Source organism: Canis lupus, chromosome 20 (assembly GCF_011100685.1).
Source record: "Canis lupus familiaris isolate Mischka breed German Shepherd chromosome 20, alternate assembly UU_Cfam_GSD_1.0, whole genome shotgun sequence".
NCBI classification, from domain to species: Eukaryota; Metazoa; Chordata; class Mammalia; order Carnivora; family Canidae; genus Canis; species Canis lupus.
Genome location: NC_049241.1, coordinates 4,272,886 through 4,417,064, shown reverse-complemented (window position 1 = coordinate 4,417,064; position 144,179 = coordinate 4,272,886). Strand labels below are relative to the sequence as shown.

General features: G+C 44.2%; 4 protein-coding genes across 5 annotated transcripts; 2 read left to right on the top strand and 2 right to left on the bottom strand.

Annotated features, from left to right (window-relative positions):
- Positions 1 to 46,764: 46,764 nt before the first annotated feature.
- Positions 46,765 to 60,567, bottom strand: LSM3 (LSM3 homolog, U6 small nuclear RNA and mRNA degradation associated). The gene is made up of 4 exons (XM_038565536.1): positions 60,416 to 60,567; positions 57,932 to 58,042; positions 55,222 to 55,317; positions 46,765 to 47,178 (listed from the first exon to the last, which is right to left on the bottom strand). The coding sequence occupies exons 1-4, from the start codon at positions 60,434 to 60,436 to the stop codon at positions 47,098 to 47,100; spliced, it is 309 nt and encodes a 102-aa protein (XP_038421464.1). The 5' UTR covers positions 60,437 to 60,567; the 3' UTR covers positions 46,765 to 47,097.
- A 101-nt stretch (positions 60,568 to 60,668) lies between these two features.
- On the top strand, positions 60,669 to 89,872 carry XPC (XPC complex subunit, DNA damage recognition and repair factor). Its single transcript, XM_038565532.1, is given in 17 exon segments — positions 60,669 to 60,843; positions 66,215 to 66,410; positions 69,326 to 69,398; positions 69,400 to 69,445; positions 72,582 to 72,705; positions 73,718 to 73,802; positions 75,133 to 75,290; positions 75,766 to 75,886; positions 78,973 to 79,062; positions 79,872 to 80,765; positions 82,142 to 82,302; positions 85,221 to 85,302; positions 86,234 to 86,368; positions 86,452 to 86,621; positions 87,169 to 87,262; positions 87,834 to 87,923; positions 88,915 to 89,872. Coding segments are annotated over 17 exon segments (2,850 nt in total). The 5' UTR covers positions 60,669 to 60,728; the 3' UTR covers positions 89,131 to 89,872.
- Positions 89,873 to 90,884: 1,012 nt separating this feature from the next.
- On the bottom strand, positions 90,885 to 107,700 carry TMEM43 (transmembrane protein 43). Of its 2 annotated transcripts, none has more exons than XM_038565533.1 (12): positions 107,492 to 107,700; positions 103,320 to 103,469; positions 102,282 to 102,416; positions 101,545 to 101,639; positions 100,728 to 100,777; positions 100,388 to 100,457; positions 99,555 to 99,625; positions 98,582 to 98,703; positions 98,229 to 98,303; positions 97,637 to 97,810; positions 95,044 to 95,161; positions 90,885 to 92,887 (listed from the first exon to the last, which is right to left on the bottom strand). In XM_038565533.1, the coding sequence occupies exons 1-12, from the start codon at positions 107,501 to 107,503 to the stop codon at positions 92,685 to 92,687; spliced, it is 1,275 nt and encodes a 424-aa protein (XP_038421461.1). In that variant the 5' UTR covers positions 107,504 to 107,700; the 3' UTR covers positions 90,885 to 92,684. The 2 variants fall into 2 exon arrangements, with proteins under 2 accessions (XP_038421461.1, XP_038421462.1); XM_038565534.1 differs by having other exon boundaries at positions 92,685 to 92,887; positions 97,637 to 97,738; positions 107,492 to 107,671.
- Positions 107,701 to 107,877: 177 nt separating this feature from the next.
- CHCHD4 (coiled-coil-helix-coiled-coil-helix domain containing 4) lies at positions 107,878 to 120,920 on the top strand. The gene is made up of 3 exons (XM_038565535.1): positions 107,878 to 108,073; positions 115,554 to 115,652; positions 119,796 to 120,920. The coding sequence occupies exons 1-3, from the start codon at positions 108,052 to 108,054 to the stop codon at positions 120,095 to 120,097; spliced, it is 423 nt and encodes a 140-aa protein (XP_038421463.1). The 5' UTR covers positions 107,878 to 108,051; the 3' UTR covers positions 120,098 to 120,920.
- Positions 120,921 to 144,179: the final 23,259 nt, after the last annotated feature.

Sequence of the window (144,179 nt, the reverse complement as noted above, 5' to 3'; positions counted from 1 at the left end):
TTCAGGTTAACTTAATTATTATTCAGGCTTCTTCATATGATGGTGTCAAGGTCCCAGAGTAAGAAGTTATATTCATTGGCCAGATCAATATTTCTCTATTCATCTCATATTCAAGGGAAAGGAGAAAGAGACTCTACAGCTTGACAGGAGACATGAATATAGGGGAGGGTCAGGATTAGAAATTTCATTAGGACAGGGACCACTGTACTCATTTTGATATTCCCCACATAGCACAATGGATGGCACACAGTGCATACACTCTCACCAAATATTTGCTGATTGAATGAACAGAGGTCCAAGGGGAATAATCATTATTAGCCCAAGGTCACACAAAGTAGGACTAGACCTCTAAATTCTCCAGCTTCCTCCCCCTGGCACCCTCATTACCTGGCTTCCTGCTGCTTTACTAAATTCCCCAAAGCTGGGCAAAAAAAGGACAAACAGAAGATTTGAGATGTGCTTCTTTGACTTCTGGAAGGTGCCCCAAACCAGACTCAGTCTCCACAATGTACATCTGAGAATATCTGGCACCTGTATAGCACATGGTAAGAGCACTAGGTTCAGAGAGAGGCCCAAGTGTGTCACCCAACTGATGTATGGTCCTGTGGAAGCCACTTAAGTAAGACCCAACTTTCTTCATCTGAAATGTAGGACTATAAATCCCTGCCTACATCCCAGGGCAATGTCAAAGATCAGAGGCATGATGGAAACTGTCTCAAAAGATTGTACCAAATTCAACTTATGGTCCTCTCCAGGTTTGCCCCACTCCATTGGCTGTGCCACCAACCCAACCTCATTTGCTTGTTCAGTGGAGCTCTGGCCCACCACCAGTTCATCTCCTAACTGCTGTGGGCTCAGCCTCCCACACAGTCCTATCTGGGCTTTAGCTTGGCCTCTCCTCACCCTCCACTCGCAAGAAGCACATGGCCTCAATGTCCCAGTCCAACCAAACTGAATGCCCACAGTCTCTTATTTCTAGACTCAGATGAAGCACTGTGCCCTAGGGTGTCCACACTATGGGGTGTCTTGTCTGATTTCCCTAGCAGCTGTCCAAAGGGGCCATATAACACATTCAGGGGAGTTAAGGCTCCCATGGGGCAAATCTAACCCAAGAAAGACAGGAGATAGAAAACCATCAGTGGATAAAGTCCTCTTCCTTCCTTAACCATATACTCTTCTAAGATGTCTAGTTCCACATGGCTTCTCTAGAGACATCTCATAGCTGAGTAACCTACTGTGTTTTCTTGTGTACCTGTGATTAGCTCAGCAGTGTACCACCTTGTGTTCACTTTCTCTCCTTCCCTGTTTCCTTTCCAATTTTCCCTTAATCTGTACTCCCCTCCCCTAACCTGCAATGAAACATCAGTACCTAAGTTACGCCTTCACCTCTCTTATATAGACAACTCAAGCCTAAGATAAAGAGAAGAAATTGAGAAAGTTGTCAAATTGCAACCACTCAGAGACTCATAGGAGGACTGGCTATACTAAGTATTGGTGAGAATAAAGAGTGATGGCAACTCTCGTACACTGCTGGTGAGAATGTAAAATGGAACAGCCACTTGGGAACAGTTTGGCAATTTCTAAAAAAGTTAAATATACATCTATCATGTAGCCCAATGTTTCCACTCCTAAGTAACATATATCCACACAAAGACTTCTATATGAATGTTTAGAGCACCTGTATTTATAATAGCCCCCAACTAGAAACAACTCAAATGTCATTCAACTAGTGAATGTATAGACAGATGGTATATTCATACAATGGAATTCTATTCAACAATAAAAAATGAATGAACTGGTGATACATACACGCAACATGGATGTATTTCAAAATAAGTAGGCTGAGTGAAGGAAGCCAAACAAAGAGTCTATACTGCTTGATTCCTTTTATATAAATTCTAGAACATACAAACTAATTATAATAGGAGAAAGCAGATCAGGGTTGCTGGGGACAAGAGTGGAGGAGGGGTGGATTGCAAAGGGGCACAAGATAATTTGGGGGGGATGTCACCCACTTAATATACAATCCAGGACTGATCGCTTGGGTAAGACTTAAGGCCATGTTGATTGTGGTGACAGTTTCATGAGAACATCTTAATAAAGATGTAAAAAAAGAAAGAAAGAAAGAAAGAAAGAAAGAAAGAAAGAAAGAAAAAAGAAAAAAAGAAATCACCAGGTCCATCAGTGAGCTCAACCAAATCCTTAGAGAAACTATAACTTCAATGCTATTTAAAGCATTTCAGTGCACAGGGAAAAAAAGGAAAGCTTCCAAGTTCCTTTTATGAAACCAGCATAACTTTGATACCAAAAATCTGACAAAAATAGCACATTAATGAAGAGTTTGCTGCTTTGTGCACACTTGTGGAGTTATTATTAACTCTGTAAATTAGCTATACTGCATCTGACCTAGTTTCTAGATTTTTGTCTTTGGTTTTCAGAAGTTTAATTACAACATGTCTTTGAACAGATTTCTTTGGATTTAACCTGCTTGGAGAAATTAGCAACCAGGTAAAAAAGAGAAGAGGAGGCACATTGGCCTCTAAGACACATTGGCCTCTAAAAGAAGACTTCTCACCAGAGGGGTACAGGGCCAGGCAAGAGAGTTCACACACCCCAGTGTGGCCTCCTTGATGCCTCTCCTAGAACACCTCTCCTCACCTTGACTCACTATGCATGTCCATGGCTCCCACCTTAGATTGTACTCTTCATCATCTCCTGTCTTTTCTCTAAAACCCTCTGGCAGTCTCTGAGCCTCTTCTCCTTGCAATCCATCTTCCATGATGTGTAGAAATCTAATTACATCACATAGCTGTGATCCTTCACTGCCCACTCACTTCTTTCCACAGACTCTGCTCCCTTGTGGCCCACAGGACAAGGTACAAACTTCAGTGCACAGCCTCATTCTCCACAATGCTGTCAACTAATGTTATATATAATATTCTGCCCAGTGTTCTAATCGTGCTAAAGGACACCACATGGTCCATGTCTCTGCATCTTTGCAATGCCATTCCTCCTGCCTGAGCAGTCTTCCCTCCTTCTCATCAGCAGGCAGCAGGTCTGCTCCCTGGGTCTGACTTGAGCCTCCATCACCTAACTCAGTGTAACACCTGCCATCAGGCAAATAACATCAAAGATTTGTGGGGGAAGAGACACCCCCAGATCTCACTCTATGTGTCTCTTTGTTTTGCTGGTCCTAATCTATACCCTTCATAATACAACTATAATCATAAGTATAACACTTTCCTAAGTTCTGTGAGTCATCCTAACAAACGCTCAAACCTGAGGTGGTCATGTGAATCTCCCAAATTTCCAGCTCATTGGTCAAAATAGTGAGTGACTTGGGGACTACCATAGTGTGGCTGGCATCTGAAGTGAGGATAGTCTTACTGGAGGCTGTGCCCTTAACCAGTCTGTGATAACTCTAGGTGGTTAGTACCAGAACTGCATAGTGATATTGCAATAGGCATTAAAATTTCTTAGTGAAAAAAATGCATCCAGAGAAGCCACATCCTTATAATACAATGCCAACTAATACATGTAGAATAGATTATTGAAATGAAGAAATGGGGCAACATGAAGACACTTGTTGCATCTGGGTAAAGGGGATATAGGAGTTCCTTGTATTATTCTTACAACTTTTTGTTAGTTTGAAATTACTTTATAATATAAAACCAAAAATGAAATCTACATTTAATGTTGTTCTATTTGATTTTAAAAACAGATGTACGTATATTTATGCATATATATATATATATATATATATATATATATATATATACAAAATAAAAGACAGCAAGGACAGGCACCAAAAATTTAATAGTCCTTCTCTCTGGTGGTGGGATTTAGGTTCACTTTTTATTTTTCCTCAACATTATTTTCTCATTTTTCCTATTATGGCTATGAACTCTTCATAATAACAACAACAAAAGAAATAATAAGTTACACACAATGAAGAAAATCACTCTTTAAACACCAAAAACACACCAGAAGGAGGTACAAATGACTCATCCCCCCCGCCCCCAACCAGCCCCTCCATTATCTATGTTGTATTGCTGTCTATAAACCACGGTCATCTCTGTCCATATTCATGAGTCCCCTTGGGGCAGACAGCACCATGTGGTCTTCTCAGGGGCCTCACCGTGCTGCTACAACAGCTCCATGCAATGTGGGCACAGATATCCCACGTTCAGACAGAAACCAAAATGTCCTAGAAAGAGACTTGGAACAGAATAAGCTGGCAACTTGGGAACATCAATGGGGACAAGGAAAAAAGTCCCAACAAAAGCCTGCTCTCTCTAGCCCAATGGCCAGGAAAAGGGCAGCATAGCAAGATAGAAAATTTTTAGACAATAACTGTTCTACCCTAATTAGACATCACTGCAACCACACCAGAAAGGTAAAAGGGAGCTAGATTTTGACATGTGTGAGGCTGTAACAAGGCATCCCAACATCCCTGCTGGGGAGTGTCAGAGAAGGCCAAGCAGGGATCTGGGACTTTCATCTCTGCTGGCCATTAATACCTCCCTGCTGCCACTTCAGTAGGGAGCCTGGAATTCTACCTCCGTCTGGGACTAATTAGGTATTTCTCCCAGTCTCCTCCGGGGTGGTGTCAGAGGAGGTCTAGTGGAGAGTCAAGGCTTTCACCATCTCCCAGCAGTAATGAAGCTATCTTCACAAAGTGCCAGTAGAGACCACATGGGGAGCCAGGCCTCTCATCTCAACCTGGCAGTAATGAAGAGCCTCCCTCCTTCAGTTTCAATGGAGGCTGAGCAGGTAACCTGGACTTCTAGCTCCTAATGTCAGTAATGAGGATGTGCCCCCCCCCCCACCTTGTCCTGTGGAAATGGTGTCAAAGCTAAACAGAGGTTTAAATAATACAAAAGTATCCAGATTTCAACAGAAAATCACTGATTATACCAAGAACCAGGATGATTTCAAATTGAATAAATAAAAAAAACAATTGGTAGATGCCAACACCAAGATGACAGAGATGTTAGAATTATCGGACAAAGATCCTAAAAGAGCTATCATTAAAAATGCTTCAACAGTTATGAATAAATTCAAAATAACTGAAATAAATAGAAAACCTTAACAAAGCAATAGAGAACATAAAGGAGAACTAAATGGAAATTTTAGAGATTTAATTTCAAATACAATAAAATAACCTAAATAAAAAGCTCAGAAGATGGACTCAGCAGAGAATAGAGGGGACAGAGGAAAGAATCAGTGAATTGGAAGACAGAACAAAAGAAATTAGCCGATTTAAACAACAGAGAGAAAATAAAAAGGAGAGAGCATCAGGGGTCTGTGGGACTATAACAAAAGATCCATCATTTGTGTCATCAGAGTTCCAAAAGAGGAGGAGCAAGGGCATGGAACTGAAAAAGCACTAGAAGAAATGAAGGGCATTATGCACTTAAAAATTTGTTAAGAGGGTAGATCTCATATTAAGTGTTTTTTTTTTTTAAAAGATGTTATTTATTTATTCATGAGAGACACACAGAGAGAGGCAGAGACATAGGCAGAGGGAGAAGTAGGCTTCTTGCAGGGAGCTGGATGTGGGACTCGATTCCAGGACCCAGGGATCATGACCTGAGCGGAAGGCATATGGTCAACCACTGAGCCACCTAGGTGCCCCTTGTTTTGAGTGTTCTTACTACAAAATAGACAAATAAACAAATATATCAACAAAAAAAGAATCACAAGGAAAATTTTAGAAGTGATCACTATGTTTATTACCTTGATTGTGGTAATGATAATCCAAATTCACCAAGTTATATACATTAATTAAGTGTAGTTTTTTTTTTTTTTTTTTTTTTTTTTTTTTTTTTTTTTTTTTTTTTTTGTAGATCAGTTATACCTAAAAAAGTGGGAAGGAAAGAAAGGCAATAACAGCTGAAAATTTCACAAGTTTGGCAACAGAAGTAAGCATATGGATTTAAGAAGCTTGGTGAATCTCAAGTAAGATAAATCCAAAGAAATCCAAAATAAGACACATCATGATCAAATTTATGAAAACTAAAAACAAAGGAAAACATCTTAAAGCAGTCAGAGAAAAACTATGCTTTACCTATAAAGAAAAAGGAATTTGAATGACAGCAGATTTTTCATCAGAGATAATGGAAGCCAGACAAGGAGTGTAGTATTTTTCCAGAGCTGAAAGAAAACAACTGTCAACCCAGAATCCTATAACCAGTAAATATATTCTTTAGGAATGAAGAGGATATCAAGTCATTTACAGATGAAGGGAAACTAAGAGAATTTGTCACCAGTATATATTTACTCTGAAAGAATGGCTAAAGGAAGTTCTCTAAACAGAAAAGTAATCATCCTCATCATCATCATGATCATCAGCATCATCATCATAATAGTTGAGAACTTTGAGACATCAGGGAAAAACAAGAAAGAACACAGTAAGCAAAAATATGGGTAAATAAAACAGACTTTCCTTCTTCTCTTGACTTTCCCAAATTTTGTCTGGTAGGTGAAACAGAAATTACAACACTGGTTGCTATGGTTCTACATGTATGAAGAAGAAACATTATAAATAGGTGAGGGTAAAGAGACGTGAAGGGCTCTAAGGTTTCTATACTTCATATAGAAGTATAGTTTTCTTCTTCAACAAAAAAAACTAGTAAAATGATGACATCAATAGATTGATACATTATGTAGGTACAATTCATTACGTAGAACAACCAATAAAAAGTCTATACAGGGATACACTCAGAAACACTATTGATAAATCAAAATGGAGTTCTTAAAAAATGCTCAAGTAACACACCAGCAGGTAAGAAAAAGCAAACAAATAGATTGAAAACAAAATAAATAAACAAGCAAAATAAAATGGCAGAACTAAGGCCTATAATATCATTTACATTAAATTTAAATAACTATACCAATTTAATAGACAGATTGGCAGAATGGATTAAAAAACAGAAGCCAACTCTATGTGTCTACAAGAAACTCACTTCAAATACAATGATATACGTAAAAGCCATATGTGAAAAACCCACAGCGAATATCATCCTCAAAGGGGAAAACTGAGACCTTTTCTCCTAAGGTCAGGAATACAACAGGGATGACCACTCTCACCACTGTTGTTCACATAGTCCTGGAAGTTCTAGCCTCAGCAGTTAGACAACAAAAAGAAATATAAGGCATCCAAATTGGCAAAAAAGAAGTCAAACTTTCACTCTTTGCAGATGAAAGGATACTCTATGTAGAAGACCCAAAAGAATCCACCCAAAAATTGCTAGAGCTGATACAGGAATTCAGCAAAGTCGTAGGATATAAAATCAATGCACAGAAGTCAGCTGCATTTCTATACACTAACAATGAAATTGAAGAAAGAGAAATCAAGAAATCCATCCCATTTACAATTGCACCCAAAACCATAAGATACCTATGAATAAACCTGGCCAAAGAGGTAAAGGATCTGTACTATGAAAACTATAGGACATTTATGAAAGAAACCGAGTTGGAGGGACACCTGGGTGGCTCAGTGGTTGACCATCTGCCTTCAGCTCAGGGTGTGATTCCAAGTTCCTGGGATCAAGTCCCACATCGGGCTGCTTCTCCCTCTGCCTATGTCTCTGACTCGCTCTCTGTGTCTCATGAATAAATAAATAAAATCTTTTAAAAAAAGAAATCAAGGAAGACACAAAGAAATGGAAAAATATTCCATGTTCATGGATTGGAAGAGCAAATATTGTTAAAATGTCTGTTACCCAAAGCAATCTACACATTCAATGTGATCCTAATGAAAATACCATCAATATTTTTCACAGAGCTGGAACAAACAATTCTAAAATTTGTAACCAGAAAAGACCCCAAGTAGCCAAAGGAATATTGAAAAAAGAAAATCAAAGCTGAAGGCATCATAATTCTGGATTTCAAGCTCTATTACAAAGTGGCAATCATTAAGACAGTATGGTCTGGCACAAAAACAGACACATAGATCAATGGAACAGAATAGAGAACCCAGAAATGGACCCTCAACTCTATGGTCAACTAGTCTTCCACAAAGCAGGAAAGAATATCCAATGGAAAAAAGACAATCTATTCAACAAATGTGTTGGGAAAATTGGACAGCCAAATGCAGAAGAATGAAACTGGACCACTTCCTTACATCATATACAAAAACAAACTCAAAATGGATGAAAGACCTAAATGTGAGACAGGAATCCTTCAAAATCCTAGAGAAGAACACAGGCCGCAACCTCTCTGACCTTGGCTACAGCAACTTCTTACTAGACACATCTTCAAAGGCAAGGGAAACAAAGGCAAAAATGAGCTATTGGGACTTCATCAAGATAAAAAGCTTTTGCACAGCAAAGGAAGCAGTCGACAAAACCAAAAGACAACCTACAGAATGGGAGAAGATATTTGCAAAGTCTTATTGAATAAAGGGATAGTATATCCACAATCTATCATTTATGAAATTCAACACCCAAAAAACAAAAACAAAAACAAAAAAAAACCCAAAAAAATTCAGTCAAGAAATGAGTAGAAGACATGAACAGATATTTCTCCAAAGAAGACATACAAATGGCTGACACATGAAAAAATGCTCAACATCACTCAGCATTAGGGAAATACAAATCAAAACCATAATGAGGTACCACCTCACACGAGTCAGAATGGCTAAATTCAGAATGGCTAAATTTAACAAGTTAGGAAATGACACATGTTGGTGAATATGTGGAGAAAGGGGAACCCTCTTATCCTGTTGGTAGGATTGTAAGCTGGTGCAGCTACTCTGGAAACCAGTATTGAGGTTCCTCAAAAAGTTAAAAATAGAGCTACCCTACATCCCAGCAATTGCACTACTAGGTATTTATCTAAAGGATACAAACATAGTGATTTGAAGGAGCATCTGCACCCCAATGTTCATAGCAGCAATGTCCACAATAGCCAAAATATGGAAAGAGCCCAGATGTCTATCAACAGATGAATGAATAAAGTAGATGTGGCATTCCATTGTATATTCAATTGTATATATACAATGTATACTCTATTGTGTGTGTGTGTGTGTGTGTGCGTATATATGTATATATATATATATACTGGAATATTGGAATGGAATGGAGTATTACTCAACTTTCAAAAAGAATGAAATCTTGCTATTTGCAACAATGTGGATGGAACTAGAGGATATTATGCTAAGCAAAAGAAGTCAGTCAGAGAAAGATAAATATCATATGATTTCACTCATATGTGGAATTTTTTAAAAAGATTTTATTTATTCATGAGAGACACACACAGAGAGAGAGAGAGAGAGAGAGGCAGCGACACAGGCAGAGGGAGAAGCAGGCTCCATGCAGGGAGCCCGACATGGGACTCGATCCCAGGTCTCCAGGATCACACCCTGGGCTGCAGGCGGCGCTAAACCACTGCACCACCAGGGCTGCCTTCATATGTGGAATTTAAGAAACAAAACTGATGAATATAGGGGAAGGGAACAAAAATAAAATAAGATGGAAACAGAGAGGAAGACAAACCATAAGATACCCTTAACTATAGGAAACAAACTACTGGAGGGGTGGTGGGTGGGTGATAGGGTAACTGGGTGATGGGCATTATGGAGGGCACTTGATGGAATGAACACTGGGTGTTGTAGGCAACTGATGAATCTCTAAATTCTACCTCTGAAACTAATAATATGCTACATGTTAATTAAATTGAATTTAAATAAAAAATTTTTTAAAAGAAAGCAGAAATGGGCAGAGACTAGGATGTAACTATAAGTTAATATGGATTGCTAAAAATGGTAGTTAAAATTTTTTATTAGCCCAGAAAATGTCAATAACAGAGTTTGAGAAAAAAATTAACAACACATTTCTTATACTACTCTCCAAGTAGAGATATGAAATCTCTATGTTGTACACCGGAAATTTCTGTAACATTGTGTGTCAAGTATACTCAAATAAGAATAACTAAAAAACCCAAATATAATAATAGAGACAGGTTGAAAGCAAAAGTTTGGAAAAAGATAAACATGAAAACATTCCTTAAAACTAATGTCCAGTAAAAGTAGACACCAGGAGAAAGAAAATTACCAGAGACAGAGTGGGACGTTATATAGTGATAAGAGAACAATCCACCTAGAAGACAGAGCAATCCTAAATGTGTGGATACCAAATGAAAGCTGCAAAAAATTACTGAACCGAAAAGAGAAACAGAGAAATCCATAATTATAGTTGGAGGCTTCAATACTCCTCTTTCTTTTTTTTTTTTTTTAAGATTTTATTTATTTATTCATGAGAGACAAAGAGAGAGGCAGAGGGAGAAGCAGGCTCCATGCAGGGAGCCTGATGTGGGACTCGATTGCAGGTCTCCAGGATTATGCCCTGCGAAACTGCTGGGCAGGTGGTGCTAAACTGCTGAGCCACCCAGGTTGCTCCAATATTCCTCTTTCAACAATGGCTAGTACAACTAAGCAGAAAATCAGCAAGGATGTAAAAGAATGCAACACCACCAACCAACACTCTGCCACCACCAGCAGAATACATATTATTTTCAAGTGCCCATGGAACATATATCAAGATAGACTCTATCCTGTGCCATAAAAAAAATCTCAACAAATTTAAAAGAATTGAAATCATACAGGTATGTTCCCTGACTACAATGGAATCAGCTGCAAATCATAACAGAAAAATAACATGAAAATTTCCAACAACTTGGGAACTAGAAAACACATTTCCAACCAATCCATGGGTTAAGAGAAAGTCTCAAAGAAAATAAAAAGTACATTGAACTGAACAAAAACCCACAATATATCAAAAGTTATGGAAAAGAGTTAATGCAGTGTTAAGGAGATTCATAGAATTAAGTGTGTTGTTATAAAAGAGGAAAAGTCTCAAATCAATAATCTAAGTTTCCATATCAAGAACTTATAAAAAAAAGAGCAAAATAAACCCAAAGCAAAATGGAAAGAATTAATAAGTAGCAGACATCAAAGAGATTAAAAATAGAGAAAATCTATGTTACACTTCTTGATTTCAAACTGTATTACAGAATTATAGGGTCAACACAGTATGGTATAAGCATAAAAACAGACACATATGTCAATGGAACAGAATAGAGAGCCCAGGTAAGCCCATGTATATGGTCAATTAATTTATGATAAGAGAGCCAAGAATATACAATGGAGAAAAGATACTCTCTTTAACAAAAGTTTGGGAAAACTGGACAACTACATGCAGAAGAATGAAACTGGACCCTTATTTTACACCATACACAAAAGTCAACTCAAAATTAATTAAAGACTCAAATGTAAGACCTAAAACTATAAAACTCATAGAAAAAAAAACCCACAGGGAGTAAGCATTAAGGAGAGCACTTGATGTAATGAGCACTGGGTATTATATGCAACTGATGAATCATTAAACTCTATCTCTGAAACTAAAAATACACTCTATGTTAATTAATTGATTTTAAGTAAAATAAGATAAAAAAGAAGACCTACAATGACCAACAGGTACATAAAAAGGTGCTCGACAGCACCAATGATCAAGGAAATACAAATCAAAGCCATGAGATAGCACCTCACACCAGTCAGAATGGCTAATATCAAAAAGACAAGAAATAATGAATGTTGGCAAGGACGTGGAGAAAAAGGAACCCTTGTGCACTATGGGTGGGAATGTAAATTGGTGCAGCCATGGTGGAAAACAGTATGGAGTTTCCTCAAAACATTTAAAATAGAACTGCCATATGATTCAGCAATTCCACTTCTGAGTATATATCTGAAGGAAGCGAAACCACTCTCAGAGATATATGCACTCCCATGTTTATTACAGTATTATTTGCAACAGCCAAGATACAGAAACAACCTAAGTGTCCGTCAATGGACGAATGGATAAAGAACATGTGGTTTACACACACACACACACACACACACACACACACATATAGGTGTATAAATGTATAAAATGTGATATATACCCACATACAATGAAACATTGTTTAGCTATAGAAAAGAAAGAACAACAACATAGATGGACTTTGAGGGCATTATACCATGTGAAGTGAGTCAGAGAAAGAAAAATACATGATTTCACTCATATGTGGAATCCAGAATCTCAGGGCGCTTGGGTGACTCAGTGGTTGAACATCTGCTTTGGCTCAGGTTGTGATCTCAGGAGTCATGAGATCGAGTTCTGCATCAGGCTCCCCAAAGGGAGCCTGCTTCTCCCTCTTCCTATGTCTCTGCCTCTCTCTGCATGTCTCTCATGAATGAATAAATAAAATCTTTTTTAAAAATCTCATAGAAACAGAGGACACATTGGTAGTTGTTCCTGTAGGGGGTAGGGAAATGGGTTAAGAAGATCAAAAGGTACAAACTTCCAGTTCCAAGATCAGTAAGTTCTGGGCATGTAATGTACAGCATGGTGACTATGGTTAACAATACTGTATTGTTTATTTGAAAGTTGCTAAGAGAGTAAATCTTAAAATTTTCATCACAAGAAAAAAATTGTAACTATGTGAGTTGATGGATGTTAACCAGACTTACGCTTCAGCATATATCCATACATCAAATCATGTTGTATACCTTAAATTAATATAATGTTATATGTCAATTATCTCTTTTTTTAAAGGTTTTATTTATTTATTCATGAGAGACAGAGAGAGAGAGGCAGAGACACAGGCAGAGTGAGAAGCAGGCTTCATACACGGAGCCCCACGTGGGACTCGATCCCGAGCCTCCAGGATCACACCCTGGGCTAAAGACGGTGCTAAACCACTGAGCCACCTGGGCTGCCCATCAATTATATCTCAATAAAATGGGGAGGATGTATTTTAAAATAGAGAAAAATCAATGAAACAATGATCTGATTCTTTGAACAAGATAAATAAATTGTCAAGCCTCTAACAAGACTGGCAGGGAAAAAAAGACATAAATTATCAACATTCAGAATGAAATAGAGGATATAATAATTACATTCCTTGCACTTGTCAAAAGAATAAAGGAATAGTACAAACAATCTACCTATGTATATTAGGTAATGGACCAATTTCTTGAAAAACACAAACTATCACAGCTCACTCAATATGAAATAATTTCAACAGCACTATAACTATTAAGGAAATATAATATATATTTTAAAAACTCTCAGAAACCTTCAGGCTCAGATCATTTTACTGGTGAATCTACCAAACATTCAAATAGAAATCAACTCCAATTTTACACAATCTTTTCCTGAAAATACTGGTGTGTATCAGTCAGAATTCAATCAGTGAAAAAAATCCAACAAATAGATGGATTTATTGCAAGGAATTGGCCTGCACTATTGTGGCCAATTGTATTTTATCCCCCTTGATAACTTAAATACTATGATGTAAAGTTAAATATTATTAGTACATCTTATGTTACATGATAGGTAGACATGGACCCATAACCAAAACAAAATATTTGCCTAATAGATCTACACCAAACATATTCATAACAAAATAAGGAAGAAATACTCATAACTGTAACAGTCTTTGTTTGTGTAACTGGTCAGGTGATTGCAGCTGGTGTTTCTAACGACCTACTTCTACTACCCATTCCATATTCCATTTGCCTTCAGCTGGTCATGACTCTTTATCAGGTTGGGTGACCCAAACCTTCACTCCTGAACCATCTGGGCCACAAGCAGTTCTGCCTGAATTGGATTGTTGTCGTTTTCCATTTACTTTCATCACAGGATATGGTAGCCCTAAGAGATGCCCTCATGGATCTCTTGTATTCCGGACATACTTTTCCTTGTATTATGCAATGGTCATACTTTGCACATCGGTATTGCAACATCAAACGATGGTCTACCACTGGAAATAGAGTCATTAGTGTTTTTAAATATAATCACATTAGAGAACCATTTTTGGAAAACCCAGAACCAATTCAAAAACTTCCTTGAGATTGTATTCCCCCAGAACCACTTTTGGTTCTGAAGTCTGTATCAGTTAGGGTTTGACCAGAGAAACAGAACCATATGTCTCAGTCTGTCTGTCTGTCTCTGTATTTATTGAAGGAATTGGCTTACACATCTGTGGAAGTTTGGAATCCGAAGGGCAGGCTGTCAGGATTTGGGCACAAACCAAGACTGCAGTCTACAGGCAGAATTTCTTCTCCTTCAAAGAAACCTCGGTTCTGCTTTTAAGGCCTCTCAACTGATTGAGGCAGGATGTAATAGATTAAGATAATCCCCTGTACTAAAGTGATCTGATTATGAATGTTAATCAGATCTACAAAATACTTTTACGGCAACATGTTTGATCGAATAACTAGGGACTGCAGCCTAGCCAAGCTGATACATAAAACTGATCATCACAAAGAGGGAACTCTTCCCAATTCATCTTTAAAGTGAGTATGACCCTGATACCAAACCAGGCAAAGAGAGTACAAAAACGTCCTGGGAAGAGCAGGAGCGCCATGGGGTTGGACTCCATCCACTAAGCGGCCTCAAGAGCAGGGTCATATTTTTCACCTGAACATTTGGCTGCCCAGCTTCTATTTCATAGGGGAAAATTTAGCACATTGTGTCAGTTTCAAATTACTTGTGACTAGTTTGGGAACTCCATGCTATGAATAAGAGGACTCCTTTTTGTGTGTTGGTGTGTGTTCATTCATTCATTCTAGTTAACACTTATGCTAAGCTTGTCATGTACTGGATGAAGGAATTTAATGACATGAGATTGTCTTATCTTCCCTGTAATTTGACATAGTGGATACTCTTGGCCCTATTTACAAGTGAGGAAACTGAGGCTTAGCAAGGTTATATCAACAGGCCTGAAGACACTCAGCTGGTGGATTTTGATTTGACCCCAAAGTCTGACCTCTTCACCTCTATTATAGGATTTGGTTCCAGGACTGCTGACTATCACCTGAACTTGGGCACCTAGCTGCCAGCTTTAAGTTCCTTGAATCTCTGGGAAAGGTGCCCAAAGCTTTCAGTTGGCCAAGAAACACTGTCTGTTCTCAGTCTTGCCTTTGCTCACAATGTTTCCTCCGACTTTCCAAGGGCTGGGCAGTGGTAACAGTGCAGTCAAAATCCTAGTTGTTTGGCTTGAGCCAGGTAGCTTCACCTCACTAAATCAACCACTTATCTGTCAAATGGGCTTAATTGTCTTTACCTCATTGGATGTGGGATTAAATGCCACAGTGCAGGATGCCGCAATATGAAATGTGCCTACAAGTTATCTGGCCATTTTATTAAAATGCAGATTTGGATTCAGCAGGTCTCAAGAGGAGCTGAAGATACTACATATCTGATATGCCTCCAGGTGATGGCTATTGCTGCTGGTCCAGGGACCACACTTTGAGTAGCAAGGAGATTTGAGAGCAAATAGCATTGGAATGTACTCAGTGCGATGTCTTAGTCCATAATAAATGTCCCATGATGGTAGGTATCGTTAAGATAATAATAAAATTCACCTGTCTCTGGAAACCCAGCCCAAGTATGTTCCTTGTCCTCAGAGTTTTCTCTGATAGAAGGAAATGTACCAGTTCATTAGAAGGGACAAATTTGTTTTTCTTGGCATTGACTTCTAAGAGAAATTTATCACCTAGATCCTTGTATAAGGGACTCGGATCAGGATAAGGTATCATGTCTTCTAGAAACAATCCTGCTGCAGAAGCCAGCAACATGTAAGCAAAGAAAAATTGTCAGACCCGTGTCGTATGCCCAGCTCTGTGTCTGTGTGACTCCAGGGAGGGAGTTCCTCCTCTCTGACTTTTGGTTTTCCTACTGGCTGGCACAGCGTGCACACTTCACGAAGGCAGCTGTACTGCCCTTCTACTCTCTTGTCTGTAACACAGGCCTGACAGTACCCTCTTTGTAAGATTATTGTGAGGACCACAGATATGTATATCAATAGTTAACACATACTTAGAACTTTAGGTTAAACTATACAAAATTGCTGATGGCAATATGTTCTGACCTGTAAAAATGGCTTGAGCTAATATGTGTGATCCTTACAACAAATCTTTCAGGCAGATATAACTTTTATCACCATCTCCCCTGTTCTACAGATAAGAAAAGTGAGATCCTGCCAAGGGTCACAGGGCTTGTGAGTGGCAGAGCCGGGACTCAGTGCAGGGAGCCTGGCTGCAGTCTCATGCTTGCTCTGTCACTCTGCCCCACTTTTCCCTAATGGTGCCACAAGGAAGACCCTGAATATGTCTTTCCTCCCACTCAGTTTTGTCTAATGCAAGATCCCTATAAAAGCCAAGGGCCCATAGCTAGTTGTTCTTTTCTGGCGGCATTTCTGCAAGGAGTTGAGCCAATTCATTCTGGGAATGTTGCTTTCTGGTGATCTGGCTGGAGCTTGAGAAGCTGAAGAGGGAAATAGGCTTGACTGGGCCTTTACAAACAACCCTTGTCTGAATAGCTTCTATTCCAGGAGTCCAATATGGAAACCCAGCATCTGTCATGCATTCAGATCTGGCCTAACGACTATCAACCTGGCCAAATCACTGGCCACCCATCTACACCTTACCCATCCCCGCATCCTGGTTCTGAGATCAGCCTGGGCCCCCTCATCTCTTCTCACATAAGTCTCTCCATGGGGGATGTCAGGTATCATTTCCTGGGCCAGGCACTGTGGTGAGCACCAATTTAATCATGCCTATAGCCAACAAAGAAGGTATGCTGAATACCCAGCTTATGGATGAGGCTCAGCAAGAGGACAGTATTTACTCAAAGTCACACAGTGAATGACCAGCCAAGCCCACTGAACTACCATGCCCTCACATCCAAAGATCCCAAAGAGCCAGTGCCTTCATATCATCAAGAGGAGCTGTACTGGGGGATCTCAGAAAATGGGGATGAGGACCACTCTTGGTCCATGTGGTTGGGTGAGTTTACTCAATAAAAGTTCTACCGGGCAGCCCTGGTAGCCCAGCTGTTTAGTGCCGCCTTCAGCCCAGGGCCTGATCCTGGAGAACTGGGATTGAGTCCCACATCGGGTTCCCTGCATGGAGTCTGCTTTTCCCTCTGCCTGTGTTTCTGCCTCTCTCTCTCTTAGTCTCTCATGAATAAATAAATAAAATCTTAAAGAAAGAAAGAAAGTCCTACACTCACGGCTGCAGGGATTGACTCACTTGGACCAGAGTTAATCCTGGGACTTTTGCTGGAACTATTGGGAAAAATTGCCTTCCTTCTGCTGAGGTGACCAAGCACATACAACGTTAGCCTGGAGCTGCTGGGGGCACCCTGGCCACTCCATCAGGAAGGGTCTACCTGATATGGAAGCCAAACTGGGGGCAAGGGAGCCAAGACATGGAGAGAGACTAATTTCTGACAATCCTTTGTGGCTCTGGATCCAGCCATGCCTCTATATGTACCTACGTACACAATGCACTTCACACACAGCTCTTCACTTTCCAAAGTAGTTCCTTTTGGTCCTAAGCTGAAACCTACCTTGCTGAAACTTAAACTGATTGGTCTAGTTCTACCAATCTGAGGGGCAGCAAAAGACTCTCATGGTTTCAAATCCCAATTCCAGCACTTACTCTTCAAATCTCAATTTAAAATTGGAATGATGATACCCATGTGAGAAGGATGTTGTAGGAATAAAAGAGTTATTACAAGTGCTTTGTTTTTGTTATCTTGTCATATTGCTGCTGTTTTATTACCAGATTGTGAGGCCCCAGAGAGCAGGGACCTCGTTTTATTCAATTCAGATTCCCCAGCATTCAGCCGTGTTTGGCGAAGAGTAGTTGCTCAATAAATGCTTGTCGAAATAAATTTGAAGTACATCCTGCCCTCCCGTCTATAGTGAGCTACTTAGGGACAGCTGTTCTGTCACCCAGAATCTCCTCTTGTCCCTGCCCTCATCTTCACCATTTTTTTATATAACACAAATGGTTTTCCTCCTGAAAAATGCACTAACTCAATTATTCTGTGAATATTTATCAGTTACAACCAAAGGAATGAAAATAAGCTCTCATGGTACAAAGAACCCAGATGTTTGGGGTTAGTTTTTTTTTTTTTTTAACACAATGCACAACTATTTCACTTATTTGATGTTTTTCTCAAGAAGCAAAACAAAACCAATCTGCCCTAAAATTTGGAAATGAGATCCCTTTCTCACAGTGTCTCTTGCTCTCTATTGGGAGTGGTGTGGGCATGCTTGGCAGTCACAACAGGCTGCTGAAATGAGACAAGCAGGTAATGGGAAACAGCTGCTTGGCCTGCACTGTCTCTAAGCCCCAAACTAGTGACGAGGTGCCGCAGACAAAAGACAGGAAGTTATGGTTTGGGTGGAGGCCCCATGAGCAGCGATTAACTCCTCTTGCCAAGTTCACCAGGCGAAGCAGAGTCTGCTCAGCTGGCCACAGTACACCAGGCACCGGTCCCTGCACAGATATCATCTCTGTCTTTAGAGCAGTGTGCACTCAGAGAGAAGAGTCCACATATCCTCCCTCTCTCTGATGTTGGAGAGAACATCAGCCAACAAGAACTGATGCAAAGAAAAAGCCTCACCTGGGGTGCCTGGGTGGCTCAGTCAGTTAAGTGGCTGACTTCAGCTCAGATCATGACCTCTTCTGGGATGGAGCCCTGCATTGGGCTTTGTACTCCGTGGAGAGTCTGCTTGAGACTCTCTCTCTCTCTCTCCTCTTACTCTGTCTCTCCTCAGCCCTGCTCTCTCTCTCAAATAAATAGAAAAGAATCTTAAAAAAAAAAAAAAAGGTCTCACCTTCCTCTGTGTCCTGTAGTACCTTGTAGCCTTACATATGGCCTATATATAGACCTATATATGGCTTATATATGGCCAGGCTAACCTTCTGAAAATGTTAGTCAGATGAGGAGTCAGCATACTACTCTGTAAAGGGCCAGAGAATAAGTATTTTAGACTTTGCAGGTCAAGTGGTCTCTGTCCCAAACAAGCTCTGTTTCTATAGCATGAAAGCAACCATGGACAATATGGAAATGAATGGGTGAGGCTGGGTTCTAATAAAACTTTATTTATAAAAAAAAAGGCAGCAGACTGGATTTGGCCCATGGGCTGGAGCTTGTCACTCACTGGTGCCTCTGTTTTAAAGCCTGTATAGGCTTCTCATCTCCACTGAATAAAGCCCAAAGTCCTGTTTTTTGTTTGTTTGTTTGCTTGTTTGTTTGTTTGTTTGTTTTTAAGTAGGCTACACGCCCAGTGTGGAGTCCAACATGAGGCTTGAACTTACAACCCTGAAATAAAGACCCTGAGATCAAGATCCTGAGATCAAGACCTGATCTGAGACCAAAGTCAGATGCTTAACCTACTGAGCTGCCCAGGCTCCCTATAAAGCCCAACCTCCTAACTGGGGGTGTCAAAGAGCTACCTAGTCCTGTACCAACCCTTTCACTCTTATTTGGGACCCAGGCCTCATTCACCAGCCCCCACTCGCATGTGGGCCTTTGCACTGGCTGTTTCCTCTGCCTAGAACAGCCCACACCCATCCCCACTCCACACTGTCACATGACTCACTCATTCCCATTATTTAGGTCTCAGCAAGAATGTCACTTCCTCAGAAGGGCCATCCCTTCAACTCTCTAACGTGACCATTGCCTCCTGCCTTAATCACTCTTTATCTTAGCACATGTTTTATTTTCTGCAGAGCATTTATCCCAGTTTGAACTTACCTCTTTTCTTTGACTACTAAATTTTGTTTTCCTTCTCCCCTTCCGCTTTAGGAGGGTAGGGAGCCTTATTCCCAGTGCTTTCTGCTTGTAGAACTGGAGTACAGCACAGACCAGTTTCTTGCATCCACTTGTTCCTACAGTCCCTTAGCCACTCTGCTGACAGAAGCATCTTTTAAAAATGAATTTCCGATCATGGCCTGTCACCGCTCTAAACTCGCTAATAACTTCCCATTGCTCAAAATTCAAACTCCTCACTGTTGCCCTGGAGGCCCCACAAAAATGGACTCCTGCCTGCCTCTGCTTGTCTACCTCTTCCCTTGTGAAGAGCAGGCTGCCTAGAGGGTCCATTGATGTGACCCCAAAGGACACCACTTGGCGCTGAAGGTGTTTTTACATTGATATCAGAAAACGGGTTATGTTCCAGGAATTCACTTTGAACAAAAGAATGAGGCCATGAACACCTGACTCATGAGAGGCTGGGAAGGCATCCAGTTTCCTCAAATCACCCCACCCAGGTCAGGCTCTCGCCTGTGACATGCTCTGGGTAGAAAGAGAGAACACGATCTTTTCAGACTGATGCCAAAGCCCAATGGGCCTTGACCTATTGGCTGGGGTGGGGGAAGACTACAGAACATAGAGCTTTTAGTGCTCCTTCTGGCCTGACTGAAAGCTACATTCGAATAAAAGTGAACAAGGTTAGGGATGGGGCCGTCAAGAGAATATGCAAGCTGAGTGGGTAGGATTAGATTTGTGGGCTCCTTACACAACCATACAGTTTACATAGCTTTCTCCACTGCTGCAGTTCAACTAGCTGAAATTCTACAGGAAAGATAAGATCACGTGGATGGCCCACATGGGCCTAATACAGTTTATTGCTTGGGCTATATTGAGATGAAAGATTGGAGAGCTGCCACTTTATGGCTTCTTCTCCAATGGGCCTAGAGAGTAACATTGAAGTGGCTAAAAGTAGTTTGGATTCTCCAGCTGATGTTGTATGGGAGTTAACAGCGGTATTTTTATTTTAGGTATGTGTGTAGAGGGGGCGGTAGGGGGAATGACTCTTAAGCATCTCCGTTTTTCTAAACTGGCCTTCCTGAACAGGTGCTCCCTGGTGCTCCAGAGTGTGGTGTTAACGACAAGACACAACAAGCACTCCACTACTGGGCATTTTTAAAGCCAGGCGAACACACCAGACATCACATCCAGTCAGGCTTATAAAAGTGACCAGTTAATATTTCTGTCCTCTAATCTTATTTGATCTTGACTTGTTTTCACTTTACCTCATCTTCCCTGTTGTGAATTCTTCTTTTCCTGCCCTGAATTCTCTCTCTTTCTGATCATCTCTGGATTTGGCTCCTTCTTGACACTTGGGTCCTAACACTCCCTCTAAGGATTATCCTAGTATGCTCTCCTACCTCCCTTTTGTTCCACTGCCTCCCATGTTCCTAACTGATGATGCCTAGTAGATAAGCCTTGGTCCCAAACCTCTGAGCAGGGGGGACAGGTGCTGCACGAGGTTATGATGACATCATGGAGAACAAGACAGACATTGTCTCTCTACTGGGTGCATCTGGAACCTCTTCTACATCTTATCCATGGCCAGGAAGCTCTCAACTTCCTAGGACTGTCCTTTTCATTTTCTGACAACCTTATCAGAAAGCTCAAGCTGTCAACAAGCTTGAGAGCTGCCCTGAAGTCATCTGTTTCCTGCAGAGTGCTGACGGTGTGGTGTGAACTCCAAGGCAGCTGTCAACATACATTCTGCCTATCACTTGCTAAGACCAGCACTGGAGCATGCGACATAAATTAATCACTTCCACTTCTCAACAGCACAGGCTCCTTGTGCTTTTTCTGCCTCTGGTCATTCATGCTCAGCAGATAACCGATAGCCATAGCACTCTGTGGAACATGGGCATGATTCCGGGCGAGCCAGATATAGCCCATTATCATCGCAGTTACAGTGTGTGGGCTCATTGAGAAGTTACGGGACACTTTATCAATGAGGGAGGTTGTCCCAAAACTCTGGCATTGGGTTTCATGTGAGGGAATGGAGGTGAAAATGAAGGTTGCAGAGATAGCAAGGCCTCCTTATCTGACATATTTTCCCAGTGAGGTCAAATATCAGTGCCATGGCCATCTTCCCAGGCGGAAATAAACCATAGAACACCAGAACTTGGAGGCTTTGCAGAGGGAGAAAATGAGACCCAGAAAGGGGACAGGACTTGTCCAAGCTCCTACAGGGAGATGGTGTCAGAGACTCAGGTTTATAAGAAAAACAAGAGTCCCTTTGCCCTCTGCAAACGAGACCAGGATTTAAAGGAGAGCAAAATCTTTGAGGATGTGAATGTTTTGCTTTTCTGCCTTAACACATAAAGGAGTGAGCAGGGAGTCAGGGATGAGCTATTTCTGTAGAATCTCAGTTGAGACATGACTTTTTTGTTTATACCAAATGTCTGTATTTTAAAAATAATTTCACTCATTTTCAGTTTCAGGGTTTTTTGTGTATGTACACATGAAAAAGAATATGACAATGATATCTATCAGTTCCATTAGATGAAGAACATTGTGGAACATCTGGCTGGCCCATTTGGTGGAGCATGCAACTCTTGATCTTGCGGTTGTGAGTTTGAGCCCCATGTTGGGTGTAGAGGTATTTAAAAAAAATAAAATCTTAAAAAAAAAAAAACCATTGTGAATGTTCATAGATTTTTTGTTTTTTAATGATCATAGTTTTTTAAAAAGATTGTTTATTTTGGGCAGCCCGGTGGCTCAGTGGTTTAGCGCCACCTTCAGCCCAGGGTGTGATCCTGGAGACCTGATCAAGTCCTACATTGGGCTCCCTGCATGGAGCCTGCTTCTCCCTCTGCCTGTTTCTCTGCCTCTCTCTCTGTGTCTCTCATGAATAAATAAATAAAATCTTTAAAAATTGTTTATTTTTAGAGAGAGAGCATGAGCGGTAGGTGGAGTTGGGGGGTAGTGTAGGGGTGGGGGGGAGTGTAGGGGCAGAGGGAGAGGGAGAGAGGATCTCTCCAGCAGACTCCATGCTCAGTACAGAGTCAATGAGGGTTCAACCTCAGAACCCTGAGATCACAATCTGAGCTGAAATAGAGTGGGACGCTCAACTTACTGAGCCACCCAGGTGCCCCAAATGATCATAGTTTTATGTCAATGGCATTACATGATTCAGATAGAAAAGTGCTTGGTTCCAATGTGTTGGCTTTTTAAAATCCAATTCATTGAGTTTCGTTCAGCCAAAAGTACTATGTCTGACATTGTGAGGGCCATTGTAATTTCAGTTTCAAGTTCAAATCTAAAGAAAATGTCATTTATTTTTCAGATGATAATACAAAAGTTCAATTGGAGCATAGCATCATGATAAAACAAGGTTTTTACTAAATAAAAATAAGCAAAATAAAGAGCCTACAGAAGGGGTGCCTGGGTGGTTCATCTGCCTTTGGCTTAGGTCATGATCCTGGGGTACTAGGATCGAGCCCTGCATTGGGCTCCCTGCTCAGTGGGCAGTCTGCTTCTCCCTCCGCCCCTCTCCTTGCTTGTGCTCTCTCTCTCAAATAAATAAATAAAATCTTTAAAAAAAAAAAAAGCCTAAGGGGAAGTGTACTTAGAATTAATTGTGGTACACACATACTTCATATTTGTCTCCAAAATAAGCTGCAATATTAAATACACAAGTTTGTACATCCCCATAGTTAGAATAACAGAACTAAAAAGAATTCTTTCTTTCTCTTTCCTTTTTCCTTTCCTTTTCGTTTCTTCTTCTCCTTCTTCTCTTCCTCCTCCTCCTCCTCCTTCTGTTTTACAAAACCTTTGTGTCACATGCTGACTTTCAATAGATTAATAAATTGCAGTAAGGGAGCTGCTCTGCTACATATGAAATACAAAATATTTTCATGACAAACACATGATTAAGAAAAAAAAGAATCCCAGGGTAGCCCCGGTGGCTCAGTGGTTTAGCACTCTCTTTAGCCCAGGGCCTGATTCTGGAGACCCAGGATCAAGTCCCGTGTCAGGCTCCCTGCATGGAGCCTGCTTCTCCCTCTCCCTGTGTCTCTGCCTCTCTCTTTCTGTGTCTCTCATGAATAAATAAATAAAATCTTTAAAAAAAAAGAATCTTAAAAAAAAAAGTCACAACTCTGGTTACTAGATGAGCTCCTTAACATATTCCTGAGGTCTACACGAGAACGACGAAAAATCCACTTACTCATTGATTTACGCTATAAATATTTATTGAGTGCAGCCTCCTTGATTCCTTTAGCAGGCCCTGCTCCAGAGGGCTATGGAGGTGAACCAGACATTTAGCTTCCATTTTCATGGAACTCACATTCTAGTCCTGGGAGAGGAGAATGGATAGTAAACAAACCAGAATATAAAAGGCAGGGAATATAGAACTTAATTAATACAGAGAAAATAGAATATTAAATATAAAGAATATTCGATGGTGATAAGTGTTTTTGAAAAAATAAAGCAGATTAAAGGCATAGGAAGTTCTGAGAATATGGGGTTGTCAAGGAAGGTGTTATAGGAAAACTGGTATTTGGGTAGAAATCTGAAGAAATAAAAGAGCAAGTCTTGGAGTTATTTGTGGGGAGTACTGCAGGTAGGAAAGAAACAGTCCAAGAACCCTGAGGCAGAAGTGACTTAGGTATATTTAAGGTCCATCAGGGAAAGCAGTGGGGCTGGAGTCAAGGGAGAGAAGTGAAGAGGGGTAGGAGGCGAGGGGAGAGAGATGAGGGCAGATCAAGCAGGGCCATGTACACTGTTGGTAGGACTTCAGATTTATTATGAGTAGATAAGAGTAGCTGGAGTTTTGTGAATCAAGAACTGACATGACTGGACTCACCTTTTTTTTTTTTATTTTTATTTTTTTTTTAATTTTTTTTTTTAATTTTTATTTATTTATGATAGTCACACAGAGAGAGAGAGAGAGAGGCAGAGACACAGGCAGAGGGAGAAGCAGGCTCCATGCACCGAGAGCCCGATGTGGGATTTGATCCCGGGTCTCCAGGATCGCGCCCTGGGCCAAAGGCAGGCGCCAAACCGCTGCGCCACCCAGGGATCCCCTGGACTCACCTTTTTAAAGGTCATTCAGGCTGCAGGGTTGAAAAGGACTATAGGAAGGCAAGAGCAGAAGAAACTCTCACAGTGCTGATGGACTGGATGTAGGGAGGAGTCAAGGGGGACCCCAAGGTTTTTGGCCTGAACTAGTAGAAAGATGAGGCTTCCATTTGCTGAAGTGGAGAAAATACAGGAAGAGCAGGCTGGAGTGAGGAGAGAATTGGGAGTTTGGTTTGGGCATATTAAAGTTGACAAAATCTACAATTATCTAAATGGAGATGGTAAGCAGGCAGTTGAACAGGGAGTATGGAGCCCAGAGAGGAGGCTCAGATAGGGATAGTGATATTTTTATGCTTGAAAGGGAAGTAAAACCATCAGAAGGAAGAGACAAAGCTTTCTTGAGGGAAGGAGGACAGACATGGTGTATCTTAGCCTTGGTTCCCCAAGAAGCAGATCTTGAGCCAAGGATTTGAGTGCAAGTAGTTTATTTCATGCCAAGAAGTACCTGTAGGGGAGTAGGAACTGAAATAAAGAGGAAGGGATCCAATAAAGTAGATGGTATCACACAAGTTACCACTGTGGGCAACTAGAGCTTAATTTCACTGGGAACCCTGGGAGCCAGCATAGAGTACAGTGATATCCTGGTATCTTTAATGATATCCTACCCAGGAAGGGGGAGCAGCTGAGAGCTACTATTAGGGGTAGGGTATTATTAATACTCTGGTACTTTTAGACTGCCATGCTTGTGGTTAGAGCAGGCTCCAGCATCCAGAGAAAGCTCCCAGGTAGAGATGCAAGTGCTGACAGATAGAAGTCAGGGCAGCTTGCTCTAAAATACTAAGACTTAAAGAGATATGAGTGGGGCACTGATGCCCTACATTATCCTTGTTGATACTGATTCTTCTAGGTGGTTGCCAGTTATACTTTCTACAAAGAACACAAAAGAGTTTGTGGGACAAGATAAAGGCCCCACTTCTCCAATTGTTTCCAAGGTCATGATTGGTGTTCATCATCTCCTTGTCTCATTCCAGACACCCTCACCCTTGAACAGCACTCACTGCATATTGAGGTTGCTTCTCTGGTCGGGTAACTGGACCCACATCCCTGGGAGGTCTGAGCTCCTGGTCACTATGCACTGGTCAAACTATAATTGCTACAATTGCCCATACTGTTAGTCTCTGCGCAAACACCAAGATGAGCCCTAATGAATCCCCTGAGTTCTAGGCATATTTTTCCCTGATCCTATTATCTACCAGCAGCCCTATCTTTTCATGATAATCAATATCTAATATCCCTTCCAGTATAGGAACTCCTTTCTTGGCCTACTGCTCTGTTGGCATGAGGAGTCTAAAGTGACATGGGGTAGCCATAGCTTTAGGTGGTACTTGGGATAAGTACCTCCACCTCATTCACTACCAAGCCATGGCCAGGAACAAGACTACTAGTCTAGCAGAGCCAAAAGTTAGAGATTCCTGAAGTGAGTCATTGGGCATGATGGTGATAAGGACCCTTCTACCTCCACTCCTTTGTTCCTACGTACTCTACTTGATGGGGCCCCAGCATCATATAATGACTGCTATTTTGAAGTATACATTGAATCTTTTTTTAAAAAAGATTTGTTTATTTATTTGAGAGAGAGAGAGAGAATTAGTGGGGAGATGGAAGGAGACTTACCACTGAGCAGGAAGACCCCAACACAGGGCTCAGTCTCATGGCCCTGAGATCATGACCTGAGCTGAAACCAATAGTCAGATGATTAACTGGCTGAGCTACCCAGGAGCCCCTTAAAGTACAGATTGAATCTTAAAAGACAGCACCCCAGAGTGAAAATGCCAGAGTAAGAAACTATAAAATCTCATTCTTCCATAAAAGGAGCAAATAAACTGGCAAAAGTTTTGAGAATCAACTTTATTGGGACTTGAGAAACTAATGAAAAGTTTACAGCAACCAGGAGAATGCTTAATTGAGGAGGAAAAAAACACATCAGAATCTTGATAGTAGAGCTTTGGGGTATGTTGACTGCCCTGACTCAACAGTGGCCTGGAAGACAACAACCTACATTTCTGGTATAGGTGTTGAGTACATAAGGGAGCAGAATGGATCTAATTCTCAAAGAACCCTGGTTGTATTATCTGTCTTGTTGCTACCTGAGAGACCAATCCAAATAACTTGTTTTTATTTCACCTACCATTAAACTCTCAAGACTGAAGTGACCACCCAGGGGCATTTGTCAAAAATATTTAAAGGCAAAAATATATAGCCTGCTGCCAGTTGAGGCAAGTCAAGTGAAAGGATGGGAAAAAATATTCTATGTAAATAGTAACCAAAAGAGAGTTGGAATGGCTATACTAATATCAGACAAAATAGACTTTAAGACACAAATTGTAACTAGAGACAAAGATATATATCATTATATAATGATTAAAGAGTCAATATATTAAAGATATAACAATTATAAACATATATGCACCTAACAACAGAACTCCAAAATATATGAAGCAGAAACTGACAGAATTAAGGGGAGAAGTAGACTGTTCTACAATAATTGGAGATTTCAATACTTCACTTTCCATAATGAATAGAACAACTAGAGAAAAGATAAAAAAGAAATAGGAGATTTGAACAACACTATGAGCCATCTAGAAAAAGAAGGCAAACAGAAAGAAGAAAATAATGAAGAGCAGAGATTAATGAAATCGAGAATAGAAAAAGAGAATTAATGAAATCAAAAGTTGGTTTCTTAAATTTTTTTTTAAATTGACAAACCTTTAGGAAGACTAAGGAAGGAGAGAGAGAGAGAGAGAGACTCAAATTACCAAAAGCAGGTGGAAACAACAAACGTAGGATGGTGGTTAAGATTAAGAGTCTGGACTGTGGAGCCAGTAGGGACATTACAAACAACTTTATAGAAATAAAAAAGGATGATAAGAGAAAACTAGGAACATTTGCATTTGCTAACAAAGTAGATCATCTAACTAAAATGGACATACTCCTAGAAATACACAAATTACCAAAACTGACTCAAGAAAAAACAGAAACTCTCAACAGATCCATAAAAAATTAAAAGATTAAGTCTGTAATTTAAAACTTCTAACAAAGAAAAGCTCAGGACCAGATGCCTTCATTGGTGAATTCTACCAATGTTTTTAGAATTAATACCAATCCTTCTCAACTCTTCCAAATAATCGAAGAGGAAAAACTTCCTAACTCATTCTATGAAGCCAGCATTACTCTGATAGCAAAGCCTGACACAGACATCAAAGAAAACTAAAGACCAATATCCCTATGAACATAATTGCAAAAAAATACTCAATAAAATACTAATAAACAGATTTTAGCAGCATATACAGAGGATTATATACCATAACCAAGTTGAATTTATCCCAAGAATGAGAGTAGTTCCACATACAAAAATTAATCAATGTAATACACCATATTAATAGAATGAAACAAACAAACAAACATAAAACAGTGATCATCTCAGTTGATTCAGAGAAAGAATTTGATAAAACCCAGCATACTAGAGCACCTGGGTGGCTCAGCTGGTTAAGCTTCTGCCTTCAGCTCAGGTCATGATCCCAGGACCCTAGGATTGAGCCCAGCATCAGGATCCTTGCTCATAAGAGAGCCTTCTTCTCCCTCTCTTTCTGCCTGCCTCTCCCTCTGCCTGCTGCTCCTCCTGCTTGTGCGCACTCTCTCTCTCTCAAATAAATAGATAAAGTCTTTAAAAAAAAATCCCCAGCACACTTTCATGATAAAAAATGCTCAACAAACTTAGGAAGAGAAGGAAAATTCCTCAACATAATAAAGGAAAAATTAAGGGCATTTATAAAAACCCACAACTAGCTTCATACTTCATGGGGAAAAACTGAATGCTTTTTCCCTAAAATCATAAACAACACATGTGTACTCAGTACTTCTATTCAACATTGTAGTAGAAGTTCTACCCAGGGAAATCAGTAAAAAAAAAAAAGGCACCCAAACATGGCAGTACTCCCCAAAGTAATCAACAGATTCAATGCAATCTCTGCCCAAATTCCATGCAATCTCTGCCCAAATTCCAATGGCCTGATTTGTAGAAATTGATGTGATGACCCTAAAACTCATATGTAATTACAAGGGACTCAGAATAGTCAAAACAATCTTGAAAAGGCTACAAAGTTGGAGAATTCACACTTCTCAATTTTAAAACTTCCTACAATGCTACAGTAATCAAAACAGTATTCAACCAGCATAAAGATAGACCTAACAATCAGTGCAATAGAATTGAGAATCTAGAAATAAATCTATACATCCATGGTCAACTGATTTTCAACATTCTAAGACCCTATTCCAAGGAAGAATGGTCTTTTCAACAAGTGGTAATGGAACAAATAGATAACCACATGCAAAGAATGAAGTTAGATCCTTACCTCACACAATATTCAAAAATTGACTCAAAATGGATCCAAGACCTAAATATAAGAGCTAAAACTATAAAATTCTTAGAAGAAAACACAGGAGTTAATCTTCATGACTTCAGATTTGGCAATAAATTCTTAGACATGGCATGAAAGCATGAGTAACAAAAGAAAACAAATAAATTGAACTTCATCAAAGTGGAAACTTCTGTGTATCAAAGAGTACAATCAAGAAAGTTGAAAAAGCAACCTATAGAATGGGAGAAAATATTTGCAAACCACATATCTGATAAGAGGTCTAGAATATATAAAGAGGTCCTGAACTGAAGATGGAGACAAGGATCAGGAAACTGAAAGAAATAGAAGGAACTAAAGGCATGTGCCCAGGGTCTCAGCCTCACATCTGCTTTATTTCCAGGAAGAAGCAAGTGACTCAGCCCTGGCCAATTAGGCCCAGTAATTGAAAGGGGCACATGACCTGGTCCAGACTCCTCATGAATCCAGGGAGTTGGGTTGGAATTTTGGGCAAGAGGCACAATGGCTAAACTGTGGAATGTCCACTTGGTCCTGCTATGGCCATTTTGCCACCATGAAGGCTGAGAACAGAGTCAACAGCAGGTAAAGCAGAGCCAGGGATGGAGCAGGGTAGATTCCTGGTGGTCTTGCTTGAGCTCTTGTATGCAGCCATATCTACAATCTGCTGCCCCTGCTCATTTTTTCCCCCTAAGCCAGCTGGAGCTGGTTTTTGCCAATGAAAAAAATCATGTTTAATACAATCCATTTGTCTTCTATGACTATTCTTTGCCTCAATTATCGCTAAAAAATATGCCCTTAATATTCTGTGTAGACTAAGCATCTCTTCACTTATCTTTGCCCTAATTTATTTATCCCCTTCCCTACTATGACTACTGCATGCCTACCTATAGGCGCTTCCTGGGCTATCTTGCTCAAACTCCTCCAGGGTTTATGAGAGATAGTTGCTAGGTGAACCTCTGTGTGTCTTTTGGAAAAACTCTTTATCTAAGACAGGAACTGTTATGTTTGTTACCCCATCCTCCCTGTGAAGAAATCATGGCATCAAATCCTCTGAGTGCAGTGCCAGGAAAATATAGGTCTATTACTATTTCCTTTTCACAGTGCAAAATAGGGACCCTGAAAGATAAAGTTTCTTGTCCAAGATCACACTGTTAATCCATGATGGATTCAAACCCATGGCATGTGACTGGGCAAGTAGACTGCCCCTGTTCAGTAAGTGGCTAAGATTGCTATTACAAACAGTAATAATCAGACACTCCAACAAGGCTGATGACGTGATGGCTTTCTTGTCCTGATCACTGGCCCTGCCTCATCTTCCAACTACTCCAAATTTACCTTATAAAAAGTCATCTGTAGCTGGATGAGAGGTTAAAGTAACCATGTTAGTAGCCCTATACTTCCAAATGGAGAGAGTTGCTTAGGATGAACTCAAAGCTGTCTTGTTTCATCCTTATCTTGTTCAATACAATAAGCTCCAGAACCAGTTTATTTGGTACAGTAGAAGCTAGGTCAATGTGGACCTTTTTACCTGGCTCTCTGTTCCAGCCATTTGCCAATCTAACTTGGGCCCTGTGGCTAAGAATTGTGAGCCTAGGAATGAAGAAACATAGGGGCTCCACGCCTACCTAGCTCTGCCATTAACTATGTACAACTGCAGGTCACTTTTTTCTCCTCTTTGAACCTCACCTCTGCATCTACAAAATTGGTCGGTGTGCTATGGGAGGTTTTGACTAGAGTGATATTTCCCAAAGTGTTTTCCAGCAGGCATTTGCCAGAAGTTTGAAAAAAGGAGTTACCACTCCCCATCCTACCCTGGTCCAGTAATTTAGGGGAACACTGGGTAGGATATCATTAAACAAAAGTATATTTACCACCGGACTTCTTGGAAGCTTCAGTCTGCCCTTGTGCCTTACAACTCTTCCAAACAGGGAGGTAGAGACCAGAGTTCCCAAATTGACTTGACACAGGAACTCCTTCTGGGTGCGCTGTCTTGTGGGGGAGTTGTTTTGTGCAACAGAATTTAGGAAAAGTTAGACTAGGGGATCCATAGGATCCCTGTCAGCTTTGGGAAGTCTTAATTCAAAATTCATTATTTTGACTTAGGGCTCTGTGAGATGCTAAACTACATCCTGAATCATGAAAGCAAAAAAACCAATTACAGTCAGTAAAGTTTAGATGGAGTTCTGTTGTAATTTGTAGAATTCCAGTTGCTGAAAATGAGAGTTTGTGAGTGGAATGGATGATAATGATCCAATAAACAGAATACTCATGAACTTGGACCATCCTGGGCAACAGAGGGAGCTATATTGAAAACTGACCCTGCTATGAGTTTCCTTTATGAAAATTCCAGGATGCACAGATTACCCATTCTGTACCACAAGAATCTGGGTTGAATATAAAGTCACAAATTCATGACTGGAGGACAGTGACTTAGAGATTCTGGGTTGTAAAATCATAATGGCATTGAAAGGAAAAACAAATGCCTGGTGGTGTGCATGTTGTCTGTAGGAAAGCAAACAAGCAAAAAAGAACTAAAAAGCACCTCACTGAATCTGGCTGGGGAAGAAATTAATTCCATAGCGGCCCTTATTACTCATTGTAAAACTGTGCACAATGAAAATGGCATTCTCTTCAGGGAGCTTTCTTTATTTTCATATTTTGGTGAGTATGAAAAGTACCTATAGAAATGGACTTCATAGAGGCGGCCTGGGTGGCTCAGCGGTTTAGCGCCACCTTCAGCCCCAGGGTGTGATCCCGGGACCCGGGATCAAGTCCCACATCCGGCTCCCTGCATGAAGCCTGCTTCTCCCTCTGCCTGTGTCTCTGCCTCTCTCTCTCTCTCTCTCTCTCTCTCATGAATAAATAAATAAAATCTTAAAAAAAAAAAGAAATGGACTTCATGTATTCATTGTTGACTGAAGTCCTCCAAGTGTATTTTCACTCAAATCTGAACTTTCCCATCATGGGAGTTTTCAGGAGGGAGTGAGGTATGTGGCATTGGAGTCAGACATTGTATTAATGAATGTATATTGGGTGACCACTATGTGCCAAGTGCTGGGAATGCAGTAGCAAACAAAGGAGTCCTTTGTTTATCCTTTAGTCCTTTGTTTTGTTATTAGGATAAGTCCCTATCCTAATAGAGCTGCCATCCTGTTCTGTTACTTATCAGCTGCGGGAGCTTAGGCAAGTCACTTAACCTCATTACAAAACCATCACAGGACTGCACCCGATTCAAGGATTGCTGGAAAATAAATGTCAGACTTTACAGGTAGAGTGTCAAGCCTAGGGCCTGGCATTTAAGTGGCTTCTAGAAACAGCAGTCAGTATTATGGTTCTTGAAGCCAGAAGAGGAGAAAGGAGTTCAGATAAATTCAAGGAGGCTTCACACTCGCTACAAGCAGAGCCTTTCGTGAAGATGCAGGGGCATCTGAGAATAATGGTTTATCTCCCCAAATAAAGTGCTACTTTTGTTGTCTGTCCCTCATCCGATTCCCTTCAGCTTTCCCAGGTTCACCAGAGTGGGCAGCTGCTGGGCTGGTGACCTTGATCCCAGGGCCCTGCCTGCTGGACCACATCCTCACACAGGGAATCTGCTTCCCTGTCAGACATTCAGGCTCTACTACCCTAGCCTCTTGGATATCCTCTGAGATAATAGACATGCCTCCATCCCCAACCTCAGAGCAGGGCATCCCTACCAAGCCCAAAGACATCCAGAGGGGGCTCAGCACAAATCTACCTGAAAGCAATTCACTCAGCACATCCTGGGAGTCTAAAGACAGGGGTTCTTTGTCCTGCCTGCCCTTGCTTTGCCTTGTGCCCCTGAACTGCTCACTTCCTACCTCTGAGTTAGGATGTCCTTCATAGACTGAAGGGATGCAATAAGCCAACCCCAGAGGCAGTCCCCCAGTTTTGGCATTCTACAAAGTACAACTATTTCTCTCACAGGCCATCTGGCAGAGATTTGGAGCCCATCAAGCTTCAGTTTGTCTGATATTACCTCCACCTTCTCAGTTGTTTTTCTATCAGCAAAAATGGAATTAATAATGCCTATCTTTATTTTATTTTTTTAAATTTAAATTCCTACCTTTAAATCAAAGCTGGGGACACAATGGAAAGAACATGAATCTTAAGTTGGACAGGCTCGAGTTTGAATACTGGCACTGCCATTGGCAGGACGAGGCACTTCCTCTAGCTACATACCTCCGTTTCCCATCTGTCAGGCAGATAGCACCTAGTTTGCAGAACTGTGCAAGTGGAGGAAACCAAAACATAGCAGATGATCAATAACTTGTAATGCTTATTGTTACTGTGGTCATTATTTGTTCTAAAAATAAGTGCCTGATTAAAAGCTGATACTGCTCCAATGTCTACCACTGTGCTTACCCTCTCTAGATCTTTGATGGTGGGAGTCCTCCTTTAATAAGTAATGGGGCTTCTATGGCTTGAAAGCTACATCCAGCGGGAGCTCAGTGGCCACACCAAATTCCTTTTAGGCTGGAGTCCATGGTCCATGCAGCATTCTCTATTGAAAGGTGTGTCTTCAAATGCACAATACCCTACTTAGACTCTTCTCCTAGAATCCTAATTCTGGTTCATGCTTTGTAGCAGATATAAAGCCATCCTTTCTTTGCATAATATGAATCTCAAATTTACCTATGATCTCACCTGTCACCACCTTCATCTGCATGTGTTGTGGCACACACAGCTCCATCTATTCAGAAGAGTCTGTGACACTGAAAGGGACCAAAATCCCCAAGTCTCAGGGTTGGAGGGGAATGAATGTTACTTAGTTGAAGCTCTCTCCTGAGGCTTGAACTTTCTCTTCCCCACCCTCTGCTGAGAGCACATCCCGCCTATTCTTACCTCCAATGATGGAGAACTTACTAAATGCAAAGGTGGATCATTTCATCATCCACTCAGTCGTCAGTTAGCTGCCCAGCTCACTTGAAAAAAGGTCACCCTACAGCAACAAAAAAGCTTCTCATGGGTAGCCAATTGTGAATCGTAGTTCCAAAAAACAATGCTGTTTTCTTGTCTACCCATCTCCCCAACTCTGAACTTTGTGGCCACAAAAAATGGAGATGTGACATTTTCCTTTGGAATAACAAAACTCTGTTAATGTGTCTCTTCTATTCACCCACTGCTAGACATTCCCATAAGGAATCTACTTTAGATGCCCACAGAGAATGCATTTTCAATTCTAAACCTCATTAGTTAATTTCCAGAAGGAGAAGAAGAGCATTTATGGGCATAGATAAATCATATCCTGGGCCAAATAACCTCTTCTACTTTCCAACAGGGAACCCAGAGCAATTTCAGGACACGACTCAGGGGGTAACATTGTTTTCCTTGTGTAGCTTCAGAAACCAAGGCAGAGAAGCGAAGGTCACCCAACAAACCAAGGGCAAAAGCATGCACTAAATCCCAGGAATCTGAGACCTCCCAGCATAGTAATTGATCCTCTAAGATAAATGTTTGTCTTGCTAACCAGGGAAATTTACTGTGGTCCTTACAGAGGGATTCTTGAGGCTCAAAATTATAAACAGGGAAATAGGGCCTGGTAATGAGTTGAGTGATTAATTGGCAAAGAAAGCTTTCAAGGAGGGAAAGGATCAATGAGCTGAAGAAAAATTAAACACCCTTCAGGAAGTTTTCCCACTCCCTTACATTGTTTTAATTCTTCATGCTCAGTCTCTTCATTAAACATTTTTTGAAGTGGGTTTTTATTTTGTTTCTTAGTTTTTGCTTTTTTGGTTATTTTTCTGACAAGGTTATTTGATCACATCTCCAACTTAGATGATTTCTCAGGCTGAATTTATCTTGACCTTTGTCCAGTGAAGCAGAACAAGCTCTTGCTTATCTGAAGTAAATGGGACCAAGAGGCCATGGAATAATAAAAAATGTATCAGAAATGGCTGAGATATAGCACGCTCTGTTTCTGCACCGATGAAAGGGGCACAGTGAGAATTAGTGTTGAGGTCATGGGACACAGGTGGTGTGACAGCTCTGAGGGAGCCACCTGAGGAGTTGACTGACTCACAGAAGCTTCCCTCCCTTGAGGTGGCTTGTCAGCAGCAGTGGGAGAGCTTGGGCTTTGGACTGAGACGTTGGTCACCTTTCTAGCTGTCCCTGTGCTGGCCATGTGACTACAGCAACTTGGGCAACCTTTCTGAGCCTGGATTTTCTCAGTCAGCTCTTGCTGATACACCACAGTGTGAGTAGGGCAGGTGATTATTGTGCTAATCAGTGTTTTCTTTGTGCCTATAGACAACTGGCACTCAGACTGTATCTGCCAAATGAATCAGTGGAAAAAGGGTACCATCACCAGTGCTGCAGGATCATTGTGGAGATTAAATGAGAGATTAAATTATAAATAAAAGCCTAGGGCATTTTCACGGCACCTGTTTGGCTCAATCAGTAGAAATGCGATTCATTATCTTGGGGTTGGAGTTTGAGCCCCGCATGGGTCTGCAGAGATTATTTCTAAAAAAAATCTTAAAAAGAAAAAAAAATAATAAAAAAAAATTAAAAAATCTTAAAAAGAATAAAATTTAAAAAGTAAAAGCCCAGGACCTTTTTGATGCTCATTAAACAGTAGCTCTTGGGCAGCCCTGGTGGCACAGTGGTTTAGTAATGCCTGCAGCCTGGGGTGTGATCCTGGAGACCTGGGATCGAGTCCCATGTCAGGCTCCCTGCATGGAGGCTGCTTCTCCCTCTGCCTGTGTCTCTGCCTCTCTCTCTCTCTCTCTCTGTGTCTCTCATGAATAAATAAATAACATCTTTTAAAAATAATAATAAAAAATAAACAGTAGCTCTTGCGTTGCCAGATTTTGTCAGTGTCCGGGCTAGGAAGGAGTCTGGGTGTTGAATTAGAGAGCCCCCTTGTCCTGCAGGTGAGAAAACCGAGACTCAGATATATATTCTGTTTGCTTGTTCATTCATTTGACATAAACTACCAAAATGCCTCTTACATGTCAGGCACTGTACAGGGGATGTATCAAGACAGAAAAAAACCCTTTATACTTACAAAGTTTACATTCTAGTGGAAGGAGATAGTAAAGGAGTGGACAAATACATAAACAAGGGTAATTTTACATGCTAACAAAGTGCTACGAGAATAAGAAAGCAGGTATTGTGATAGACAGGATCTGACAATGGTGGGGGTGGGGGTGCTCTGATAGAAGAGGTGACTAGCGGGGCCTCCGTGATGAGTTAATGGAACAACAGAGGCCTGAATGACTGCAAGGACAGAGTCATATAAAATTTGGAAGCAAGTGTCCTGGAACACTGCTTTTTCTTGGTTTCTTTTGGTGCTTGTTCCCATAGGTCTTTTTTCAAGGGGGGGGAGTGTGACTTTTATTTTGATATAATTCCAAACTTACAGAAAAGTTCTAAAACAGTACAAGGAATTCTCATCTAGATTCACCAACTGTTTGTTTGTCCCACTCTCTCTCCTCTCTTCCTCTGTATAAATCTATAATATATACACATACTTTTACACATACACACATACTTTTTCAAAACTGTTTGAGAGTTCATAATGCAAACATACGGCCCCGTTACCCTATACTTCAGGATGTATTTCGTAAAATAAGAACATTCTCTTACATAACCACCATCTGTTTTTAAATTTTGTTGGTTGCTCCAACAATAACCTTTTGAAATTACATACATTTTTTCAGGTCCAGAATCACATACTGCATATACTTCTCATGTCTATTTAGTCTCCTTTAATCCGGAACAATTCCTCAGTGGCTGTCTCTCTCGCCCTTGACATTTCTTAAGAGTGCAGGCCAGTTATTCTGTGGAATGTTTCCCTTGGGTTTCCTGATAATTTTTGAGAAGTAGATTCAGTTAATGCCTTTTTAGCAGGAATGCCACAGAAGTAATGTTATGTTCTCTTCAGGGTATTGTAGCAGCAGGTATATTGTGTTGGTCCATCCCAATATGGGTGATGTTAATTTTGACTCTTGGGTGAAGGTGGTCTCTCCCAGGTTTCTCCATATCAAGTTACTGTTTTCCCCTCTGTAACTAAGTCATTTGTGGGGAGGTATTTTAGAACATAAACATTCTGTTCCTCAAACTTTCACCCATTAGTTTTAGCATTCACAAATGATTTTCTTACTCCATCTTTTCTTCTATACCTATTAGTTAACATTCTATTGCAAGGAAGTTTCCTTCTGTCTCATTTACTTATATGATCATCTATTTTTTAAGTAACACTACAAACTCATCACTTTTCATTTTATTCAATAGGTTATAATCCACTACTCTCAGATTCTTCTCAGATTTGGCCAGTGAGAGCCCTTTGCAACTGCCCCTACATCTTTCTGACATGTTCCATCATCCTTCAAGAAGTTCCTTGCTTTCTGGCACAAAATATTTCAGGTTCATATTGTACCTTCCTGGCACTAGGTCTGGGATCACCTTTTTCTCCAATGAGCCCAGTTTCCTTTGATGTTAAAAGGTGTTTAGAATCTGAGATCTAGGTACCAGGTGGGCTCCTGTTATCAGTGTGTCATTGCTTCTAGTTTCTCTCAGGGAATAGAGGTAGACAGCTTCTCAAACTTTAATGTGCTTAAGAGTCATTGGGGATAATGTTAAAAGTACAGATTCTGATTCAGTTGGTTGGGTTATGGGCTGGTATCAGAGCTTTTCTACAAAGCTTCCAGGTGATGCTGACACAGCTGATCCATAAGCCACATCTTGAGCACCAAGAAGGATATTGGGCAATGGTCCTCAAACCGAGGTAAGCATTGGAATCACCTGGAGGGTTTGTTAAAATACACATTCCTGGGCTCTACTCTCAAAGTTTCTCATTCCCTATGTGAGAACTGAGAATTTGCATTTCTAACAAGTTCCCAGGTGATGCTGTTATTGCTGATAACTAGTTCTTTGAGAACTACTAATCTCACACATTGGAATTCCTGGGTTGTTTTGTTTTTTGTTCTTTTGTTTTAAAAACTGATCCTTAAGGCCCCAGAGATATGATTTAATTGGTATAGGATATGACCTGGGCATCGAGAATGTTATGAGCCCCATGTTATAAGTGGTCCTATTGTTTAGCACAAGTTGAGAAGATTGCTCTAGAAGGGGTAGGAGTAAATACAAAGCCTTTAAGAAGGAATTAGCTTGACATTTTCAAGGGCCATCAAGGATGCCAGTGTGGCTGAACATTAGGAGGGGAGGTCAGAGGTAGACAGGGATGGATCAGAGGGGATGAGATGGGTCAGGGGGATGAGGAGGTCAGAGGTAGACCGGGATGGGATCAGAGGGGATGAGAGTGTCAAGCCACTGGAGACTTTAAGCAAGGATGACATGACCTGAATGCCTTAATCATGACCTTCATCTAACAGTCTTGAGGCCAGTTCTCCTGCCAGGCCTTTCTACTCAAGTCAGTTTGAACTGTGACAAAGAATGAAATGGCTTCTTCACAGCCTTCTCAAAGCGCCCCCCCCCCCCCCCCGCCCCACACACACACATTTTAAGTATTGCCCGTGGATTTTATTTAGAATTACTGTCCAAGGTTTTGAAATCCTTGAAAGGTAAGTTTAGGCACAGTTATAAAGTATTATGTCATGGGAGAAAAACTTGGTGGGTAGAGGATGTCTCTACTTATTGATAAAGACATCTAGGAGTGCTTTGCTTTAAGAAAACTAATATATATTGCACAACAATGGGAATATACCTAACACCACTGCTTAAAAATGGTTAAGATGGTAAATTTTGTTGTGTTTTTTACCACGATTTTTAAAAAAAGAGTAGTACTCATCATATATGTGAAAGACAAATGTGCAAAGCACTGAATTCTATAATTTGTTAAATTTTTATTTGTTCTTCAGGAAACTTACCATGGGTATTTCACTACCAGATGGAAGACTATATCATATCATTAAGAATAATAAGAATTTAAGCCAATTTAAGAATAAGAATTTAAGCCAAGAATGACAAAAAAAAAAAAAAAAGAGAAAAAAAGAAAATGTATAAAACCATGAACCTGGGAAATGGACAGAGTTGGGCAAAATGACTCACTTTAACACAAAGATTCTTGATGTGAGGGTTTTTGCATTAGGTTGACCTAAGTAATAGTGTCCCTCTAGGGCACTAAAAACATGATTCACTTGACACGTAACATTGCAGAAACATAACTAGCCTGGAGAGAGAGGATGGCAAAGGGCCTTCTGAGATGTCAAGTCCAACAAAGTGATAATAACTTTGAGATTTTGCTTATCTGTTCTATCCCCTCAAGGCATTGCACAATATGAGTGTGCTTGGATTGGACAGGATTCCTGTGACACGATTCACATTCTATTTTGATTCTGGCAGTTGGTAACCTTTCTTCTAGGAAATGGAAAAAAACCTGTTGGTGATATTCTGTTGTCCTGAACATGTGAGGGCAGCAAGGCTGCCCAGGGCAAACTGAGCAGAGGCAGGTGTGGCCCCTGGGTAATTTTTAGCAACACTCCCAGGCCTGATATTTGATGGTGGCCTGCAACTAGCTCTGTCAACCTGCCACAAAGATGACCTGCCCTTTCCCTCCGTCATTTGAGCCCTGGGTTTTTCCTGGGCAGGAGCTGACAGTGATGTCATCATCTCGTGATGTTGTTGGGTGACCTTGTTCACCGAACTGGTTCCACTCATTTCTCTTTCATCCTAAAGTTGAACTGTGAAAAACGCTACTGAGAACCAAGGACAGGGAGGCTTGAGACTCTGCAAAAAGCCCCCCCCCCCCCCCCCCCACCCCCGGTCGGTCCTTCTCACCTGATTTCCAAACACTTATTGTGATTAACTTTTATCTGACCCAGTTTCTAGCAATCCTCAGCTTGGAAGAGCCATAAAGGAAAAACAATGTGAGAAGAGATCAATGAGATTAGTTTTTAAATGTAGTGGACTCAGCAAGGCAGGAACTATGGCCTCATAAAAATGACTTTGATCCTTGTTATAAAGACAGAGAAGTATTTATGAGTGATCTTTTTGCACCATGGGCCAACCACAGAGGCCTGAAAGGTAGGAGGAGAAAGGAAGCACATGATGTGGAGCTGCTGGTTTAATAAAAGGAAACAATAATATACTGAACTCCTACTGCATGCCAGGCCCTGAGCTAGGACATCACTTAAGCCACAGCCCCTCTTCATGAGGTGGGAACTGCCACGATCCTCATGTCATGGAGGAGGAAAGAGAATCAGAGAGGCTGAGTTGGTATTCAACTAGTAAGTAGTGGTGCTGGAATACGAACAAAGTTTCTTGACTCCAAATCTGTGTTCTTTACCTAGCACACACAATTGTTGGCTTTCAGATATCATTGCTGAGACTTTATCAGGAACTCCACACTTGGGCTCTTTTCATCAGTGACAGAACTCTCCCAGGCCTTTCCCCAACACACAGTGTTTGAACTGAAAGGACACTGGATAGATGAAGACACTGAGGCTTCGAGCAGGTAAAAGAATCTACTCTACGAAGTGGTGGCATCCGGCCTCAAGCCCTGACAAAAGCGCTTTCCAGCCACCAAACTACATGCAAAGGACAGAGTGCTGACAAAGCCATCTTGTCTGGGATGTGGCCTTGTTGACAACCTCATTTTAGCTGGACAGGATGTGGGCACAATCAGAAGGGCATTTTACCTTACAATGTGATCCCTGCGGCTTAAGCATCATGTTGTTTTCTTTACTTCTTTGCTCCTGGCAGCAGTAGATACTGTTGGGCTGGATTTCCACAAACTATTTAGATTTAGGAAAATAAATCACAGACTGCTGGCCAATACTAACACACGCTGCAAACCAAGAAAAGTTGCAAGTTGAAAAGCGTAGAGCACAGCGCCACCTAGTGTTGGCAATCAAGACAAGTCCCTTTAGGTGCCCTTGGCTCAGCTAGAAGCCACTTGACTAGCACAAGCCCCTCAGGAGTAAAACTCTCCCCTGCATTTCCCTTCGTGTGAGGAATTGAGGCCCAAAAGGCTGTGAGGCTTGCCAAAGTTCACAAAACATGAGATGAGAGAGACGAGTCCTGACTGTTTGGTTCCCAGCTCTGTGTCTTTTCCACTGGGCCCAACCTCAGGGGAAAGAGCACAGTCGTTTTGCCCCTGGTAAGCATGGGGTACTAGCTCGTACTGGGTCTGAATGGCAGCTGGTACTCAGAAGGAAGACCCCTTCCTCTGAACAGGAGAGTCACCTTTCTGGTGGTGACAACCTCCCATAAGAACATGACTCTTGCAAAGATCTCCTTCATCTCCTCTCCAGAACAGAAGAGAAACACAAGCGCCAGCCCTAGGTCCTACACCCGCCTGATGTGAAGTGGCCAGCATGCTATAAGAGCACCTCCATCCGTAGCCAGGCACAAAGAGCAGCTGCTGTGCTCTCCTCGGGCAGCCCACAGGTGTTGCTTCAGACAGAGGCAGTGCTCTGTACCCATGAGTGGGAAACCATCCCAATAGACACATTTTGGCTAAGAAAAAAAGAAAAAGGGAAGTGACATTGCAGGCGAGCAGAAGTTAGGGGACTGTGTTGCTGCACCAATTACACCTTGCAGAACTCCAAGGACTACCATATGAGCAGAGCTTGTGGGAGTGAGTCACACAGCGGCCCCAGCTGAGGTTTTCGAACCAGATTAGCTTGGATTTGCTTGTGGCCATGGGCAGGGCTCTTTCACAGCCTTGGCCTCTTCCTCCCCATGTGTACAATGGAGGTGCCGAATTATACCTGGCCCGGGATCTGGTCCCTCTCTGACCTCATCTCCTCAGCTCACTCTCCTCCACCCTACTGGCCTCCTTGCTGACCCTCAACTAGGTGAAACTGTTCTAGTCTCAGAGCCTCTGCACAGGTTCCAGTTCTCTGGACGAATGCTGTTTTGCCAGGTCCTAGCAGGGCCGGCTTCTTCCAGCTCTGAATATGTCTGCTCAAATGTCACCTTGTTGGACAAACTTTCTCTGAGCCCCTCCAATGGTCTGCCTTCCCTCCTGCTGCTCTGTGCCCCATCACCTTGCCCTCTATGTCCTTCACAGCACTCAGCACTGTGTACTCATTTTGTTTTGTTTAGTCCTCTATTGGCAGAGCCTGGCACTCTGTAGACTTTGATCACAATTTTGAATTGATTGAATTATTTCACATTCATGATTCTCTTGCAAACTATCTAGGGAGAAACAGAGTGGGGACAGTTGGAATAAGATGAGTGAGTGACTGTAGAAAACACAACTGGCCTCCAATACGGCCTCTACTTCCATGGTTTCTGCAATTGATGCCTGTGAAGTGACAGGGGGCATTACAGGCACTATCCTAGGCTGTTTATATAAATGCTTTCCAGTCATTACAGCTGGCCTTTGGGCATATGTAAATTGTGCAGCTGGCACATGGCATGGCTGGATTTAAAGCCAGGTTTATGACTCTATCACACTTCCAGATTCAATGGTCAGTTTTCCAACCCACCAAGGGCAACTCTGTGGAGGTCCTGTCAATACCCAGAGCCCAGATCTCCACAGCCTTGTAGGTGGGTGGGATGGGAGCCACTAAAAAAATTCCTCTAGAGTAATCAATATCAGGAACTGCAACGGGACATGTTGCTTCCACATCCAGAAAGCTTCTGGAAGCAGCCAAGAAAATAAGAATCTACATGCTCTGGGTATTAAAAGTGAGCAATGGATCTAAAAGGAATTTAAAACACTTGGCCTCAGCTTCCTCATTTCTTAGTGTTAGTTTTCCATGTAAGTTGATAACTAGTTAGGTATCTACAGTTGGCACATACTGCTTAATCTCGGGTAAATGGTAATGGAGACAAGATGGCTAAGGCAAAAAAGTGGGAAGCATTGTCCAGTTATAGGGAGGACTTCACAAGTATCTGGAAAAGTGTGCCAAGGTGAGCTTTGCCATGAATGGATAAAGGAGTGTGGTGTATATGTAGATGTGTGTGTATTATTCAGCCTTAAGAAGGAAATCCTGTCATTTGCAACATGGATGGACCTTGAGGGAAGTTAGGCTAAGTGAAATAAGCCAAAGACAAATACTACATGGTACCACTTATATGTGGAATCTAAAAGAAAAATAGTCAAACCCTTAGAGAATAGAAAAGTGGTTGTCAGGGAAATAGGAAGAGGTTGGTAAAGGGTACAAACTTTCAGCTATAAGGTAAAGCCTGAGAACCTAGAGTGAGACATGGTGAATAGAGATCATAACACTATATTGCATAATTGAAACTTGCTCAGAGAGAACTTAAATGTTCTCACTAAAAAAACAAAACAAAACCAGAAACGTGAGGTGATGGATGTGTCACTCAACTAGACAGTGATAGTCCTTTCACAAGGTCTATCAAATGCCCACTGTGCACACTTTACAAATCTTGTAAATTTTTTTCAGTTATACCTAAACATAAAGTTAGGGGGGAAAAGTACCACTTGCCTCTTCCAATGATAGTGTTGTCACTGGTTTTCTTGTGGTTCAATGACTCATTTAGCATTTACTGAAGACAGACTCATGGCCAGGCCCCAGGCCGGGGTTGTGAGTACACAAATTTCTGCTCTTAAGCACCAACCTGTCTGGTGGAGCTCAGTGTCCTTCATTCACATCCTACAAGTAACTCACTCGCCTCAGAGCTCCAAGGACCCAGTACCTCCTCTCAGCCTAGTACCCTCCTGTGTGGCAGGGCCCGCACCGAACTACCCAAGGAGACTCCAGCTACCATCAGGACCAGTCATGAAACAAGTCTAAGCTCCACCCACACTGACTCCCCCTCAGGATGCTCCAGGGTCTCCTAGATTCCAGAGCAATGGCTTCAAATCAGTATCTTCATTCTAAGGTGTGTTCCAAGAAATTTTTCTTTACCAATTATCAAGTAAATCAAAGGAATTTTTGTCTGTAAATCAGAATACTACAAGTCATTCCAATCTAACAGGTATTTTTTGTCTCCAGCTCCTCTCCATGGTTTCCTTTAGAAAACTATCCTCCACATGCAAACCATATGGCTCAAGCCTCACCAATCAGAGCCCTACATTCTCATGACCATAATGACTGGGGGTGAGCCAGCACACGAACCAACTGAGACCACTGCCACTGGCAGGTAGGTTGCAAGCCTGACATGCTGCAGGGTAGGGCTTCCCAACATAGTTCACTGGAAATGAGTGACAGAAACACCAAGCCTCTTGATTCTGCCAGGACTTCCAAAATTTTCAGTTCCTTCCCTGGTGCAACACAGGTGAGCATTGCTCCACAGCTGGCAACTGCTCACGGTAGAACATTCCCCTCCTGACTATAGACTAAAAGCACTGTAGGCAATAGGAATTATTTTTAATAAAAGGGTGTATGAAACCAGTTTCTATCATAGTATACAGAAAGATGATCGCTTGAGTTTATGCAGATCTTTAAAAAAAATCACTATTTGAAATGTGTGAAATTGTCCGCTTGTAGCTAACAATTTTTGTCTAACTTGAGATACTCAAGTTACTTGGGTTTCAATTTGGGCACATTTCATCTCAAAGATAAATGCATGGTCCTACATTTTGTTAATCCATCTTCCTCTGTGGGAAGCAATGACAATTCATGACAATCTCTTTCAGGAAACCAGTAAGACAGGGATCTGGGGATGGTGTCTGCTTGAGATGTCCAAAGGAGAAAATCAGAAAGTTCCTCTTGAGCTATGTGACACCATGTTGCAGAAACCTTATCACCAGCTCTAATGAACACAGGACATCCAACTGGCTGGAGCTCAGAGTGCTGTGCAACCTGGGAGTCCAAGGCATGGCTCCAGGATGTCCTGTTACTGCAGAAGCCCTCAAAGGGCAGCACTGTGCAGATCTATAAAGGAAGCCTTGATGTGTGGGGCTGTGTCAGGCTTCAGCCGCCCCTGTTGCAGACTGAGTCCCAGTACCAACCCTCCAGGTAGGTAGCCTGAACCAAAGGGCTCCCCAAACCTATACTGCTTTCTTCTCCTGTCTGGGAACACACAAACGGTTATCTTGCAGTTCATTTTTTATTGCCCCTTTCCCTGTATCTTAGCAGCCAGCAGGATGTTTATGTGCTGCAGCTGAGTCTTACTGGCACATGGTGGTAGCTGTGTCAGATCTTAAAGCCCATGGTTTTTAGAAACCTTTGTGTGAACAACAACCCTCACTGCCAAAAGTTCTAGTGTTAACTATCACTTCTAGGAGAAAGATGACCAAGAATGGAATAGAAGTATCCAGGGTCCAATCATGGATATCAGAAGCCACTAAAATGAATAAAACCCTGGAAAGAACTGGAGGGTGTGGTAGAGCAAGAGGGCCAGATGGTCAGTTGTGTCATGGCTGTGGCAGGCATTAGGAGCAGTGTACTACCTAGAGCCAGGGCTCCACCGCTGCCTTGTCCCAGTAGGAGTCCAGCAGATTCACATCCTACTGCCTCATGCTAGCTGTGGGACCACAGGCAAGCAACCCAAGCAAGCCCTTTAAGCTTCAGTGTCTTATAACATTCTGTAGGAGAGCTGTTGTTGTAAGGATTAAATAGGGATACACATACAAACTGTTTTTGCCTGGTGCACCCTGTTTGATAAATTATGGTAATCATTATCGTGGATCATGAACATCATCATCATCTAGGCAAGAGTTCTATGAGGAAAGGATGATCCAAAGGATCGGCCACTTGCTACCACCAGAACCACGGGTCCTATTTTTTCAATATTGAACATGCTGATGTAAACAGGTTACCTCCTGGACTAATGAAACCTGAAGACACAGTGTGGAGGCAAGCAGAAGCAAAGGAAGGTTCCCTCCTATTTACTCACAAAAGGTAAAACCTCTGTCACACTTGTCTTCCCCTTCTCCTTTAATCTGCAGGGCCAAGTACAATAAATAATGAAAACGAAACCTTTTCACACAATGCTTACCGAAAGCATCTTTCCTGAACAAGGCTTAAAATATTGTGCATCTGTTCACATATCATGCTGCATAATGGATTAACAAACATATTCAGTGTATTTACAGGCAATCATTCACATATCAGATTTTTTACATTTCAAAATGGTACAACCTACTTAGTAGAGGATGTCAGGTCCTACCTAAGTCTTGTATAAAGTTTTAGAGACTGCAAAATACACAAACACTTTCCTCTTTCCCTTTCAAGCATTAAGGGCTGACTGACTGAAGCTAGAAATAAAAAGAGCTTGGCTTTTTAGCCACTTTGTTTTATTGTGCCACTGAGATATGTTGTTGGAGACCTGTCATTAATGGTCTGTGATCCAAGAGTGGGTCATAAAATATGGGCAGCATTGGATATATGACCAAGCTGAACCACACAGGTGTATAACCACCAAAGCCTAGCCTTAGAGATAAATCAGACCAAGTAGAATCGAAATCATGCTTTGTATTTCCTGGCAATGTTAACACATACATACAATGGCACGATACTGCCACTGCCACTGCCACCGCCACCCCACCTGCTCAACCTATTATTTGGTCACTCTTCTGTGCTGTTATGAGATCCTATAGATGCGCTATTCTATCCACACTAATCTCCATTTCCTGCAACTGTTGGTTTAAAGAAATGCCTCCCCAGAAGACTTAGAGAGGACGGACATTGGCCAACATGTGGTTTTCAGTACTTGACTTGGTGCCTCCAACCTAGCAGATGCACAGATAAACGTGTACAATCAGTACAAAATGTGTGCTCAAAGAATTCACAAGACAGGAGACTGCATTAAAAAAAATTAAAAAAGGAAACATGAAATTTAATTTAAAGGAAAAAAATATCAGAAATTGTCTGAGAAAACAACAGAGCAAATGAATTCCTGAACAAAGAGTTCTGCATCCTGGTGATCACATTTATTGAAAGAGTTGGAAAAAAATTAAAATGCCCTTTAGCTTAAGAATTTTTGAGTTATCTGCAAATCAACTCAATTCAGGAGTGGAAGAATCCTTGGTCATTTCTTAATATCAAAATGAACGCAGGTTTCTCTTTTGGATGTCTTCTACATTTAAAGAGGCAATCATACAAAATCTCCTATATTCCATACACGATAAATTCTTTGTTTCAGCCAACTCTTAATGGAGGAGCAACTAGTACAACACCATCTCCCCGGACAAAAAGCATCGGAATATTCCGTTTTGTTGACTGGAAGAGGAAAACAAAAACAGAACACATTTATACAAATACACAGTAGTATTATTTATTTTTTTGAGAAATTTGAAAGCAAAAAAATAATAACATAGATTCATCATAACACAAATTGACTTAAAAAAAACCTGACCACTTACTTACCTTTATAGCACAAAGAACCACTTTATTAACTGTTTACTTTTCCTGGATGTCTATAATTGGGGCAAAGATTGGAACTATTCACCTAAATTCATTCTCCTCCTCTTCCTGGCACATAGCTAGACTACCTTACTCATGTTCCCCTGCAACCAGGTTCAGCCATGGGATTGGGTTTCAACCAATGGGAAGTAAACAGAAGTAATGAAGTAATGACTCATTAACCTTCCATGACCACCTCTCTGTGGTCTTCCCCATGCAACTGGATGGGACTCAGATATAATGAACTCTGGAGATGGCAGAGCCATATGACAGAGGAAACCTGGGTCCTTGACTGAGTACCTGGAGGAAAGCTATTGTGCTGAACTAAAACTCCACTCAGGACTGTTATGTGGGTAAGAGATAAATTCCGCTGTGCTGAGCCATTCAATGCTGCATCTGTGTGTTACAGCGCCTGCCTATGTGGAATGAATACCTTGGGGCACTCGCCTACAGGTTGAGCCTTGGGCACAAGGGAAACAATATTCTGAAATCCTTTTATGCCCTGGCAAAACATTAGGTAAAATTGTTGCCTCCAATGACTTGGAAAGTAATCTAAGGGCCTCCCAAACCTATACATTCCAGGGGAAGAGGTTGGAAAAATCCAAATGTTAGTTGCTGATGCTTTCAGCAAGGCAGTATAAGAGATAAGCCCAGGCAAGAATGATCTGGTTTTCAAGCAGAGATTACAAAGAAATAGGATTCACAGGGTTCGAAGTTTTTGGATCCCAAACAATAAACAAGCAGGAACAAAAGCTTTAAGGACCAAGCCCAGTAAACCTCCTAAATTAAACAAACTCAGCCCTGAGGCAAGGATCAGGTTAAGGGTGGTGCTTTCTCACCCAAATTTACTTTAGCAAATGGCCTTAGGATCAACATTACTCACATGGAGAGGAACAGGAACAAAGGGAAGAAACTAGAGGCATCCAAAGGTTATGTGTAGGTAAGAACTCTCACCGAGGTTACTGGCCCATCGAATTGATTGGAAATGGACAGGTCAGACACAGGTGAAATCCTAAGCTTTTTAAAAAACTGCATTCAAAGAAAGCATACCTGGCTAAAAAAATCCTTTGACTATTTCAGTCTTCCACAAGCAAGAACTTGGCTGTGAAAACTCTGCAGCTCCCACTTAGGGTTGCCAGATTTAGCAAATAAAAACATAGACTGCTCACTTAAATCTGAATTCTAGATACACAGAAAAGAATTTTCTTGGTGTAAGTACATCCCAAATATCACATGAGACACACTTGACCTAAAAGACTTTACTTCTACTACCAGAACAGGGAACATTTCACACCTCCCCAGGGCATTCTGCTCTGTTTCCATTCTTTGCTCTCCTAAAGGGAGTTTTTTTGGCAACTATCCTGCCCCTGCTTTGCAGCAGAGGATGTGGGAAGGGCAATGGTAACTAATTCATCCTTTTTAGGTTCTAGAAATCTGTACCACAAGTAGATCTGACAGACAGAACTGCCCCTCTGCCAGGCAGAAAATATTAGTAACAGCTGTTGTAGAGAGAGCAAGATGGAGCAACTCATGTCACGTAGGGGCCTGTGTCAAGCAATGACACGAGCAGCTAAGTGGATGGCAGCTACCAGATAGGGCCGAGACCAGCATCAGCTGGCGACAACCCGGGAACTGACGGCGAGCAGGGGCAGAGGAGGTCTGCAGGGGCCCAAGACCACTGAAATCCCTTTAAAACGAGAGGATTTTTGCAGTAAACCGTCACTCTCCTCAGACACTGACCCCTCCAGAAAGGCAGCTGATGCCGAAGGCTCTCTGCCCAACTCATCTCCACAAAGAACAGAGATTCTTCACTGAACAGAAGCAGCAGCGAGTGCTGAGAGCTGACCTGGACGGGACCGAGGCCTTATCTCAACTGCGTGTCCACTGACTTGGCGTTTGGTCTATTCACTTCCTGCCCTCCATGTTATCTTGTTCATTGTGTGACTTGTCTTGTGTTCTGCTTCATGTGCTGTGTCAGAAGCCAAGTTAATCACGTGGTGAAATGTCACTCAGTTTAGAAACCTGAACCGGCTTTATAATTATGTTCACCTTGCTTCATGACTGCATAAAGTTGACACTGTGGGAAGAACCAACTTGTGTCTTCAGTGTGCACCGTCAAAGTGTGCTCATGATGGCTGTTTTTATAACTGATTTTAAAATGTAAAAACTATGTTTTATGAGCTTCTTGGGTACTAGAACCTACATAAAAAGGATAACCCCTTACACTAAATTCAAGTAATACTTGCAAGTTTAGTAGACCAAGCTCGAATACACTTACTGGTCACTGTCACCAACGAAGTGCTCTCACGTTTCCCTAGAACACTCTCTCAGGGCAGTAGCTCTCAAATATTAATGTGCATAAAGAATTACCTCTTTAACAGCTCCTTATGATGGTTTTCTGGGTTCCAAGCCCAGTCTCATTTACTAGGTCAGAGTGTGGCCCATGAGTTTACATTTCAAACATGGTCAAGAGTGATGCCAATACTCCTGTTTTAACGAGGATACTCTAAGAATCAGTCTCAAGAAACAAGTGTCATAGGACTCTGGTCTGTTATGAAGCAGTACTTCCTTCTGGTTTCCTTCGAGTTGGAAAAGGTGCACCTAGTTCTAGGACAGCAAGTTCAGTGAAAGTCTGCGCTCAACAAAATAACTGATATATTTATTTTACTCAAATTCCTTACTCAGTGGTCCTATTTCTGAACTAAAAAGTTCCTTCCCTTCTTATGGAATCCACTTCATCTGTAATGATTTTCCATTAATTCAATTAGTTTCCTGGAGATTCAGTGAACAGAAACGAACAGGGCAGCATTTTCCAAGACAAGTGGCCCTTAATGATCCCTGTGCCTCCTGGTGTTCACACCCTTATCATACCCTTGTGATACCCCCTTTTGAGTATGGGTGAAACCTATGCCTTGCTTCTAACCAAGAGGATACTGCAAAGGTAACGGGATGTCACTATCATGATTACATTACATAAGAAAGTGACTTCCATCTTGCTAGCCAACTCTCCTGCCTGCTAGGTTTGATGAAGCAAGCTGCTAAGCAGCAGAGACCCATGTGGCAAGGAACTGAGGCTTTCGGTCCAGCAATGCTCAAGGAAATGAATCCTGCCAACAACCATGTAAGTGAGATTAGAAGCAGATTCTTCTGTGGCTAAGCTTTCAGAGGAGACTCCAACCCTTGTGTAACCTCATTGAAGACCCTGAAACAGAAGACCCAGCTGTGACTGGACACCTGACCTACAGAAATGGTGAGGTAATAAATGTATGTGCTTTTAAGTCTCTAAGTTTTGGGGTAATTTGTTATGTAACAATATATATTCTTAAGAAAGAAAGTACTGTGGTGATATATATATATATTTTTTTTTTTTTTGAAAATTTATTTCTTCATGAGAGATAGAGAGAGAGCTAGATTGGGGGGGGGGGGGGAGGGGTGTGCAGAGACACAGGCAAAGGGAGGAGCAGGTTCCACGCAGGTAGCCCAATGCGGGACTCAATCCCAGGACTCCAGGATCATGCCCTGAGCCGAAAGCAGATACTCAACTGCTGAGCCACCCATGCGTCCCGGTTATATACATTTTGAAAGCACTGCATACTATACACTCTTCTGGAGAGAGTAATACCAATTAGCTTCAACCTACACCTATTTTACTGAGCTGTTAGAATGAAATATGATTATGTAGAATGGATAGCATAGTGCTTAACATATAGCAGGCATTCAGCAAAGCTGAGTTCCTCAACCTCCCCATTTCCACTAGAGCACTTTTTCATATCTAGTGTTCCATCTCTCAAGCTATTCTGCCTATTTGTTCACATTCAAGGCACCCACAATTTTCCCACTTTTTAAATTAGATGTTAAAGCCCAGGATGGCAGGGACCGAGCATGATCTTCCAGATCCTGGAGATTTACAGGACAGGAAGTCTATCCATGTTAGCTCAGCCACTGCTGAGCTCTCCAGAAGAACTAGTGCTGCCTGCTAATTTCAAGATTTCACTGTCCATCAATTCCATCAATTACTTGGAGCACCAGGCCTTAACACAGAGAAATGAACTCTCCAGGCTTTGAAGCCAGTTAGGCTGGTGTTGAAAATCCTTACCCTATCTTTTCCTGGCTGAACCTGAGTTTCCTCAGCTAGAAAGTGGGAATAACACCACTGGCCTCAGTGTTAACCAGATTAAATGTAATAAAACTTGGAAATCTTCAGTACACAGCAATTGTTCAACATATTAGTTTCAGTTCTCTATTCCAATCCTGGACATTTTCTACTTTTTATTTTTTTTGTTCTTTATTTATTTATTTTTTTTTTTACTTTACTGTGGTGTGAAAGCAAAAAGCATTCACAAGTGTAACTGTAGTTCAATATCTGAATTTTGATCTGTTCCTGAGCTTAGTAATTGCAGTACAACAGCAACAGCGGCAGTAGCCACAGCTCCCGGTCAGCCATGTGACCACAAGGGTCAATAACCAATACACTCATCATCATTCTATACACATACAACCATCCTGTTTTTCACTTTCAGTACCGTCTTCAATAAACTACATGGATCATGCAACACTTTATTATAAAATAGGCTTTGTGGTAGATGATTTTGGGCAACCCTAGGCTATTACAAGTGCTCTGAGACTTTTAAGGTAGATTACGCTAGGCTATGATGTTTGGTAGATGTAATACATGTATTTTCAACTTACAGTGGGTTTGTCAGGCTGTAACTACAGTAAGTTGAGGAAGATCTATCCTCTGTTATCTTTACTCCCTTCCCTGCCCCACATTCCTCTAACAACCTGCAAATGTACTCATCACCTGTAGCTAATATGGCAATATGGGGAAAAGAATGAATAATGTCCTGGGCTCTGCTATAAAACAGCTCACAAGATGAAAAGGAATACAGAAATGAAGAGTCAGGCACCTGGATGGCTCAGTGGTTGAGCATCTGCCTTTGCTCAAGTCATGATACTGGGGTCCTGGGATCGAGTCTCGAATCAGGCTGCCTATGGGAAGACTGCTTCTCTTTCTGCCTATGTCTCTGCCTCTCTCTCTCTGTGTCTTTCATGAATAAATAAAATCTTAAAAAAAAAAAAAAAAAGAAACGAAGAGTCAGCAAGATCAGTGTCAGCTGAGAATGCCAAAGGTTAGAAGGTCCAACCAAAGGAGCAAATGACCAAAGGAAGAAAGAAGGTCCAGATGGTCAGAGAAGGAGTCACTGAAGAGTTAGGACTGAAGCAGTTCTTGAAACAGGCTTTGCAGGAAAGAGACAAGGATGATGGTTCCAGTTAGGGCACACACTATGGGAAAAGAGATAGAAGCAGGACTAGAAAGGACACTCTGAAGACAGCAAGTGGACCAAGTTGGCCAGAGTAGTCATGAGAGAAGACACAAGAAAGTGTCAATCCCACAGTGGAGGGTCTTAACCTAGCCTGAACCTGTGCTTTGCTCTCTATAAGCCACAGAAAGCCATAAATGTCTCTAAGCATGACTATAGCAAATGAAAGCATTATTTGAGGACAATTATTTTGGCAGTCACCTGTGCATGGGCTGAAATGGAGGTGGACATAAGGGAAGTACCTCAGATAGAGTCATGGCAACAGGAAAGAAAATGACACATTTCACTCAACATGAAGGAAGAAATCAACTCAATCAGTTATTGACTAATGTGACTGAAAGAGGGAAGTCCAAGAAAATTCTGAAATTTATGCTCTAAATAACAGAAAATCATGAACAGAAGTAGGGAATTGAGAATGACCTTGTTTTGAAGGTGAAGAACACTAGCAATTTAGCTTTAGATGCCACTGAGTTCAAGATAACATCCAAAGTGAAAATATTTTTAATTAGAATACTGGATATGAAAGAGTAAAGCTGAGAAAAGGAAAGAAACTGGAGACACAGATTTATCCACAATCATAATGGCCACCAATCACATGCCAGAGCTCTACACATACCGATTTAGCACATCTTGCTACAATCCTGGGAGGTGGGCACATTTGTCATTTTACAGAAGTTCCTGAGGCTTAGGAAGTTTCTATAACTTGCCCAAGGTCATGAAACTAATCACCAGCAGGAAAATTTGAGCCCAGATCTGTAAAGAGCTCAAGCTTTGGTGCTGTACTGATTACTGGTATGGACTCATACCTTATCACATATGACAGTTACTACATGACATGTCTGAGGGGGAAAAATGTAGATTAAAAACTTAAAAGCCCATGTTCACAGGGAGAAAGAAAGAAAATTTGCAAAGGAGTCAGCAGTGGTTGAAGACAGAGGGAAAGCCAGAATAAAGCAGAACAACAAAAACCAAAAGCCTAACAGTTGAACACTTACTATGTGCCTGTGCTAATTTAAAGGTTTTTCTTGTACCCTCTCAATGAATCCTCAATAGCTGTATAAAGTAGGTCCTGTTACTGTCCCCATTTTATAGTCAAGGACACTTGTCAGACAGGTTGGATAGTGTGGTACAATTAAATAGCTGGTACGTAAAGGAGTAAAGATTTAAATCCAGTCCTGCCATCCGAGTCTACATTTTAAACCACTATGCTTTAGGAGGGTTCAGAGACTGGCTCCTAATACTTAAAAGACTTAAGTGTGATTTTCTTTTTTTTTATATTGAACAATGAAATTTACCAACATTCAGAAGATCTGCATAACTCCATGAACTAATATTTTCCAAATGACCAGTGCTTGATGTTACAGAATCCTGTATTGTAAAAGATACACTGAAAGGACAAAATAGACCAACGAGTTTGCATATAACAAGAGTATGAAAAGATTACTGATATGGGGGACACCTGGGTGGCTCAGCGTTTGCCTTTGGCTCAGGTTGTGATCCTGGGATTGAGTCCTGCATCAGGCTCCTCACAAGGAGCCTGCTTCTCCCTCTACCTATGTCTCTGCCTCTCTATCTCTCATGAGTAAATAAATAAAATCTTAAAAAAAAAAAAAAAAAATCACTGCTATGGTCTCAGATTCCATATTGCAACTAACCTTTAAGAAACTACTGCGTCTTAAGAGTTTTAACATAGCATCAAAGGCAAATATCCACAAAAAATACTTTTTAAAAAAAGATTTATTATTCATGAGAGACACAGAGAGAGAGGCAGAGGGAAGAGAGAGAAGCAGGTTCCGCACAGGGAGCCCAATTTGGGACTCAATCCTGGAACTCCGGGATCATGCCCTAGGCTAAAGGCAGATGCTCAACCACTGAGCCACCCAGGTGTCTCTACTCCTCGCTTTTCTAACTACATCTCTGTGAGGCTGGATTTTCTTCAACTATAATATATCATAACAGATTAAATGCACAGCAAGATGTGAGACTCTAGATGTCATCAAGGTTACATTGAAGAAATCTGCAAAAGGTAAAATAAAGACGCTTCTTATCATTTTATTTCCGTAGTCACTGTTAATGTTATTTCCATTAACAGGTAATAAGCTTACTGTTACTTTTAATGAATATTTTTAGAATTTTTCAGTTTTAGTTTTTATTATTGATACTCAAAGCCATATCAAACAAAAGAATATTGTCCAGTGTTTATATACTTATATACTAGCACAAATACGCATCTTATACTGTCATTTATCAGTGAATCCTGGCAACCCTATGAGGTAAATGGTAGTATTCCTGCTTAACAATGAGGAAATTAAATCTGCCAAGTTAATTCCCTGGCCCGACATATCCCAGGTAGGATGTGGTTACACCAGTACTGGAAACCAGGTCTGTCTGACCTCAAAGTGTTTGCTCTTGGTTGTTATGCTTATTTACTGAGTCCAATTAGGTACCAAATCATGACAGGCTTCCCATAAGTGTGAAGCTGCTGGATATTAAGAACAATCGACATTTTAAAAGTGAGAAACAGAACCGCATGACTTACTTTATATATCTCTTCATATGTTTCTTCATCAATTTCTATAGTAGTCACAGTTTCTTCCACATCTCCCAATATCATATTTAAATGCTGATCATATGCCTGAAGTGGAAGGGGAAGGGGACAAGATATTTAACACTCAAGAAACAGTGAACAGGGCTCATGCACAATACTTACACCACAAACATTTATATGTAAGTAAAAAATAATTCTGCTGTACTAATACACTGTTTCTTCACAAATTATCTCCAGCGATAATTTAATTGACCTGATAAAAATGCAAAACTGTTTATATGACCCAAAATGAATTTACTCAAAAGAACTTAAAAGTTTTAGTTTTTTAAAAGTGTCCACCCTACTGGTCATCCAAGGCAGTTATATCATTTATAATATTTAACTATGAAAAAAAAGCAAATTTATCACTTTTCAGCAGACTTCTTTTAATTCCCTGTAAAATAGCACTTCTTTTAATTCCCTGTATAATACGAAAAATTCAATGAAGGCAATAAAATTCTTTAACTGCTAAGATGAAAGCACTGCAGTCTCCCAAAGGCACAAGACACTGCCATTCAACTCTCCCTGTCCCACAGTAGGCATCAGCATGTAAAGTAAGTAGGGCAACACCCTGCCCATTTAAAACCTAGCCAAAATTGGGAGGCCTGGGTGGCTCAGTGGTTGAGCATCTGCCTTTATCTCAGGGCATGATCTTGTAGGACAGGATCAGGACAGGATCGAGTCCCGCATCCGGCTTCCTACGGCGGGGGGGGGGGGGGGGGGGGGCCTGCTTCTCCTTCTGCCTGTGTCTCTGCCTCTCTCTCAGTGTCTCTCATGAATAAATAGATAAATAAATCTTAAAAAACCAAACAACCTAGCCAAATAAACTGCGTGGGCTCAATCAATAAATGTTGCAATTCTGATATTCAGGGATGTCCCCAATCCAAACTCCAAAGCTCATGTATTTTTACAAAGGTGAAACTCCAGGGGCCTTGTTCAGAACCCACTTAGGCTTACTTCGAACAAAGTTTAGAATGGTTTACCAGCTTACATCTAAACAGAAGTAGCCAGTCAGCCATGTGGGGAACTGCTAGCAAAACACACTAAAAAGAAGAGCAAAAAGCTATAGATGAGGGCCAGAAAACACACAAAAGGACATGGGTCACTTAGTATAGAGGCAATCAAGTCTAGCAGGAAACTGAAGAAGATTCCCAGAGCTTAGACAACATATTTGTCCTAGGGTGTTTCTCCATGTGCCACTGGCCCATGTGATTAAGCAAAATTCTATTTTTCTTGGCAAAGTTGCCACTATTCCATTTCCTGGGGTTCTGCCTCTCGTAAAGCTAGCTGTGTATTAAGATCACTGTCTCCCTAGGTCCCTACTTCCTTTCCAAATACAGGAGGTTCTTTACCTTTTGTTTTTGTGTAAGGTACAGAGTACTTAGGAGTGGGGCTGCAGTCATACTGCCTAGGTTCATATTCTGGCTCTCCCTTTACTGGGTGTGTTACCTTAAGCAAGTTAACTTCACCTTTCTGAGCCTGAGCTGCTTCAACTGCAAAACAGGACTAATGTTATCTACCCCTCATAGGGTTGTTATAAAGGTTAAATGGGGTATCACATACAAAACACTTGAGCAGAGGGAGAAGAACAAGTGGATTCTGTGCTGTGTGTGGAGCCTGACGTGGGGCTCAACCCCATGACCTGGAGATCACGACCTGAGCTGAACTGACATCAAGAGTTGCATGCTTAACCGACTAAGCCACTCAGGTACCGCCAAAAAAAACACTTCTAATAAAAGCACCTGGCATGTAATTAATGCTCAATAAATAAATATCAGCTATTTTAGATCACTTTAAGGTAGAATGGCAGTAATAAATATGCTCAGGAAAGTGACAAGTTGTCAAGAAAAGGCAAAACATTCAGTATACTCTCTTTATGAATAAATAAGACCACTTCAAGGGACCAACCCTATAGAAATATTTGCAGATATACACATAGAAATATGTATAAAAATGCATACTGCAGCATTTACAGTAGCAAGAAATAGAAAACAACCTAAAAACCACTATTACCATATACAGAATTCTATACAGTCATTAAAAATAAAGATTTATACACACTCATGATCAATAATTTTCAAGAAAGATAAAGTGAAAAAGAAAGGTGCTCAAAAATATGTATACTAAGATTCATTTTTATTAAGGTAGTGTATACAGTGCAAATACATGCATGTAAACATATATAGATATACGTGCAAATACACAGAAAAGATCTGAAAGACCACAGACCCAATTTTTCAGTGGTTAGCAAAAAAATGGGATTTCATCTTTTACTGTATGAACTTCTGTGCTATTTAACTTTTCTCACAAGGAAACAAAAATTTATGTATGTATCAGTAACTGAAAGAACACTGAAATTAGAATGGAGAGTAGATGCTATTTACAAATAAAGAGAAAAAATGAAAGAAATGAAAATGTTCTTTAATAAACACATCATTTTCTGTTAAGAGAAAACATGTTAAAAATACGAATGCAAAAAAAAATACGAATGCAATGCAGCTATAATTGGCTTGTACAAACACGTGTAACCTTCTATCCTCTTCTTATCTACATCCAAAATATTATTCTGCATTGGACAGTGTTTATATTTCAAAAGGTAGGGGGTAGGAAGAAATGACAAGGAAATAATCTGATTTCACGGTAATTTAATAAATTTACTTACATGTAATCTGCCTCGAAGCTCTCGGTCATTTCTCATTTTCACATAAATTCGCTCATCCAGGCTGAGCCTGATGAGATCCAGGGGCTCTTCTACGGTGTTGGTAGTTTGTTGCTGATAAAAGAAACAGGCTTAGTAATATAGTACTAGAAGAGTGCAGTGTTCAAATCACTGCTATACTGTGTGACTGTGGGCAAGTTACTTAACCCCTCTATGCCTCAGTCTGACCTCATAAAATGTGGATAACTAGAGTGCCTACTTAATACTGCAGCCGTGAGGCTTAAATGACATATATGAAGACTTTGAACAGAGCCTGGATGGTAGTAAGTGCTATATAAATGAAGGCTGAAACATACATACACAGGAAGGAGTTACACAGAAAAATAACTGTGACGCCACTTTGTTCCCTCAAAATCCACACTGCCTGGCCCAATTTCAGTTATAGGAAGTCACTCTCTGGGACTTTAACCATATTTCATATGTCATTTAGTGACCTGAAAAAATTCCCTTAATGATAACCACACACTAATCAGAATGCTAGGTAAAGATGAAAGCTTGAAGGACGATTATGAATTCAGTTTGGCGCAGGTTGAGTTTAGGGTGCCACCTAGCCAGCAAGGTGAATACATTTAGCAGGCAATGTAGAACACTGGTTGAAAGCACTAGCTTTGAAGTCAGGCAGCATGGGTTCCATTCCTGATTCTGATACTTCTGAATTCAAGCCTTATTTATTTATGAGACAGTGCGTGTGAAAAGAGCGAGGGGGGAGGGGCAGAGGGAGAGAGAGTCTTAAGCAGGCTTCCCGCCCAGGGCAGAGCCCCATTCGGGAGAGAACATCACCACCCTGAGCCGAACTCACGAATCAGATGCTTAACCAACAGAATCACCCAGGCACCCCGTGATACTTATGAATTCAGATTAAACATAACACCATCTCTCATTATCAGCTTCTCTGTTTGGAAAATGAGGAAGCCTTATCGTCCCTTCATGATTGTGAGGCTTAGATGAGCTAATGTATTAAATTAACATATTTAATGTATTTAAGATAGTACCTGGCAACCGGAGAGTACTTAGAAATGGTCCTTGTTATTATCAATTAAAGAACTGTGAGAGATCAGGGCTAAGAGGACTTGGAGTCATCCGAATGCAAGGGATGGTTGAAGCCAGGAGTTGATGAGATCATTCAAGAAGAGCTTCTTTAGTGAGTACGTTCGACTACTGGAGGTATGTGACTGAATGTTACAGGTTCTACAGCCTTAAAAAGCTAGATTGGGAAAACCAAACAAACCTGCTTTGACCTGGTCCTTATCCCCGATTAAACAGGTGTTTGTTAAGGACCGGCCAACCAAGCACTAGATTACCATAGAGGGGTCGGTCCCCGCCCTCAAAGAGTTCATTCTAGTGGGGAGAGTCATGTGAACCAACGCCCAGCAATACTATGAGAATATATACACCACAGGGCCCTAGGGCTCCTCTAGCCTTAGTCTAGAATGCCCACGATCCATACTTTTCATCCTGTAGTTTTAAATACTGCCTTTTCAAAGAAGCCTCCTAGATTAACCAATATATTTGCTCAATAAATTATTTGTCCAGTGTTTCCAGCACTGCTGTAAACAGGATGGTCAGGATGGTGACCACAACTCCTGCCCTTATGATACTCACATTCTAGTGGGGAGAGAGAGGCACTGAACGACGAAGGGTATGCTTAATATGAACAACGTGAAAAATCAAGCAGGTTGACAAAGGGTGCTATTTTACGCAGGCAGCCAGACGAGTCCTCGCTGATCAGGTGAGATTTCAGGAGAAAGCTGAAATTGTGGCTCGATCCACAAATATAGCTGAGGGAGAGCATTCTGGGGGGGAAAGCAGCGCAGAAAAGAAAGCCCGTAGGATCATCAAATCACTCTACAGGCCGGCTCCTTGCTGGTTTTCGTCCTACCACACCACAGTTCCCACGCATAGCACCTGTCTGTACTTACGTATCTGCCCTTCCCCAGAACAGAAGTTCCAAGTGGGGACAGGGACCACGTTTGTCAGTGCCGGCGTCCCTGCTGCTGAGAACCGTGTCTAACCACACAAAGCTGACGTTTGCTACATATTGTTGAATGAACGACAACGGCTGCGCTCAGCAATAGTAGCCGCTAAACTTTATTATCACGCTTTCTATCAGAATCCGTGAGGCAGGTAGGGAGAACCATTCCCATCCTGCAGAAGACGAGATGCAAGAAAATGAAGTGGCCAGCGCGAAGGGTAACTAGTTTTCGGGCGGGCTTCGAGGAGGAAAACCTCTCAGGGCCTGAGACAAAATTCGGAGGGGGCGCGGTTACCAAGAGGCAGCTTAACTCCGTGATAACCCAGAAACAGGCGGCACGAAAGGCCACCTTCCGGTGAGTGTGAAGAAAGCAGTCCCGGTACGCAAAGCCGAACAGGACCAGGGCTGGGAGTGCAGAAAGGCCCTCTGGAGCGAGCCCCTCAAAACTCACTCACCTGGTCCACGTCGTCCGCCATCTTTCAAACCCTGCGCCTTTCCCGCCTCTCGCGAGACTACGCGAGCTCCTCACGGTCGTCTCCGGAAACGCGAACATGCGATGCGCCGGAAGGAGAAAGCAATCGGCTACGTCAGTTCGGCTTCGTACAGTTTTTATTGGCCCTTTGGGGCTGGGGCGGAGCTTCGTGGGCGGAGACGAGGCGCGCAGGGAAGGGGCGTGGCCTGCCTCGCCCCGCCCCCCTTGGGGCGGAGTCCTACTCAGCTTCCCGCGGTTCGGTGCGTCACGGTCCAGGGGAGTCTTGCCCCGGCAGCATGGCTCGGAAGCGCGCGGCCGGCAGGGAGCCGCAGGGACGCGAGCCGTGCGGCCGGAAGGCTAAGGGCAAGAGCACGGCCGCGCGTGAGGCGGCGGTGGCGGCGGCGGCGGCGGGTGAGAGCGAGCTCTGGGGGGGGCCGGAGGCCAGGTGCGGGGCGCGGGGAGCGGGGAGGCCGAGCTCCTGGCGGTGGGGGCGGGGGCCGCGGAGCCCAAGCTGCCCAGCCTCCTGCCGGGGCCGAGGGCCGAGTGGGGACAGGCGTTGCCGTGGACGCGGGCCCGGGAGGCGGAGGGACGCGCGGTGGTGCGCCGACCCCCGAGTGACCCTGCAGTGGTCCCACCCGGAGTTCTCCGCCCGTACGCCCACCAGGCTTCTTACATTGGCCAAGGGCAAAGCAAAGGTCTTGAGTTTCCGCTCTTAACCTGCTCCTTCCCTCGCCTTTTCCCATCCAATGAGTGCGCCCTCCTCCCACCTTGTCAGGGTGAAGCCCTCCTTTCCCTGCGCGTACACATCCGATCCGTCGGCAGCTTCAAGCAGTTGGACCTCGGCACTGTCTTTATTTCCATGGTCCCCGTCCCTATTCAGTCGAACCATTGCAGGTGCCTCTTTACTGGTCTCCCTACTTTATCCCCCTGCAGTGGTTTCCCCACCCAGCCCCACATGTGATTTAAAAAAAAAAAAAAAATCCGATCGTGCCATGTTCCTAATTCAGACCTGTTGCTTCCCAATGCTCTTGGCCTCAAATCCAAATTCCTTACCGTGGCCTGCAAGACCTTACATGATTTGGCTGCTGCTACTTCTCTTGTTGTCTCTTAGGACTCCTTTCCTTGCCAGATGCCTCCCTTGTTGGCTTCCTTTCTGTTCCCTAAACATGCCATGTTATTTGTTACCTTGAGCCTTTGCCTTTGATCTTCCTCCTTCAATGGCTCTAGGGTAGCATATTTCGTCTGTTCCTTCAGAATTCCCAGCACCTTGAGTGCCTTATGTAAGGTGTTCTTTGCCAGGTACTCCTTATCACAGGCCCTCACAGCCAGCCTCTGTCATATTATGTAATGATCTTGTTAATTTGCTTCTTTTTTGATGGCCTATCTTCCCACGATTTAAGTTTATGAAAATGTTTCTTATTTTTTGTTATGTCCTATATTGTTTTCTCCTTCTTTGCATTTATTCCGTGCTGAATAAATATTTTAAATAATTGCATTATGCATGCTGTAGAAGGGATTTCTGGGCTCCTAAAATAATCTGGATAGATAAGGTAACCAGCAACGGCTCCTATGACACTAAATTCAATAATCCTGTGATTATCTATTTAAGTTCATCATCCATTAGTAAATAGTTATATGGAAGTCCTTTCTAAACTGAGAAGGTGATTTACCCCACAATTGATGCTCCGTTCTATTCCTTTTATAAAGTTGCATTTTATTCATTTATTCATTCCCATAATGTTTTTTGATATGTACCACACAAGTACCTGCACAGGTTAGATGACAGGGGAGATAGAGATAGAGAGGAGCTTAGAGTGCCATAGTGTTGACATTTACAAAAAATATTCAAGACGGAGTGTAATATCTTGGAAGAAGGTAGCAGGCTTTGTGGCTTCTGAAGGAATAATCAAGTTTGGCGAGATTGGGAAGTGCTCTCTGAAGGAGTTACGTTTGATCTGCGACTTTAACAGTGAGTAACATTTCAGCAACTGGCTGTGAAAGGGGCTTTTATTCCAGTCAGAAGGAATGTATTCTGAATATGTGGCAGTTCAAAAATTAATAGTTGTAATCTGATGGGAAATTCCGCCTGCCTGGGTACCATTCCTTGTAGCTGAACACTTTATGTGGATGCCAGGTTGGTGCAGCTTCAACACTTAGCTGTTAATATGCAGTTGCATAAATTATTTTGCACAAATAATTTAGCCTCTCTGAACATCATCTCTGAAACATAATACTGTTTTTCAGGGTGGTTGTGAATTTTCAGTGAGATAACTGCTCCTGCCATGGTCCATGTCAGGTAATCAGATGGGCTAGCCTATAGCAGTTCACCCTAGGTGTAGGTAAGGATGCAAATTTACTCAAGCTTCACTCAAACTCAGCTACAGGAGCTACCAGTAAGTTCCCAAGGAGCTTCCCAGGAAGAGTTACAATCTTTCTTGTGGTTGGAGGGAGGAAAAATCTGGTTGTGGTTTGGGCTACAGTTGACACTGATTCAGTGACTCTCAGTGCTGTTTCTGACAGCACCTCTGTGCATGCTAAAGAAGGTGACACTTGGCTGCATTCAGCATTTTGGGACAAAGAAAACAGTTTTCTACATTATTTCCTTGTTTCTGTTAGGGCATCTCTAATTTCCTCATGTTTCTTCTTTGTGTTAATGCTTTCATTGAAATGAATCATTCATTCCTTCAGCCAGTATTTACTGAGCACCTGCTATTTCCAGGGACTGTTCTAGGTGCTAAAATTCTAGTAGTGAACAGGACAGTCAAGGTCCCTGCTCTCATGATGTCTGTGGGGAGGGGTTGGTAGGATAAGACAATAATACGTTAAGTAAATTCACACGGTGATGAGGATTTTATGAAAAGAGTAAAAGAGGTAGAAACACTGACGGGGTGGGGAAGAAGCGGCTAAGTCAGAATTGGTGGTCAAGGAAGGCCTTTTTGAGGAGGTGATATTTTGAACGAATAACTGAATGTCCTGAAGGAGCTATTCAAAGGAGGTTCTGAGGGAAGAGTTCTAGGCAGAGGAATCATTAAGTTTGAAGACTTAGGGAGAAATGAAATGAGCTTGGCCGGTTGGCTGGCCTCAGTGAGTGAGGGGAGAGTGGTAGGATTTGAGGTGGGAAAGGTAGGCAGGACTATTAGTTTGGAGACCAAGTTAAGGAGTTTGTATTTTATTCTAATTGCTATGAGATGCCACTGGCCATTTTAAGCAGGTATTTTAAAATCTCAGTAGAAGGCCAAGCAGGCCAAAGTGATAATTCCTACCCTTCTGAAATTATCATATTGAGCATAAGGAGACTGTTTAGGTGGCTCTAGATCTTGGAGAGTCCTAGAAAATAGCCTCTGGATTCTCTGGTAACCAAAAAAGTAAAGAATAATAATAATTAAAAAAAAGTAACCTGTATTTCTACTATCCAGAAATAATGTTTTATTTCATTCTAGTTTGTTTTTCTAAGTAGAAATCCTACAGTAAGAACAATGTTGCATGCTTAGCATTTTATCATATGTCACTTTCCTTTGTCTTAAAAGATGACTGAATTATATTTCAGTATGTATACATAATGATTATGTCATGGTTGGGCATTCAGATTTTTAAAATTTGAGGGTATTGCAGTGGCCTCCTCCTTATCCTCAGGGATACATTCCAAGACCTCCCCCATCCTTAGTGGATGTCTGAAATGCAAGTAGTACTGAATGCCACATGTACTATGCCTTTTTTCTATATACATATCTATGATAAAGTTTAATTGATAAATTAGGCACAATGAGAGATTGACGACAATAGTAAAATAGAACAGTTAAAGCAATATACTGTAGTAAAATGAATGAATATGTTCACTTTCTCAAAATATGTTTCTGTTCTGTACTCAGCCTTCTAATTCTAATGGTGATGTGAGGTGATAAAATGCCTAGTGTTGAGGTGAATGACTTAGGCTTTGTGATATAGCCTTAGGCTACTGTTGACATTCAGGAGTTTGTCGGAAGGAAGATTACCTGCTTCCACATACCAGTTGACCACAGGTAACTGAAACCACAGATGAGGGGGAATTACTGTATGAAAATTATACTATGGAAATCTTTTTGTTTCCATTCTTATCCCCCTTTTAACTCTTCTAACCCTCTCTTCAAAGCACAAAAATACACGGTTGTGCTTTTGAATCAACCAAGTAAGTTTGGTGAGGAAGACACGGTGCTTTTGAAGTATCCTCCCACCTGTGTTTTTAGATTAGCAAAAATGAAGTGTTACATGTCTTTGTTTCACATCTATTCATAGAAGGCTAAAAAGCGTTAAAAGTAACCCAAAAATCCTGATTTCAAGGCCATCCTACTCAATCTGTCAAGTCATAAAACTGTAGGCAGCTTCTGGCCTTGGAATAAGTGTCTCCAGATTCTAAAGAATTTTGAAATTTTTTGTGTTTCCATTAAAATGTTTAAAACATGAGGATGCATACGTTTTGTAAAATATTCTAAGGAAACTGAACTTGAAAATCAGTGATTTTAATTAGTGTTAGAACAAATGTCCCTCTATCATGAGGAATTTATTAAAATGTTTATTTTATTTAGATCAAAAGGGAGAGCGTTTCTCCATGCAAAAGTATATTCATGGGGAATATAAGTATTTATCCATAGTTAGTAGGACAAACCATAAATGAAAGGAATCAGGGACACCTGGGTGGTTCAGTGGTTGAGCGCCTGCCTTCGGCTCAGGGCGTGGTCCTGGGATTGAGTCCCGCTTCAGGGTCCTTGTGGGGAGCCTGATTCTCCCTCTGCCTGTGTCTGCTTTTTCTGTGTCTCTCATGAATAAGTGAATAAAATCTTTAAAATGAATGAATGAATGAATGAAAAAAAAAAGAAAGGAATCAATCTCATATTAGGTTAATACTGCTGCTCCTTTTGGAACCTTAAAATCTAAAGTATTTTTGTTTTTCCAAAATTAACTGAAGCAGAGTCATGCAAAGGCAAAGGAAGATGCGTTATTTTAGATTCAGGATTATTCTTATGGATATATTTGCAAAATAGAAGATACCTTCCCCTGCTGTGTTAATTGATTTATTAACTTTCCAAGGAACAGACCATATCTTCAGATGCCCTAATTTAGCTAAAGCCAGCAGCTTGTGCACTTTAAAAATTTCCCTTTAACAAAAACCAATAATAATTATTCTAAGAAAATAAAGGTATTTTTAAATTACTACTGTCTTATTCCAACCCTAAACTTGCTGAGATGGTTGGTGTATGAGTATACTTTTTTGGGTTAGATTGGAAAGGTTTCGTGAAGTATGTTTTGAGCAAGGTTTGGTTTTGAAAGATGGCAGAAGCATGGATTAGTAGTAGTAGTAAGGTTGTGGAAAACTTGGACATGCTTATGAACTCAACATTTCACTTAATAGTGGGTTATTCCTAAAATAACTAGTCTCAGCAGGTAATAAATAAGCAGGGTGTTAATTAGCAGATTGATGTATTTTTCCTTCCCGGCTATTAGCTGAAATTTGAGATTTGGAAGCTAGATTTTATTGGAGTCATGTGGCAGTCTGTAATCCCAGGAGGAGTAGAATACGACACTGATAAAAGAAGCCGGTTTTTACTGTGAGCACAGGGTATAAACTGGGTTAGAGGCATGAGGAGGCTATAAGCTAGTTGTTGAACAAATGGGGACGGTGACCCGGTGATGGGGATGTGATCTGGAGGGAGGTGACAGAAGGGGGCTTTTCATCACCTGCCCGTGAAAGCACACTGCCTCCACCTTTCCTGTGTCACTTAATCTCGTGTTCTGTGTGGTCATCTAGATATCTCAGAAGATGAGAAACCTCTAAAGAGGAGCCTTCTCTCCAAAGTCTCACGAGCAAAGCGGAAGAGAGGCTGCAGTGGTCCTGGGGGCCCTGCCCACAGTCCAGCCAAAATGAAAGTGGCCAAGGTGTCTGTTAAATCTGAAAACCCCAAAATTGTGAAGGATGAAGCCCTCAGCGACGGGGAGGAGTTCAGGTGAGATGGCTGACAAGCTTCCAGCCAGGTCTGGATTGCTGCCCTCGGAAGTGTGAGTCCTAACACCTGCTCTTTCTCCTCACTGTGGTCTGTGCTAAAGATGGGGTCTTTAAACTCTTCCAGCTGGAGCTCAGACCACTAGTAAGATTCTTCTTAGCAATTAAAGTAGCCCCTTGAATAACCAGGTTTGCACTGCATAGGTCCACTTATACGTGGATTTTTTTTTTTTTTTTTTTGGATAAATACAGTAAGCACTGTAGGTATAGTTTTTCTTGTGATTTTTAAAAATAACACATCCATTTCTCTAGCTTACTTTATTGTAAGGATGCGGTATATAATACATATAGTATATAAAATATGTGTTAATCGTCTGTATGTTACTGGTATGGCTTCCAATCAATAGTAGCCTAGTAGTAGTTAGCAGTTTTGGGGATTCGAAAGTTCTGTGCAGAATTTTGACTGTGCAAGCGGTTGGTGCCCCAACCCCACATTATTCAAAGGTCAGCTGTTTTACAGTTTACCTCCCAAACTTTTCAGATGATATGACAGCTTGCAGAAAGTGATTTGTTTGTGGTTACACAGCAAGATGGTGGCAAAAACCAGTTGAGATTTAGGCCTTCTGACTCCTGGTCCAGTGCTCTTTCTACTGCACAAAGGTACCACAAACATAAACTGTTGGCTGGCCGTTCCAGCTTTCTTTTGGACTGCTCTCCTCAGGTTCACTCTGCTCCCCCCAGGCTAGACTTCTGGTCACTCACTTGCCACATGCTCATACGGGGCACATCAAGAATGAGTTGTGCTCATTCTTCCTTCTACTTGGAATGCTTTCTTCCACCTAGAAGATGTGGATCACAGTCCATCCACTTGACAGCCTTCATTGATCCTTCCCCTTTGCCTCCTCTGAGTTCTTGCACTTACTTGTATCTTGCCACGTCCCCTGCTTACTACCCTGCAAGCTGTCTGAGGCCTGGAACCATGCCTGGTTCATTTTTGTATGCCCTGTGGCATCTAGGGCAGGGCCTTTTATTTGGCAGAAACGAAACAAGGATTTTTGCGGTTGAATGAACATGCATAGTAATACAGGGTGAACAGTAAATATGAGCTAAGTGAACACTTGATCGTCTATCTCCTAGGAAGGTTGTGTGTGGGGGAGTGGTCAAGAAAGGAAGAACAAAGAGGTAGTAGTGCCTTCAGAAACCAATCTTCCATCTTAGTCCTGGCTTTTCTGCAGTCCTCACAGAGGAAAGGAGCCCAGGAGGGGGCAGCAGTACGCAGGAGCATGAGGAAGTGTGGAAATTTTGCACTCAGGTCATCTCTTTTCCTTTATTTTCCTGAGAATGCATACCTCAGAGCTTCCTCCTGCCCAGTTGCTTCTCCCTACCAGTTGAGTTCTTTCTCCAGAGAAATCCACACACATAGACCAGGATTCTGCTACTTAAAGCTCTGCGGCCCTCCCTTCCCTCTCGGTTGAGAGTCGACTTGCAGACAAACCTGTAGCCGTGGACATTTCCACTACATTTATCCTAAGGAGAAATTTTTGTTTCTGTGGTGCTGAAAGTGGTCTGCTGAAGGGGAGTGCGTGTATTTTTAGAGCTAAAGACAGGATTTTACTTGTCTGAGCTGAAATTTTAGGTGATGGTCTCACTGAGAATACACCTCAAACCTCACAGAAGCTTAAAGTAACTGCTCTAGGGATCCCTGGGTGGCACAGCGGTTTAGCACCTGCCTTTGGCCCGAGGCGCGATCCTGGAGACCCGGGATCGAATCCCACGTCGGGCTCCCGGCGCATGGAGCCTGCTCCTCCCTCTGCCTGTGTCTCTGCCTCTCTCTCTCTCTCTCTCTTCTGTGACTATCATAAATAAATAAAAATTAAAAAAAAAAAGTAACTGCTCTAAACACATTTTGCATATGAAATAGCAAAAATAGATTACGTATCAGTAACCACTTCATCTTCAGCCAATATTCAGCTAGCTGTTTATCTGTGTAGTGACCTACTTAACTAGCTAGGTATCAGTACTTTTGGTATTGTTTGTGACGTACTCGTGTATGGACACATCCCCACATACCGTAAGGTTAAATTTCTACCAGCTTCTGTCTACTTACATCATGGAGGTGGGAGGAAACAGTCATGTGACCATCAGCAAATGTGAATTCCTTCTACTTTTTTATTCTTTATAAAGGTTTTATTTTATTTATTTGAGAGAGAGCAAGCACAGAGGGAGAAGGAGAAGCAGACTCCCTGCTGAGCAGGGAGCCTGATGCAGGGCTCCATCCCAGGACCCTGGGATTATGACCTGAGCTGAAGGCAGGCACTTAACTGACTGAGCCAGCCAGGCCCCAAATTGCCTTTTCACTGTGTTGTCTACCTGCCTGTGTATACACATAGATTTCATAGCTTCTACTTTTTTTTTTTTTTAAGATTTTATTTATTCATGAGAGACACAGGCAGAGACACAGGCAGAGGAAGAAGCAGGCTCCCTGTAGGGAGCCCGACATGAGACTTGGTCCCAGGACCCTGGGATCATGCCCCGAGCCAAAGGCAGATGCTCAACCACTGGCCATCCAGGCACCCCACAGCTTTTACTTCTGAAACTCATATTATTATGGTTTCTTCTAAGTTTTCCTGTACCACACTTCCAGACACAGCTGTGTTTTCCCTCACACAGCTCTAGGCTGTGGGTTCATTGCCTTCCTTCTGTTAAAGGCACGTCTAGTGTCAGACTGATGATCAGAGCATGTCTTGAGCCCTTGAGACGCACCAGTGATGGAGGGAATGAGGCTCAGAGTTCACATATTATCTTTAAATAATTGTCATAGGTTCTCAGTCGAAGAAGGAGTCCTTAGAATTCCACTTAGCTTGAATGCACTAGGACGTGTGAGCCTTCTTCACCTTCCCTGCTATGATCTTTACACAGGGACTTCGCCAGTGTTCGGAAGAAGGCACACCCTTCACAGAGAGAGGCTGCTGTGGACAAAGGCAGCTGTGAAGGAAGATGATGAGGAAGAGAGTGAAGACGAATGGGAAGAGGTAGAAGGTACAAGAGCTATGTGATCCTGTTTTTCCATTTGAGTCGGCTGGGAGTCATGTCACTAAGTTGCAATCTCGTTTCCTTTTGAAACTAAGTACCACCAAATAAGGTTGTGGTAAGGACTTGCTTTCCATGCAAGGAAAAATTCATGACCAGGTTACCAAAGAAGGGTGTGTATTTTCTTCCCCTTTTGGCTGTCAGTGGTTAGATCACGAGATGGAGGCAGCATCATTTCGTAGGAAGCACACAGGTTTTAAGAGTAGTGAGATTTGGGTTCAGAGCCCCGTCTTAGCATTTGTATAGCTGTGTGAACAAGAAAATCCACCTGTCAGAGCTGTTATTTCACAATAACAGTAAGCACAACAGTAAGCACTGAAGGCTCACCGTGAGCTGTTCACAGGGTAGACTCCCAGGATTATAGTGGGGGAGGAAAGGTTTGGAATGTAATCTGCCTAAAGCATCCTGTACTTACAGTAAATGGCAGCTAATGTTATCATCTCTGATTTCTTCTGTCTAGCTTGACTTCATCCCAGCTTTTGATTTTGAAATGGTTTTTGAAAACCTACAAACCAATTTAAAATTAGCACATTGACTCTTCACCTAGATTCAGTAATTTTAACATTTGCCATAGTGAATGTATCTTTCTCCAGATACACAATGTGCACAGTGTGAAAGTAAGACGGCAGACATCCTGGCACTTTTCATGCATTTCCTGAGAATAAGACCACCTCCTGCATGATAAATATTTTCACACTTAAAAAAAATGAAAAGTCTCTAATTGTTACAAAAATATGCTTCATAGCTGTTTGTTTCTAATCCAGGATCTAATCAAAGTGTGTTACACCTCTTTAGTCTCCTATAGTCTAGAACAGTGCACCCCATCCAGCATCTTTTTTTGCTTTTTGTAGAACTGCTGTTTTTGAAGTTTTGGCCTTTTCCTTTGTAGGATGTCTCATACTCTAGTTTTGTCTGATAAACAGGCATCTGAGGATGTTTCACTATCCCCTGGTTTCTTACAAACTGTAAGTTCAAATTTGATTGAACTTAGGTTAAACTTTTTTTTTTTTTTTAAGATTTTATTTATTTATTTGAGAGAGGGAGCAGGAGAGCACAAGCGTTGGAGAGGGGGAAGCAGGTTTCCTGATGAGCAGGGTACCCAAAACAGGGCTTGATCCCAGAACCCTGGGATCACGACCTCATGACCTGAGCCAATAGCCACTTAACCGACTGAATCACCCAGGTGCCCCTAAACTTTTTTTGGGGCAAGAATACTTCACAGCTTTGTACTTCATACTGCATCCATTAAGAGGCACCTCACATCAGGTTGCTCTACTAGTGTTGCTAAGTTTGAGCACGTCATGTGGTACTGCCAGATTGTGACAATATAAAGGCATGTTTTCCCGCTGTAATTAACCTTCTTAGGTTGTACTCTGATTCTGTGTGAACATCTTATTTATTCTAAACAACTTTTTATTTAATGGTTTTTATTATGCATGGATCTTTACTGAATCAGAGATTATTACATTGAGTATTCCAGAATGGAATATTCCAATTCTCTCATCTCATATGCATTTATCAGTTGACTTTGATGTGTAAAGAAGAGCTCTCTCTTTTAAGAATTGTATTTATTTTGAGTATCACTTAAAGATATTTAAAAATTGATAATTTATCAGTTATTATCACTATGCTTTCTGATCTTCAAGTTGTCCCAGTGGGAGCCCCTTTAAGCCAACTACCCTACTATTTGACATGGTCTCATTTGTTTTTGAGAACATTCTGGTTTTCTGGCACAAGGGTGTTACAGGTCCACCCTATACTCTTCTTGCTCTAGATGTGTAACAGCTTTTGTTTCTCCAGAAAGCCCTGGCTCATTTTAGTAGGGACTGGTATGTAGTAAACCAGATCTTGACATTAGGTGTGTTCATTGCCAATGGGGTGTCATTGCTTCTGGACCTAGAGACTCTTTAAAAGGGTCTTTGCTTACGAAGTTCACAAATCCAGCTCTGAATTCAGTTTATTTTAACTGTGCTTTACAAGTGATATAGAAGGTAAAGAGATTTAAAAAAGATGTGTTCCTTATTATAAGTTTGTGATTGGGGCTGGAAGGCCCCTGAGTCATGCCTGTATACAAAGCAAATTATGATACGCGTTATTGTAGTAATACAGAGAATAGGAAATTGTTCTTATTTGGCTTTTTTTTTTTTTTTTTTTTCTTGGAGAAAGCCTAAGTCTACTAAAACACTCATGAGCATCAGCTCCTTGATACCAGAGTTCTGGATCTAACTCAGTTCAATATCCCTGTGCCTCAGTTTCCTGCTCTAAGGGCTCTTTCTCTGGGTTGCTATTCAAGTTAGATAAGAAATGTAAAACAGCTTAGTCTGTGACATTTTTGAGGTACTCAAAGCATGGTACGAATATGGGTCTTCTACCTTGGATCTGTTCCTAACTCCATCCCATCAGAACCTCCATTTTGTTTAATACGAAAGCTAATGTAATAATTATTACTGTTTTTTTTTTTTAAGATTTTATTTATTTTGAGAGAGAGTGTGTGCACATGTGTGCATGTGGACAAGGAGAGGGAGAGAGAATCTCAAGCCGACTCCATGCTGAGCACAGAGCCTGATGTGGGGCTTGATCCCACAACCCTGAGATCATGACCTGAGCCAAAACCAAGAGTTAGACATTTGACCAACTGAGTCACCCAGGTGCCCCTATTATTACTGATTTTAAAATTTCATTTATTTTTTTTAAAGATTTATTTATTTTAGCGGGGAGGGGAAGGGGAGAGGGAGAGAGAGACTCCCAGGCAGACTCCCCACTGAGTACAGAGCCCAATGTGGGGCTCAATCCTAAGACCTGAGACCATGACCCAAACCAATATCAAAAGACAGATGCTTAACTGACTGAGCCACACAGGCACCCATGATTTTTAAAAATTATTATTATTGGGGCACTTGGGTGGCTCAGTGGTTGAGCATCCATCTTTGATCAGGTTGTGTTCCTGGGGTCCTGGGATCGAGTTCTGTATTGGGCTCCCTGCAGGGAGCCTGATCCTCCCTCTGCCTATGTCTCTGCCTCTCTCTCTCTGTCTCTCTTGAATAAATAAAATCTTTAAAAAAATAAAAATTATTATTATCACTAGAACTTGGTGAGCCTGTGCCAGGTGATGTGGGAGAAAATGCAGCCTTCTCTAAATCCGTTCTGCCTGTGAAACCAGTGGAGATAGAGATTGAAACACCCCAGCAGGCGAAAGCAAGAGAAAGAAGGTAAGATTAGGCCCTTGTCTCTAGATTCCAGTCACAAATAATCAGCAAGGGCTGCTACTTAATGAAAGCTTTTGAGAAACACAGAGGAGACTAGGGCTGAGTATCAAAGTGGTCAGGAGCCTTCAGTGAGAGTCCTGGGTTCACTTTTCGGACTTGAACGAGAATCTTGGTTTGTTCTCTGGCAGGGGAGGACATAGGAAGAAGAAACTCTTACCTATTGGGTATCTGTTAAGTGCTGAGGGCTCTGCAAGTTGTCCATTATCTTACATAAACTTTAGTGTGTGAATGAGGACCTGGAGGCTCAGAGAAATTAAATAACATTTCAGGAGTCACTCAGCCAGGAAGTGGATGAGCCAAGATCTAAATTCTCTCCTGCCAACTCGACACTCATGCTTTTGCACTATGTCACACTGCACGATTTGAGGCAGTGCCCCACTATGGTAGGGAGCCCCCATTCCATCCCAGGACCACTGCCACTTCTGGTGGCTTGGGAACGTGGAACACAATGTCTGGTGGTTAATTGGCTAAAGAGTACCACTCTTTGATGGGCATGTTATTAGACATGAACGAAGGAGTTGATAGAAGTCATTCAGGAAGCATCAAGTTTTCTTACAGGTGCATGGGACATAGGCATGGAAGAGATTTTACAGCAGAACAGCGCATACCAGTGAATGTGCGCCAGTTTAACCCAAAAATACTGGTGCTAAGGAGGGAATCAGGAATTGAGAGGTCAGACAGGCAGGCAAGACTCCTTGGTGGATGTGCACTTCAAAGCATGTCCATGAGGCATGATGGGTAGAGAATGTCCCAAGCCACCGTGTTCAGGTGAGAAGGACCAGAAAAGTCTGCAGAGAGTAGCCAGCTTGCAGATTGGCCCCAGTGGCACAGCCTTGTGCAGGAAAACAAGGATAGTGATTCCCGAGCTGTTACACATGAAAGAAGGTAATTGGAAGCTGGGGTCAGGTGTCAGTCTCCCACTTCATTCTCCCAATTTTTTCAATATGCCTTGCAGCGAAAGGATAAAAGTGGAGTTTGAGACTTATCTCCGGAGGATGATGAAACGTTTCAGTAAAGAAGTCCGTGAGGACACCCACAAGGTAAGGGCAGGGGGGCGAGGGGATAGTGTCCTCGCTGCCGAGGCAGGGTGGTGTGGTGCACTCCCTCCATCTCTTCTTCCACCTGTTTCATAACCTCAGTTCCCATCTCCACTGAAGAGACCACGGCTTTGACTTCATCAGGTAGTTACTGAACGGTATTATGGACTTTGCAGGGTACTTGGCCTTGTGGGGATAGAGACTCATATAAAGCTCATTTCCTGCCATTAGGGAGCGTCTGATCTCCCATATGGAACAAGACAGACTTCAAAACAGGAAATTCAAGACTCAGGACCAAGAAAAGGATCAGTGTGGATCTAGTGGCTGAGGAAGGTGGCTTTATTTACAACAAAGTCCAACAGAGATTGGTGGTGGGGATGCTACCCTCGCTCACTTCAGAGGGCATGGCAGGACGAGCTGTGTGTCTGCGTCTTGGAGGGATGTGCGATAGAGGCCTGTGCTAAGTGAGGGAAGGGCACTTTGATGTCCCTCTGACTGGTAGTGGGCAGCCAGAGTGGGTAGAGCTGGCAGGCAGGGAAAGAGATGGTGTCTGCAGCAGCCGCAGAAACCTGGAGGTGAGATGAGCATAGGACAATGAGGAGATGAGATACCTGCCTCCCTGAGCCCTTGAGGAACACCTGAGATAGCTGCTTGTACCTCTCGGTAGAGATGAGAGGAAGGGAAGAATTCATTTGACTCCAAGATGAGGCAAGAAGAGCGGAGCTGTTGACTGAAATGGAGAGGTCATAGGTAGGGAGGAAGGCAGACTGTTTTGAAGGGAAAAGGATGTAAAGTTGTGGAGAAGATGGGGTGGAGGGGGAGTCACGTGACCATCTCTGGAGGTTGGAGAGTGGTTGGAGCTCATGTGGGGGGATGGCAGTGGGGTCTGGAGAGGAGGAGGCTGGGTTCTGGCACCCTGGGAAGGGTGGAGAGTGGTGTGGTGAACCCGCATCCTCCCCCAGCTTGGACGATCACCGGCGTTTGCACATCTCCCTTCTCTCCCCCTACTTACTTTTCCTCCCAATCTTTTTGGAGCAAATCTCAGACATTGTAGACTGTCATCCATAAGTCTGCAGCATGTATCTAAAAGACAAGTCCTCTTAGAAAAAAAAAGTTTGTGTTGTGCAATTTTGAGATTTGGTTGTATCTTTGAGGATTATATCTCAGGAGAAGATAGGGTGAAAGACAAAGTCTTAGGAAATGGGTAACATTGGGATTTTTACTTCCTTGTGTGTTGAAATAACAGCAAATAATTCCTGCCCATAAAGTGTTTCTCAGTTTGGCAGCAAAAACCCCTCTAGTTCTTGGCCTACCATCTTCCCCTTCTTCCCAGGTTCACCTGTTGTGCCTGCTGGCGAATGGTTTCTATCGAAGTAACATCTGCAACCAGCCAGATCTGCTTGCTATCGGCCTGTCTATTGTCCCAACTCGCTTTACCAGAGTGCCACCTCAAGACGTGGACGCCGGCTACCTGTCAAACCTGGTGAAATGGTATGGTCCTCTGACCCCTCCTGCAGAGCCCTACTGTAGGACTTACGACTCTCAGAGGCTGGGGGCATGTCAATTCCACAGACCTTCCCTGAGAGGATCCTATATGTCGGGCCTTGGGCACAGCATTGCGGATAGAGAAACGTCAGGCACAATCTCTGCCCTGGAAGACCTCCCATATTGGCCGGGAGACAGCTCCACCCCAGATTATCAGGGTAGCATGAGGAGTGCTTAGGAAAGGGTCTGCTGGGGACTGTAGGTGCACGTAGCAGCTGGGGTCTGGAAGGCTCCCAGGGATGTGAAGTCTGCGGGGATCTTCAGTGGTGAGCCGGGGTCAGCCACACAGACTTGGGAAGATTAGAGCAGAGGTGGTGAGGCTCACTATTCCCTTCCAAGACTCTCCCTTCTGATTTTCTTGGCTGTGAAAGAATAATGGGCATTCCTCTTTGCCCTGAGGGAACACCTGGTTTCTCTCCAGGTTTGTTGGTACATTTACAGTTAATGCAGACCTCTCAACCAACGAGCAAGATGGCCTACAGACTACGTTGGAAAGGAGGTTTGCTATTTACTCTGCTCGAGATGATGAAGAGTTGGTCCATGTAAGTGATTCCCCCTGGCAGCACTATTTTTTAGTAGGTAATGACCATGGCAGTCATGTGCAAGATACCATTCCAGTGTTTTATGTGTTCTTCTTTTTTCAGTCCTCATAAAATAAAAAATAGGTTCTGATGCTCAGAGAGGCCAAAGAACTTTCTTAGGGTCATTCCGCTGGTAAGCGCTGGAGTCAGGTCCAGGACCAGTATGTGGATGGAAAGCCTGCACTGTTTCTACTGTTTGGTGTCCTGGAGTATTAAGCACTTAATTTTTGGTCAGGTGCTCTAGAATTGTTTCCATTAACTATTCAAAAATTATGTTCAGAGGTCCCAGGGAAATGCTTTTTTGAACATTGACTGCTGAAATCCATCAGAAAGCGTATATCCTTACCTTCCAATTTGAGAAGTGACACTGGCCGGCAGCTGGGCAGTGGGGAGAGTACTGTCTACCAGAAATAGAGGTAGAAATATAGCTGTATCCCTGAAAGATTCTTATTAATTATATATACTCCTGAGATCCCAGCTTTTCTATTTGTTTAGGGAAAGAGACCAGACTTCTTGGCCCTGAAAAGCCCAGATGATTGGCACCCTTACCTCTTTCTGAAAAGTCTAAGAGACCTGACATGGCCAGTAATTTTGCCATAATACTACCACCCAGAGACAAGCATTAATAGTTGAGTGTTATCCTCTAAACTTTGTTCCTGTGTGTATTTCCAAAATATTTTACCCACCCTAAAAGGATACCATGTGCCCATTAAATAGTTACTTCCCATTCCACTCCATCCTCCGCTCCCTCAAGCACCCAGCACCCACCATTCTGCGTTCTGTCCCTGTGGATTCATGTATTCTGGATGTTTCATGAGGACGAAGTATCATATGTGATCTTTTGTGTCTGGCTTCTTTCATTTAGCGTAGTGTTTTCAAGATACAACCATGTTGTAGCATGTGAGCACTTTGTTCCCTTTTATGGTCTGTTGTAGGGATAGACCACATTTTGCATCCATTAGTTGATGGACATTTTGGCTCTTTCCACCTGTTGGCTGTTGTAAAGAGTACTCCCATAAATGTGTGTACGTGTATTTATTTGAGTACTTGTTTTCAGTTCTTTTGGGTATATACCCAGGAGTGGAGTGCTAGGTCATTTTATGTGTAACTTTTTGAAGAGTTGTCAGACTTTTCCACAGCAACTGCACCATTTTACAGTCCCACCAGCAATGGACATGGGCTCCAGTTTTTCCAGATCTTCACTAACACTGTGTTTTCCTTTTTTTTTTTTTTTCTTACAGCCATCCTAATAGATATGAAGTGGTAGTTCATGGTGGCTTTGATTTACATTTCCCTAGTGGCTCATGATGGTTATCGTGCTTGTGTGCATATTGACCATTTCTTCTTCGGAGAAATGCTTATTCAAATCCTATCCCCATTTTTAATTTTTTATTTTATTTTATTTTAAAAGATTTTATTTATTTATTCATGAGAGACAGAGAGAGAGAGAGGCAGAGACACAGGCAGAGGGAAGAGCAGGCTTTACCCAGGGAGCCCAACGTGGGACTCAATCCCGGGACTCAGGGATCACACCCTAAGCTGAAGGCGGCACTAAACTGCCAAGCCACCTGGGCTGCCCGTATCCCCATTTTTTAATTGGATTCTTTATCTTTTTGTTATTTAGTTGTGAGAATTCTTTCTATATTTTAGATGCTATACCCCTGTCAGATGTGCACATATTTTCTCCTATTGCAGAGGTTGTCTTTTCCCTTTCTGGAGAAAGTCTGTTGTTGCACACAAGTTTTACTTTTGGTAAAGCCTGCTTTTTCTATTTTTCTTTTATTCCTTATACTTTTGGTGTCTCATCTAAGAATTCATTGCCAAATCTAAGGTCATAAAGCATATCTTCCGTATGTTTCCTTCTAAGAGTTTTACAGTTTTAGTTCTTACTTGTAGGTTTTTCATCCATTTTGAGTGAATGTTTATATATGACATGAGGTCGATATTCAACTCTATCCTTTTTGCATGAGGATATCCTGTTGTCCTGGCACCCTATGTTGAGGAGACTATTCTTCCAGCTGTTTGTTGTCGTTATCTTCACTACTGGTTGGAGAGACAAGTTTTTCAATGGGGATTGCATGGCCTTTGCACCATCGTTAAAAATCATTTGGCTGTTGACATATGAGTTACTTCTAATTTTGTTTAGCCATCATGACTCCTTCAACTCTTTCAGTCTGGCAGTTTCTGGGTTTTTCCTCGTCCTTCCTATCTTGACACTTTTCAGTATACTGCTTAGGAATTTTGTAGAGTGTCCCTCAATTTGGGCTTCTTTGATGTTTTTTCATCCCCTGCTGCTTTCAAATCCAGAAGAAATAGGCAAAATTAATTATTATTATTTTTTTTTTTGCTAGAGCACGGTGTTTTGCAGTAAACCTGCCCTCTTGTTTCTTGCGCTCTTCTTTGGGCATTGCAGTAATTCCTGAGACTCTGAGGTCTGCATGGGAAGATCTTGATCATGTGCTTTATCACTGTCCCTGTTTTGGACATTTGTTCCCCTGAGGAGGCTCCACTCCTTACAGGTTAACAGAATTTTTAGAACTGCAGCCTCCAGTAGAAAGCCTTGTGGGGAAAATGGTAAACGGAATAGAATTTGGAGATCTGGTGGTGATGTTTTCTACTTTTTCTTCTCAAAGTGGTCTTTCGTTTATTTTTATTTTAACCACAAGTACGAACACCTGTTGAATACAAGAGTTAGGTAAGCTGAAAAAAAAATTACCTGTGAACACCTATAAACCCAAAACAGGTCCTTTTCCAAATACACGTATATGTTTATATGCTTTTTTTTTTTTTGACAAAAATTAACATTACACACTAAAAACTAGACTTCTCTTTTCCTTTACCATGTAGCGAACATCTTCTCTTTTATTTTTCTCTAAAGATAAATCTCTTCGGCATCATTTTTAATAGTGTGCAGGGTTCTGGGCTCCTGTTGTTTGGTCCTTTCTAACTTTTCCCTGTTAGAAAAAACTACCATGACAAACAACGTGGAATTAGCGAAATCCTCAGTTTTTTCCTTAGGATAAATGTGTCATTCTTTTTCACTGCAGATATTTTTATTGATCCTGCGGGCCCTGCAGCTCCCGACCCGACTGGTGCTGTCTTTGCAGCCACTTCCTCTGAAGCTACCTACGGCAAAGGTGGGGTTCTCCTGGACAGCGGTTGGCTTGGTGGGGAGGGAGAAATTATCAGACTTCCAACAAAAAAAAATTGGTCATTAAACTATCTTTAAGGGCTGATATTCATGGAGTGTGGGCCCCTGGGAGCCTGTCATGCTCAACCCTGTGTTGGGAAGACAGGACACCTGTGGGCCTCCAGCAGCCTAAACCTGGTCTGGAGAGAGGTCCCGGGTCCCCCATGGGTTAGTGCCGTATGACAGCAGAATGGCCGCATCCTCCTCCTCCTTGGCCATGTGGAGTAGTAGTGGGTGAAGGACTCTGGGTTCTGCCATCATCTAAGCAGGAGGCTTAGCACTCTGAAGCTTAGTGGTCCAGAAGTGGATTTCATTCTGCTAATGAAGCAAGTTTATTAAGTGTATCGATATTTGTTCATAAGACACATTGTGTGCAAGGTGGGTATTATTGCTGAGGAAACTAAGACTCAGAGGTTTATATGTACGTAATAAATAAATATTTAAGAAAATGTAAATTAAATGTATAATTGACTGAAACCACCTAATGAATGAGAAGCAGAACTGGAGTTGAAACCCAGGCTTGTCTGTTTCTGGTGCTCTTTTCCCTGGGCCAATCTCTAGAGTGAAAAGAGTTACACTGTGACTTATCTAAGATGCTACAGATTTTTGTGAATACATTCTTATATTTCTAAAGGATTGCCAGCTGACCCTCTCTGAGTTGGGGACATCTGTGGATGCTGGTTCTGTAGCCAGTGACTTAGCCCTGGCAGATTATAGGCTTTCTATCATATCATGATAAATTTCCTATTGTTTAAGGGAAAGAAAGCTACCACGGAGAGATCTGCAGAGGATCCTGGCAGCTCCTTGGAAACTTCCAGCCCAGTTGCAGAAGGCCAAACCAAACCTAAGACCAGCAAAGGAACCAGACAAGAGGACACATCTTCTAAAGGCCTTGGCAGTACAAGTGCCAAAGGGAAGAAGGGCAAGGCAGCTGCAGTTGGGAAGAGACGGAGAGAGCCCTCCTCTAGTGGGGAAGAAGAGCGCAAGGCAGGAGGACAAGAGGAGGAAACCCAGAGACGTCGGTATGGCCGAGAGCGGCAGGTGGCCTCCAGGGTGTCTTATAAAGAAGAGAGCGCAAGTGACAAGGGCAGCAGTGGCTCTGACTTCGAGCTTTCCAGTGGGGAAGCACATCATTCATCTGATGAGGATTCTGAGCCTGTCCTTCCCCGGCAGAGGAGAGCCCCAGGCCCCCAGAGGACAAAGGCAGGGTCCAGGACTGACTCCAGGACCCAAAGTGGAAGATCCTCTAAGCATCCCGGTTTTCCAGCAGCATCCACAAGCTCTTCAAGCAGTAAGAGTAAGCAAGGCAAGAAAATCTCCAGTGATGGTGAGGGGGCAGAAAGAAGGAAAGCAGCTGGTGTAGACCAGTGGCTAGAGGTGTTCTGTGAGCAGGAGGAAAAGTGGGTGTGTGTGGACTGTGTGCATGGTGTGGTGGGCCAGGCTCTGGCCTGTTACAAGTATGCTACCAAGCCCATGACCTACGTGGTGGGCATCGACGGTGATGGCTCGGTCCGGGATGTCACCCAGAGGTACGACCCAGCCTGGATGACTGCGACCCGCAAGTGCCGGGTTGATGCCAAGTGGTGGGCTGAGACCTTGAGACCATACCAGAGCCTGTTGGTGGAGAGGGAGAAGAAGGAAGATTCAGAGGTAAGGCCTCGGCTGCCATGGGCTTGAAGGCCCATCTTGGCACACCTTGTATATGCCTGGCCCTGTGTGAGGCATCTTTCTGTGTGATCTTATGTAATTATCACAGCACTATAGACCTGGGATGACTGTTGTCTTAATTTGCCAGTTAAAAATGGAAGAGCTGAGAGATTAACTGCCCTGGTATTTGAACCCATGTCTATTTGGCTTCGAAGCTATATACAGTATACTTTTAGGTTGTTTCCTAGTTGTAAATTGGGAACTTTAAATACTTTATGCAATCACATAAATTGCACTGAGTGGAAGAAAGAAAAAGTCATTAATGCAATGGTCATCTGTATCCCCACCCCACCCCTGCGTGCACACTCTCAGAAGCACACACACAGACATCCCTTCCTGGATCTAGAAGAGTCATCTGGGAAGAAAGGGATTGGGGAGGGTATCCTGGAAAGCAGGCTGCTACAGCAGTACTTTGTGTCTGGGACGCCACCCCCCACCCCCACCCCGACCCATGCTCCGTGTGCATGACAGTCGTGTTCAGTGGAGCTCGGCATTTGCCTGGATTCACCAACGAATTAGTCCCACTTTGTGAGGACAGGTGAAGCTTGGGTTTCTTCAGCATTCCCCGTGGTGGGGCAGTTCATTCTGCATTGAGAATCTGCTCCAGGAGTGTTCCTGGTCCATTTTACTTAGAAGTGACAGGGTGAGTGGGGATCGTGCAGATGGTGTCAAAATTGACTAACGAAAGTATTGGCAGTGGAGGTTGTTCATGCTCCTGCCCCCTGCCACCTCACCTGGCCAGAGCTTGCTAATTTTCTGGGGGTATTGGAAGAGCTGCCAGGGGAAGGTCAGGAGAACTTGGTGAACAGGATGTGAATTCCACAGTGGAATTGCCCACTGAGAAATCAGAATCCGTAGAGAACTGCTGAGACAAGTATTAGGGACAGTGGAGTCAGAAGAGTTACATGGTGCAAATGGCCCGTTTGAGTTTCCTGGGAGACCAGGATCAGCTAGATCCAAGTTGCAGAGCAATGGCCTCACTGAGAGGTGAGGCCTTCTTCCAGAAGAAAGCTGCATGTCTTCCTTGAGGACTAGAGTGGGCAGTGACCTGCCAGGGCTGGTCAGGGTGTCTGAGCACTGAGAATGACTAGGTTAGGTAACTCTTCAGAGTTGCCACAAGCCACAGGATTCTATGCTCCTGTAGCTTTCAATGTGTCTAAAACCTACTTAGTACCATACGGCAGATGCAATGTTATGGTCATTGTTGCTCATGAAACCTCTGCTCCACTGTTTCCTGACATGGTGGTGTAGGGGTCGCCTGCCTCAGACCTCACCTCCTCTTCCAACCATGCTCAGCATGGTCTCTCTGGCCTTTGCAGTTCCAGGCAAAACACCTGGGCCAACCTTTGCCTACGGTCATTGGCACATATAAGAACCACCCTCTGTATGCCCTGAAGAGGCATCTCCTGAAATACGAGGCCATCTACCCTGAAACAGCTGCCATCCTTGGGTACTGTCGTGGAGAAGCTGTCTACTCCAGGTGCGTGAGGCTGCCCAGTGGCTTTGTGGGCTTCCCGATGGCCCAGGACTGGCAACCTTCTAGGGCAAGGGGCTGTTTACATCAGCCCTTTAGTCAAATATGATGAGCTTTATGGTGTGTGCCCGCCATCCTGTGTGGTGCGTGTGTAGAAGGTATTATAGCTTGAAGATGAAAACAACAAGGATTAAAAGACCAGCAGGTGTGGAGCACCTGGGTCTTTGGTTGAGTGTCTGCCTTTGGCTCAAGTCATGATCCTGGGATTGAGTTCCATATCAGGCTCCCCACAGGGAGCCTGCTTCTCCTGCCTAAGTCTCTGCCCCTCTCTGGGTCTTTCATGAATAGATAAATAAAATCTTTTTAAAAAGACCAGGTACAAAAAAGTTATGGGGGAAGAATTAAAAGTACAACAAAGTTTACATGGGGCAATAAAAAATACACCCCTAATATGTAAGTTACAAATATACAAAAGGAGGGAATACGAGATATGATCATGAAAATTAAAGTGAGTGATGTTTTAATGGCAACAGAGCTTCTGTTTGGGAAGATGGAGAAGTTTTGGAGGTGGATGATGGGGACGGTTACTTAGTGTGAATACACTTAATGCCTCTGAATTGCACTTAGAAATGGTTAAGGTGATATATTTTGTGGATATTTTGTCCACACTAAAAAAAAAATTCCAAAGAACTGGGGAAGGGAATAAGAGTTAGAAAAAGAATGTAAAATATATACAAAATTAAAACAAAAATTTTTAAGGTTTTATTTATTTATTTAGACAATGTGGGCATGTGAACAGGTGGAGCAGAGGGAAAGAGTTGCAAGCAGACTCCCTGTCCCAGCACAAAGCCCGACGTCCAGCTCCATCTCAGGACCCTGAGATCAAGAGATGCTTAACTGATTGTACCACCTACTTGCCCCTAAAACAAAATATTTTAATAATGTCAATTTAGGGTGAGGGGGAAAAATAAAGAAGAAGAACTTTCTTTTTAAGATTTTGTTTGAAAGAGAGAGCACGAGCAGGGGGAGGGGCAAAGAGGGAGGATGAAGCACTCTCCCTGTTCAGGGGGGAACTTGATGTGGGGCTTGATGTGGGGCTTGGTCCCAAGACCTCGGGATCATGACCTGCACTGAAGGCAGATGCTCAACCAACTAAGCCAACCAGTTCTCCTAGAAACAGAACTTTTAAGATAGAAAACCATAGAAAGAAAGAACTAAAAGAAGTGATTTTTTGAAACATTGGAATGAAAGGCCAAAAAATAGAGTAGATGTTTTTAATAAATTGGAGAAGAAAGAGAAAACAAGGCAATCACTTGGGTAGGTGATATGAGTCCTCTTAGTGGGGACGTCCTGCATTGACTCACCCTACACCCTCTGTTCAGGGGCTGTGGCAGGGCCTTCTGTTCCATGTCAGGAAGCGTCGTGCTGGTCAGGGCCTCAGTTACGGACAGTCTGAGGCCTCAGAGGCTCCCCGTGCCCAGCTGCCTGGGTAGAGGACGCCCAGGTAGCAGTCATAAGGCAGAGGCTTCCTCAGATGGCTGAGGGGGAGCCGGTCTGGTGGAAAGAAAGAGCAGCCCTCCATAGGCACCACCATGTCAGTCCTAGGAGAAAGCATTAGAGGTAGACGGTTTTTGTTGGGTAGTAACATAAAGTCTACCACTTAACCATCTGTAAGCATACCGCTCAGTGGTGTCAGGTATGTTGATCATACTGTACAACCAACCCATCAGCCGTCTCCAAAAGTTTTTCATCTTCCCAAAATGAACCTTTGTCCCCATCAAAAAGTAACTCCCCATCCCTCCCCCAGCCCCTGGCAGTCACCATGCTGCTCTGTGTCTTCTGCATTCGACTCTTTTAGGGACCCCATAAAAGTGAGATTAAATAGTATTTGTCGTGTTGCGACCGGTGTTTGTGGATGGCCACCTGTGTAGCTTCCTCTTCTGACCGCTGTGAATAATGCTTCTGTGAACATGGGTGTACAAATATCTCTTTGAGATTCTGCTTTCATTTCTGTTGGGTATATGCCCAGAAGTAGAACTGCTGGATCAAATGATAATTCTGCCTTTACTTTTTGAAGATCTAACCTACTATATGCCACAATGGCTGCATTGTTCTGCAGTCCTACCAGCAGAGTACAAGGATTCCAATTTTTCCACACCCTCGCCAACACATATTTTCTGGTTTTTTGATAATAGCCATCCTAACAGGTGCGAAGTGGATAGAAGCTGAGATTTATTCTGACAGGGCTGTGTCCACTTCCCTGCTGTTCTGCTTGTCGTGTCCAGACAGTGTCCACTTGCCCCTCCTCTCCTGTGTGAAGACCATGACCAGGACATAATTGCTCCTTTGGGCAATCAGAGCTGTGCAGCCTGCTGAGGGAGTATGGGTGGAGGTCCCTGTCTGGACAGGGATGCTGTGGGCGGAGCAGCACTGCTCCAGTGCCTGGAAAGTGGTCCTCCCACAGCCTGGCAAAGCAGAGAGGACCCAGCTCATTATCCCTCAATAGAGGACAATGCTGAGGGTCAGGAAGGGAAAATGCCTTGTGCATGGTCACCCTGCTAGGCTGTGGCACAGAGGAGGCACGCACCCCATGCGCACAGTACTGTGCTGAAAATCAGCCTCAGATGGGGCAGGAGCTGGAGGGCCACACTGGAAGGGAAATTGGTGCCCTTGCTCATTGGACCCTGCTCTCTAGCCAGAGTTCAGGCTGCAAACTGAGGAAGAGATGAGCGCTCCCTGGCTCAGCAGGGAAGGCAGGTCCCACGGTTCCCTCAGGAACAGGGCTTGAGGAGAGAATCAAGGGCTGAGCCCTTCTGGGAGGCCCTTCTGGGAGGTGGTGTAAGGTGTACATCCATGCACTTGGTGCCTCTTCAGCCAGCTGTGAACTGACTTTGCCATGTGTCTCCTCCTGTTGGCCCCCACAGGGATTGCGTGCACACCTTGCATTCCCGGGATACCTGGCTGAAACAAGCCCGCGTGGTGAGGCTGGGAGAAGTGCCCTACAAGGTAACCACTGGGGGGCGCGCTGGAGGCAGAGGCATGGGCACAAAGGGCTGCTGAGTGCACACCCAGGAAAGGCATCCCGGGTAGACCTTTCTGGCTTGAGAAAGACTGGAGGAAGAGAAAAGCATACAAATATGTCTTACTTTAATGAGGAATTTGGAAGTTGGATTTTTCAGATCATGCAAGAAATTTTACGTTTTTTAAAAGTTATAGAATAGAGGCTGTATGTGATCCCTTACGAGAAGCCTGTTAACCCCTACCCTCCAGGCAGCTGGTGTGCCCAGTGCCCATCTTCTGCCCCACCCAGATCACTCCTCTTTGTAGCAGTTATGAAGCCTGCTTGCTAGTCCTCCTCAGTGACAATTGTGGCTGCTAGACATCACCAGGGAATGTCTGAGGGGTCCCAAAGTGTCAGTGCCTTCCAGGGTACATGACCTGGGTGGTTACTAATTTAAATCCTGGCCTTGTCATTTACCTGGCCATGGGACTTAAGTGACTTCATCTCTGAGTCCCAGTTACCCTATCAGTGATGAAAGTGTAGGACATGGTATGGCCAGTAAAAGCATGGCTCTGGTCCTCAGGACTGTGCTGTAGGAAATGGTTTACACCTCCCAGGCTGCTCATCTGTACAGTGGAGACAGTGTTAGAACCTACCTGCTGGGTTTGTTGACAAGTTATCTGAGTTAACACACAGAAGCTCTGGGCACAGTGCCTAGGGCAGGGAGCACTCTGAGGGGTTGGCTAGTGGTAGCAGTACTCGAGTTGCTGGTGGTACTAGGAGTTGTACAGGGGATAAGGAGCACATCATCTTGGGTTCATCGTGGCAGTTAAATGAGGCCACAGGTGTAAAGCACTCAGCATAGTGCCCAGTACACACAGTAAGTGCTTAGGAAGTGGGAGTCTTTTTGAAAACTGGCTGTTCCCTCTGACCTAGATGGTGAAGGGCTATTCCAACCGGGCCCGGAAAGCCCGCCTCGCCGAGCCCCAGCTGCAGGACCAAAATGACCTGGGCCTGTTTGGCAAGTGGCAGACGGAGGAGTACCAGCCACCCGTGGCTGTGGACGGCAAGGTAAGGGCAGCAGCGCCTGGTGGGGTCAGGACCAGCCTACTTCATCCTGCAGCTGTCTAGACCCAGTATGCCACTCCCTGCAGGTCCCCCGGAATGAATTTGGGAATGTGTACCTCTTCCTGCCCAGCATGATGCCTGTCGGCTGTGTCCAACTGAACCTGCCCAACCTGCACCGCGTGGCCCGCAAGCTGGACATTGACTGTGTGCAGGCCATCACTGGCTTCGACTTCCATAAAGGCTACTCCCATCCCATGTGCGTGAGGGGCCTTCCTGGGGGCCAGAGGTGGGGTGAGACATCCTGGAGAAGGGGCAAGAAGTCGATGTGGGGGTTGAGGCCATGATCCAGGGTTTTACTCTGAATTTGCAAAGTCAATCTTAACACTTTACCTTTTACCTTCACACTTTTACTCTGCCTCCATGCTAGGGCATCAGAACTAATGAAACCGCATGCTAGTGATGCTAGGTGAAAACCATTTCCTGGGGGTGGTGACGGGTGAGCCAGCAGTGTCAGCATGCTTCCTGGTCAGGTGGCTTCTGTCCTCCTGTGGGGTTGGGCAGCCATTATCCCAGCTCCCTTAGGCAGGCCTGGGGAAGAAGACAAGGTGTCAGAGTCCACAGGCCTGCCTTCTGCATGGGTGGTGTCTGTCAGTAGCTGTGGCTGGGATTATGGACGGCTGATGCAGGGAATCCATCAGGGCTCTGGGCGCTTAGGAGCCACCTGCTGGCCTCCGCAACAGAGAGGGGAGAGGCCAGAGCAGGCAGCAGGATCAGGTAAGACCATCCGTGTTACATCCTTACAGAACTGATGGGTACATTGTCTGCGAGGAATACAAAGACGTGCTCCTGGCCGCCTGGGAAAATGAGCAGGCACTCATTGAAAAGAGGGAGAAGGAGGTGAGCAGTCTGGCCAGGGTGGGTGTGGGTGTGGGCTGAGGTGCGTGCAAAAGCAGAATGGCAGGGGCACACAAGCCCCCAGGTGGGGCAGGTACTGCACTTGCAGAGTGGTTAAAAGGAGAGGCCGTGTGCTCCAGAGCTCTTTCCAGCTCTCGGACTTTGTGGAAGGCACCCTGTGGAGCCAGCCCCTGATAAACAGGGTCCTGTCTGCACCTCACAGTCCACCATCTCTGGCCACTGTGTCCCTGGATCCTGGCTCTGGGGGCTGCTGCACCTGTGGCACACACCTGTCTCTGCTGAAAGAAATTGCCCATGGTCCCAAGTCTGTGTGGCCTCCTCCTTGAAGATGGTATAGTCGCTAACAGCTAAAAAGAGGCTTCGGACTTGCTGCCTTTTATGTGCATCACTTTATAAATGACAGTCATTGTAAAATGGCCTTGGCATGGTTGAGAAACTTTCTTAACTAAAAAGTCTTCTTTTGCACCTTTATATGTTCAAAGGTTCCATCTTTACATTTTTCCTGAAAATGGAGGTACCTAACATTTTGTGATCTATTTCATGTTGCCTGCAGAAAAGAGAGAAGCGGGCCCTAGGGAACTGGAAGCTGCTGGCCAGGGGACTGCTCATCAGGGAGAGGCTGAAGCTTCGTTACGGGGACGAGGTCAGTGTGGCTTGCTTGGAAAGAAGCCCAGGCAGGAGAGGGGGTCTCAGAACCACGGCCCCAGAGTCTGCCCATAAATGGCTTATGTTTTGACACCACAGTGTACCTGCCGTGGGTCTGATCTGGGGCTAAACCCATCCAGGGAGGGACGAGCCTTGTCCCACGTTTCTCTGTTTGACCCGCCACCCATAGCCTTGCACTGCTCCCTGTGGCCATCCTCCCATCCTGGGGTTGCTCATTCACTTCCCGTCTCATGGCACCTGCTGGCCTGGGCCAGCCTGTGGGTGCAGGTGCAAAGTTGATGGGCAGCCCTTATAGGGCTCCCATAGGGGCAGAGGCCCCTCCGCACAGTTCTGTGGTGAAGTCAGCATTGGGCAGATGCAGAAATGTGTGCTGGGAATTTTGCTATAACCACACCTGCTTTCTCCCCGTCTCCAACCCCACATGCTGCAGGTTGTCTTTAAAAAATATTTTTGTCATGCTTCTCCCTCACATCCCTTTGGTGACCTTTACCAGGCTTTGTGTTGACTCCATCCACTCATGTGCTTTCACCTTCTGCATCCAAACCCTCCATGCCTCACTCTCCAGCCCTGCTGGCCCCAGGGAGGCCCCCCCCCCCCCCCCCCCCCCCCCCCGCCCCAGAGCATTTGGCACTGAGAGATGGCCTGTGCAGTTGAAGACATCGGTGCACTTTTGTGCAGAAGTGAGGTAATATGTGCAAAGCCCCGGCCTGGCGATCTCCTAGATTTGGGTGTATGCTCCTTGAGGGCAGTTTCCTGCATAAACATCTTTGCATTTGGCAGCACTGAGCCCAGAGCAAGATATCTAGTACTTGCTTGGAAGAGGCCCCAGTGTGAGGAAGGCTCTCCCCCAGCCCCACACTGAGTTACTGACTCCAGGAAGGGCTGTTGCTGGGGGCTTTGCTGCCCCGATTGCTCCCTTCCATCTGGTTGAGGCCTGCCCTTCCCCTCCATTGTCCCTCTCTCTCCAGAGTGGTACAAGAGCTCCCCAAGCACATGCAGGTGGTGGACTCTCTTCTGATGAAGAGGAGGGGACTAGCTCTCAAGCAGAAGCATCCAGGATCCTGGCAGCCTCCTGGCCCCAAAACCGAGAGGCTGAAGAAGAGCAGAAGCCAAAGTGCTCTAAGAAGACCAGAAGGGAAAAGAAGGCAGCGGCCTCCCACCTGTTCCCATTTGAGAAGCTGTGATGGGGGTGGCTACCCGTCAAACCCTTGCCACGCAGGCCCAGGTGGTGGCAGCGGCATCTCCTCTAAGAAAGCACAGAAGCAGCATGCGCTGCCCATGAGGGCTCGGGGACAGAGGGGTGACGCTGAGGTGGTGCCATGGGTCTGGTCTGGCTCAGGCCTTGTCATATGTACCAGAGTAGGGCTTTCAGAGCTGTCTCATGCCCCATTGGTTTGAGCTACGGAACCCTTCGCAGGAGACTCCCCTGCAGCCTACGTAGCACTCAGCCCCTCTTGGGAAACCTGAGTTAGTTCTCTTACAGAAACCACTGGGTGATTTAGAAACTGCAGGTGAATTCTTCATCTGTCAGACTCTCGTGCTTTTGCCTCTTGCAGACTTGGGACCCTTTTCCCATGGCCCATTCATTTTGTCCTCAGCCGGGTTTACTAATACTGCCTCAGGCTGCCTCCTTGTGGTGTAGGAGAGCGGGCAAGTGCTAAGTATGGACACCTTCCATTACGATGTTGGGGTCTACTTTTCAGGGTAACAGTTCAGGGTGGCAGAAGATGGAACAAAGAACTAAAATCAGGAAAGAAAAGGAGAAACACTGAGAGTTAAAGAACTGTTGGTCAAAGTGGATCAGTGTTAAACTAGATTTTATTCATTGCTGGATAAGTTTATAAACGCTCTATGCATTGCCGATATTCAGGAGAAATAACTTTTGTAACATTTTGAGAAAAAATAAAACCTTTATCTAAAAAGACATAGCTTTGCATTTTCTTCCAGATTTGCTGCCGGCTAAGAACACCTGCATGATGGGGTGATCTGTCCACATGTTAAGACTAAAGACCAGGCTTTTGTTCTCAGGTAGACCGGGAACTCATCATTCCACACAGGGAACTTTTTCTTTCTGCGTTAGCAAGGGAAGATGTTCTTTAACCTTTGACGGAAGCCATTAAAAATTTGAGCCAGTTCTATCCAAGGGAAACAAACAAAACACTTGCGGTGTGACTCATCTGTACCAAGAGTCTGGCTGGAGGGCTGGTGAGAAACAAACAGAGGTTGCCTTGGAAACCGCAGAGCCTCCTGCTTCCAGCACCACAGCCCCCCCCCCCCCCCCTAGAGGTAAGCCACCGGTTATCTGGGGAGATGTCCATTCCTCGGAAGCATTGTGGAACTGAACCTCAGATTTGAGAAATAGGTGGGTTTGGGAAATCACCTACTTCAAATCTTGTTACAAAAAGCACACAGTGTTAGCTCCAGAGTGGACAACCAGTAGCTGCCCATTGCTTCAGAACACAAGGCAAAAAGTGAAGAGCTAATGTGGCACATGTCAGGCACCTCATGGCCTTTAGCTCACTGAGCCCCCACCACAGTGCCATAGGGAGAAAGGCATTGCTGCCATTTTCTAGATGAGAAGCTGAGACCAAGAGATGATAGGCTCGCCACCATCGCACCGCCAGGCCATAGCAGGCCTGGGGCTGGAGCTCAGGTCTGTGCCACAGAAAGCCTTGGGGGAGCCCATTAGACAGTGTCACTCTGGCTCCAGCCACCTCTTCTGATGTGTTCTGAAGCTGGTGGAGGTCTGAGTCCTTTAAATCAATCCAAAACAAAGGGCTTTGGTAGGCAAGGCTCCTAAGTGCTAAAAATACCAAGTTGCCCATTTAAGAAAAATTGAAACCTACTTAGAACGGAGTTCTAAAAGTTCACCCAGTTCTTAAATTAGTTCTATGGCTGAATTATTTAAGAGAAAATTTCAAAAAAAGTAACGACAAGGTCTTATAAAAGCTATTTTGAAATTTATTTTGAATTTTTATAAAAAATACAAAGATAATACAAATTTCATGATTTCCCAAAGATTTCAAATATTTCTTAACATTATTTTGCTCTTGAAGAACACTACTGAAATTCGTAGTAACTTAAAATCTGTACTAGAAAAAGACACAGACCAAATCCCATAGATTTTGTATTTAGCTACTACCTAGTTGTACTGTTTTCCAGAAGCATCCTTTAAGAGTGGAGCGATTCAGTGACAACTGCTGTGCAATAAGCAGTAGTGAATACTATTTCAGTTCTTAAATCCAGACAAGTCATCTCTGGGACTGGCTGTTTTCAGCATAAAGAATCTCCAGTCACATCACAGACCTCCCAGGCTAACAGATTGTGAGGCTGCTTGTTTGAGGAGTTCCAATCACTTACTCAACCACCAACTAATTTGCTAAAGCCACCACTCCCAGCCAGGCAGAACAAGTCCAAGGAACAAGATAAAGGGTATACGAAGGATCTTTGAAACCATCAAGGTGACAACATACTTGATCTTTCATCGAGTGTGAGAGGAACGGAGTGAAGTGTGGGTAGATGGTATGTAGGAGTGAAGCTGTGGATGCAGGATGTGACAGAAGCCACTCAGAGGCAGGCACCAGCCAGCCCCCCCCCCCGCCCCACACCCACCATGAAAGGAATGAGGCCTGAGAGCTACACAAGCCTCAGGCCCCCGACTCCTGATTTGGGTTGGTGGGGGTCACTACGAGGGAGCCCACTTAGGATCAGAAAGCTTCCAGCCTTTTCCTTTAATGGCTGACTAAAAAATTCATCTTCAAGTAAATCAATAGTTTCTGATGCCAGAGGATGAAAGCAAATGCCTCCTCCACCTCATACAAACTCCCATTTCCTCCCTGAGTGTAATCCCTTGGCTGACACTGGCTTCAAAAGTATCCTCAAGCTTCCCACTGGCCCCAAGTAGACGGCCCCAAGTGAAACCACTGAGTCACACTCCTGTTTAACACCCTCCCGAGCCTAAATCGACTTCAACAGATGGATTAAAAGTTTTTCTGTAACAGTCTGAGCTGCTCATCATTCAAGCAGTGTTTTGTTTCTTTAAATCTGATTTGCAATAATCCCTCTTCAGGTAGGAGAATATGTTACATACATGGAAGTATGTAACAAAGGAAAACAACAAACAGGACCTTTGGAAATACTACCCTTGACGTTTCTGGCCAAACCATAAGATAACATGTAAAGCCCAACAGACGTCCAATTTTCCTCGCCATGACACAAGTGGTGTTTCTAAGTACCAAGGCAGGTTCTATGCCCAGGCTGGGTGTGTGGCACCCTGGTTAGGGGGTGCAGGCCAGTGTGACGGGCACTCCAGCACGGCTTGGAGGTGCCTGATGAGGCTGGCCCTGCGGGACCATGGAGCAGGAGGTGGCCGTGCTGGAGCCCTGGTGCCTATCTCCAAGGATGAGGGGCAGTGAGTGCTAAGGCAGCAGGTCTGTGTAGTGTCACCACCTCACTGTCTACAGACATCAGCTAAGCAGACGTGAGCTGGCCACGCACAGTCCCAAGAGAGGAGGAAGCAAGGAGAACGCCTTCTGCTCACCAGAGTTGCCCACGGGCAAGAAGACGTGAACTGCTGAACACCAAACCTGACGTCCATGCACACTGCCAAGTCTGACCCCTTGAGGAGCAGAGCAGCACCGTCGTGGACTCATGGTTGGGTGAGGGGCAGGGGAGGCTGAGGCTGGGGGAGCTGGATCCTGAGGACCATGTGGGTATTGGGCGGGGGCCAGGGCCTGTTTCACTCCAGCTTTTTGGCTGGCACCCGTGTCCGAGCAATGATGATGGGCACCAGGGCCAGGCAGCTGATGAAGAGGGCGCACAGGGGCCGGTAGAAGAGCCAGCCAGCAGCCACGGTCAGCAAGGTCAGTGAGGTGGCCACGCAGAAGGCAAAGGCTTTCAGGCCGATGTCAACCAGGTCTCGGAAGATGGGGAACCAGTCCACTGTGAGGAAGAGAAAGGCCATGAGGTTTCCGAGGCCACCACGCTGTGTGTCATAGGAGGTGAGCGGATCCTTCCTGTCTACAGATGGGGAAGGGTCCCTGATGCCCAGTGAGGACAGGACAGGGGTGGTGGTGGGAGGCAGACAACCTCCTGTGAGAGCTGGCAGGTCCCGAGGAGGGGTGCACACCTCAACCCACGCACCGCTCCAGGGGAGCAGGCAGGAGGAAATGCCTGTAACCTCTCAACTATGAATGTGGCTGTCAGTCTGAGGCCAAGAGAAGACATGTGCCCGTGATGGTGGCAGATTCTATTTGCTGCACACTCACAAAGGGGACTGCACAGAACCTTCTACAGGTGCCTATTTGGGTGCCTCAGCCATTCCTGGAGGAGTCTGTTAATTCTAATTCAAGTCATTACCAATTATCTCTGTGCCCAGCTCTGTGCAGGACTGAGGGAAACAAATTAGCCTAAGCTGCCCGCCCCCCCCTTCCCGGTCAAGGATCTCCCTGGCCGCTGGCACAACATGGGAAAGTCTGGGATACAGCTAGTCCACCTGGACTTAAGCTGTCCTTGGCCTGTCGACCCCTCCAGGTTGGCATTCTGAAGCTGACGTCTGTCTGTGGGGGGAATCTTCACTTGGTTCCAGGAGGCCCTGGGGGTCTATTGCCACTGGGTGTGCAGAGCAAGGCCTGCTGCCCTGCCATGACTCCAGGACCCTGTAGGCCACCCCTTGGCTCATCTTGGTCTGTTCAACTCTGTGGATCATCTCCCCAAATCCTCCTGCCTGCCCAGGGACGCGGGTACAGTTCTTACCCTCATTTTACCAACAAGGTCACTGAGGCCCAGGGAGTTCAACTTGTCCAGTGTCCTACAGCTAGAAGGTGCCAGAGCCAGGATCTAAACCCAAGACTGAGCCCAGAGCCTGAGCTCTTAGCTATGGTTCTGAGCCTTGAGAGGACAGGAACCTTGTCTGTCCTGCTCACTGCTCACCCTAGGGCCTCCAGCGGTGTGGTGCACACAACAGGTGCTCACTAAGTCCGTAGGGACCAAACAAGAGCAAAGGAATGCTTCTGCTCTGTAGCTTCCCCCAGGCCCTCCACCTGCACTTCTAGCCCCTCCAGGCCCTAACCTCTGCCCTGTGTCTGGAGCATCAGCATTCCAGATGAGGGGAGAATCACAGGGTCCTCTGACGGTGGGGGAAGGAGGCTCCGAGTGGGGAAATGGCCTGCCTGGGGTCACACAACCGTGAGGGGCTCAGTGCAAAGGGAAGTTGGGGGATTCTGATTGGATTCTGATCTCTCCCAAATGGTGTGCAAGATGCCAGCTGTGGTGGTAGGGGGGACAGTGTCCTTTCCCCTCCTAGCCTGGGAGGGACTGTAGCCAGGCCTCTTGCCAGCTAGAGAGGGTAACTGGGGGAGAGGTTCCTGCCGGGGCCCAGTGTGGGCTGGATGGGATCATCTGGGTAGGAACACACTGGGGTAAGGTTTGCCGCAAGTCCCCTGAGGAACACCATCTCCCAGCTCCACAGCGTGGGCTCAGACTCGGTCACCTGGGGCCTCAGCCTTCTGCCACGTGGGGACCTAGCAACTGAGTCTGGCCCCATGAGCAAGCCCAGCACTCTGCCGTGTGCTCCAACGTGCTGGCTGCCCCAAATCTAGCCCAGGTCTTGAGGTGAGGAGGGAAGCGTTATGGGTTGTTTTTTTTTGGGGGGGGGTGGGGGGGTCCTAGTTGCCAAACATTCACAAAACTCCTCCCATGAGGGTGAGGTAACTGAAGCTGAGGCAGGAAAGGGAACGGCCCAAGTATCCAGAGCTCTGACGTGCAGACTTCAGGTCTGGCTCGCTGCAAAGCCTGGCTTGTCTCCTCGCCCGCTCACTTGTGGAATGAAGGGCTAAAGGAATGAGCAGGTGGGCTGGGGACAGATCACAGCGGCTACGCCAGCCCCCCAGGAGCTGATCCCCCTCCCTGGAAGCCCCGTCTGCCTTCCTCAGCCTGTTCATCTCAGTGTTGCGGGTGGGACACAGCCCCGGCCAAATGCCCGGTTTCCGCCCTGAGGAGCACTGCAGCCGGAAGGCCCACTGGTGGTGAGAGGCACAGAGGTGGCACACGGGCTGCATGAGGGTGAGCGAGGTCCCCCCACCTGTCTGCACACCTACCCAGGGTATAGACGATCCGGGTCATGAGGTTGAGGCCCATAAACATGGCCAGCCAGCCAGCCGCCCGCAGGCCCCATGTCTTCAGGGAGTTGCTCTTTCGTTCTCTATGAAACACCTCCTGTGGGATGAGGTGAGGGAGGGGTGTCAGGTCTTGTGTCTCTGAGGGGCCACCGGCCTCCCCATTGGCAGGGCAGGTGCCGAGGGATCTATTCCACGACAACTCAGGAGCCGCTGGCTGTTTCTGAGCAGACCAGGGGAGGGGAGGGCACATCCCCTGCCTGGGCCTAAGTGTCTGCCGGTCGCGCACAGCACAGGCCGGGGCAGAAGGGGCCTCTGGGGCAGGCACGGAGTCCTTAGCCCACTGCCTCATCTGGGATGAACTGGGCCCTCCTCCCTCCTGGGGGACAAGGGCGTCCCGTGTGCTGCTTCACCCCTGACACCCTTCCCTCGCTCTCTGCTTCCCCACTACCCCCACCCACCCCACTTCTCAGGGCCCACGGCTGCGCCCCCCTCTGGCTGCTCTCCGCCCTCCCTGCAAGCCCCATCCACTTCCCTGGTGCTTCCCTGCCAGGGCCCCTGGTTTCCAGCTGCAGCCCTGGGCATTCTGCTGCCCATGTGCCATCTGACAGGACCCTGCAGCCTCCCTCCCAACCTTTCCCCTCTGTCATGTCCATCTCAGTGAACGCCACAGCCACTTACCACCTGCACAAGCCAAAACAGGGGTGTCACACTTGGCTCGCTCCCCCCCGCAGGGCCCACCTCCCATCTGGTCCCAGAAGTCCTGCGAATGCTGTGTCCATGTTTCCTCAGATCTCTCACACTGTCACCCTCTCCCAGCAGGACCACTGCAGGAGCCTCCTCCCTACTGGCCTCCCTGCTTCTACCACCCCCTAGGCCCTGCTGCCTGTCTGGGGACCAGGTCAAGTGTCCTCCTGCCCCGGGGCCTTTGCACATGTGCTTGCTCCACCTGGAACAAGTTTACCCACAGTCAAGTTTGCCCACTGGCATTCTTCTCGTGTCAGCCTTAATGCCATTTCTTTAGAGTCCCCCTGTCATTTCCTAGGACAATAACAATACCACCACTTACTGCCTGCCATCTATCAGTTGCTGTCCTCAGTGCTTTACAAGTACTGCCTTTCTTAATTCTCAAACTAACTTCACAAGGTCAACACGCTTACCTCCAGTTTACAGGTAAGGACACTGAGACTCTGAATAAATGAACAAATAATCTTGACAACAACCAAATCAGGTAATCATAATTCTTCTCATCCAAAAGGATAAACAGCTGGCTCAAGGCCCTATAGCCAGAGGAAGGCAGCGCGGGGCTTGAGTTGGGGCCACCCCAGTGTCCACGCTTGTCCACAGTGAACCCTCCTGCCTCTGGGACTGGAATCTGGGCGTCCTGACTTGCAGGGCCCTCACCACCTCCTTAGCTCAGGGCCTTCTCTCCCTGTTTGGCAGAGATGCCAGACCCTGCACCGGAGGCCCTGGGTGGTCAGCACAGTCTGAGCCTTCCCTCCTGGGAGCACGCCTCTCTGGGGGAACAGCTCTGAGACCTGGGCCTCCACCTGCAGGAGGTAAGTGTGGGGAGGGGCCAGAGCTGCAGGAGGGAGAGGAGGCCTGAACGGAGCCTCCTAATTTTAGCAACTCCCAGAGAGTCACCGGTGGAAAGGATGACTCACGCTCACCCAACTGGGAGGTGGCAACCCCGGCCCTGAGGCTGCGAGCTGCCTGCCACACCCTGGTCCTGGCTGGATAAGGGGGAAGGTGAGCCCCATCCCCCGCTGGGGCTGGGGCTGGGGTGGGAAGGATGGCAGCTGAGCGCCTAACACCAGGGTCAGGAGGCCCCCCCACCCCAACCCTGCCCACTTTATGGGTTGAAGAGTCCCGCAGCCCTCCAGGCAGGAACCGAACTTCCCACTGCTGACCGCTGTGCTGTGCGGTCAACAATGTGGAACTTAAAGACACGGGTTTTGCCTAGAAACGAGAGGCTAACTTTTAAGGGCTGCAACTGAACTAGTCACCATCTGCACAAAGAAGGTGTTTACAGATGGGGAACAGTGCCAGCCCTCCTTCCAGTGCCAGGATCAGCTGCTCTGATCCCTGCACGGTCCCCAATGCTCGGAAAGAGGCCCCCACCTGTCACGGGGGCCTACCAGGCCCATGTCCTCTCTGGGTGGCAGCTGCTGCTCCTGTTCCTGCCTGACCCCAATGCTACTGGCTCTGACCCCTTTCTCGTCACTTGTAACCCAGCAAAACTGTCACTGGGAGAGGCTTCCCCAGAGTCCATCTCCCGCCTCCGTTTCACAACACTCAGTGCAAGGCATCTTCACTCCTCGGTTCTCCTGGCAAGTCCCCTCCCCCCAGGAGACGGGAGGCTGGAGAAGGAGGGGTCCGCTGTGTCCCCCCTTCTGTCCTCCATGCCATGCATGGTCTGCTGCACACACGAGGAGACATACTCCTGCCACCTTCTCCCCTGCTCAGTGTGCTGGCTGTGCCCCCAGTGGGGGCGCTTGCTGAATAACCACGGGAGGGGCGAGGGAAGGGGGAGACGCCTGCCCCTCCAACACACAGATGGGCAGCAGCAGCTCACCTCTGCCGAGAAGTCCCCGTGGTGCAGGAGAAGCAAGGTGTCCCCCGACTTGGTGGAGTAGGGGACCAGCTGGTCACCCCGCTGCCGGGCAATCACAGTGACCTGGTCAGAGACCTCAGGGTTAGAGCTGAGGGGATCAGGCGGCCAGGCCCCGGCAGCCCTCGCACCATGTGCCTGCAAGGAGAGTGAGGAGATCCAGCCCACTCACAACTCCAGGGAGGACCTGGCGCAGAAGCCTGTGTCAGGGCCGGGGCCAGGGGTGAAACTGCATGTGACACGTGACAGGGTCACAGACTGGAGACCAAGTATTTACAGAGCAAAGCCTGGGGGCTGGGGGGAGAAAAGGAGTGTGCAATTGGAGGAACTCTCCCAGGAGGGCCCTCTAAAGCAGCAGGAGAAAGGCCCCTTATCCTGGGGCCCACGGGTGTCCATGGATAGCTGTGGTGCACACAGGGCTGAGGCCGCTCAAGGCACGCCCGCCGTGTGCCCACGGGAGTGCACGCACACAGGAAGGGTCCCATGCGCTCAGGGCCCCGTGCACAGCGGGAGGTGAGGTGGCTCTGCCTGGGTCCGCGCAGGGGAAGCCGGTTACCACGTGAGCCGGGCCCAGGTCCGGGTCGTCGCCGCTCAGCCCCGCATAGGAAAAGGACACACGCACGTCTCCGACCTGGGAGTGAAGAGCGGGGGGCTGAGTGAGGCCCGGGGCAGCCAGCCTGGGCCCATGTCCCCAGCACCGCCAAACCCCAAGGCTCACACTGCTCTCCCGCTTCCATACCATGGCCCAGGTGCCCCCTCCAATTTCATTTGGCCAGGTGGATTAAACTGAACCGAATCCGAGTCCCAAACAGGAATGTGCCTCCTCTATGTTGTGGGGCGGGAAGACGGGGGGAGGGGCACTCCAAGGCCCTGATCTCTGCTACGTGAACAGCCCAAAGCCCTGTGTACCTCTGGGTACTTGGGGTTTTCGCTGTGGTAGAAATAGTCTCCCCTGCGAATGATGTCCACGTGCGGGTCGTCCAGCTTGGCCAGGCTCAGCGGTTTGAAGTTGTCTACTTTGTCGATGAGGCCTGAGGAGTGTGCAGCGGTTACAACACTGGTGTGCAAACAACCTCCCTACCACCTGCACACCCCACAGCCTGACCTCCTTCCCAAGGGGAGCGCCGGGATCTCCAATCCCTCCTTCCCTACTGCTGCCCCCTTCAGTCTCCATTTCCTCTAGGAAGCCTCCCTGGCTGTCTCTCGGGGCAGCAAGAGTGGCTGCGGCTTTGAGAACAGCCTGAGCCCCTGCCTGAGCCTGGCTCCCCTGCTGCTTGCATGACACTTGAGGCCAGGGCTGCCAGGCACAGCAGCCAGCAGCACGGCAGCCACACGAGCCAGGCCCTAGGGCCCGGCCTCTCCTCCCTTGCCCTGACTGTGCTGGGCCTCCACCCCTCCTCCCTACCCTGGCTATTTGGGGCCTGTGCTTCTCTCCCACCCCAGGAGTCACTGTGGCCGGCAGTGTTGCCTTGTCCCTGGAAAGCCTCTGTCTGGAGTCACTCGGAGGGGCCTGCAGTGAACTGCTGCACGCTGGGTGGGGCTCAGAGGTGGAGCCCGTGGGGGGCAGCCTTGTCTCTACGGCTGGCTCTGGGACCGCTTAGGAAGGCCCTCAGCTCTGTCTGGTCAGACCAGGCACCAGCAGTACTTGGAAGAAACCGTGTTCAGGGGAACCTGGCTGGGATGGGGCTGCTCTACACAAGTCTCCCACCTCCCCGGGACCTACCTGCCTTCCCTCTGGCCCCCAGCCCAATGTATGATGCCGGGAAAGCGCAGGCCGATCCCACACCCGGGGCAGCGGGGACCCCAGCTCCTGCGAGGCGGCCAAGTAGAAGCACACGGCCTCTGGGTGCTGCTGGGTCATCTGAAGGGGCCAGAGACTCACCTGCTGAGAGGAAGAACCTGCCAATCTGCACGAAGGGGGCTGTTGCCGTGAAGGACTCCACCGCCATTGCGCTGTGGGGCAGAAAGAGCTATTGGCAGAGCAGGGTACTGGCCAGGAGCCCTCTGGGTCTCTGGGTTGTACCAGGCAGGGTTCCCACCCAGGCGCTCCTGCCAGTCCAGACCAGCCCAGGCACTGGGGACATCTTGTGTTTACCAGACCTGCCCCTGGAGACTCCTGTCCCCCTCGCCTGGGTGGAGCACCCTCTTCCTGTCTCCCAGAGCTTCATAACTTCTCACCTAGGGCCCCTACCGGCCTTCCCCTCCCCAGCCACCCGTTGTCAGATGGACTTCAGACCCTCCCAGGCCCTCCCCAGCCACAGGGAGCTCCCGTGCCAGCCACGGTGCAGACTCAAAGCCCCTCCCATGGCTCCACCACTAAGCCCATCTCACCACCCCCATGTCTCTGAGCTAGCTGCCCTCTGCCAACATCCTACAAAGGCCTACATCAAATTCATGGCCTCCTGAAAGTCCTTCTGATTGTCTTCCCACCCCCACAGCCGGTAACAGAATGCTTCCCTGGCACTGGATGTGCAAGTTCCTTCAGGCACTCAGTCCAGGCCTCACATTCACGACTTGAGGGGAGCCTGTGTGGTCTCAGGAAGTCAGCTCTTGCCTCCATGTGCCACAGGAGCCGGCCTCAGAACCATGTCCCCGACTATCATCAACTCATGAGGCAGAAGCAGCTCCACGCCATCACTCAGATGGGGAAGCTGGGGCTAGGGGCCTGCCACTGGCAGGCAAGACTATGCTCAGGCCTGGGCACCCAGCTCTCACCTGGGGTTCTTGTGGCCGATCTCTCGGTCGAAGTTTCTGCTGTTGACGATTTCTGACCTCCATTCAGTGTCTGTGACAGGGAGAGGGAATAACTCGGAAACCATAGTAAGAGTGGCCATATGTCTGAGGACCACTGGCTCTGTGTCCTTTTATCTAAGCCCGTGGCCACTCCAGGGCAGAAGGGGTGGCTCCTAGAGCCTCACTGGACAGATGGAAGAGCAGGACTCCCATGATGGGCACCCAGGGCTCCCAATGCCTGGTTCTATGCCTTCCCTACTGCTGTCAGCCTTGGCTAAGGGCAGAGACCACGTGTGTGCAGGGGGGTGGGGGTGGTACTCACTGTAGGAATACCTTGTCTCTGTCTTCACCTGCCCATCTTCCGTGTACTCCCTGCAGGGAAAGCATAGGCAGCCCCAGAGTCAGCCTATCACCCCTGAGGCATTCCTGTCTCTGAGTATCTCCAGCTGGAAGCAACACGGGGCTGCCAGGTCAAAATCCCCAAATGGAGCTGACCTTGTCTACAGCAGCCCAGAGACCAGGTACTCACTCCCAGCCACACAGCCAGCTCCGTCCTTTGGAGGCCCATGCTGGAGAAAAGAACTTTCTCATCCTGAGCTAAAATGTGCCTCCACTTGGCCACCCTCTGGGCTCAGAAACCTGGCTTCACCCTGTGCTCTAGCACAGTTCCCTGGAGCCCCCCTCCAGATGCCCTGGTTCCCTGAGCCACCCCCCTATCCCTTACTCACAGTCCAGGCCGCTCAGCTCTAAGCGACCCTCGCCTAATGACAGCTTGTGTTGGAACAGACAGGATGGAACCCGGGGCCACCTCTGCTCTGGCATGGGAGAGACCATAGAGCCCACACAGAGGAAAGCACCGTTTGCAGCCTGGATCCAGGCATGTCTCGAGCCTGCCCATCCCTGGGTGACTTTCTACCACAAGCAGCATCCTCCCTTCTTTGAGCCACTTGCATTAGATTCCTGCCACCTCCACACAAAAGATCATTGACTAAGAACTTTGGGATAATTTGACATTTCTCTGAGTGGAAGATTTCATACTTTAAACTTTGGAAGTGTCAAAATAAAAAGCCACCTGCAACGTATCCTGCCACCTGCACTTTCTTTATCCCTGATGGACTGTTCACTCCTCGGGGCCTCACCTGGACTCCTCTGTTTCTACCCACTGGTACATCTCTACGTGCCGCCGCAGCTTCACAGCCGGGAGGTGGACCCCATAGTTTGGATCAGACAAGAGCTTCGGAGAGAATCAAACAGAGAAAAAAAAATAAAATACAGGACAAGACTCACGTGAGCCCAAGATGCCAGAGAAAAGTGGGACTAGATGGGAAAGAGGTTACGGCGGACAAGGAGAGAATGAAGGCCTCCATGGCTGCTTTGGGCAGGAAGATCAGGTAAGGCTGCCTGTCCTAAGTCCTTGACACCCAATGCCCGGGACCATGAGCCTCCCGGTCCTGCTCGGGCTGCACGGCCCAATGGCATGGTGCCAATGACAGTGTATTTAGAGCTCAAACAGGAGGTCCGATAACCAGAGTACCTTTCAGCCGTACACCAGCCACACAGGCTTATCATCATCGCTGAAGCACCCACTTGTAAGGCCCCTGCCCTGTGCCCAGGACCGTGCAAGGAGATTAGCTATCTAATCCCATGGACTCTTCAAAGCTGTCCCCACCCCCGAGTTGTTACAGTTATCCTCTGTATTTTATGAAGGTGCTGAGATGCGGGAGCAATCGGTCCACGTGGCTGCTGAGTGGTGCAGCCGGGAGTCACACCCATGTGTCCCTCGCCAGAGCCCGGGCGCTCAAAAATCCTCAACCAGACAACATCTAGCAACGTACCCTGAGCGTCCGGTGGGGCCCACAACCTTCACCACACCTACCTTGGACGTCCGCAGGGCCCCGATGATGTGCACTAGCCTCCCCTCATTCTCCGGGGCCACACTGTGGATGCTGTCGGGGGACACAACAAGCGACAGCCCCTCGGCCAGGGAAGTTGCTGTCTTCAGTGCACGGCCCTGGGAGCAAAAGGGAGTGAGGATTTCAACTCAGGTGTGGTTCAGCACAGTTGTGCTCACTGCAATGTATCTTGGCAGGAGAGGGCCTCAGGAAGCATGAGGACTTATCTCCCCATTTTACAGTTGGAAAACTGAGGCCTAGCAAATGGCATGGTTGGAACTAGAGCCAAAGCTCCTGCTTTTCCAGGCAGCTCTCTTCCTGCTGCCCCACCCACCCCACACCCTCTAATTCTCAGCACTACCCCATGCTGGGAGCAGCTGGTGCTTTTGTCTGCTGTGTGCTCCCTCCCTGTCTTCCCCCACCCTCTTGCCTGCCTTCTTCTCAGTTCTTGTGGTTTAAGGGGGGGGGGGGGGGGATTGTATCATGTGACTTAGGCCGAGCCAATCAAACAGGGGTCGACTGTCCACAAATATTAGTTCAGAGAGAGAACTGAGACAAGCCAGGACACGGAGACCTCTCTCTGCAACTTTTGCTATACTGATTTTGAAAGAGATGGGGCTGCTAAGCTGGTTACATGTGACCCTGGAGTTGCTGAGCCACCTTTACCACCACAAAGGAAGAGCCTGTCAAAGAAAAGCCCACAACAGAGAAGCAGAGGCAAATGATGGAAAAATGGAGATTCCTAGTGACCCAACATGAGCACCTGGATCCAGCCATGCCCGAAGCTAGTCCTACCTTAGGATTTCAGGCCTGTGAACTGATCCATTCATCTTCCTACTTAAGTCAGTTATGAGATAAGTCACACGAGAAAGATTCTGATTAATTCAGCACCATCACTGTCCCCCTCCATCCCACCTGTTGTAAAATCTAGGCCACATCCAACCTCTGGATTCACACCCTTTGCTAGGAAGACTATCCTCCAGGGACCCTCACTCTGCACAGAGGGACTCTAGACATTTTACCTCATTGGTGAAAATTAGGTAGAAGGAGAGCAGGAAGGTCATGAGCCCCACAAACATCCCACCCGAGGTCTCGCTGAGCCGCTCCAAGAAGCCTGGCTGGGGCTTGGTCGTAGTTTTGACATGTTCTCTCCTGTTACTCGTACTGGAATACTGAGAAAAAGAATATTACAAAAAAAAAAAAAATCAAAATGAAAATTAGTTTTTTAAAAAATAAACTGAATTTTGTTATTTTGCTATTTGTTCATATGGTTCGAGTTTCGATTACATACAGTAAAAATGCAGATATTAAGCATCTGGTTTGATAGGCTTTGACAAATGCTTACTCCATTTGACCAGCATCCAGATCAAGATAGGGATTGTTCCTATCATCCCAGAAAGTTACTTTGTGCCTCTTTCCTGCCAATACTCTCCTCTCCCACTCCCTAGTGTTAACAACGATTTGAATTTGTATCATTATAGATGAGGTGACCTCTTATGGAACAAATGGGGCCATCACACACCACAAACTCTTTCTGTCCAGATTCTGAGGAGGGTCATCTACCCTGTGGTGTGTATCAGTAGCTCACTCCTGTATGCGGCCGAGTAGCGCTGCACCTATGAGTATACCACGTTTGTCAACTCATTCACCAGTGGGTGGGTATTTTGGTTACTTCCAGTTCTTAGCTATCATGAACAATGCTTCTATGAACGTTTTTGGAGAAGTTTCTGTGAAGACATAGGGCTTTCATTTCCTTGGGTACTAGGTAAGGAATACCCACAGAGGGGTGAGATTGCTGAATCATAGGGAAGAGGTGTGTTTTTATGAAACTGTCAAACCGTTGTACAAAGCCATAACTAGGCATGTGTTATTCATTCAATTCAACACACGGTGGCTCAGCTTCCCAAGGGCCGTGCTGGGTCTTCTAGGAGTGAGGGAAGGGAAGATAGGCTGCAGGGCCAGTGAGTTGCAGGCATGCACGGTACTAGGCCATGCTGAGTGTTTGGTGAGGAGCAGATCCAGGGCTAAATGGGTGACCCCTTCCAGCTGGGGATCTCAGCAGGCTCCCCAGAGGAGGGGGCGTTTGATTGGGATCTCAGAGGCAGACCCTGGCGTAAAGCATCCCTCGGAGGGGGATCTGTTTGAGCAATGGTGAGGAAGCAGGAAGTAGTTCTGGGAGCAGAGCTCTGGCTGGGTTTGGGGAGGCACAGGGTGGAGGGAGAGGAGGGCAACCAGACACAGGTGGGTTTGTGGTAGGCCTCAATCTCCAGAGTCAGTGGGTCAGGTTTTATCCAGCTGATAACAGAAGCATGGTCTGAGGTGTGTCCACTGCTGACTGAGTATCATCGTCAAGGGATCCTGGAGCCAGAGTGCTGGGTCTGTATTCAGGCTATGAGACCTTGGGTGAGCAATTATCCCTCTTATGCCCTCCATCTCCTCAGCAGTAAAATGGGATGAAAATCCAGTACACAGGGTTGTGGTGAGAACCAAAGGACTTAATTATCAGGCAGCTCAGTGCCCAGGACACAAGATGGAATGTACAGGTGCTAGCTGGTGGGAATGCTCCCAGCTTTCTCTGTAACGGGCACCCGAGACTGGTGCCACGGCTGGGGGTAAGCTGACAGAAGTCACAAAGGTGGACAGTGGTTCTGAGATGCGCACTTGGAGTGAGCCAAGCACCTGGCACGGGGGACCAGAGGAGAGATTCAGGTCAGCCTCTGCCCAAATAAGGCTGATGCCATAATCTCTGACTGTCCCCCAATGCTCCAGCCCAGGCCCGCAGGGACCAGATGTTCATTACACTCAGAAATGGTCTAACTTCCAATTCCATTGGGAAACGGTTAATAGAGCGGTTCACTGCAGGCAGGTAGGTGGCCATCCACCATCATAATGATGACGAAGGCACTACGCCAGTCTATCACAGGCCAGTCACTGGCAAGCTATCGCTATCCCATTTCAGAGCTGAGAAAAGCAAGGCTTATCAGTTAAGTCACCAGCCCAGATCACCCAGCCTCTAAGAGGGATAATTAGGTTTCATATCTGGACAGACCAGAGGCCACTCTTCTACCACTGTGCTCCAAGCCACATTCCTCACTTCTTGGGCTATAAGGAGAGCCGAATGCTGGGAGCCAGCAGCAGAGAGTGTCAGGAAAGGGAGTCCATCCTGCTATTAGCAGTGCAGCCCCCAACTGGGAAGCCAGAGGGCATGACTTCCAGAACTCTGGGCCTCCCCTCAGCATACATCTAGGAGCCACATCAAGGAGAGCGGCTCATGGAAGACCTTGAAGGGAAGAAAGAGAGGCACAGGAGGGTGCAGCTCAGGCAAGGTGAGCACTGACATGACACACTCAGCCCACATTCCAAAACAAAATCCAGTAAACATGGATGGTCTTGGGATGGAGGATCATAGAGATTTCCTCCACCCACAGCTCACTACCCACTCTATTTCCCAGTGCCTCTCTTCTCCCCCTTCAAGGCCACCTCTGAGCCCCTTATCTTGATGTTGGCTCCTTGATATGTGCTGAATACATATGCATGTCCTCAGTGAGCACTCTAGGCTCCTGAGCAAGAGCAATGAGTGATGGAACAGAGGTTACACACAGGCCCTGAAAATTACCCTGTATTACTTGCTATCTAACCTTCTGATCCTATTTGCTCACTTATAAAATGGAGATGGTTCACAGAACCTCTGTCACAGGGCAGTTTTGTTGTTACATCGATGAAGAAATCATGCCACCTCCTTGCACCACCCCACCACCTTCAGATCTTTCTTCCTCACCAGGCCTGGTGGCTCCTGTAAACGTGCCTGGATGACTCAACAAAGGTTTGGCTGCAGAAGATACCCACATTCATACACATTCCTTGGCAAAGGTCAGGTGCCAGTACACCCAAGAGAGTCTCTGCTCACCAGGGCCATCTGCGGCAGACTGTGAACCTAGATTTTTTTTTTTCATGCATTAAGTAAGCACCCTCTCTGCACCAGGCACTGTGCTAGTCACAGGCTGACTCCCTTAAACTTCACACTAACAGGTCCCACGAAGAAACACCGGCCCAGAGTGATTAAGGCCACACAGCTTCTCAGAGGAAGAAACTGGATTTGCTCCCAGGTCGGCCTGACTCCAAAGCCCGCGCTCTTCAGCATCTTCCCATGCAGTAGCTGGCCACGCAGGCTGTGAGACCCCAGGCAAGTGCCTGCCTAGTGGGCAAATCCTCAATCTGTAAAATATTGTATGAGGGCAGACAGGGGTCTACCTCTGGGGGCAGGCTGGTCTCCTGACTGTCCTCTCCCCTGGCAGCCCCTGGGTCTTGGGCCACCCCTGAGGCTTTCCTAGGCGCAGCATTCACGACTTCTAGGTCTCCCAGACAACTCTGGCTGAGGTGGAGCGTCCTAGGGCTGTGGGTGATACAAACCCTGCCTCTCCAGGGGCGTGGAGGGCAGGGAGGACCCTCGGGGACATTAGAGAGGCTGGAAAGAGGGTGTAACAGGCCAGGGGACAGTGGCTAGGCCACTCCAGCAAAGCAGGAGGGAGGGAGTGTCCTGGGGCTGGCAGGGCACCAGGGCTGGCTCCAGAAGCACTTGCACAGAGGAGGGGAGTGGTGAGTCACCAGCCTTCCCACACCCAGCACCCTGGTGGGAGGCGCTGCTCGGTTTGTTGAATGAATGCTGGGCGTACATCGCGAAGTCCCCGAGGCAGGCTGGCTGCGGGGAGACACGGCAGGAGGCCTCTGCAGGGAACCACCTTCGGCCAGGGCCCCTCCAGCCAAACACACCGAGGGCACAAGGGCCGGGCCGCGGGTCCGCCTGCTCCCGGTCCTCCGCGCACTCCCGCCCGCACCCTCCCGCGGCATCCCACCGCCGCCCGCACACCGCAGTCCGTCCGTCCGCAGATGGGGCCCGCCCGGGCGGTCCCGGCTTCCCTGGCTCCTCGGAGGTCGCGCCGGCCCCCGCAGCCCCTGCAGGAGGAGCGCAAGGGCCCAGGCGGGAACCCAGAGCGACGCAGGGGCTGCGGGAGGGGCCCTGGCACAGACCCCGACGCGCACCCACCGCGTCTCCTGAGACCCCCGCCCCGCAAACGCGCGGCCCGGACGGCCGGACAAGGCCCCGCAGAGGGCGCCAGGCCGCCAAGCCGGACCCCGGCGGCCGCTACGAGGAGCGGGGAAGCCTGCGGGGTCCGGCGGACCGGGAGACACTCACGTTCGCGGCCATCCTGCGACCCGGCCGGGCGCTCGCCCTCGCTCTGCTCGGCTACGGGAGGGGCTGGCCGCCTGCGGGCAGAGCCCGGCGGCCTCCCGCCTGCTCCGGAGCTGCGAGAATTCGCGTGAACCCCAGAATCAGGGAGGACGCGCAGCAGTCACCGGCCCGCGAGCCACCGCCCTCCCGCTCCAGCGCGCCGCAAGGCCTCCTGGAATATGTAGTTCCGGGGCAGGCGCCGTAGCCACCACGCTGCAACGCGCCGCGGACCTCACTGATGCGCCTGCGCACCGCAAGTCATGAAGGGATATGTAGTTCCTACTGCCTCAGCGCCCCGAGCCGCGCGCGGATCCCTGGGGAATGTAGTTCCCGGCTGAGAGGGGCCGGGCTGGGGCTGGGAGGGCGCGGAGGCAGGCGCGCGGCGGGCAGGCCTGGAGGGGGCGGGTCCGCGTGGGCCTCGGCGCCGCCCGCCCTGCCTAAGAAGAGGTCACCGCGTGAGCCCGCTGCCGCCTGTGCCGCCACCACCGCTACCGCCGCCAGGTCTGAGCCCCGGGGCTGCAGCCATGGCCTACTGCCGGCAGGAAGGTAGGGAGGTCGGGCTGCCATGGAGACCGGCCTACGAGGGCCTGCAGGGGACATGCGGGGCTGCCCCCCCGCGGCCGTGCAGGCCCCGGCGTCCCGCGACCCCATTGCGGGCGCGGGCGGCTGCAGGCGCGGCCCGGGGCCCCCTCTTCGGGACCCTTGGGAGGGCCTGGCGGTGGGGCCGCCACCTCCGCCTTGCAAATGAGAGGACGGAGACCGGGAGGAATGAGGCTGGTCCAAGGTCACTCTGAGCCTCGAACCCGGACCTCCGTAGGATCGGCACGTGGGAGCCTTGTAAACTGGGGGGGGCACGGGAAGTGCTCAGCCCGCTTTCTCTGGCTTGTAATTGGGGATTTATTGTTTTTACTACCGCTTTTGACCACACGTCGCGCGTTTTCCTCCGCACGCGCTGTACAGGAGTGCTCAACGTGCCACCCACGGGTGCATCTACCGAGCGCCTACTACGCCTGAGGCACCGGACCCCGTCGGCCCTGGAGCTGGGGTTCGAGCTGCCGCAGTCCTGATCACCGCCCAGTCTGGTGCCCCTTGGATTCCAGGAGCTCTCAGCTGGAACAGCACCACCTCCACCTCCACCACCTCCACCTCCACCACCTCCACCTCCACCTCCACCACCTCCACCTCCACCACCTCCACCTCCACCTCCTCCTCCTCCTCCTCCACCTCCTCCACTACCACCTCCACCACCTCCTCCACCTCCTCCTCCACCACCACCTCCACCACCTCCACCATCTCCACCACCACCTCCACCTCTACCACCTCCACCTCCACCTCCAGCAAACATTCCCACCACCTCTATCACCTCCACCACCACCTCCACTTCTCCAGCAAAGTGCCCATCTCCTCCCACCTCTCTCCGGTTTCCTTCATCTGTTCCTACCTCTGCTGAAGAACCCAGGAGTCCCAGGGCCTCCCCACACACTGCCACTAACTAGCTTTCTGTCCCTGAGCTGCCATCTAACCAGGCCCCAGTTTCCAGTCTTGTAAGATGAGAAGTTGGTCTTCATTCATTTAGCAGATCACTCACGGGCATCTTGGCTGTGCCTGTTGATAGGAATGGTGGACACATGAGAAAGTAAAGCTACACAGAGAGTTGGAACTCACCCAGAAATTCTTTGGTGAATAGTCAGTCTGGTTCCCTTAGTTTGTTTCAGGGATCTGAAGACCAGAGGAGATGACCTACCCAAGGTCTTTCATACATCCTGTTAGAACAGCTCAGTCTAAAATGTCAAGCTTTTTCCCCAGTACCTCATTCTGCTTTTGGACCCACTCCTTTCTGGGGTCATAAAGCCATAATACTATATTTTTCTAATACTCACTGATGTCTCTCCTGAGTACTATTTTTAGTGATAAATAGTGGTGCCATGAACAAAAGTTCTCTGCCCTCACCACTTTGTTAGTAGACCTCTTTTTTTAAAATTTTCTTTCTCTGGGTTTCTTTTCTTTTTTCTTTCTTTCTTTTTTTTTTTCCTCTGGGTTTCTGATTTACTTCATTTAGCAAATAATTTTGAGCTTTTTAGATATAATGAGGCTATGCAGATGAGTAAGACCTCTCCTTGCCTGTAAGGATATCTAGGAGTCAGGTTTTTTTGGGAAGGAAAGGTAGTTTCCATCTGCCACCAAAGCATGGATCTTTATCTTTTTCTGGGTCAAAGATCTGTCTCTAATTTGGGGATGAGAATTGAAAGCCCCTACCTTATATGGCTCCAGCCTGACTGGTTGGTTGATTGATTGATTTCTTTTAAGATTTTATTTATTTATTTGAGAGGGGGAGAGAGCACAAGCAGGGGGAACGGCAGATGGAGAGGGAGCGGCAGATTCCCCACTAAGCAGGAAGCCCAATGCATGGGCTCCATCCCAGGACCCCGAGATCATGACGTGAGCCAAGGCAGAACCTTAACCACCTGAACCACCCAGGTGCCTCTCCAGCCTGATTTCTAACTACCCCATCATTGCTGAGCCACACTTGCATCTTGGTTGTACTTTGCCTGATACCTCTGTCCTTCAGCTATTCCCACGGCTGGCTCTTCATTCTGAGTTCTGAATCAGTCACTTGCCTGTGCAAATTTACTTCAAGGGTCCCCACCCCCCACCCTCCAGCTTTCGGGTTAAAAGCTTTGGCTTCCAAGGTGTTCCATAGTGTGGACTCTTCCTTTCTCCCTGGCCTGAGACCACCCACACTTTTCAGTATCAGTGCTACACCAGTCCTTCTTTTTGTTTCCTCTTCTCTATTGCTGTCTGCTTTCTCCAGTTCCTCAGCAAACATTTATTGAGCCCCGGTGATGTGCCAGCCTCTGAGCAGGTGCTGGTGAGCACAGATGACATGATCTGCTTCTTAGCATTGGGGAAGAGATGGGCACTCTTTCCGGGTTGGATCTGCTGAAGATTTTGACATGTAAAGATTCCGTGTATTCCGTTCCCCTTTCTGGGAGCAATGAGACCACCCATCCAAGGTTGTTTTGCTGTAATCTACTGAATGGTAGTAATGATTCTGTCTTCCTGTTCTTTGCTGAGGTCTTCAGTTTGGTTTCTCCGTTCTACATTTATTTGTTCAACACATTTTGATTACCCACCATGTTCTGGGCACTGTTCTAAGCTCTGGGGATACTTCAGTGAATGGAAGAGACAAATCCATGCCCAGGAAGAGCTGATACTTCCATAGGGGTGACAGGGGTAAGCAAATATATGGTAAAACATCAGGTGAGGAAAAGCACTGGAGGAAAAAAACAGGCCAAGGGAGATGGGGAGCAGTCAGAGAAGGCGGCATGTGAGCAGGAGGTATGAAGGCAGGGAGAGAGTGGTTGTGAAGATATCTGGAGAGTGCTTCCAGAAGTGAGGACAGCCTAGGCCCAGGCCTAGAGTAGGTGTGCACCTATGTGTCTAGTAAAAGCAAGGGGGCGTGGGAATGGAGGGAGTAAGTGGTGGGAGATGGCCTCTTAGAGGTGAGGGATGCAGATTTTTCTGCCTGTATTTGAAGGTAGAGTGCCAACCAGATTGGAAGATGGAGGTTGAGAGAAAGGAGTCAAGGATGGGAAAAACTACTGAATTGGAGGTGTCTTGGTATCTAGCTGTTCAATCAGTCTTCCTATTTTCAGCCTCACCCTTAAGTCCTGCTTTCAGAGTGGGCGCTTCGGCCCCTGATTCCTGACTCTTACCAGGGTCCGGGGGTGACAATGGATTTTCTTCTAGCCGACTTCCCCTCCATGTGACTTTGGGCTCAGCTTTGTTAGATCAGAGAGCACTCTGCTCTCAGCTTGCCCACTTCTCAAACTTTACTGACCTTTCTAGTCTGTGATTATCTCTTTTTGTGGCCATTCTATCCTTGTCATTTAATGCCATTTAAAAAATTACTGTCTTTTGAGTGGAATTTCAGGTGAGAGCAGAAACTCACTTCACCTCTTTTGTTTAAGCAAAGTCTTGTGGTTCTTGCCCTGACCATGGGAGGAAGAGGCTGAGCTGCTGGGGGACCTGTTTCCTGAGGCCACAAGAAGGTGCTTGAGATCACAGCCTGTTATGTGCTTAAGTCCATATTTGAACCCCAGGCCTAAAGCTCTGTGGTATTGATGCCACTGAGCCAGACCTCCCAAAACTGGACTTCTGTCTCAGGCTCAGAGCTGTGCTTCTGTTCTTTCTACAGATGGTTTCTAGCCCTTATTATTTGTCCATGTAACAAACAGCACCATCTGGATACCAGGATTAGGGATGCAAAGATAAATCCCTGCCCAGAAACCATAGATCACCTGGGGGACCTTCTTTCCCCCAGTTTTAGGGTATGAATGTGTCCCCCCAATTTCATAGGTTGAAATTCAGACCTCCAAGGGTGGTAGTATTAGTAGGTGGGGCCTTTGAGAGGTGCTTAGGGACTGAGGATGGAGCTTTCATATATGGGATGAATACCCTCATAAAAGAGGCTCTGGAGAGACCTCTAGCCCCTTCCACCCTGTGAGGACACAACAAGAAGGCAGCTGCTGTGACCCAGGAAGGGGCCCTTGTCAGAAGGTGACCAGGCTGGGGCCTTGATTTTAGACTTGCAGCCTCCAAAGCTGTGAGCAATAACTTTCTGTTTATAAACTACCTCAGTGGTGGTATTTTGGTATAGCAGCCCGAACAGACCAAGACATCCATCCAGGGTAGGAAAAGTGCTGGTCAGTGAGGCTCAGAATCCTTACTTTTTCTTTCTTTTTCTTTTCTTTTCTTTTTTTTTTTTTTTTTAAGATTTTATTTATTTATTCATGAGAGACACAGAGAGAAAGAGAGGCAGAGACATAGGCAGAGAGAGAAGCAGGCTCCATGCAGGGAGCCCGATGTGGGACTCGATCCCGGGACTCCAGGACCGCGCCCTGGGCCGAAGGCAGGCGCTAAACCACTGAGCCATCAAGGGATCCCCAGAATCCTTGCTTTTTCTGCCAGACAGAGCTCAGCAGGCCCATTCTCCCCACACTTCATCTCTGTCCGTGAAGCCTGTAAGACTTAGGTGAAGCCACCATAATCAACTAAAGGTATCCATAAAGTGCAACTTTATTTAAAATGTTTAAATAAACATCCACTAAGTAAAAAGACTGGTGGAGGAGGTGAGGAGCAGCAAGACCCAGTACTTTGCTCTCGAGGCTCTTACAATCTGAAGGATTTCCAGATGAAGCTCATTTTGCTTGTGTGATGACAATGCCGACGAGGCCACCAAACGTCAGTCAAAGACCCACGGGGGCCCTATGGTGCTCTCACGTGAGCAGCAGGTGGACAGGCCCTTGCTTCCTCTTGTGCACTCCCCAGTTGTGTGGCCTTGGCTGGGTAGAGGAGTTGAGGCACCCATCCTAGGAGTTCACAGTCAGGGACAGGACTACAGCTGAGCGCATGGAGGGAGAGCTCCCATGTGACACGCAGGCAGGAGCTGCTCATGGGACGGCAGCACCACGGGTGGGCTGGAGGCCCAGTCCCCAAGCGTGCCAAGGGTTGGCCATCCTCAACTGTCTGTTACCCTGTGAGGGAGACCCTGTGGAGGCATAGAAGGGTGCCTTCCCTCTGTCCCCTGAACAGTTGTCTCTGGAAGTGTGGCTCTGGCTTTAGCTCCAGTACTTTTCCCCACGCCTGTTGCCTAAATATTCCAGCCCAGTGCGGTGGAGTGGACCCACATCTTTTTCCTTGGTCTCTCTTAACAAACATGTGACTGAACTTTTCTAAATGTGAAGGGAAAACAGCTGCAATACTGAGAGAAAATGCCAGCAGCTCTGAGAGCCATGCTTCTGCAGGCCCAGCATCTGCCCCCATTGTAGCTATCACTCTGGGCCACTGACAAAGGCCTTGTCCAACAGCCAGTTTGGATGAGACCTGGAGGAGTCTTAAATGCCAGGTGTCTCCCATCCCATTCCAGATGAGGTCCCGTTGTCCCACATCTCCTGGATGAGAATGGGTAGTCATAGGGTCACTGAATTTGTCCTTGCCTTTCCCCAGGTGAGCACCCAGTAGCCTAGAAGAAAGCTCCCATTTATTCACTCGGCAAACATTCTCTTGATTCTAAGCTTCTTGGGGCTTTACTGTACAAAACATTTATTCCTGCCCTAAACACACAAAGCTTTCAGGACAGTGTCTGAATCATGTTCAGGACCCTGTGTCACCTGTTGTTTTTATGCTTGTGTGTCTTGAGGTAGGGGACATGGTGGGCCTAGGTAAAGGATCCCCACAGCATGGCCTTTGGAGACACACAGAGCTGGGTTCAAATTCCAGACTGGTGTGAGCTCAGGCACATTACTTCCTAGGGCCTTAGGCTCACCCCTATAAAATGGGGCTCCTCCTGGCTCCTCTCAGGCTAGTGATGGGATGGCAGGAGCTAGCGGACATGCTGGCCCCAGTCTGCCTTCCAGGGACACAGGGGAAACTGATGACATGCAGAGTGTGTAGGGTGCTGAAGACAAAGTGCTCCAACCACAACAGGAATATCAGACAGATTCCTGCTGTGTAGTTAGCTGATGGCTACTGGCTCTAGGAAGGTAAAGTAATGTGGACAGCTGTAAGGTGCAGGGGAGAGAGCGGCTGCCTTGCCATTGCCTTGCCATTGCCGGCTGGTTGATTTTGAGTAACCACTCCGGGCTGGTTTTCTGATGTATAAAAAGCCATGGATCACACCCATCCCAGTTCAGTCAACACTGATTCCCGTTCCTGTGTCCCACATAGCCTCCCATGAGGAGACGCTCCTCACACAGCATGCAGTTGGCTCCCACCACTCAGGAGGCTCAGGACCCCCGAGCAGCCAGGCACATAGGGCCAGGGGCTCTGGCCTGATCGGTTCACAGGGTTCACATGAAGCGCTGGCTTCGCGATGCTACTCCTTGCAGGGCCTCCTGCTGACCCTGCCGCTCAGCCTGTTATGTTTAGGTTTGGTGATTGTTCTAAAAAATAACAGACTGCAGATTGTCATAGAAGTGGATAACATCAGCACTTCATGAAATGATCTCTCCTCCCCCAGTCATTCCACGAGTTGGGAAACAGCCCCAGGCCTCATGGGACATGGGGAATGGCCACAGCATTCTCCACCATAGTGACCCCTTCTTTTTGGCCATGATTAGGGGCCAAGAGGCCAGAGGGAGTCTTGTGGGTGCTTAATTGTGGGGCTACCTGTGTCCTGGGCCTTTCAGAGGCCGGTTATAATCTCCCACCCGGCACCTTCTTGGACACACTTCAGTGACTACATCAGCCAAGTGGGCTGCGAGGGGATGCTGGCCGGGCACCCACATCACTGCCGTCTCCTCTTGTCAAAGCTCTCTCTCTTCAGACTTTGTGTGCATTCGAATGGTGTGGGTAAGCCCATGGGGGGCTAGAGACAAGTCTTTCCCTGCATGCATTTTTCCTAAACCTTCCACCCTTTCCCCACCCACATTCATTTGAGCCCTAGTGGAGCGGGGTGGGGTGCCCAGTGGCAGGTACTCCGAAGGCCCTCACAAGTCATCTTCATTCCATTAGAGTTGTCTGAAGGCTGGCAAGCTTGCAGCTCCCTGCTGGGCCTGGGGAGGATAGGAGACACGATAGGTTGATGCGGCCTTCATGGGTTGATGGGACATAATGGGGACAGTTGGAATGCCATGGGCGTTCTGAGATGGGACTGCCCCTTTCTTGATGGGAAGAGGGAAAAAGTTGTTGCACCAGAGTAATCAAATCTGTGGACTACAAGCAGCTGCGTTTCATTAGATCAGGCATTTCATCTCCTACCTGGAGGGTGCATATGGCATCTTCTTCCTCACCATGACCTTGGTGGATTTACTGTTTTGGTTGCAGGCACGGAGTAGAAGTGGCTGCTAGACCATCACACAGACTCAGTGATGCAGCTCAGGGAGGGCAGTTTGATGGTCCCCTCGCTTTGGGGTTTTGCATAGGACAGTCTTAAAACTTGGTTTGTGTGGCTTTTTTTTTGGGTTTGGGGCAGCTTGGCTGCTCTTGAGTGAGATGTTTCTTCCCTCTATTCTCCAAATACTAGGGAAGGATCGAATCATATTTGTGACCAAAGAGGACCATGAAACTCCGAGCAATGCAGAGCTGGTGGCTGATGATCCCAACGATCCGTATGAAGAGCATGGTAAGTGACACAGGCCTCCTGGGGACCCACAGACCCTTCCTGGGGAGAATGCCCAAAATTCCTTTCCCATTTTGTCCTGGCCAATGTTGGGCTCTCAGGTGTCCTTCCCAGCCATGGACTAACTGATTGATGATCTATTGCAGTTCTGGGTACCACAAACCGTGTAAGATGGGGAATTTAATCAATTAATGTTATGGTTTAATCAATATATGTTCTGACTTTTCTACCGACTGGCTCTTCCTTGTCTCTCTCTCTTCTCGGGTCTCCCCATTCCCTGACATGGCAGTATTATTAGGCCACTTAATAACTGATAGTGGCCTCTAAGTGTTTGAGAGGGGAGGTTGTGCAGCTTGTCACATCACATCAAAAGTTAGAAGTGATTGAGCTTAGTGAGGAAGGCATGTCAGGAGCCAGGATAGACCGAAAGTTCGGCCTCTTATACCAGTTAGTCAAGTCTTGAATGCAAAGGAAAAGTTTGTGAAAGAAATTAAAAGTGCTACTCCAGTGAGCACATGATAAGAAAGTGAAACAGCCTCATTGCTGATAGGAAGAAGGTTTTAGTGGTCTGGAGGGAGGATCACACCAGCCACAACATTCCGTTAAGCCAGAGCCTAATGGAGGCAAGGCCCTAACTCTTTAATTGCGTGAAGACTGAGACAGGTGAGCAAGCTGCAGAAGAGAAATGTGAAGCTAGCAGAGGTGGTTGCTGAGGGTTAAGGAAGAAACCGTCTCTGTAACATGAAAGTGCAAAGTGAAGCAGCAGGTGCTGATACAGAAGCTACAGCAAGTCATCCAGAAGATCTAGCTGAGATCATTAATGAAGGTGGCTTCACTAAACAGATTTTCGACGTAGATGAAACAGCCTTCTGTTGGAAGAAGATGCCATCTGGGGCTTTCATAGCTACAGAAGAGAAGTCAGTGCCTGGCTTCAAAGCTTCAAAGGAAAAAAAAAACAAAGCTTCAAAGGATGGGCACTCTTATTAGCGGCTAATGCAGACTTGAAGTTGAAGCCAGTGCTCGCTATTCCAAAAATCCCAGGGCCCTTAAGAATTATGCTAAATCTCCTCTGCCTGTGCTCTATAAATGGAACAACAAACCCTGGAAGACAGCACTTCTATTACAACATGGTTTGCTGAATATTTTAAGCCCAGTATTAAGACTTACTGCTCAGAAAAAAAAGAAAAAAAAGATTCCTTTTAAAATATTACTTCTCACTGACAATGCACCTGGTCACCTAAGAACATTGGTGGAGATGTACAAGATGAATGTTGTTTTCATGCCTGCTACCACAACATCCATTCTGCAGCCCAGGGGTCAAAGAGTCACTTTGATTTCAAGTCTTACTGTTTTAAGAAATACATTTCATAAGGCTATAGGGGCCATAGATAGTGATTCCTCTGATGGATCTGGGTGAAATCAATTGAAAATCTTTTTGGAAAGGATTCACCATTCTAGATGCCATTAAGAACATTGGTGATTCATGCATGGGAAGAGGTCAAAATATCAACATGAACAGGAACTTGGAAGAAGCAGATTCCAAGCCTCATGGAGGACTTAAAGAGGTTCAGCACTTCAGGGGAAGAAGTAACTGCAGATGTGGAGGAAATAGCAAGAGAACTGGAGATTAGAAGTGGAGCCTGGGAGCTCAGTCCATGCCTTCAGCTCAGGTCATGGTCCTAGAGTCCCAGGATCGAGTCCTACATCAGGCTCCCTGCTCAGCAGGGAATCTGCTTCTCCCTCCCCCCTCCCCCCTGCTCATGCTCTCTCTCACACTCTCTCTCTCAAATAAAATCTTAAAAAAAAAAAGTAGATCCTGAAGACATGACTGAACTGCTTCGATCTCATGATCATGCTTTAACTGATGACTTCTGGGGATGGAGTGAAACAGGTGAAAAGGATTAAGAGTATACTTACCCTGATGACATTGAGAAGGGTATAGAATTATATATATTGTACACCTGAAAAGAAATATAGCACTGTATGTTCATTATATTTCAATTAAAAAAAAAAGAAACTTTATCAGGTGAAAAGTTGCTTCTGATTAACAAAGAAGGTGGTTTCTTTAGGTGTCCACATATGGTGGAGATGCTATGTAGATGGTTGAAATGACAACTAAAGACTTAGAATAGTTGATAAAGCAGATTGATTTCAGTTTAAAAGAAGTTCTGCTGGGGGGTAAAATGCTATCAAACAGCGTCACATGCTACATGAAAGGAAGAGTTTGTCGATGCAGCAAATTTCATTGTCGTCTTATTTTAAGAAATTGCCGCAACTACCACCCTGATCAGTCAGCAGCCATCAACATCCAGGCAAGACTCTCCACGAGCAAAAATTTACAATTCATTGAAAGCTCAGATTATGGTTAGCATTCTTTAGCAATAAAGCATTTTCATTTAATGTATGTACAGTGTTTTTTAGACATAATGCTATTATGCACCGAATACACTACACTGTGGTACAAACATAGCTTTCCTATGCACCAGGAAACCAAGAAAGTAATTTGATATGCTTTATGTGATACTGGCTTTATTGTGGTGTCTGTGACCTAACCCATAATATCTCTGAGGTGTACAGATGTACCTGTACCATGCTGGCCTGCGTAGGGAGAGGTGGTAAGATGTGGGGGAGATAGCTTGGGCTCTGGGAATCCTTTGGGCCCTGGCTGTAGTCCTGACTAGACTCCATCACACGATAAAAATTTCATGTGCAAACTGCGATTTGTAGTACATATTGAAGAAGGTTGTCAAAAAGACTACGTGTTTTACCACAAGTAGTTTGGTACTTGAGTACGTGCCCTGCAGCTGCTGATGGTCTAGTGGTGAATTGCCTGCTGGGGATGTGCTACCCACTGAGATGCCCACTGTTAGCCCATTTTATCAGTAAGGAACTGCAGCCACAGATCTGTTGATCATTGAAGTTTTCTGAGCTAGAATGAAGAGGCAGGGTTCAGCTTAGGCCAAGGACTTTGGACACTAACTCAGAGTGCCATGCCTTAGTACTTGGTTGAAGTGAAAACCTGTGTAATTTCACTGGGCATTTTAGAGTCTTAACAGAGTACCCTCGGTCCTGTAAAAGCAGGTAAGAAACTTCTATATGAATCCTATTTCCCTGTCTATTACAAAAGGAAATGAAGCCATCATCTTGAAAGCATTTTGGAAAACCAGGAAATATTTTTTTTTTTTTTTTTTTTAAGATTTTAGTTATTTATGCATGAGAGACACAGAGAGAGAGAGAGAGACATAGGCAGGGGGAGAAGCAGGCTCCATGCAGGGAGCCCGACGTGGGACTCCATCCCAGGTCTCCAGGATTACGCCCTGGGCTGAAGGCAGGCGCTAAACCGCTGAGCCACCTGGGGTGCCCCCAGGAAATACTATTTAGATGTGAATAAGGTTCAAAGACAAGAAAGGGTAGAATTCAAACGTAGGGGGGCCTATAGAATATTGCAACTGATAGTCTGTAGGTGCACCCCACCCTGATACACATGTGCTGTTTAGCAGTTTGGTTCATATGGTTAACATCCCTCTAGATTTTCACTGTTATGAGACTAGAACCACATCATCTGGTATGCCACTAGCTTTGTCCTTACACAACATGTCTTGGACATCTTCCTGTTGGTGCAGAAGGCTTAGACTCCTCTTTGCCAGTCCTCACACTGAGCTGAGCTTCTGAGGATGGTTGTAGAGCCAGAGGGGCTTGACGGGGTGGTCTGGTCCTGATCATTTGAACGGGAGCGGAGCAGAGAACAAAAGAAGATCAATACCTAGCTCAATGTGTTGGGGCTTTGAAAAGGCTTCTTGTTAACCAACCCAATGATGGCTTCTTCTTTGGATTAAGTGGTTTCCAGTGTTTAGCTCTGGAGCACAGCCACAGCCATCGCACCGGGAGGCTACTGAGAATATATAGTGATGGAGAAAGTTGCCAATGATGGCTTCTCTCCAGCCAAGCCAAAGGATGCTGCATTTGCACCAAGCATTTGAACCCAATCCAAGTCGAATTGTAGATTCACAGGGAAGGGTGTACCAGGCAGCAGTTCCTACTGTTCTGTACCTCCCAAGTAGCTTTTGAGGACTGGACTTGGTTTTGCTTTTTCAGAAATCTTTAAGAGCCTGTCTCACATTTTCCTTGCCCATGTTCCTGTTCTAGGATTGATCCTGCCAAATGGAGACATTAACTGGAACTGCCCGTGCCTTGGGGGAATGGCCAGTGGCCCCTGTGGGGAACAGTTCAAGTCAGCCTTTTCCTGCTTCCACTATAGCACAGAGGATGTCAAGGGGTCAGACTGTGTAGACCAGTTCCGGGCCATGCAGGAATGCATGCAGAAATATCCCGACCTCTATCCCCAGGAGGACGAAGAGGAGGAAGAGGAGAAGAAGCCAGCAGAACGTTTAGAAGAGACAGCTGCCACTGAGGCCACTACAACCAAAGAAGAGGAGGGGTCAAGCTAATAAAGGCCAGAAGGCACTGGGCTCCAGTCCTACTGCTTCAGAGTGATAAGAACCTTTTGCAAAATGCCTTTTGGTCATTCTCCGAGAAAGTGTCTTTCCCTCTGTTGTTCTGTGCACTATATAATGTACAAAATAACTTATTTTGATGATCAGGGATCTTGGTCCTTTGACATATACACTGGAAAAAAATGTATGTGTGTCTCACATAAACCTATCAGCAAATGTAGCTGTCACTTTTGAATTCTCAGATTACCCTGAATTTTGCCACTTTGAAAATAATGTGCTGACTATACTCAGCAACCAAAAATCATTATCTGAGAGTGTCTTGTGAGTGAGCTGATTTATTCTGATTGATTATATCCCTTTTAGTAGATTTTTATACCCCTTTGGGAAATGAAATAGAAACAAAACCATCTTCCTTTAAAAATGCTGGACTGGGGCCATTCCTAATACAAGAGGCCAGATGCTCAGATACTTATTTCTCAAGAACCATCTTGACCTTGAGTATATGAGGAGGTACTATATTTCATTTCGGATACATTTTGGTTTTAATTTTTACGTTGAGCTCCCATGTTTTCTGTGTTTGGAAATTGGAGCTTTAGACCCTCTGACTCATAATCCCTTTCTGAGTGAAGAGAAAGGCTGGTTTTGCTGTTTGTGTTATTCCAAAAGCCCTGGTTTGGGGCCTGTGTTCACACTGGTTCTGTGTCTGTTCAGATGCAATGTTCTTGAGAGGTGGGGACCTAATTGTTACCAAAGTAGCAGCTAAGAGAAGCGGTGTGAATTAAATAGTCAATTAAAGGAAAACATGATTTTTACCTGATGTTGAATGTGTCCTTTGTTTTTACTAATTAAAAATGTTTTTGATAAGGAAATAGAAATATGGAAATCTCCCTGAAATTCTTCCTTGAAGATACTGGTAAGCTGGTTTGAGTCTGTTAAAATTTTCTGTGTTGAATTCCTAGCAAGCCAGCTGGTTTTGTCAATGAGCAGATCCTTCATACAGATACTGCTGTTAATTTGTGAGGTGGGGAAGGCTCTTCCCATCTTGAAGATAAGGACCTGCAGCCCTTGCAGGTTAGATAACTAGCCCAAGGCAACTGCAGGACAAATTTAGGCCAGGATGTAGCAATACCTCATTTGTCCCTGGTGTATTAGTTACCTATTGCCATGTAAAAAATTACTTTAAAACTTAGCAGCTTGAAACAAACATTTATTATCTCACAGCTTCTGTTGGTCAGGGGTCTGGGTACAACTTACCTGGGTCCCATGGCTCAGTCTCATGAGGCTGTGGTTGAGGTGTCAGCCAGGGTTGTGATCATCTCAAGGCTTGACAGACCTCCAAAATCACTCAGGTAGTTTGGGGCAAAATTCAGTTGCTTGTGGGTGGTTGGGCTGAGGGCTTCAGTTCCTCACTGCCTGTCTGCCAGAGTCCTCCCTCAATTCCTGGCCATGTAGGCCCCTGCTTAGGGCAGCTCATAACATGGCAGGCAGTTTCTGTGAGAGCAAGTGAAAGTAAGATGGAAGCCGTGACTCAGAATCACAGTGATTGGCACCAGCTACCCACAGATGCAGTGTTTTCTGTCTGTTTTCTTATTTTGTGATGCAGGCTGGTGCAGCTTATCAGTCATGCTTCTTAGCAGAATATTGTTCTGCTTGCATTGTTTTTGTTCTCAGTAAGTTCTATAACTATAAATATTAACATTTTGGTAACCCATAAATGTTATTAAGATAATAACATTTTAGTAGCCCAAACTACTAGAAAGGAGCCCTTATATAAAAATAAAAGCCTTGGGCAGCCCCGGTGGCACAGCGGTTTAGCGCCACCTGCAGTCCAGGGCGTGATCCTGGAGACCCTGGATCGAGTCCCACGTCAGGCTCTCTGCGTGGAGCCTGCTTCTCCCTCTGCCTGTATCTCTGCTTCTCTCTCTCTCTCTCTCTCTGTGTGTGTCTCTATGAATAAATAAATAAAATCTTTAAAAAAATAAATAAAAATAAAAGCCTTTTCATTCACCAGGAAGAACCAAAGAAAAGTCACATGCATTAGATAATTTCACATATAACTTTCAGGATCTGATACAGGCCCAGAATTGTACTTGTAGAAATCACTTGTTAGTGTAATATAAGGAGAAAGACTTTTTCCTCTTATCAGCCAGAGAGGGCAGAAAAAGCACATAGTTCCTCAAAATTGGGCATTAGGAAGATAGTAGGGCTGTTTGGTGCTCAGTGTACCTTATCAATAACCAGGGTTGTGGCTGGACCAGCCCTTATGTTTCTTATATATGTTTGCAAGATCTCCTGCATCAGTAACCATCAGGAAACTGAAAAAATTTTTTAAAAAGCTTATTACTTAGGGAACCTGAAATTATAACGTGCCACACAGTGAGGTTGGGCGGAAAGTGGGAGAGAAGGTCAGAAAGGGAGTGAGCAGGCCTAGGGTTCTGCTTTTATCAGAGTTGAGGGCGGGGCCTAGGGTTTCATGGGTTCATTTTTATTGGTGAATTTAAAATATAAGAGTGGGAATTTAAAGTGCAGGAAGAGAAAAAGCAAATGGCCTAAGGGTCAGTTATAGAAACTGACTAGGATTCCTAAAACTAAGGAGCCTAGAGCAGGAGCGAGTACAGCTGGCTCTTTATAGTGTGGCTGGCAATGTGTTTATTAAAGACCACCATCTTTGAAGTGGATGTCTAGGTAAAAAAGCTTCAACCAGGAACTCACCTTGCAAAAAAGGAAAAAAAACAAAAACAAACAAACAAACGAAAAAAAAAACCAACAACATTGTCAAGACTTACACTAAAAGGGGTATCTATGAACTGTTAATTGAATCACTCTAATTTCATATCTGTTTGAAATCTTCCATAATAGAAAGTTAAAAAGCATATGCTAAGCAAGAATGCTCCTCATTACCTCAAGACGGTGGAGGCTCATAGCCTAATTATTACTGTCCAAAATGATGATCCTATAGATATTTCTCTAAAGAAGATATGCAAATGGCCAACATGAAAAGGTGCTCAGTATCAGTGGTCATTAGGGAAATGCAAATCAAAACCACAATGAGATTACCATCTCATACCCATTAGGATGACTATTTTTTTTTTAAGATTTTATTTATTCATGAGAGATACACAGGCAGAGATGCAAGCAGAGGGAGAAGCAGGCTCCATGCAGGGAGCCCGTTGTGGGACTTGATCTTGGGACTCTGGGATCACACCCTGAGCCAAAGGCAGATGCTCAACCTCTGAGCCACCCAGGCGTCCCAGGATGATTGTTATTTTAACAAAACACAAAAGGAAGTGTTGGTAAGCATCTGGAAATAGGAACCTTGGGAGTTTCTTCTAAAAGTTAAACACAGAATGATCATATGGTCCCACAATTTCCTTAGGTGTATTTCCCCCCAAATTGAAAATGAGTATTGAGTCACTTGTTCATTTTTTTTTAAAGATTTTATTTATTTACTCATGAGAGACACAGAAGAGACAGAGACACAGGCAGAGGGAGACACAAGCTCCATGCAGGGAGCCTGATGTGGGACTCATTCCCGGGACTCCAGGATCACACCCTAGGCCGAAGGCAGGTGCTAAACCTCTAAGCCACCCAGGGATCCCCGAGTCACTTGTTCATTAATGTTCATAGCAGCGCTCTTTAACCAAAAGGTGTAAACCACCTAAATATCCATCAGTGAATAAATGGATAGACAAATTGTGATATATACATACAGTGAAATGTATTCAGCCATAAGAAGGAATGCAGTCCTGATGCATACTACAAAGTCAACAAACTTCAACATCATGCCAAGTGAAAGAAGTCAGGCACAAAAGGTCACATATTGTGTGATTCCATTTATATGAAATTTCTAGAACAACCAAATCCAAAGCGATAGAAAGGGGATTAGTGGTTGCCAGGGAGTAAGGGGGAATTGGGAGTGATTACTTAATGGATATGTGATGTTTGAAGGTGATGAAAAAGTTTTAAAACTAGAGAGAGGTTGTGGTTGCACAACATTGTGAATGCACTGAGTTGTACACATTAAGACAAATGTATGTTATATGAATTTTTCCTCAATTAAAAAAATTGAAATCCCAATTGTAGGGAGAAAGGAATCAAGTACAAATGGTACAAGTACAAAATGGTACATTTTGGAAAAAAAGTTCAGCAGTTTTTAGAAAGTTTAAACATACACTCACCATATGACCCAGGCATTTCATGCCTACCTATTCATTCAAGAGAAATAAAAGCATATGTCCATACAAAAGCTTATTCATAGTAGCTTGATTTGCAATAACAAAAACCTGGAAACTACTAAAAAGTCCATTAACAGGTGAATGGTTAAATTATGCTATATTCATATAATGGAATACTCAGCAATAAAAAGTGAAATGTTGATACAACATGGATGAATCTTAATGAAGGAAGCCAGATAAAAAGTACATTCCATGTGCTTCTATTTCTATAAAAATTCTATAGAGTGCAAACATAATGATAGAAAACAGATCAGGGGTGCCTGGGTGGCTCAGTCAGTTGATTTCAGCTCAGGTCATGATCTCAGAGTCATGGGATCAAGCTCTGCACTCAGCAGAGTCTGCTTGTCCCTCTCCCTCTGCTGCTCCTCCTGCCTCTTAATCCCTCTGTCTCTTTCAAATAAATAAATAAAATCTTTAAAAAAAGAAAGAAAGCACATCAGTGGTTACCTGGAGATACAGTTGAATCAGGAGGGAAGAGGCAATTCAGGAAACTCTTGCAGTTGATGATATTTTAATTGTGGTGATAGTTTCACGGGTGCATACGTATGTCAAAACCCAGCCAGTTGCATGCTTTAAATAGGTTCACAGTGTATGAATTATACATCAATAAAACTTAAAAAAAAAAACTTTATCCCGGGGTGGGGGAACCAGAGTATATTCCATTGTACATATAAACTACATCTTTATCCATTCATCAGTCAATGGACATGTGGACTGTTTCCTTAATTTGACTATCGTAGATAATGCTGCTATAAACAAGAGAGAGAGACAGACAGACAGATAGACAGACAGACAAAGCAAGAAATAGACTCCTAACTAGAGAGAACGAACTGACGGTGGTAGGCGGGGACAGACATGGGTGAAACCAGTGAAGGGGATTCAGAGTACACTTATGATAACCACTGAGTATCTGTATCGAATTGTTGAATCACTACATTTTATACCTGAAACTAATATTACACTGTATGTTAACAGGAATTTAAATAAAATCTTTTTAAAAAGGGGAAAAAGCAGAAATAAATACAAGTAGATCTGAAAAAAAAATGGAACACTAGAAGTATAAAAAGATTGTTGAAAGGAAAAATTCTTCAAAAGTTGAGTTCAAGTTTAAGCTAGTTACATCACTAGTGACCAGTGATTTAATCCATCATACTCATATAATGGAACCTTTGCTAAATCCCACAAATTATGTGATTTGATGAGCTTCTTTACCAGAATGCAGCACAGTTATATACAGATGTTTAAAATTTTTTGTCCAAAGGTAAAAGTTCCACACAAGTAGAGAAGCTACTGATAAATCAAGAATAAAGAAAAAAAATCTTGGTGACTGGGTGGCTCAGTGGTTGAGCATCTGCCTTTGGCTCAGGGCGTGATCCCGGGTCTGGGGATCGAGTCCCGCATTGGGCTCCCTGCATGGAGCCTGCTTTTCCCTCTGCCGGTGTCTCTGCCTCTCTCTCTGTGTCTCTCGAGAATAAATAAATAAAATATTTTTTAAAAAAAGAAAAAAATCTTATCTACAAGAGACAACTTTTCAAAAAAAAATCAGTAACTAAAAAATGACAGTGAATCTCTCATTAGCAAAATAGATGAGTAATAAACAGAGTAAATGTCTCCAAAATGCAGAGGGGTCACGGTAATTGGTAGCTATCAATAGAATCTACATATAATTAAAACTATTAGGCTGGAAAAGGCACAAGAATATTTGCAAATATGTGAAATCTTAGTACTTACAGAGACTTTTTGAAAATTTAAAAATTTTAAAGGACACTTTTTTTTTAAAGGAGACTTTCAACAAGAAGAAAAACTAATTCAGTCAGAAACAGCTTTCCTGCTTCTGTGTAAATCTGAAAATGACTTGGCTGGAATTTAGAGTTGGCTCTTGGATGGCAGAGCAAACCACTACTTGTGCTATTTGTTATGTGCCTCTCCATTTCCATGCCATCCTATGGCTTGGGGACCTGACACCATACAGAAAATACAACCAGTAAATAAGACCAGTTGATATTTGATGATATATCTAATTAACGTTAAACTTTTGGGTGTGATAATCATATTGTGGTTATGTTTTGAAGGGAAAATTCCTATATTTAATGGAAACATTGACTTTTTACTGATGTAGTAATTTATAAATGGTGTTTGTTTCAGCATAAGATAGGAAAGTAGTGGATATAAATGAAATGAGATTGACCATAAATTGATGATTTTTGAAGCGGGGTAATAAATACATAGCTGATATTATACTACCCTTTCTGTTTTGGTTTATATTCCATATTTTATATAATAAAAAGATTAAAATTGGAAAAAGATACCATGAACAGGGTAAAACACAAGCTGCAAGCTAGGAGAAGATATTTGTAGTGTATGTAATTGGCAAATGATTGATATACAGAATATCAAATGGACTCCTAATAATAAAACTACGAACAGCCCAGTGGGAAAATGGGCAAAACATATGAACAGGCTATTCAGAGAAAAAGAAACAAGAATGTTTAATGTGAATTTGAAAATATATTTATCCTCATTATTAAGGAAGTACAAAATCAAAAATAAAATAAGATATAATTTCAAACTCACCAGATTGGAGAAATTTTAAAACTTTGATCATAGTGTTGGCTAGAATGAAAACTCTTACACACTTGCAGATATAGGAGGTAAATTTATAAAACCACTTGGAAAGCACTTTAGTATAAACTAATGTAAATGAACACAGACATAATTTAGGAATAAGCAAATTGTCTCAATGGAATGCACCCTAGAGAAAATATTATACATGTGACCAGGAAACACCCAGAGTAATATTCAGAGGAGCCTTGTTACATGCACATAGTCCAGAAGATTGGATAAAGACATTTTGTTATATTCTTGTGATGCCATTCCATGGAAATGCTGATGAACTACAGCTTCCTGCATCAAGGATATTCTCAAAACACAAGGCTTAGCATAGGAACCAAGTCACCAGGAATGAATATAGAATTTCTACAGCAATCTTGAAAAAGAAATCAAAGCTGGAAGCATCACCATTCTGGACTTCAAGCTATATTACAAAGCTCTAGTGATCAAAACAGTATGGTACTGACAAAACCAGATATATAGATCAGTGGAACAGAATAGAAAACCCAGAAATGGACCCACAACTGTTTAGTTAATTAATCTTTGACAAAGCAGGAAACAATATCCAATGGAAAAAGACAGTCTCTCCAACAAAAGGTGTTGGGAAAACTGGACAGCAGCATACCAAAAAGAATGAACTTGGACCACTTTCTTATATCATACACAAAAATAAATTCAAAATAGATGAAAGACCTAAATGTGAAACAAGAAATCCTAGAGGAGAACACAGGGAGCAACCTCTGACCTTGGCCGCAGCAACTTTGTACTAGACATATCTCCTGAGGCAAGGGAAACAAAAGCAAAAATAAACTATTGGGACTTTATCAAGAATTATCTACATATATAATAATCTGTGAAAGGAACTACATATCTTAATGATATATTCATTGACATATATAGCAACAATAAAATAATGAAAAGGAAAATAATTATAATAATGAAGATAGCAATTCATTTGGGAGAAGCTTTTTATTTTTTGTTGTTTTGGTTCAATGCATTTAGAGAAAGATGCACAGGGGCTTCAAATATATGAATAGACTCTCATTTTTTTTATAAGCTGAGAGGTGGTTTTAATAGGGTTAATTCTGTTTAAAATAATAATTAATAATTTAACATACTAATTCTCAAATTAAGAGGTAAAAATGGAAACAGATCCCTTGGAATTTTTTTTTGAAGCATTTGTAAGGACATCACAAAATTTGTATTTCTCATGAGACACTATGGCCTAACAAAGTATTATATAGTTCGTCTAAAAGGTTTTACTTTCATATACAAGTAGTGGTTCTTCTGGTACTTTAACAGACTAGAAACACAGAAGAACTTTCCATCACTAATGTGTTATAAGCCATGTGTAAAGCAACCTTAAAAATGCATAATAGTTTACAAAATAGTGTGGGAAATCCTCAGGGGGTTAAACATGAAGAGGGATCCAAAACTGAGAAGCTGGGGTTCCTCTGGAGTTATTTACCAAACCTGGAAATGTGGATCTTAACAGTTATACACAGACAGGAGACAATGTCATGAATCCACATAAGGCAGAAAAGAGGAATGAGGACTCCTACACAAAGCCTGTGTTTATAAGGATTGAAGTCTTTAGCAAAAATGTGAGCTAGGAAAATCTGATAAAGGAATTTAACAATGAAATTATTCTGCCACTTTGTTGGCTTCTTTTGGGGAACAAAATCTTGCTTTCATATTGGCTTAGAGTTCAAATTTATCCCCATGTGTATAGAGTCCAGAAAAATCAAAACAAAAATTAATCTGAAAATTCCTCTGTGCCGTATATGAGGAGGGAGAAAATTCAAATCCTCTCTGCATAAATATGGCTCAACTAGTATGTTGGGTTTCCCTATGAATTAGCATTTGCCAAATATGAAACCATAATTTTAAATTGCTGAGAATATCCCTCAAAAACTAGAGTGGGATTATATTTCCATGGATATCAAGTATTGGTTATTAGGTAGAGTGAAACATTTTTATTTTTTTATTTTTATTTTGTTTTGAGTGAGACATTTTTAAATGCTTAAAGACATACAAACATACAAAAAATAATGAAATATGAAGAAAATACATAATTTTAAAATACTACCAGGTGTATTAAAAAAACAACAAATGAAACTAACTCTTAGGAACAAAAAAATAAAATAAATATAATATACTAGTAATGGATATGTGAAATAGCTGTTTAAACACAGTTGAAGAGAGAATTAGTGAACTAGAATATTAGACTAAAGGGGTTATTCAGGATGTAGTTCATAGAAATAGAGGTGGAAAATATGAAAAAGATTAATGAATAGAGAAAAAAATAATAAGGTTTAACACACTGAATTGGAACTTCACAAATAGTGAGGAAAAGGAAAACAAGTATTTGAGGTGATAAAGATATAAAACTTCTCAGGAAGTACATTGATTGAGCCTTGATAAGACACACATAACAATATGAATGTAGTAAGGATATCCACATGTAGACAAATTTTAGTGAAAATATGGGATACTTTAATACAAGAAATTAAAACCACCAAGAGTGGAAGGAATTTTCCTTAAAAGATAAAGATAAAGAAACTATTTTTTCCTAAAAAGAATTTTCATAAAGACAACATAATTCTCAAAAAAAGACTGCCCAGGGGATCCCTGGGTGGCTCAGCAGTTTAGTGCCTGCCTTCCACCCAGGGTGTGATCCTGGAGTCCCGGGATCGAGTCCTGTGTCAGGCTCTTTGCGTGGAGACTGCTTCTCCCTCTGCCTGTGTCTCTGCCTCCCTCTCTCTCTCTCTCCCTCTCTCTCTCTCTCTCTCTCTCTGTGTGTGTGTTTCTCATGGATAAATAAATAAAATATTTTAAAAAAAGACTGCCCAAATTATCTACAATTTACTTTTTATCCATATATATTAAGATTACCATGTTACAACAGAAAATTTATAATCCCATGTTTAATCAATTTTTTTCAGAGAGAAAATTCTGTGAAACATAAGATTGTTCTAATGAGAGTGAAAACATTTTTTCTTAAGATATTTCTATTGCTGTTTTGTTAAACCCTGACCTTTTCTCCCCCACATGGTTTGCATAATTTTTATTATTTGTTTCTCAGCACTGATTAGCACCAAGGGACTGTGTCATGGCCATTGACCATGAGCATCCGGATACATACCAGGATTGGGTCATTTGTCCATGTCATGCCTGTGGAAAATGAAATGATGAAGTCCACACAATATATGATCACAAAACAACTTAGCAGCAGCAGAATTGTCTGAGTAGCCCTTTTTTTCCGGGGAGCTTTTTGGAGGGAGACTCTTGCTGTGAAGATGCTCTGACTGCTGCTTATGTCTGCACAAGAGAATTATTGTGTAACCCCCTGACAGGACCATAAGACCCATGAAGAAGACAGCTCTAAATGCCTTCAGTGTGAAAAAGAAGCCCCTGTGGATATAGATTATGGGCAAAAAGGAACAGTGCTCAGCGAGGAACCAAAGACTAGCCTGGGTCTCAATGGATGTGGCCAAAGTACAGAGGAACAGGTTGCTACAGATGGATATGTTCAGGACCCATAAGAAGAGAGATAAACACAGGATGGGATTTAAGTTTGAATTTAGCCGCCCAGGGCTGCTGGGGCTGCTGGTAGCCTGAAGCACACTCAACAAGCATGTAGTACAAATAGAGTCCCCTTAGTACCTTGTTAAGGAGGACAATCACTTTACATTTGAAGTCACTGGATACCCCGTGTCTCCAAATGTCTGTAGACACCAAGAACCCCATGGTGAAGAGCATCATTATATGGATTATAGCTAAGTGGGTAATGGTCAGGTCCGTGAGCTTGAGCTTGGGTCCCACAAGGAAAACTAAAATGTGGAGGAAAATAAGTAAGGTGTTTTCTGAGATCCCTATACCAGCTTGAGGATAAAATACATTTTTTTTTATGGCAACATAACTGGAACATTTGTTCATCTTCATGTGAATGAGAAAGCAAACAACATTATTTTTTGAAAGAAAAATAAGAAATTCTGATAACAATGGTGTTTTCATTCAGTCTATGAATCATCACATCACCCTTTTCATCTCTAGAATCATCACTTTAACCACAATAATTCTATGTAAATACGACTTGCCCTTATTCAGCATTTGAATTTCAACTCAAATACTCATGCCTTCAAGGAAATCATTTTTGTGTATCTTCCCTTCACCTCATGGTGGCACTAACATCACACACCCTTCTCCGTGAGCCTATCATACCTATTACTCTCTTTTAAAGCACATATTATTTTTTTATTTTTTTAATAATAAATTTATTTTTTATTGGTGTTCAATTTACCAACATACAGAATAACACCCAGTGCTCATCCCGTCAAGTGCCCCACTCCGTGCCGGTCACCCAGTCACCCCCACCCCCCACCCTCCTCCCCTTCCACCACCCCTAGTTCGTTTCCCAGAGTTAGGAGTCTTCCATGTTCTGTCTCCCTTTCTGCTATTTCCTACCCATTTCTTCTCCCTTCCCCTCTATTCCCTTTCATTATTATTTATATTCCCCAAATGAATGAGACCATATAATGTTTGTCCTTCTCTGATTGACTTATTTCACTCAGCAAAATACCCTCCAGTTCCATCCACGTCGAAGCAAATGGTGGGTATTTGTCATTTCTAATGATTGAGTAATATTCCATTGTATACATAAACCACATCTTCTTTATCCATTGATCTTTCGATGGACACTGAGGCTCCTTCCACAGTTTGGCTATTGTGGACATTGCTGCTAGAAACATCGGGGTGCAGGTGTCCCCGCGTTTCATTAAAGCACATATTAAAAGAGAGTAATAGGTACAATAGGCTTGATGGGATGAGCACTGGGTGTTACACTATATGTTGGCAAAACGAACTCCGATAAAAAATATACAAAATAAAAAATAATAAAGCACACATTACCCTATTTAATGGTAGCTCTTGTTTACTTTTCTATCTCCCCTGCAAATTCCCCAAGAGCAGAGGTTCTGACTTTTTTGTCTTTGGATCCACAGCATCTGGAACACTGATGCTTACTAACAAATATTCACTAAAGCCTTTTTTTAAAATTTTTTATTTATTTATGATAGTCACAGAGAGAGAGAGAAAGAGAGAGAGAGAGAGAGAGAGAGAGAGGCAGAGACACAGGCAGAGGGAGAAGCAGGCTCCATGCACCGGGAGCCCGATGTGGGATTCGATCCCGGGTCTCCGGGATCGCGCCCTAGGCCAAAGGCAGGCGCCAAACCGAGGCACCACCCAGGGATCCCGACACTAAAGCCTTTTGATGTAAATTTTAGACAAGGGGAAATAAGAATCTTCCAGGTAAGCACTCCCAGCAGGACCATTCTCACCGTTTATTTATTGAAGTGCAAAGTTATGAAGGATTTAGTAGTTTGTAACCTAGATCAAGATAGCCGTTGTTTAAATCCAGATTCCACTATCTGGGTGAGCACTGTCTGCTCTCTTAACTGATTTTGTCTCAGTTATCATGAGTAAAAGGAGGATAATAATAGTACTTTCATTGTAGCGTTGTTGGAGGAATGCATCAGTAAATATATGAAAAGCATTTAGCAAATGCATGACATATATGGAGCATATAGGATTGCTAACAATTGATTTACTATTTATTACCACTTAACTTTGGCTTGAGAGAGTTGCATATACATATAATATGTGTATGTATATATAATCTGTATATATATATATATATATATATATATATATATATAATCATATTTCCCCTCAGAATCTCCAGGTGAATAGTAAGAACGATGGAATAAGTGATTCTAAAAATCTATTATAACCATCTAATTATATTAATATACTTTTTAAAATATTTTATTTATTTATTTATTTATTTATTTATTTATTTATTTATCTATAATGAGAGAGCACAAGCAGAGGGGGAAGGGGTAGAGGGAGAGGGAGAAGCAGTCTCCTCGCTGAGCAGGGACCCTATGTGGAGCTGGATCCCAGAACCCCGAGATCATGACCTGAGTCAAAGCAAAGGTGGACACTTAACTTATTGAGCCTCCCCGGTGCCCCATAATTTTATCAATATGTATTTCTAATAGAAGCCAGAGGTAATAGGAGTCATTGCCCTTGACATAATGCTCATGAAATTAGTGCCAAAAACACTGAGAGAAATACAGAGAAACAACTGGCACAGTTAAGGGAGGCCAAATATCCCCTCTGGAATATACCAATGCCATGTGACTAGGGGGAGAAGAATGCCTATATCTTTACGAAGTGTGAATCTTTTCTTGACTGTCAAACTCTCCTATGGAATATATTTTTGTATTAAGGAGAGAGAGAGATTTGGGTTAAACAAATGAAGCTGACTCTGATGAAAGGTGGAGCAAATAGTCTTCCTTGCTACTGGAATTTACTACCCCAAGGCACTGATATGTATTCTGTGAAGAAGTAGGAGGTCAGAATATGGTACTGCAGAATTAGGAGATGGGAAAACAGGCAGAGCTCTGTCACAAATACAATGCTAAATTTAGCTAGAAGCCCAAACATCAAGTCTGGAGGTGTTTTTGTAGCAAAGAACAAAGTGGAACTTCCATCACACAGCCTGCCAATTCTTTTGTATCTCAGCAAATAGTGGAAGGGAATAGGTTACACACACATTCTCAAAACCAGTGAATGAAGGGGTCAATTTCTAGGAAAAAACCAAGTATTTAAAATCTATAATCCAGATGCTGGTGGGTAAGATGGCAGAGGAGTAGGGGGACCCTGAGCTTGTCTCATCCCTTGAACACAGGTAATTATCAAATCATTCAAACACCCAGGAAATCAATCAGAGCTCGAGAGAACAAAGACTGCAGGCATACAAATAGAAAAGTGGCCACCTTTAGGAAGGTCGGATGTATAGAGAGTTTTCTGGGGGAGATATAGCTGTGGGTAAGGCAGCAGGAAGGAGCCTGCTTTAGGGGGCTACCACAAAGTAAACAGCAGAGTGCAAAATCTGAACTTTTAGAAGTCCACCACTGTGGGGGACCTTAAAGATGCTCAGGTGACAAAGTGGGGTGGAATCTCAAGAGTGACAGGGGGGTCTGAGGATCTTCTGGGTTGCAGGAAGAACCAGTGGTGACTAAGTGCTGCATTACTCTCAGGTGTAGGAGTGGGGAAGCCAGCTGAGAACAGCAGGTCTTGATACCAGATTTTTGCTCTGTTTTGCCATAAACTGCAAACTGCTCTGTGGTTGTGAGACTACTTTCCTGGGACTGGCCAGAAAATGGCAAAAGCATAGTGAGACCCTCCGCCAGAGGAACAGCATGGGTCCGTACTTGGCCACTATGTGAATGACACAGGACATTCTGACATTCTTCACCTAAGTTGTTTCTACACTGTATTTACTCATGCCCTGAAAGTTAGTTATATTCTCAGTAGTATGAACCCATCCATGCCTTTGACGCTCCTTCAATAAGTCTGTCCTGTTCCTGAGATGACATCATTAGAAATTTGGGATGCAGGAAGAGAAGAGCCTCCATTATGATGAAGCCATTATCATTTTCTTTTTTTTTATAATAAATTTATTTTTTATTGGTGTTCAATTTACCAACATACAGAATAACAACCAGTGCTCATCCCATCAAGTGCCCCCCTCAGTGCCCATCACCCATTCACCCCCACCCCCCGCCATCCTCCCCTTCCACCACCCCTAGTTCGTTTCCCAGAGTTAGGAGTCTTTATGTTCTGTCTCCCTTTCTGATATTTCCCACACATTTCTTCTCCCTTCCCTTCTATTCCCTTTCACTATTATTTATATTCCCCAAATGAATGAGACCATATAATGTTTGTCCTTCTCCGACTGACTTACTTCACTCAGCATAATACCCTCCAGTTCCATCCACGTTGAAGCAAATGGTGGCTATTTGTTGTTTCTAATGGCTGAGGAATATTCCATTGTATACATAGACCACATCTTCTTTATCCATTCATCTTTCGATGGACACCGAGGCTCCTTCCACAGTTTGGCTATTGTGGACATTGCTGCTATAAACATTGGGGTGCAGGTGTCCCGGCGTTTCATTGCATCTGTATCTTTGTGGTAAATCCTCAACAGTGCAACTCTTCAGAGTGTAGGGATAGAGGGAACATTCCTCAACATCTTAAAAGCCATCTATGAAAAGCCCACAGCAAATATCATTCTCAATGGGGAAGCACTGGGAGCCTTTCCCCTAAGATCAGGAACAAGACAGGGATGTCCACACTCTCACCACTGCTATTCAACATAGTACTGGAAGTCCTAGCCTCAGCAATCAGACAACAAAAAGACATTAAAGTTATTCAAATTGGCAAAGGAGAAGTCAAACTCTCCCTCTTTGCCGATGACATGATACTCTACATAGAAAACCCAAAAGCCTCCACCCCAAGATTGCTAGAACTCATACAGAAATTTGGCAGTGTGGCAGGATACAAAATTAATGCCCAGAAATCAGTGGCATTTCTATACACTAACAATGAGACTGAAGAAAGAGAAATTAAGGAGTCAATCCCATTTACAATTGCACCCAAAAGCATAAGATACCTAGGAATAAACCTAACCAAAGAGGTAAAGGATCTATACCCTAAAAACTATAGAACACTTCTGAAAGAAATTGAGGAAGACACAAAGAGATGGAAAAATATTCCATGCTCATGGATTGGCAGAATTAATATTGTGAAAATGTCAATGTTACCCAGGGCAATTTACACGTTTAATGCAATCCCTATCAAAATACCATGGACTTTCTTCAGAGAGTTGGAACAAATCATCTTAAGATTTGTGTGGAATCAGAAAAGACCCCGAATAGCCAGGGAAATATTGAAAAAGAAAACCATAGCTGGGGGCATCACAATGCCAGATTTCAGGTTGTACTACAAAGCTGTGGTCATCAAGACAGTGTGGTACTGGCACAAAAACAGACACATAGATCAATGGAACAGAATAGAGAACCCAGAAGTGGACCCTCAACTTTATGGTCAACTAATATTCGATAAAGGAGGAAAGACTATCCACTGGAAGAAAGACAGTCTCTTCAATAAATGGTGCTGGGAAAATTGGACATCCACATGCAGAAGAATGAAACTAGACCGCTCTCTTTCACCATACACAAAGATAAACTCAAAATGGATGAAAGATCTAAATGTGAGACATGATTCCATCAAAATCCTAGAGGAGAACACAGGCAACACCCTTTTTGAACTCGGCCATAGTAACTTCCATTATCATTTTCTTCTCCTTCATAATCAACTACTGGAGAATATGCTTAATTTGCTTATATACACCCCAAATTCAAAATCTGTGATAATTTGGCAACTGGATTAAAATCTGGTGATTATTTGAGGAAGAAAGTTCTCAATGAGATCATCATTTGAAATCTGGGGAGAAGGAGCAGTGAAAAATCCTTTGGAAGATTAAATATTATTGATAAAAAGATAAAATGCAGTTGACCCTTGAACAACACAGGGGTTAGGGGCAGCCATCTCCCACACTGTCAAAAATCCATGTATAACTTTTGACTCCCCCCGAAACTTAACTATTAATAGCCTATGGTTGACTGATAATATAAACAGTCCATTAGCACATATTTTGTATGTTGTATGTTTTATGTGCCATATTCTTACAATAAAATAAGCTAGAGAAAAGATAATGTTGTTAAGAAAATCATAAGGAAGAGAAAGTACGCTTATAACACTGTACTGTACAAAATCCGCATACAGGTGGGCCCATGCAGTTCAAACCTGTGTTGTTCAAGGGTCAACTGTATTTTTCTCTAAATTATTATGACCTTCTCTTATTTATGACAGAAAACTTAGTGAAACTACAACAAGGAAATTTTTTGTCTTAGTTCTAGAGGGGTTCAATAAATTTAATACAATAAAACAAATTCTTTTCAAATATCTGGAATTAAATTCTAGATCCTCTCCTACATGATTATAAATTAGGAAAGAATAACTAAAGTTAATAGAGTCAGCTGGGATAAGATGACAATTCTAGACATATGTCAGATATTAAAGAAAAATGTTCTCTAACATAAGATATAAATTGTAGCCAGATAAATGGGCCCTTGTAGTTATCCATAATAGTATTACTATACCAAACCATGAACAATTCCATGTTTTGTTTTATCACACATTTAAATTTATTCTATTTTAGTATCTCTTTATATCCCTATAATGTTTTTTAAAATATTTTATTTATTTATTCATGAGAGACACACAGAGAGAAAGAGACACAGGCAGAGGGAGAAGCAGGCTCCTTGTGGGGATCCTGATGTGAAACTCGATCCCAGGACCCCAGGATCATGACGTGACCCCAAGGCCAATGCTTAACCACTGAATCACCCAGGCATCCCTCCCTATGTTTCAAAAAGCATAAAGTGTGCCTAATTTTAAAAATAATCTGTGTTGTAGTGAGAAAAAAGACTAAGTCATTCTGACGAAGAACATTTTAAAAGAATGCAATGTCAATTTCATGTAAATACATTTATGCATTCCATTTGAAATTAACACAAAAAATAAGATTATATTAAACAGAATTTTTAGTATTTTGGGTGTATCTTTGAGTCTGTGAATTACCAAAACATGATGTGAAAAATTTTAAGTCCTAGAAATGAATATTTGTAGGAAGTGTAGGAACTGTGGGCTTTTAAAAAATATTTCTATTGCATGAGTCTTTCTTCAAGGAAAACCAATCATCTAAGCCAAGATTCATTAAATAAGAATGCTATGAACATTCAGAGTTCTGTAGCATATTAGAAATAAATATCTGCATCCTGGTTACAATGTAGTGAAAGTCAGAATTTAGAGTCCCTTCTTCCATACCCTGCTTAGAAGTCTCCTCCTCTTCTCTGACTTCCTCTTTCATCCAGATTTTCCAAATCTGAAAAACCAAGACTTCCCAATTTAGAGAAATTTAAATATCCTAAGGAAAAATGACGATAGTTTATTGAATCAACATATATATTTTCCCAAGTCCATATTGAAATAATTTCCACAAAAGGCATGAAAACAAGGAAATTAATTGGCCATAATTACATGTGAATATTATAGCAAGCCTTTATACTTAAAATTAGTAGTTAAAGGAAAACATTATACATTTATTTTATCTTTTCAGAGCGAAATGTACTTCAGGATAACCAGACATTGCTATTAAGAGAAAGCTCTTAAAAATCAGTGCCATCTAGTAACCACTTAGCAATCCCTAATGAAAGAATCCCTAGTGAAAGAATTAGCTTTGGTTATTTGTGGTATTCATGGCTCCATACAAATTTTATATCATTTGTTCTATTTCTTTGAAAAAAGTAGCATTAGAATCTTAATAGAGATTGCATTGAGTCTTAGATTGCTTTGGGTGTATGGACATTTTCACAATATTAATTCTTACAATACATCAGCACAGGATATCTTTCCATTTATTTCTGTCTGCTTCAATTTCTTTCATCAATGTCTTATAGTTTTCAGTGTACAAGTCTTTTACCTCTTGGTTAAATTTATTTTTAATGCAATTATAAATGAGATTGTTTTCTTAATTTTTCTTTCTGATAATTCATTATTAGTGCATAGAAATACAATAGGATTGTGTTGCAGGATTTTGTATCCTGAAACTTTACTGAAATCATTAATAGTTTTAATAGTTTTTTCTATCATCTGCAAGTAGGAACAGTTTTACTTCTTTCCCAATTTGGATGCCTTTCTTTTTCTTGCCTAGCCAGAGGGCTAAGATTTATGATACTATGTTGAATGAAGGTGGTGAGAGAGAGCACCCTTGTCTTATTCCTGATCTTGGAAAGCTTTCAGCTTTTCACCATTAAGTGTGATGTTAGTTGTGAACTTGTCATATATAACCTTTATTATATTGAGGTACATTCCCTATAAATGCACACTTCATCGAAGGTTTTTATCATAAATGGATGTTGAATTTTGTCAAATGCTTTTTAAGCATCTATTGAGATGAGCATATGATTTTCATTTTTTAATGTGATACATCATATTGTTTGATTGTAGATATTGACTAATCTTGCATCCCTGGAAGAAATCCTACTTGATCATGGTGTATGATTCTTTTAATATATTGTGGAATTTGGCTTGCTAATATTTTGTTGGGGATTCTTGCATCTCTTTTTGTTCCTTTTTTAAGATTCATGAGAGACAGAGAGAGAGGCAGAGACACAGGCAGAGGGAGAAGCAGGCTCCATGCAGGGAGCCCGATGTGGGACTCGATCTCCGGAGCCGAGATCACACCCTGAGCTGCAAGCAGACACTCAACCACTGAGCCACCCAGGAGTCCTGCATCTATTTTCATCAGAGATGTCTTTTTTTAAAACAGTCTTAGGCTTAGAGAAAAATTGAGCAGATAGCGCAGAGTTATCATATACCTGCCCCTGCCCCCTACACATCCCCTAAACATCATTTGGGATGATGTTTCCCAAATATTTATATCTTGCATTAGCATGGTACCTTTGTTACAATCCATGAACCAATATTAATATATCATTATTCACTTAAAGTCCATTAAGTTCACTCTGTTTTACAGTTCTGTGGGTACTGACACAGAAGGAATTTGTAGAGCCTGATGTGGGGCTTTATCCCAGGATCCTGGGATCATGACCTGAGCCAAAGGCAGATGCTTAACCTACTGAGCCACCCAGGGGCCCCTTGATCTATCTTCCTTTAAATGTAGTCTTTTAAACCTGCAAATGTCCTTCTGTGCACTGCTTTCTGTACATTCCATAAGTTTTTTTTCTTGTGTTTTCATTTTCATTCACCTAAAAGTATTTTCTAATATCACTTGTGATTTCTTCTTTGACCCACTGGCAATTTAAGAATTTGTTTAATTTCCACACATTTGTTAATTTTCTAGTTTTCCTTCTGTTACCGATTTCGGGCTTCATTCTATTATAGTAAACGATATACTTTGTATGATTTTAATCTCTTAAAATTTATTGAGTCTCATACATGCTGGAGAATGTTCCATGTATACTTGAGAAGAATGTATAATCTGCTGTTGTTGAGTAGAGCACTGCATGTATGTCTTCTGTTACACCTAGTTGGTTTTTTTTTTTAAAGAATTATTTATTTATTCATGAGAGACACAGAGAGAGAGAGAAGCAGAGACATAGGCAGAGGGAGAAGCAGGCTCCTCCCAGGAGCCTGATGTGGGACTGGATCCCAGATCCTGGGATCATGACCTGAGCCAAAGGCAGACTCTCAACTGTTGAGCCACCCAGGCGCCCCGTCTAGGTGGTTTTTAGTGTTATTCAAGTCCTTGGTTTTCTTATCAATTTTCTGTATAGAAGTTTTATCCATTATTGAAAATGCAGTATTAAAGTTTCCAATTCTTATTGTAAAATTATGTTTGTCCCTTCATTCCTGTTAATGATTACTTCACATATTTTTGAACTCTGTTTTTTTAAAAAAAAAACATTTATTTATTTGTTTGTTTATTTATTTATTTACTATTTATTAATTGAGAGAGAGAGGGAGAGGGAGAGAGAAAGGGAAAGATAACAAGTGGGGGGAGGGGGGGAGGGAGAGAATCTTTATGCATTTGACCTTTAAGCCATGTAGAAGATAAAAAGACAAAATATGCAATACTTGCTTTGATATTTATGTATCACTTTTTTTAAAGATTATTTACTTATTTATTTATTCATAGAGACACACACAGAGAGAGACAGACACACAGGCAGAGGGAGAAGCAGGCACCATGCAGAGAGCCTGGATCACACCGTGGGCTGAAGATGGGGCTAAACCACTGCGCCACCGGGCTGCCCTATGTATCACTTTTATTGGAGGTCTCTATTTGTTCACAATGGCTTTGAGATATTATGTAGTGTATTTTTGTTTCAGATAGAAGGGCTCCCTTTAGCATTTCTTATGGTGTAGATCTATTAGTAATAGAGTTCCTCAATTTTTGTTTATCTGCAAATGTCTTCATTTTGAAGAGTGGCTTACCGGATACAGATTTCTTGGTTGACCCTTGTTTCTTGCAGCACTTTAAGTAGTCATAAGGTATTTTTTAAATTTTCAATGAGAAATGACTGTTAATCTTTTTTTAATTTATAAATTTATTTTTTATTAGTGTTCAATTTGCCAACATATAGAATAACACCCAGTGCTCATCCCATCAAGTGCCCCCCTCAGTGCCCGTCACCCAGTCACCCCCACCCCCCGCCCACCTCCCCTTCCACCACCCCTAGTTTGTTTCCCAGAGTTAGGAGTCTCTCATGTTCTGTCTCCCTTTCTGATATTTCCCACTCATTTTTTCTCCTTTCCCCTTTATTCCCTTTCACTATTTTTTATATTCCCCAAATGAATGAGACCATATAATGTTTGTCCTTCTCCGATTGACTTATTTCACTCAGCATAATACCCTCCAGTTCCATCCACTTCGAAGCAAATGGTGGGTATTTGTCGTTTCTAATGGCTGAGGAATATTCCATTGTATACATAGACCACATCTTCTTTATCCATCATCTGTCGATGGACACCGAGGCTCCTTCCACAGTTTGGCTATTGTGGGCATTGCTGCTAGAAACATCGGGGTGCAGGTGTCCTGGCGTTTCATTGCATCTGTATGTTTGGGGTAAATCCCCAGCAGTGCAATTGCTGGGTCGTAGGGCAGGTCTATTTTTAACTCTTTGAGGAACCTCCACACAGTTTTCCGGAGTGGCTGCACCAGGTCACATTCCCACCAACAGTGCAGGAGGGTTCCCCTTTCTCCACATCCTCTTCCAACATTTGTGGTTTCCTGCCTTGTTAATTTTCCCCATTCTCACTGGTGTGAGGTGGGATCTCACTGTGGTTTTGATTTGTATTTCCCTGATGGCAAGTGATGCAGAGCATTTTCTCATGTGCGTGTTGGCCATGTCTGTCTTCCGCTGTGAGATTTCTGTTCATGTCTTTTGCCCATTTCATGATTGGATTGTTTGTTTCTTTGCTGTGGAGTTTAATAAGCTCTTTATAGATCTTGGAAACTAGCCCTTTATCTGATACGTCATCTGCAAATATCTTCTCCCATTCTGTAGGTTGTCTTTTAGTTTTGTTGACTGTTTCTTTTGCTGTGCAAAAGCTTCTTATGTTGATGAAGTCCCAATAGTTCATTTTTGCTTTTGTTTCTTTTGCCTTCGTGGATGTATCTTGCAAGAAGTTACGGTGGCCAAGTTCAAAAAGGGTGTTGCCTGTGTTCTCCTCTAGGATTTTGATGGAATCTTGTCTCACATTTAGATCTTTCATCCATTTTGAGTTTATCTTTGTGTATGGTGAAAGAGAGCGGTCTAGTTTCATTCTTCTGCATGTGGATGTCCAATTTTCCCAGCACCATTTATTGAAGAGACTGTCTTTCTTCCAGTGGATAGTCTTTCCTCCTTTATCGAATATTAGTTGACCATAAAGTTGAGGGTCCACTTCTGGGTTCTCTATTCTGTTCCATTGATCTATGTGTCTGTTTTTGTGCCAGTACCACACTGTCTTGATGACCATAGCTTTGTAGTACAACCTGAAATCTGGCATTGTGATGCCCCCAGCTATGGTTTTCTTTTTCAATATTCCCCTGGCTATTCGGGGTCTTTTCTGATTCCACACAAATCTTAAGATGATTTGTTCCAACTCTCTGAAGAAAGTCCATGGTATTTTGATAGGGATTGCATTAAACGTGTAAATTGCCCTGGGTAACATTGACATTTTCACAATATTAATTCTGCCAATCCATGAGCATGGAATATTTTTCCATCTCTTTGTGTCTTCCTCAATTTCTTTCAGAAGTGTTCTATAGTTTTTAGGGTATAGATCCTTTACCTCTTTGGTTAGGTTTATTCCTAGGTATCTTATGCTTTTGGGTGCAATTGTAAATGGGATTGACTCCTTAATTTCTCTTTCTTCAGTCTCATTGTTAGTGTATAGAAATGCCACTGATTTCTGGGCATTAATTTTGTATCCTGCCACACTGCCAAATTTCTGTATGAGTTCTAGCAATCTTGGGGTGGAGTCTTTTGGGTTTTCTATGTAGAGTATCAGAGAAATGACTGTTAATCTTATTGAAAATCCCTTGTATGTGATGAGTTGCTTCTCTCTTGCTATTTTCTAGATTCTCTCGTTTTGGGCTTATTTACATTTGATTATAATGCATCTCACTGTGGAGATGTTTGTATTTATTCTACTTGGAGCTTGTTGAACTTCTTAAATATGTATAATCATATCTTACATCAAATGTGGGAAGGATGTGACCATTATACTTTTCAAACATTCTTTCGAAAGAATAACAAGGGAATACTATAAATAATTCTATGAACACATAGATTTGACAACTTAGTTGAAAACAATCAATTCCTCAGAAAACACAATCAAAACTCATGCAATATGAAATAGATAACTTTAGTAGCCTCATAATTATAAATAAAATTTAATTTTTAATCACACCCTCGCGCCAAAGAACCCTTCAGATGCAGATGTATTGGTTGTGTACAACACCCAATGCTCATCACACCATGTACCCTCCTTTGCTCATCACCCAATTACCCTATACTTCCTCCCCAGGAACCCTCAGTTTGTCTCCTATAGATATGAGTCTCTCGTGGTTTTTCTCCCTCTCTGATAACTTCCCATTCAGTTTTCTCTCTCTTCTTCTATGATCCTCTGTACTGTTTCTTATATTCCGTATATGAGTGAAACCATATGATAATTGTCTTTCTCTGATTGATTTATTTCACACAGCATAATACCTTCCATTTCCATCCACATCAATGTAAATAGTAAGTATTCATCCTTTCTGATGGCTGAGTAATATTCCACTGTATATATAGACCACATCTTCTTTATCCATTCATCTGTCAATGGACATCTCAGCTCTTTCCACAGTTTGGCTATTGTGGACATTGCTGCTATGAACATTGGGCTGCAGATGCCCCTTCAGATGACTACATTTGTACCTTTGGGGTAAATACCAGTAGTGCAATTGTTGGGTCATAGGGTAGCTCTATTTTTAACTTTTTGAGGAACCTCCATACTATTTTCCAGAGTGACTGTACCAGCTTGCATTCCCACCAATAGTATAAGAAGATTTCCCTTTCAGGCAGCCCTGTTGGCTCAGTGGTTTAGCGCAGGCTTCAGCCCAGGGCATGATCCTGGAGACCCGGGATCGAGTTCCATGTCAGGCTCCCTGCATGGAGCCTGCTTCTCCCTCTGCCTGGGTCTCTGCCTCTCTCTCTCTCTGTCTCTCATGAATAAATAAATAAATTCTCTAAAAAAAGAAA

Bases quoted from the DNA above. Each gene is read 5' to 3' on its own strand.
- CHCHD4 (XM_038565535.1), top strand. From the start codon at position 108,052: ATGGCCTACTGCCGGCAGGAAG. The intron at 108,074-115,553 runs GTAGGGAGGTCG...TCCAAATACTAG, and splicing joins GGCCTACTGCCGGCAGGAAG to GGAAGGATCGAATCATATTT. The intron at 115,653-119,795 runs GTAAGTGACACA...TTCCTGTTCTAG, and splicing joins CGATCCGTATGAAGAGCATG to GATTGATCCTGCCAAATGGA.
- TMEM43 (XM_038565533.1), bottom strand. The intron at 102,417-103,319 runs GTAAAATGTCTA...TTTTGCTCCCAG, and splicing joins ACCTAATTTTCACCAATGAG to GGCCGTGCACTGAAGACAGC. The intron at 100,458-100,727 runs GTGAGTACCACC...TCCCTGTCACAG, and splicing joins AGAGACAAGGTATTCCTACA to ACACTGAATGGAGGTCAGAA.
- LSM3 (XM_038565536.1), bottom strand. From the start codon at position 60,436: ATGGCGGACGACGTGGACCAG. The intron at 58,043-60,415 runs GTGAGTGAGTTT...TTCTTTTATCAG, and splicing joins TGGCGGACGACGTGGACCAG to CAACAAACTACCAACACCGT. The intron at 55,318-57,931 runs GTAAGTAAATTT...CTTCCACTTCAG, and splicing joins AGCTTCGAGGCAGATTACAT to GCATATGATCAGCATTTAAA.